The following is a 122270-nucleotide window of genomic DNA, read 5'->3' on the forward strand; positions in this document are numbered from 1 at the left end:
GAGCCACCGTGTTTGAGGGTCCCTGATCCATCAATTTACACTGAACCCTAAGTAATTTAGGTACTCATGTTTGTAAGAAATCTCTTAAGTCAGGTACATGCAGCCCTTTTCCAGGATATACGAGCTTATTAACACCTAGTCTTCAAAACAGCTGAGGAATGTGCTCCTTGAAATGCATCTTGGGAAACACTGAAAACACTTTTTTCAACATTCTCAGAACCCCAAGCTGTGACTCAGCCCACAAGCTGCTTATCCCCAGTTACTCATCCAGCAGAGGTTAAAGCACCAACTATCCTGCCCAACACTTTTCCAAAGGAACTTACTTTTTCCCCCAAACCACGGACCTTATCCTCACCACAGCCCACAAAGCTACATATCCTGCCCTTCTAACTTTGAGAGTCCAGGTTCCAGGAGGCACTAAAGAAAGGGCTGCCAAGGGAAGTAACTCCTCAAATCCTGAAAAGGGTAGTAATCGAAGGTAGAGTGACAGTGAAATGTCACTATGTCCCAATGGAAAAAAAAAAAAAAGATTTATCCAAAGCAGATACAGTTTCCCAGGCAAGAACAAGAACCAGTTCCAGGAATTCCTGCTGTGGCTCAGTGGGTAAGAACCCAATGTAATATCTGGCGGGGGAGGGGATGCAGATTGGATCCCTGGCCTTGCTCAGTGGGTTAAGGACCCAGTGTTGCTGTGAGCTGCAGGGTAGGTTGGCAGAGGTGGCTGGGATCTGGTGTTGCTCTGGTTGTGGAGCCGGCTGGCAGCTGCAGCTCCAATTCAACCCTTAGCTCGGGAACCTCCATATGCTGCCGTAAAAAGACAAAAAAAAAAAAAGTTCCAGGTAATGGGGGAATTATGTTAATTATGTTTAAAAAACAAGTCAAGGTCTCATGTCATTAAAAAAAATATAGTCCCACAACTTACATCCTACTTACTGGTGAAAGACTGATAGCTTTTCCTCTAAGATCAGAAACTAGGATGTGCCCTCTCACCACTTCTTTTTAACATTGTACTGGAAGTTGTAGCCAGGGCAGTGAGGCAACAGAAAGAATGTAAAAGGCATTCTTTTACAGAAGTAAAACTATTCCCATTTGCAAATGGTATGAGTTTGTATAAAGAGCCCTCCTACACACACACACACACACACACACACAACCCTATTAGAACTAATAAATAAATATAGCAAGGTTGCAGGATACAAAAGCAATATATAAGAATCAAGTGTATTTCTGTACACTAGCAAGAACAATCCGAAAATAAAGTTAAGAAACAATTCTAGGAGTTCCCGTGATGCACAGCAGAAACGAATCCGACTAGGAACCATGAGGGTGCAGGTTCGATCCCTGGCCTCGCTTCACTGGGTTAAGGATCTGGCATGGCCGTGGGCTGTGATGTTGGTCACAGATGCGGCTCAGATCTGGTGTTGCTGTGGCTGTGATGTAGGCCAGCAGCTGTAGCTCCAGTTGGACCCCTAGTCTGGGAACTCCATATGCCGTGGGTGCGGCCCTAAGAAAAAAAAAGCCAAAAGACCAAAAGAATTATATTTTCAATAGCATCAAAAAATGCTTAGAAATAAGTTGGATAAAAGAAGACTCAAAAAAAAAAAAAAAAAAAAAAAAAAAAAGGAGTTCCTGCCATGGCCCTGTGGTAAATCAACCATGAGGTTTCATGTTTGATCCCTGGTCTTGCTCAGTGGGTTAAGGCTCTGGTATTGCCGTGAGCCGTGGTGTAGGTTGCAGACGCGGCTCGGATCCCGAGTTGCTGTGGATCTGGCGTAGGCCAGTGGCTACAACTCTGATTCGACCCCTAGCTGGGAACCTCCATATGCTGTGGAAGCGGCCCCAGAAAAGGCGAAAACACACACACACACACACACACACACACACACACACACACAAATTAATTCAAAGTGGATCAAAGCCCTAAATGTAAGATTTGTGTAATGTAAGCATTGTATAAAATTATACAATTCTTTTTTTTTTTTTTCTTTTTTTTTTAGCCACATCCTCAGCATGCAGAAATTCCAGGGCCAGGGATCAAACCTGAACCACAAAAGTGACAACACCTGATTCTAACCCACTGGGCCATCAGGGAACTCCAAATTATACAACTTTTAAAAGAAAATACACAAGTGAACTCTTTGTGACTCATCTATTTCTTTAATTAGATGATGGTTAGACATGATATGAAAAGCACATATGACAAAGGAAAAAATAGAAAAGCTGGACTTCATGAAAATTTAGAACTTTTGTGCTTCAAAGGACACTCACAAAAAAGTGAAAAGACAACCTAAAAAACAGGAGAAAATAGTAACAAATTGTATGTCTGATAGAGGACTTGAATGCAGAATACATTGAAATCTCCTACAACTCAACAATGATAAAGACAGCCTCATTAAAAATGGGCCAAGGCTGTGAATAGCTTTTTCTCTAAAGAGACATACAAATGGCCAATAAACACATAAATAGATGTTGAACATCATTAGTCACCAGGGAAATGCAAATCAAAACCACAATAAGATACCCCTTTACACCCAGTAGGATATGGCTATATTCAAAAAGATGAACCATAGGAGCTCCCGTCGTGGCTCAATGGAAATGAATCTGACTGGTATCCATGAGGATGCAGGTTTGATCTCTGGCCTCACTCAGTGGGTTAATGATCCAGCGTGGCCATGAGCGGTGGTATAGGTTGCAGAATTGGATCTGGCATTGCTGTGGCTGTGGTGCAGGCTGGCGACTATAGCTCCTGATTGGACCCCTAGCCTACGAACCTCCATATGCCCATATGCTGTGGGTGAGGCCCTAAAAAGACAAAAAAAAAAAAAAAAAAAAGGACAATAGCAAGTGTGGCCAAGGATGTGGAGAAATTGGAGCCCTCACGCATGGCTGATGGGAATGCAAAATGGTGCAGCTGCTATGGGAAAGTTTGGCAAGTCCTCAAAAAGTTTAAAAAAAGTTAAACATAGGGCATAACAATTCCACCCATAGTTATATACCCAAGGAACATCAAAGTATGTATCCACACAAAAACTTGTACATGAATATTCATAAGGGCAATATTCATTAGCCAAAAAGCAGAAATAACCCAAATGGCCCTCAATCAATAAACAGATAAACAAAATATGGTATATCCATACAGTAGATTATCATTCAGTCATCAAGAACAATTAAGTACTGATTCCTGTATAACATGGATGGACAATGAAAACCATATGTAAAAAGAAAGAACCCAGACACAAAAGGCCACATACTATATGCTTCTGTTTATACAAAATACCCAGAATAGACAAATTCATGGAGACAGAAAATTCAATAATGACGATTGCACAACTCCGTGGATAGATGGACTAAAAAACCACTGACTTGTACACTTTACAAGGATGGCTGTTCCGGTATGTGAATTACATCTCAATAAAGAAATGAAGAAAATATTTGGGTTCAACCCAAAAGCTTTCCCAGAAACTTAGAGGAAAGAAAAATTTAAAGAAAAGGCAAGTTAGCTTCCCAGTGCCCTTAAAAACAGATCAAATTTGTAGTTAGGTTTTCAAAATAGAAATTAAATTGTAAGTACTTATGTTTTGGATTTGGGTACTATAGGAACACAAGGATTAGAGTTTTGTATAACTTGATTCTGATTATCAAAGCAATGCCTGGTTATTTTAGTAGTTTAAGGATAGAAAAGCATAGATAAGAAAATTACAGACTTTCTTGGTTTTTTTTTTGCTTTTTTTGTTTGTTTAGGGCGGCACCTGCGGCATATGAAAGTTCCCAGGCTAGGGGGTCAAATCGGAGCTGCAGCTGCCGGGCTAAGCCACAGCCACAGCAACACAGGATTCGCAACACAGAATCTGAGCCATGTCTTCGACCTCTGCCACTGCCCACGTCCACTCTGGATACTTAACCCACTGAGCCAAGGCCAGGGTTCGAACTCGAGTCCTCAAAGATAATAGTTGGATTCATTACCACAGAGCCACAACAGGAACTCCAAGGACTTCCTTGTTTCTATGCCTCTCCCCATCCTCCACAAAAGGCAGGTGGCAGCGGTGGGGATGGGATCATTGGCTTCCACGAGCAAAGCCCACCCTATGGGAGACCTTGGATCTGGACCCTTCAGCTCCCCTGAAGCCATTTGGACATTAGCATCCAGGCCAGGCCAGCACCATCAAAGCTTCCTCAGCACACAGATCTTATGAGAGCACCAGCATTTTTAAATCCTCCAGCTGCCCCAATTTCCCCGGATTTTGAGTACGCCTAATATTTCCCTTAATTGAAGGAGAGAGCCCATGGTACCTAAAACGGTGCTAAGAAATGAGAAGAAAGGAGATAGAAGAGAAACCCAACTTCCATCAGAAACCACAATCCTCTGCGTTCTCTTGTGATACAGCAGCTTAACGATCGGCGTAGTCACTGCAGCGGCTCAGGTCACTGCCGTGGTGTGGGTTCGATTCCTGGCACAGCTCAGGTCACTGCTGTGGTGTGGGTTCGATCCCTGGCATGGAAACTTTCACATGCCTTGGGCACAGCCAGGAAACCCCAACAACCCTCTTAACATTCCCCACCAATCAGATGCAACCATCTCCCTCTAGAGTGATGCGTGAGCTTCGAAGTAACACTTTCTCACGTTTACCATCCTATTGCCTGGCACAAAGCAGCAGCGCCCAAGGTCCTCATTGGAAGTCAAGAGGCGTGTTATTTCCATTTGAATACGATCTGGATGGAAATACACTGAAAGAAATAAAGCATGTGTATGACTGGGACACTTTGTCGCACAGCAGAAATTGACAGAACATTGTAAATCAACTATACTAAAAAAATAAAAAATTTTTAAAAAGAAAGCAAAAATGAAAAGAAAGCTTATAAAAGACAGACTCCAGTTCAAATTTTATTTGCATACAAAAATATATTATAATGGGAAAAGCATATTACTGTTTTCAACTATATATAATTAATTACAAATATTTTCATCAAAGCATTTTAAATTACAGAATGCTACGTTTTAAGAGAAAATACAATATTAGCATGAGTCGTCTGTTCTAATACGCTGCAAGCAGGGCAACACAGTTTCTAACTTGCCCGGAGAGGAGCCCAAAGGCATTTTTCGGCCTGAGAATGGCCTGGTGGTGGGTGTGCAGCCTCTCTGTCCCTTCCAGCTGTGAATTCTGTAGCTGATTTTATCAGGTTCTCAGAGCTCTCGGAAGCTTCTCTTTTATGATGAAAAGACCCAGACCTTCTTGTTTCACATACCTATAAACAGGAGATAGAGAAGTTGATCCACTCACAGAAGCTGACAGGTCCTCAGCTTAATCAGACCACACCTCTCAGACAGGCATCAAAGCACCATACTTGGAGTTCCCGTCATGGCTCTGCGGGTAACCATCTTGACTAGCATCCATTAGGGCTCAGGTTCAATCCCTGGCCTCCCTCAGAGGGTTAAGGATCCAGCACTGCTGTGAGCTGTGGTGTAGGTTGCAGATGCAGCTTGGATCCCATGTGGCTGTGGCTCTGGTGTAGGCTGGTGGCTACAGCTCTGATTGGACCCCTAGCCTGGGAACCTCCACATGCCGCAGGTGGGGCCCTAAAAAGACCAAAAAAAAAAAAAAAAAAAAAAAAGGCAAGGCACCACACTTGATGGCTGGCTTCCCACGTAATATATGTCTGATTAACTGGTATGACTGGGCAGCTGGCTGCAATTTCCATGAAGCAGAGGAGCATATTATGAGTCTAATACGAATTGGGTTGCAATTTTAACCATCTCTGTCAAAACAGGCCTTGCTCTTCTGATGTAGGATGATACAACACATACAAAGATAGGCAATGAAAATCTTCAAGTAAACAGAATACACAAGGACTTTCCACCTAATATTTAGGTCTGTCAGAAACAGTGTCTAAGAACAGAGTTCTTTTTAAATAAGCAGCTTTGGATCTATTTTTTTTTTCAGATGCTACCCAGCTATTTAGCCAAGTATAGCATAAAATAGTTCTTGGGGAAAATCAACTCTTTCATTGAAAAATGAAAGGGGCTAGAATGAAATTCTCCAAGTCTGCTCTGTGACTGAATGAGGCCCCACCAAGGACAGAGTTGCTGAAGCTCTTATTCTGGAACCTCTGGCTGGTCCTTCTGCCTCTCACCATCCCATCTTTATGAAAGAGCGTGTGTGGATGGATTCCCAGGATCCCTTCTTCTAGGCACCCCCGTTGCAGTCACAACCTAACATCTTCAGTTCTCCAAAGGTTTGGTCTCAGAAAATGGGGTACCATTTATGTAACTGTCCACTGGGAACCAAGATGCTGTGTGCTTAAACCCTGTTTCTCAGTAACCGGCATGGGTCTTTGGTTCCAGGATCTCCCCAAACCAATTCTCTCTTTGAGGACCCAACCCTCTAGAAGGCATGTTACAGGCTTCAAGTCCCCTTCAAGGAGGTGAACCCCCAAAGCCGCTGGCTGTGTCTCATTGCAATGCCCCTTTCCCCACTTTGACCAGCCTGGGCTGTTCATGCCCTTCAGAGAAGGAATGTCGCCCATTCCTCACCCCACCTCTATATAACCTGTTCCACATGCAAATAAGGCATCCTGCCCACGACCAATCAGAAGATCGAATTGGGTCTCCACCCAGCATTATGGGGCTTAAAGACCATTGCAGAGTGAATCAGGCCCTCTTCTTAACCTCCGCGCACATGAGTCATACCTCCCTCTCTGAAACTGTACTTTCACTTTAATAAATTTGTAAAACGTCCTCTTTGTTACAATGAGACAGGGACAGAGGAAACTGTGACGGTAACAGGCAGACCTGGCCAAACCCTTAGATCTAACCTATGGAATGTTCCTTGATGGTTGGGATGGAGTCTCATGGCTTGTCAGCGTAATGCTTGGTGGTCAACAGACTGATTTCTTCTCTGCAAGCCTGGAAAGGCTCCCCTCTCCCTCTAACTTACTCTTTTATTCGTCACGTCTTGAACAAAATGCCATTGTTTGCTGGTGGCTGGTTCTCACTCTTTGGAAAGCCACACGGTCTACCTTAATGCCAGCTTACCCTCCGAATTTCTTTCCAAGCCACTTGGGTCCTGTGTCTGAATCTAAAGAAGCCTTACGATGTAACTTCCTGCCGCAGGCAAGCTGGTAAATACGACTGCACTTTATCAAAGGCACTAGGTGGTTTTGTTTGATTTTTTTTTTTTTTTTTAACACCAGGCAGGTACTCACTTGCTAATGTTCTGTCAAGATCAGCAATAAAGTCTTCCAGCTCTTTCGTGTCTCCGAGTTTGGCTGAAAAACAAGAGTCGGGGTTCAGATTCCACATCCAAGACACCTGACACCTCCAATTCTTCCGGGATTTTGCGACCCCATCTCTCTGCCAGAGACTTTGGTAAAGGGTGGCCATACCAGCCCTACGTGGCTGCTCCCACGTGTACTTACGGTCAAGCCAGAAATTTATTCTGAAGATTAGCCTAAATGTTTCTTTCTGGGTTTTGTAGGTGGTCATCCCCTATTCCCTAACCCTAGCCTAGCAACCTCAAAGAAGTCCCTTCACTCCCTTAAAAGTTGGAGTCGGGGCCAGGGACAAGAAAGGAAGACGGAAAGTTTTAACTGTAAAAAAAAAATTTTTTTAAGGTTTTATTGAAGTAGGGTTAGTTTACAAGGCTGTGATCGTTTCTGCTGTATGACAAAGTGACCCAGTCACCCATAGACACACATTCATTCTCTCTCAGATTCTTTTCCCATATAGATGACCACGGAATACTGGGTAGAGTTCCCTGTGCTATACAGCAGGTCCCCATTGGCCAGTCATTCCATAGACCTCAGGGTGCATCTGCCCATCCCAACCCCCCAATCCATCCCTCTCACCCCCGCCCCCCTAAGGTGTCCCCTTTGGTAACCATAAGCTATTCAAAGTCTGTGGGTCTGTTTCTATTCTGCAAATAAGTTCATTTTTATCTTTTTCTTTTTTTTTTTAAGATTCCATATATTGATTGCATAGGATTTGAATCACCATCAAAATAGTCAGTAAGTGGGGCACTGTGCGGACACCCGGTAATTCCTATGAAACCTCTGATGCAATCTTGTTCTCGCGATCACTCCAGGGCAATACCTCAGTCCTCACCGTCACACTAGGATGAAAGGAACCAAGCGCCACTGTTCCTTCTCAAAATGGTCCCGAAAGGCGCCCGGAGGCTTCTGGGGCCGAGACAACCACATCCCATCCAGGTGACAACCCCGGGTAACAGGTTCTCATCCTGATTTTTCTCTAGAGTTTCTCATTCATGCCTTTCCTGGATATTTGCTTTCTCAATTAACCGCTGCTGGCTACAAACAGCTCATTGTTCTTAGTTTGTAAAATCAATCTGCCACTGGGGCTTTCCCCCCCTCCTCTTTAGTTCTTACCCCTTGGGGATCTGGTAGCTAATCTGGGCATGTTTTAAGCCACTTTCTAGACTGTTCTGTCTCTGGCAATTCAATAGATCTGTTACACACGGAGGTCTGAATCATGGCAGAGTTCCCGGCGGCTTGCTAACATTGCTCTGTGGAGAGCAGAATTTCTAAATGTCTCTTTTGAAAAAGAGGGAAATGCAGCCTTGAGGCCAGCGAGAGAAGATGATGGAATCTTCGAATTTCTTTGTCACTATGTTCCATTTTTATTGCATTCTGCAACTATTTCCAGCAAGTATAACATTTCTTAAGGGGGGGAAAAAAAAACCTCCTTTTGTTTGCAAAAGGCACTTGGCCAATATAACAGAACATTCAGCTCTCTGGCTGGAGACACTTTACCGGTTCCAAACTCTAAGACACTGCTCATGCATCTTTTAAAAACTTTTTCGGTCTATTAATATGACAGTCAGGGCAGGCTGGGGCTTCTATTTTGATTTATGTTAGATCATCACTTGTTTCACAATGATGACCCCATTCGGTTGCTAAACTGGTCATCTGAAAGCATCCGTTAGAGAGTTCATGCAATCAAAAGCACCCAACTTTCTGCAAAGCCTCGCTGCTGAGTCTTACATTCTAGAATCAACCAGTCTGGGAAGGCACCGCATCTGGCACAGTCTTGATGACACTGCATGAAAGAAAGCAGGGACTAGCGAGTTTTCTTTCTCCTTGTGCCTAGGGTTTCCTGGCTCCCAATTCTTTGATTTCACTTTCACACCGATCCAAAATCCTGAGCAATAACAAAATCCACTCCACACCATCCTGTACAAAGATACTAGTCTCCTCTCCCTATTTTTCACACTCGGGAAAGATGGGTTAGGAAAGGGGGGAAAGAGAGCAAAGGCTGAGAAGGAGGAAGAAACAAGAAGTGAAAAAAAAAAAAAAAAAGCCCTCAAGGTCCCGCTAATAAACGTACCTTTCCGAGGAGGGACCGTGGGAGAGAGAAGCGCCGGAGTCCTGTCTGTGGGAGAATTCAGTTTCTCATCACTGAAGCTGAAGCTATTCCTATAAAGCGAATCTGCACCTTTTGGAAAAGAAAAAACATTACTCACGAGACATGGGTTTCAGTCTTAGGGTCTATTGATCACCCGCAGTTTCTCTCCTGATGGAGTAAAGTGATAAAGAAAACAGGCTGAGGAGTTCCGTTGTGGCTCAGCGGTAATGAACCCAACTAGTATCCATGAGGACGCAGGTTCAATCCCTGGCCTCTCTCAGCGGGTTAAGGATCCCGGGTTGCCATGAGCTGTGGTGTAGATCACAGACGTGGCTCAGATCTGGCCTTGGTATAGGCCAGCGGCTACAGCTCCGATTCAACCCCTAGCCTCGGAACCTCCATATACCGTAAATGTGACCCTAAACAGACAAAAAAAAAAAAAAAAAAAAGAGTTTTTGTCATGGTTTTCCTAGTGCTACCTGAGCACCTACACTCTGGGAATAAGCCAGAGGGATAAAGATAAAGTTTTTTTTTCCTGGAGGTTGTCTATTACAGACACTTTGAGGGATCTGGTGGCTCCACTGTCATCCCCTCAAGGACCAGAGCCAGAGCCAGGCAAGGCCCGGGCAGCAGGACTGAGCTGGGAGTCAAGGAAACCAGCTCAGCGACTAAGGACTCACATGCCCTTGAGCAAGACAATAACTCTGGGCCTCAGCTTACCCATCCATAAAATGGGAAGGTGGACTAAATCACCCTTCAAGTCCTTCCAGCTCTGAAGTTCTAGGATTCTATTTCTCTAAGTCCTGCCAAGGGGGAGGAAACCCACCCACAGCGGCCAGCCTTGTGTCTGTTGCAGGAGCCGCTGGCTGAGCTGCACCAACTCAAAAGGCACCAACTCAGACAGAGCGGGTGGCGGAAGCAGGATGTGGTCTCTGAGGTCACAAAGGAACAGCCTTCCTGGTGCAGCAAAATGCAAAGCCAGGCATGGCTTGTAGCAGCAGTGAGTTCTGGAAAGGCGGCTCAGGTGAGAGGGGGCAGCTGAATCCCGGGGGTCCTCAGTGGGATTCGCTCAGGCTCATCCAATCAGCTCCAGCTCAGGACGAGGCAAACCCATCTTTCTTTGGTCCCCTCAGCTCAAAATGAACAGGACCAAGTTAGCCAAGACAGGTCCAGCATACAAAGGCTGTTTAGAAGCAGAGGTTTCTGGTCCCCAGAAAACGCCTCTTCATCCCTAAAGCCTTCTCTCCATTCTCAGGCTCCTCATGGTCCCTCCTGCCCTCCCCTGACCAGGAACCCCCAGGGCCTGCCGTCTTGTCTTCCTGGCTGACACCCCCATCTCATCCAGGTTTCCTCACTTTCTAACGGCCTGTTTCTCCTTCAGAGGTCCCTCCCGGATCATCTGGAAGGACCACAGTCATTTCTCAGGGCTTGGAAGATGAACACCTCCTGAGGTCTGAAACACATTTCCCCCCAAAATATATCTCCCAGAATATTGGTCCTTTGAGAAGAACCAGGTGTGCAACGAACTCTGAGACGCCCAGGGCACCCCCAGAGGAGTCTCTGAAGTCACCCCACTTCAAGGTACCCAAGACGCCTGGGGATAAGAAACCAGCTTAGCCCGATATCTCTGCTTTACTTGCGGTTGTTTTGTTTTGTTTTGTTTTTTTAGGGCCGCACCCAGGGTATATGGAGGTTCCCAGGCTCAGGGTCGAATGAGAGCTGTAGCCTCCAGCCACAGTCACAGCCACAGCAATGCGGGATCCAAGCCGCATCTGCCACCTGTGCCACAGCTCAGAGCAATGCCAGATCCTTCACCCACCGAGCGAGGCCAGGGATCAAACCCGCATCCTCATGGATATGACTCAGGTTCTTAACCCACTGAGCCACAACGGGAACTCCCCAACTTGCCTATTTTTGGTGGCCCTCTGTTCATATTACTCAGGACACTTGTACTCAGTGGAACTCAACTTGGGAAGCCCTTCTGTGGCTTGTCAGCTGAGCTCTCCCACCCCATGAGAGAAGTCTGGATTTTCTCAAGGGGAGGCACTTCCTCCCCACGCAGGAAAATGGTCACGCCCATCACAGACCCACTGTGTGGTGTTACTGCTTGTCACCATATAAGAGGCAGGAGAACCGCCACAAATAGAATCTGAAAGACTTGTGGGGGAAAAATGGGGTTAGATGGAGGGGCAGGAAAACCACAGAGGGCCCCAGGGGAGGCAGGCCTTGTGCCCAGGCTTGTGAGCCAGAAAGAAAGCATGCAAGAACTCCGGAAGGTTATCTCTGGCTCCAAAGAACACCCAAGGGCTTCTCCCCATCCCTGGTCCAGGGGGCTGACTTGCTGGGCCCCCGATCCCGCTGGCCACGCCCCTCATCTCTATCTCTCAGGAGCAGTCGGTCCCAAGAGCCAGACTCACGCCCAACCTCGCTCCACCCCACCCTGCTCCGCAGGCCCCAGCCCGGACTCTGGACTTCACCTCTGTCCTGCCCTGGCTCTCCAGCAAGTTTACATCCACTTATACACATCCCCCGGAAGGGGAGAAACACACACACACACACACAATTTGTCTGCCTCACTCCAAAGCAGACCAAATGCTATTGAGTCTGGAAGAAATGACCCAGATGTGGAAAAGCTCATTGCAAAATGGTAGGAAAATGAATCCAAGGAGGAGTCATGAAAAAACTCAGGCGACTGGCTTCTGAGACTCTGTAGAGTCTTAGTAGCAGGTCATTGCCATGGCTGCTCTTTTGCTCTTTAGAGCCTGCTGCTAAAACGCCTTTTTGATCTACAGTATTACCCTCAAACTCAGAAAATGAATATATAGGCAAACTGTTGCTTGACTGACAAATCGGGTTGCAAACCATTAAACAAACTATTAAGATAATCAGGAGTTCCTGTGTGGTGCAGTGGAAACAAATCCGACTAGGAACCATGAGGTTGCAGGTTCGATCCCTGGCCTTGCTCCATGGGTTAAGGATCTGGCGTTGCCGTGAGCTGCAGTATAGGTTGCAGACGTGGCTTGGATCTGGTGTTGCTGTGGCTCTGGTGTAGGCCGCAGCTACAGCTCCGATTGGACCCCTAGCCTGGGAACCTCCATATGCCACAGGTGCACCCCTGAAAAGACAAAAGCCAAAAAAAAAAAAATTTAATTAAAAAAAAAAGATAAGATAATCAGAAGTTGCTTCTTACAGATAACGAACTCATGCTATTCTCACCATGAGGGAGGAAGGGAAAAAAAAAATCCTAGTCACAGTATCTATGTTTATAAACACAGACACAGGAGCTCCCGCTGTGGCTCAGCAGTTAGTGAATCCGACTAGCATCCATGAGGATGCAGGTTTGGTCCCTGGCTTCACTCAGTGGGTTAAGGATCCAGCCTTGCCCTGAGCTGTGGTGTAAGTTGCAGATGCAGCTCGGAATCCGAGTTGCTGTGGCTGTGGTGTAGGCCGGCAGCTGTAGCTCCGATTGGACCCCTAGCCTGGGAACCTCCATATGCCGTGGGAGCAGCCCTAGAAAAGGCAAAAAGACAAAAAAAAAAAAAAAAAAAAAAAGAAGAAGACTCGAGATTCTGGGCCCAGGCTTCTTCAGATAGTAGCAAAATTCTTAAGAGAATTTTGGGCCCTAGAACAAACCTCCCAAGATCAAACCCACCAAGAGAATGGATGTGTGTATACATATGACTGAAAAAGCCTTTGTGGTACAGCAGAAATTATCATAACCCTGAAAATCAAATAGACTTCCATAAAACTTAAAAAAAAAAAAAAAAAGAACAAGAGTTCCCATCGTGGCTCACGTGGCTCAATGGTAATGAATCCAACTAGTATCCACGAGGATGCAGGGTTGATCCCTGGCCTCGCTCAGTGGGTTAAGGATCCAGCATTGCCATGAGCTGTGGTGTAGGTCACAGACATGGCTTGGGTCCCATGTGCTGTGGCTGTGGCATAGGCTGGTGGCTGCAGCTCTGATTCAACCCTTAGCCTGGGAACCTCCATATGCCACACGCGCAGCCCTAAAAAGAAAAAAAAGAAAAGAAAACAAAGAAAAGAACAGACCAATTCAGAAGCGCCCCAAGCTCTGCACCTCTCTTTACCCTTTCCCTAATGAAATTTCATACCAGACTGACAGTGAACAAGATTTCATTGTAGGTGATAATGAAAAGTAACGAAAAAGGTAAGCAAAGCCTAACTTCCTGTTCTCCTCACTCCACTGGAACTCTATCTCTTGCAAAATAACAGCCAGTCTGATAAATGACAGCCATGTGTTCCCAGCTGATAGCCTGCAAATGTACCAATGCCCCTCCACCCAATCTCAGGTGATGCTCTTAACAGGGGCTCCAGGGACACGTAACAGTGATGATCTGGGATCTTGGCAGGTGGCACGACTAGATCTTTTAAGGTCTGACAACATTTATCTCCATCAGCTCTAAAGCCCCATTAGCAACGTCCTTGGCAAGTCTGCTAAGTGCGCTGAAGCCGGGAACCCCAAGTTCAAGGACCAAGTGTTCCACGACACCATCAAAAGAAATGTCAGCGTCTTAAACAGGCGACCATCTAACGGTAGGTGTGCCAACCGAGCTTGAGAAGCCAAGCTCTGGGTTCGCCTCTGCAAACACAGAGGCTTGTTTCAAAGGTAGACAGACTTTTTTCCTGTGGGTGTGGGGAGAAAGGTAATTTGGGGTTAGCACCAACATGTGCTACTCCAGAGGGAAGGAAAACCACAGACAGCCACCCTTGCCCAGAGCTCCTGTAAATATAGAACAATCCCACACGTTTCAGGCAAGCAAGGCATAGTAATTAACTGAGAAAAAGAAAGCCTTGGACCTGTTCCCCTTTTGCCACAGGGAATGGGATGGGGGGAAGGGAGGGGAATCCAAATCTAAATTCCGACTGTACTGCACAGGGAACGATGTCCCATCTCTTGGGGTAAAACAGGATGGAAGATGGTATGAGAAAAAGAATATATAGATATATATGCATGACTGGGTCACTATGCTGTACAGCAGAAATTGACACAACCCTATAAATCAACTATACACTAATAAAAAATTAAAAATAAATAAGGCGTTATAAATCTCAATTCCAACAGCCTCACTGAAAGTGGGATAGAATAAGAAAATATTTCTCATAAAAAATTTTTTTTAAAGGAAACATTTCTCAGTTTTACCACGTTGACCACAGTTTCCTTTCTGGGATGGCTCAGTCCCTCTCGATACCCTCCAGGTGTCTGCCCATGACACCTGCCACCTGGCTGGAATTCCTAACCCATACCCGGACCACCTAAGGGCTCCTAAGTCCTCATTCGTTCACTCCCGGCTTGAGCAAGTTCGGGTTCTGGTCTCAGCGGCTCTGGTGACAGATCAGCCAAGGTGCCACCTGGCATGCATGCCTCCCCCTCCCCCCAAGGTCCATCCGGTCCCCTCTCCCAGAGCCAACTAGCATAGTCTAGGCAGAGATATCCAGACATTCTAGGTCGTGCACATGCTAAAGAAGTCAATTCCTCTTTGCATACAATGGCCCTACGGTATCATAACACCTGCAGCACACAGAGCAGACCTCAGACCTTCTCTGTTAAGTAGCAAAACACCTCCCCAGCAAAGGAACAAAGAATATAAAACTCCAGTCCGTCGAAGATATAAGTTCACATCCTTTTTTAAAGTGCCAGTTAATATTAGAAACGTCTTATAAAAGCAATGCTGGGAGTCTGGTGAGTTAGCAAATGACGGAAGAGGCAGGGATGGCTGGGGGAAGTTCCGCTGGTACGGTGGCTGCTGAAGTGGGTTAGCAAAAAATCCATTTTTTCCTGAATACTGCCTGAGGAGAACATGTATTTGAGGCAAAATTTAGTATATACAGTATTGTTAGTTCAGGTACAGCAAGTGATTGATATATATATAATATTCCATAGATGCATATATATACACTTCCTTTTGTATATAGATTATATAAACATCACTTTAAATTCCATATAGGTTATTACAAGACATTGATCTAGTTCCTGTGTAGACAGAAGCTTTGTTTGTCTATTTATAGATGTAATGGTATTATTAATAAATCTAATTTATTCGCTTTTTTGTAACATAAGTTTTTTCTATGTTGGATCTGTGTTGTTTGTATATAGTTCATTTTGTTTTAATAATTAAGGATATCATAGAATTTGTCTTTCTAAATTTTTTTTAAAGGAAAGGTTTTCAAAGTAGGATCCAGGGAGGTCGTGGCCAGGGTTCGATCCTGGCTCATCAGTGGGTTAAGGATCTGGCGTTGCCGTGAGCTGTGGTATAGGTCACAGATGGGCTTGGATCTAGTGTTGCTGTGGCTGTGGCTGTGGCCGGAGGCAAAAGCTCCGATTCGACCCCTAGCCTGGGAACCGCCATATGCTGCGGGTATGGCCCTAAAAAGACAAAAAGACAAAAAAAAAAAAAAAAAAAAGCAGGACTGCAGGGGGTACCTGTTCAGAGTGATGGAGCTATAAAAGATAGAGTGAAAACCAAGGCACAAATCTTCATACAAAACATTTTTATACAAGACACTGGCTCAAATATACCTGATCCACGTGACATTGCATGGTATGTGCATTTTATTGTTTTCTTAAAAGCACAAAACAGAGCAAATATTTTCTTCCTAATCATGAGCTTATGGAGGTTCCTAACAGCATCATTAAATCACTTCCTTTCCATTTTACAGGTAGATAAACTGAGGCCCGCTCCTCATATGGGACCCTGACAAAGCTCAGCCTGAGCCACAGACCCAGCCAGGTGACCACTGCCTTGAAGAGACATCTTCAAACACAACCACCATTGACAAATGGGCACCTGATCCTGGTCCAACAGGACATCAAGTCTATCCCAGAGGACCTGGTGCCCATGGTGACAGAACAAGGCCTTAGAGAGAGTCCAAGTGGTTTCACTAAAAGAAAGGACACAACAGTGCCTACCTTCTTGGGCTATGCTAGAGATCATAGGAGCCAATGCATTTAAAGCACCACAAAGAGAAGAGTAAGAGCTAATTAGGAGTTCCCGTCATGGCTCAGTGGTAAGGAACCCAATTTGCATCCAGGAGGACTCAGGGAACTTCCCTTTGCCGAGGGTGCGGCCCTAAAAAGACCAAAAAAAAAAAAAAAAAAGCTAATATATAGTCATCATAGTAAGAGCTTGGCAAAAGAGAGCTGCTCTTAATATCATTATCCTGTGTGTCTGCCTCTTGCTGGGCTAAATTGCAGTAGGATCGACCTTCTCTCAAACATTCTCTTCCACAGAAAAGCATTAAACAGACAAATGAGTCTAACAAATGTCTGTGATCCATTCTTGGCGGCATTTAGGATACACATCTGATGCCTCCTTAAGAAATTACTATTCAGATAGATACACACCAATTCCGCCAGGACTATTTCTAACTAGCCTTGTGGGGCCCAAACTACACATTTATAGAAGAGACAAATGTCCTCTGAGCCTTCTTTATTGCCTCCCAGTTACTTCTCTAACCACCAAACCAAGGGTTAGGTTCATAGGAACAACAAAAGCAGAAAGAAAAAAAAAAAAAAGCACACACACACACACATACCCTAAGGGAAATCACAGACTAGGCTAAATATCTCCCCCCACACCATTAACCAGTGCCTTCTCTTTGGGACCCCTGAAAACAGATCCCAGATCTGAAATCCTACCGGGGGGGGGGGGGGGGAGGTGCGATCCCCCATGCATGGACGAGCTCAGATGTATTCTAGCCAAAGGCAGCTCTGGTTTAGAAAGGAGCTGTTCTTTGCAAGAAAGCAGCACTTGGATGGACTGTGCCAGCTTTTTTTCCCACGGGGGAGCAAATTTGTACTTGATGAATACATTGCTCCATGCCCCAGTAGAAGGAGACATATTTAAGTTTGGCTACAGACATTGAGACCAGTTTCAAAAGTTTTTAGACTTCCCTTTGAAATTGCAAACAAGAGGTCTGGTCATTAGCAACGAAGTCCAAAAATACAGAATGGAAAATTAACAGCCATACAATTCCATTCCCTTTCACCTCAAAAGCTGCAATTAGATCTAACCCTGGGGCAGGGCTGCCAAGGAAAGTCAAGCTGGAACTCAAGTCTCTGACTCAAACCCTGACCTGGATGGCAAGGGCCCTGTAATCCTTTTCAGGAGGACGGCTCGTGGTAAGTCTGGGACCTATCTTTGCCCTGTAACGAGGGGGGAGAGCTTCAGATTTCAAAAGAAGAGAATCACAAGGAAAATCACAAGGTCATTGCTTTTACTTTCAGAGTCCAGGACAGAAAAAAGGAGTGACATTCATGCTTGGAACCCATCTTGAGAGTGAAGTCTCAAGAATAACCAGACGTGTTTAAAATTCACTTTGCAAAATAATAAGGAATCCAGGTTGGGAAAACCAACAGTCACAGAATATCGAATAGTCACCAAATTCTCTGTTTGACACCTCAACAGGTCTCCATAATCCTTACAGGACATTGAACTCCTGGGAAAAGTGGTCTCTCTCTCTCTCTTTTTTTTGTTTGTTTTTTGTTTTGTTTTGTTTGCTCTTTAGTTCCCATGCTAGGTCAAATCAGAGCTGCAGCTGCCAGCCTACGCCACAGCCACTCAGGATTCAAGCTGCATCTGCAACCTATGCTGCAGCTCATGGTAACGCCAGATCCTTAACCCACTGATGGAGGCCAGGGATGGAACCCACATCTTCATGAATACTCGTCAGGTTCTTAAGGACTGAGACACAATGGGAATTCTCAGTAGTCCCTTTTCTTGACAAGAGGGTTTAGGATGGAGAGTCCCTAGGGTAGACTCCACTATGAGAAATGCCACCAGGAAGCAGCTCTGGACCCATCTGCTCCCTGCCCCTCCCCCTGCAGCCTGGGTGGGTGGGTGGGGTGGGGTCAGAGCCAGCAGTCCCAGTGATGGGCCTGCCTGAAGGATGAGGGACACTTTCTAAATACTTGAACTCCGCAGTGCCAAGGATTCTTTCAAAACTGCGGGCAATGGAGCAACAAGCCTGGGAGCTCAGGGCCAGAAGAAAGTGCAAGAAGTCATTTCAAAAATCCCAAGGACGGGAGCTTATGAAACTTTTCCTGGTTTCACAAATATTTCCATATGGTACCCTCCCATGTCTCCTCTGACCCCATTCTTGTGGCACTTGCTCCACGCCCTCTGAAGACACTGCTGAGAGGCGGGTGGAGGGGAAAGGAGAGGAGGAGAAGGAGCTGTGACGAGCCCTGGCTCCGGTCCCAGGAGTCCTGCCTGGCTGCGTCTCAGGCAAGCCCTTACAGTCTCCTGCTTCCTGACATCTGCAGGCGACAGATAAACCAGCCTGCCCTCCAAGAGCCTTCGGGGACCAACCTCGGGGGTCTGGTCTCCGCTGAACCCGCCGCCCTGGAGGCTCCTAGCGTCCTAGAGAATCGGTTTACAACTAAGCAAACCGAGCCCGCGAGGCCAGGCTCTCCTCGGTGGGCCGAGTACAGCGGAGTCCCCAGGATTCTGACATCTTCCCTGGCCCGGGCCACACTTACTCTCCGAGTCGCTGAAGCCACTGCTGTCGCTGACACTGGCGCTGCTCCGCCGTTTCATGCGCTCCAGGTGCTCCTCGTAGTGGAAGTGGCGCTCGTGGAACGGGGACGCGAAGTCGGCCAGCACCGCGTCAAACTCACACAGCGCGTCCGTCAGGTCCCCGGCGGCAGCCGAGTCCAAGGCCGGGGCTGGGGCAGGGACCGCGGGCTCAGGTGAAGGGGGTGGGGGGGGCCGCCACCGTTCCCCGAGGATCGCTAACCAACACTCGCTGCGCGTTTGCCCGGGGACAGCCACGCTGTCGCTGCCCGCTGCTGGCTGTTACCCTTTACGACTCTCCATCACCCCCTAAAGCGCTCTCTACTATCCACCCATTTTAGAGCTAAAGAAACTGAGCTTCCGCTGGAAAAGTTGCCGGCCAAAGGTCACGGAGCCCACCGACACAGCCCACCTCTCCCACACTCTGTCGGGTACTTGTCCCCCCCGCTCACTCCCCGGTGGCGGTGGGAGGACTGAGTCAGGATGCGCCCGTGACGTGTCGGGCTGGCATCCCCAGCCCCGCGTGGAGAGGCGGCTGAACCCTCCCGGGGCAAGTCCCCCCCACCCACCCCGGGGAGGCTGGGGGAAGGGTGTAAAGGGACTACGCGGGATCCCCTTGCTTCAGCCCCCAACTCTCAAAGGCCCGGCCTTTAAGGCGACCCCCACTCACCTGCGGCCGCGGCGGCCGCGGGGCTGCCCTGTGCCGCGGGCGGCTTCATGGGCGGGCTCGGCCCGGCGCGCGTTGTGGGTTCCTGCGAAGTCTGGGCGCGGGGATCGTGCAGATGCTCCCGCTGCCCCGTCTCCTGGCCGCGCTCCTGCTCTGCCCGTCCGCTCCACTGGCCGCACTCCCGCCGCGCGGTTGCCTACACCGCCCGCCCTCCCGCTCTTTCCCCGGCCGCCGCCACCCGCCGCCCCAGGTCTTATAGCCGCCGGCGGGGGCGGGGCGGGGCGAGGCGGGGCGGCGCCGCGGGAGCTGGGCCTCCGGGTCAGTCCCCTCCGCTGCGCCAGGAGACGCCCCTGTCCCCCAGGCACCGCCCTCGCCACGCGCCCTCCCGGGAACCGCAGTGACGCGGAGTCCGGGTTACAGTCCCAAATATTTACCCGGCGCTTTCCCCGCGTGCCCTGACAACGCGACCTACGAAAGTGGCTTTGGTGTCACCAGAGCCCCAAAGACTTGAAGGCTGGTGCTCGGCTGCTTCCCGCCCTGTGCCCTTAAGCTCCTCGCGCCTCAGTTTCGTCGTCTGTGCAATGGAAATCCTGATCCTCCGGGGTTTGTGGCGAAGAATAAAGTGGCCAAAAGCCGAGGAAGACCCAGACCCGTGTGGGGACGCAGGGGGCGGTCCCCCGCGCCTCCTGTCCCCATCGTCTCCAGGGACTCGAGGGTTGTGGGCAGATGGAGTGGACAGAGCCCGCGGCCAGAGGGACAGAGGTCGGTGGTGCCACGTCCTTATGAACCCTTAGCCGCTCCCATCCCGAAGCCCGGAGCCTGACTCCACTCCTGGGCGTTCACACCAGCCCCGACTTTATGCGGAAAGAGTTTGTTAGGGAAAGAAATCCCTGCGTAGATGCAGCGCGAACGCGGCGCGTCTCTGTGTCCCACACTGAGTCACCCCGCCCAGCCGCCTGGCGGGGCACCAGTCGTAATGGTGAAAGCCCTTGCGCTTGCCGCAGGTGGCTTCTTCCATACAAAGCAATCAAAATAAACCCCTTGAAAAATTCGGTCCCTCGGGTGTACTAGACACACGTCAAATGCCCGACAGTCATCATGCTCTTGGACCTGGCTGCCAGGGTCTCTGACCCACAAACTGGCTTTAGAGGGAAGCCAGGCATCTTAGCCAGGGTATCAAGGGCTTCCTGGGTCAGGTCTTGGCAGGCACTTTTGCCAGGTCCGCAGTAACCTGGAGAAGCAGCACTGCTGCTTGTTTAGGAGTGAAGCTGAGGCACAGAGAGGCTAAGTAGCACACGAGTCCCACAGCAATGGAAAGGCCCATCTGTTTGGCTTCAGAGACAACACAACCTCGCTTTCTGCCCAGCGGAAGGCAAACAGAGCAGACAGGAGGAAGAGGCTCCAAATAAGGGAGCAGATAACCCAGGTCCTTGAAGCAACAAGGCAAGGCCTGGGCGTCTTTTTCTCTTCTTTTCCCCACCTCCCTTATTAAAACTCTTTTTTCTGTCTTTCCCTCCCTCCTGCTCTCTGACTTGCTGCGGTGCCCACTGGGGATGCCAGGAGCCAAGAAAGCAGCAACCGATCTGGGAGCTGAGGCCAGGGCGCTGCCCTCCAGAGGCAGCTCTCCCTCCTTGGCCAAGGTAGGGTGCAGGGTGCTGGATGCCCCAGCCCAGCTCTTGCATGATGGCTCAGGAACCCTCTCAGCTAAAGAATCGGTTAAGCTGATCTTCAAAAGAACCTACAGAACAGCCTCACTTTTTAGCAGCCATGCCAGTTTACTAAGACAGTGACAATGCAGTTCACCAGGAGAGGTTGGTTGGAGAATTAACATAGGTCTTTTCTATCAAAGGAAACCTTGGTTACTCCATGTTGTTCCTGCTTTGTCTGCGATCCCCTCCTCCACCCCCCTTTTTTCCCCTCTTCTCCCAGGAACAATTTGTTTCAAATTAGCCAAGGAGAAGAGTGTGTGCCCTGACCTGATCAATGGGAAGGGGACAGATGTACCGCCGGCATGAGGGATAGATAGTGGGTTCTTCCTTCTTGGCGGCATGTTTTTGACCGCTTTCACCCTTCTGCAGAAATCAAGAACTTTGTGGAGATTCCCCCATGTTCGTGTTCGTGTGTCTTACACTGCCGATCCGAGCCAGGGTCACTTTTCCCCCACAGTTGGTGTCATTTGCAATCCATAATAAGGGAACACTCTCGCCCAAGCACTGGGGAGATGGATGAGCAGCGGCTTTGACTCAAAGTGTCACCTCCCCTAGGATGGGTGTCCCTTCGTTTATGGAGAATGACCACTCCCTGTCTTTCTGATTAGAAATATAATTTTAATGCACAGGAACACAGAGAAGTCAGTAAGAGCACTCTACGTACCCGCCTCTGAGAATTAACACATGTTAATGTTTTTGCTTTGGATATTTTTTTGAGATATGACATATACGCAATAAAGTAAGCAAATCTTGAGTGCACAGTTTGGTAAATTTCTACCTGTGTGATAACCCTCCCGTTCAAGACGGAGTATTTTGGGAATTCTCATCATGTCTCAGCAGAAATGAATCTGACTGATATCCATGAGGACGTAGGTTGGATCCCTGGCCTCGCTCAGTGGGTTAAGGATCCAGCATTACCATGAGCTGTGGTGTAGGTCGCAGAATCGACTCGGATCCTGCGTTGCTGTGGCTGTGGCATAGGCCAGCAGCTATAGCTCCAATTCAACCCCTATCCTGGGAACCTCCCTATGCCACTGGTGAGGCAAGGCCCTAAAAAGAAAAAAAGAAGACAGAGTATTCAGAAAAAGCTCAATGCCATTTTTGAGTCAATATCACCCCATAAGTAACCCCTATGTTAACTCCTATTCTGAATTCTGTCACCAAATATTACCTCTGTCTCTTTTGAATTATACTCTAGGTATTCTTTTGTTATTTGGCTTCTTTTGTTTAACATAATAGTCATGTGATTAAAAAATGCTGTTCCAGTATTGATCTCTCCTCCTGCTGGTGGTGATCTGAGTGTGGTTTTTGGGTTTGTTTTTTTTTTTTTTTTGTCTTTTTAGGGCTGCACCAGCAGCATATGGAGGTTCCAGGCTAGGGGTCTAAACGGAGCTGCAACTGCCAGCCTACGCCACAGTCACAGCAACGGGGGATCTGAGCCATGTCTGCGACCTACACCACAGCTCACGGCAATGCTGGATCCTTAACCCACCGAGCAAGGCCAGAGATCGAATCCGCAGCTTCGTGGTTCCTAGTCGGATTCGTTTCCGCTGCGCCATGATGGGAACTCCGATCTGAGTTGTTATACTGTTGTGTTCCTGCTACTGTAATAGTGTGGCAATGAGTATTCTTGCACCTGTCTCCCTGTGTACACGAATAAGAGTCTCTGGGATATGTATCTGGAAGTGGAATAACCACATTGGTTTGAGTACCTCTAGTCATTGGTTAGTAGAAGCGAAGCTGCTCTGTACTTTTCTTCTGTACATGCCTTTTGGTGCCCATAAATACTCACTTCTCTTGGGTTTATACCTAGGAGTGAATTTCAGAATCACGGGGCAGGCGTATGTTTAACATTTGAAGATACTGCCAAGGAGTTTTATGAAGCGATTGAATGAATCTGCATTCCCACCAGCAATGGATAAGAATTCCACTTGTTCTAGGAGTTCCTATCGTGGCACAGCGGAAAGAATCCAACTAGGAACCATGAGGTTGCGGGTTCGATCCCTGGCCTCGCTCCGTGGGTTAAGGATCCAGCGTTGCCTTGAGCTGTGGTGTAGGTTGCAGATGCGGCTTGGATCTGGCATTGCCATGGCTCTGGTGTAGGCTGGCAGCTACAGCTCCGATTTGACCCCTAGCCTGGGAACCTCCGTATGCCAGGGAGTGGCCCTACAAAAGGCAAAAGGACCAAAAAAAAAAAAAAAAAAAAAAAAGTGATAGTTCTGTGTGTTTCTTAAATTTACATAACTAATGCTGCAACATGCTTTGTTTTCACTCAACACAGTTTTTACATATGTTGATACACACAGATCTGGTGTATTCATTTTATCTGCCCAACAGAATTCTGAACCATTTGTTTATCCATTCTCCGGTTGGATACTTGGATTGTTTCCAGTCTTTTTCTATCACTTGGGTTGGAATGTTTGGGTTCTTTCCAGTTTTTCTCTGTCAAAAATAATACTTTAGTGAACAGGCTCTTACCAATTTCTTAGGGTACCTGTGCGAGTCCCCTTCTTTTCTTTTGACTTTTTTTTTTTTTAGGGCCACACCCGTGGCATATGGAAATTTCAGGCTAGCAGTCAAATCAGAGCTACAGCCACTGGCCTACACCACAGCCACAGGAACACAGGATCCAAGCTGAGTCTGCAACCTGCATCAGGCCAGATCCTTAACCCACCGAGCAAGGCCAGGGATCGAACCCGAAACCTCATGGTTCCTAGTGAGATTCATTTCTGCCGTGCCACGATGGGAACTCCCTGTGAGTCCACGTCTGTTTTCATCTTGATTCCTTGCCTAGAACCAGATAAAAGGCAAACGTCAAACCCTCTGTCTCTTGAGCCTTCTGGCTGGGTTCCATTTTCTATTCCAGAGCCTCCTGTGGTCCTCAGTCACCTGATCACAGTGATGAAGATGATAAGTGACCTCACTGTTCAGGTGGGACCTTGTCCCTCACTAGGAGGAGGAGCTGAGGAGCAGTGTCTTTCATGAGCCCTGGCTCTAAATTAACCATAAAATTGTGACACTAGAGTTGACACTTATTTCAAGTTCCAGAAGGTCATTCGGTCACAGAGCTCTTCTTCGAGAAAAAAGACTGGAGGGAGTTTATGATTTTAGAACAAGACAATTACAACGTCTTACGTTTTTAAAGACAATTTCTTTATCTTAATTGGCATCTCCTCCCCCAGTATCTTGTTAACTACTCTCTCCTTGAAACTCTTCCTGAATATCCACCGAACCACTCACCATTTCTGCTTGGAGCCTTGTTGACTTCTCCCCAGTACAACCAAAGTTTGAGTCCTCTGCTGGTTTCTCTTTGACCTTTCGTTCTCAGATACACTTTTTGCTTTTTTGAGGTTTTTTTTTTTTTTTTTTTTTTTTTGATCTTTTTAGGGCCACTCCTACAGCATATGGAGGTTCCCAGACTAGGGGTCCAATCAGAGCTGCAGCCGCTGGCCTACACCACAGCCACAGCAACACCAGATCCTTAACCCACTGAGGGAGGCCAGGGATCGAACCTGCATCCTCATGGATACTAGTCAGATTCATTTCTGCTGAGCCACAATAGGAACTCCCTCAGCTACAGTCTTGCCTTGGACAGCTCATCCCCTTTCAAGACTGTAACTAACATTTATAATTTTTTTTTTCATTTTAGGGCCACACCCGCATCACATGGAAGCTCTGAGGCTAGGGGTCAAATGAGAGCTACAGGTGCCAGCCTAAGCCACAGCCACAGCAACATGGGATCCAAGCCATGTCTGCGACCTGCACCACAGCTCAGGGCAACACTGCATCCTTAACCCACTGAGCAAGTCCAGGGATTGAACCTGCATCCTCATGGATACCAGTTGGTTCATTACTGCTGAGCCACAGCGGGAACTCCCTATAAGCTTGCATTTTTATTTCCAGATGACATTTTTCCCCCCTCAAATCTCTTAGCACCTATAAGACTCCTAGCATTCCTGGAGTTCCCATCCTGGTGTAGCGGAAACAAATCTGACTAGGAACCATGAGGTTTCGGGTTCGCTCCCTGGCCTCGCTTGGTGGGTTATGGATCCAGCGTTGCCATGAGCTGTGGTGTAGGTCGCAGACGTGGATCGGATCTGGTGCAGCTGTGGCTGTGGTGTAGGCCGATTGGACTTCTAACCTGGGAACCTCCACATGCCACAGGTGCAGCCCTAAAAGGACAAAAAAAAAAAAAAAAAAGAGAGAGAGAGAGAGACTCCTAGCATTCCTCTGCAGACACTGCATGGAAGCAACTTTCAGTTGTTTCCTAATATCAGCTCTCCCCTTCAGACCCGTGGAAACAAGTCCTGAAATAAGGACCGTGTTTCCCAGGCTTCCTTGCTCTTGGGAGTGGTCATGTGACTCAGTTCCGGACAACAGGCTCTGAGCAGAGATATTCTATACAACCCTCTGGAATGTCACCCCCAGGGAAGGCGACAGGCACCCTCATCATTGCTTCTCCTTGATGAGTGGATGGCAGACTTCAAGCTGGATTTCACGCCATAAGGTGGAAGCCATGTATGGAGGATGATGAAAAAGGCCAGAAGAATCCAGGGTCCCGACGTCCTGGAGCCTCCATACCAACTAAACTACGTGAGAGAAAAAGACAAGGCAATGGCTGTCTTGTGTCTATCACTATTGCGGGGGTGTTCAACCCTTACGATTGAGCCTCATCCTAACTCCTAATATTTCACATAAATCTCACCAGGCATCCCTCACCTCTGGTGCGTAAGCTTATATTTTTTAAATGATTTTTATTTTGTCCATTATAGTTGGATTACAGGGTTCTGCCAGTTTTCTACTGTACAGCAAAACAACCCAGTCCCACATACATATCATCATTCTTTTTCTCCCAATATCCTCCATCAGGCTCCATCATAAGTGACTAGATAAGAGTTCCCACTGCTACACAGCAGGCTCTCATGGCTGGCTCTCAGGCTCTCATTCCAAGGGCAATCGTTTGCCTCTATGAACCCCGGATTCCCAGTCCATCCCTCTCCCTCCCCTCCCCCTTGCCAGCCACCCTCCCTCCAAGGCCCCGGCACCAAGCCTGCTTCCTGTCAGGAATCTTCAGTGACATAGAGGAAGTGGGGCAATGCAGGTAGGCAGAATATTCCATAGTTAAGGAACCTTGAAGAAGGCCCAGCCGAGACTCTGAAAAAAGCACCTTTTTTTTTTCATAATTGCCGAAACCTAGATGCGACCAAGAAGTCCTTCAGTAGGCGGCTGGAAACACAAACAGTGGTACATCCATGGAACACAAATTGTGGTACATCCAGACAATGGACTATGATTCAGTGCACCAAAGGACTGAGCTATCAAGCCATGAAAAGACCTGGAGGAACATTAAATGCGTATCAGTAAAAGAAGAAGCCAGGAGTTCCCATCGTGGCGCAGTGGTTAACGAATCTGACTAGGAACCATGGGGTTGCAGGTTTGATCCCTGGCCTTGCTCCGTGGGTTAAGTATCCGGCGTTGCCATGAGCTGTGGTGTGGGTTGCAGATGCAGCTTGGATCCAGAGTTGCTGTGTCTCTGGCGTAGGCCGGTGACTACAGCTCCAATTGGACTTCTGGCCTGGAAACCTCCATATGCCTCGGGAGCGGCCCTAGAAAAGGCAAAAAGACAAAAAAAAAAAAAGAAGAAGCAGCCAATCTGAGAAAGCTATATACCGCATGAGTATATTCTAGAAAAAGCCCAATTATGGAGACAATAAAAAGGTCAAGGGTTACGAGGGGTTCGGGGAGGGAGAGCACAGAGGGGGTTTAGGGCAGCAAAAATACCCCGTGTGACACAATGGTGGCTACATGTCACTAGGTATTTGTCAAAACCCATAGATTATAAAACAGCAAGAATGAAGGTTCATGTAAGCGGTGGACTTGAGGCATAAGGATGAGTCTGTGTAGGTTCATCAGTTGTAACAAAATGTATGGCTCTGATGGGGGATGTTGATAGCTTGTGTGGGGGCAGGAGATAGATGGAAAGTCTCTGTACTTTCCATACGATTTGGCTGTAGCCTAAAACTGCTCTCAAAAATAGTCTATTAAAAAAAAAAAAAAAAAAAACGTAAATGGGAGTTCCCATAGTGGCTCAGTGGAAATGAATCTGACTAGGATCCATGAGGACGCAGGGTCGATCCCTGGCCTTGCTCAGTGGGTTAAGGATCCGGTGCTGCCGTGAGCTATGGTGTAGGTGGCAGACGTGGCTCGGATCTGGTGTTGCTGTGGCTGTGGTGTAGGCCGGCAGCTGTCACTCCGATTCAGCCCCTAGCCTGGGAATTTCCATATGCCACAAGTGTGGCCCCCAAAAAAAAAAAAAAAAGAAAAAAAAATGAAATAAAATGAGTCTTGGCAGAGAAATGGATGGAAAAATATCTCCATGTGATTCTTTTTACATTTTTATCTCAATATTATCAACATACAATAAACTGAACAACTGTGAGTATATAAATTGACACCTGTTCACAAGACAGAAAATGTACCCACCACCGGTAACAGTTTCCTCCTGCCGCATGTAAACACCTCCAGCTCAGTTCCCAGGCAACTAATCTGCTTTCTGTCATGATTTAGTTCACAGTTTTCTAGATTTATTTTATTTTATTTTATTTTATTTTATTATATTTTTTGTCTTTTTAGGTCCGTACCTGTGGCACATGGAGATTCCCAGGCTAGGGGTAGAATCGCAGCTGTAGCCGCTGGCCTACACCACAGCCACAGCAACGCAGGATCCAAGCTGCGTCTGCAACCTATACCACAGCTCACGGCAATGCCAGATCCTTAACCCACTGAGCAAAGCCAGGAATTGAACTGTGACCTAATGGATACTAGTCGGATTCGTTAACTGCTGAGCCACAATGGGAACTCCTAGAATTTTAAATAAATGAAATCATATAGTATGTACTCTCCTTCTGTTGTTATTTTGAGATTCATTCCTGTGGTTGTATGTATCAACAGCTCACTCATATTTATTCATTCATTTTATTATTTAGGGCCATACCTGCAGCATAGGGAAGTTCCCAGACAGGAGTCAAATCAGAGATGCAGTGGCCGGCCTACACCACAGCCCTGGCAACACCAGATCCGAGCCACGTCTGTGACCTACACCACAGCTTGTGACAACACCGGATCCTTAACCCACCGAGGGAGACCAGGAATTGAACCCGCATCCACGCAGACGCCATGTGAGGTTCTTAACCTGCTGGAGTCACAGCAAGAACCCCTCACTCATTTTCATTGCTCAGTAATAGTCCATCGTATGGCTAGACCGCCTATTCACGTATCTGTTCACTCGTCAATGGACACTGGGGTGGTTTCCAGTTTTGACTGTTACAAATGAGGCTGGTACACAAGTCTGGGCAGATGATGTTGTTTGGATAAACACCTAAGAGTAGAAAGACTGGCTCATGTAGTGGGTATATGTTTAGCTTTTAACACCTAATGAACGAAAAGTACTTTCATGTGAGTTAAACCTCAAACAACTCACAGCGTGTCTCAGGAAGTCTCAAAACAGGAGTTTCCCCAGTGCCAGTTCTGCAACTTTCTGCTGCCACCATCTGGGAAGCAAAAAGAAGAGAGGGCTGTCCCCTAGAGTCCACTCCCGGCACCAGGATCTGTCCTGTCTCCTCTGCTTTTTCCAGCCGTGTTGCCCCCACCCCATCACACCCACACCCAACAGCCCACTCATGGGCCATTTGCCTAGTTTGATTACAGGAGAGGAATTAAGAGCAGTTCAAGCCACAACTCAGTGGGAAGGAAGAGGACCAGGAGCTTAAACCCCCTTTCCAGCCCTTTGTGGCATCTTAATGTCACAGCGGAAAAAAAAAGAACTGCAAAGTGCTAGAAATGAGCTAGCACTCTTTTTGCAATTGGCAACTGGCAAGAGGTAGAGGTGTTTTTTTATGCCAGCGCCTGGCACATGGTCTGTACTTAATTTGCATTTGATTGAATGAATACCACATCCATTCCTCTAATTAGTCATACAGAGATACAGTTAGTTCAGGGCTAGAGCACATAGGAAATGTGGGGTCGGAAAGACTGGATCTTGGCACTCGCCTTGCTGTGAAAGTACCTGGGTGGTGTGGGGAAGTCATGGAAACTTTCTGAGCCTTGGTTTCCTGAAATATAAGAAAACAACCACATTTCTGTTTCTCTCCTTTTTTGGCCACATCCCCAGCACATGGAAGTTCCTGGGCCAGGGATCCAATCTGAGCTGAAGCTGCAACCTAAGCCACAGCTGCAGCAATGCCAGATCCTTAAGCCGCTGTGCCAGAACCGAGGATCCAACCAGTGCCACACAGAGACAAGCTGGATCATCAATCCACTGCACCACAGTGGCAACTCCTAACTGGGCTTCTTCTTCTTCTTCTTCTGTGTGTAAGGGTCTTACTCACAGCATAAGGAAGCACCCAGGCTAAGGGCTGAACTGGAGCTACACCTGCTGGCCTCGACCATGACCACAGCAATGCTAGAACCGAGCCACATCTGCGACCTACACCCCAGCTCACAGCCACGCCGGATCCTTAACCCACTGAGAGAAACCAGGGATCGAACCCATATCCTCACGGATACCAGTCAGGTTCATTATCGCTGAGTCACTACGGGAACTCCTAACTTGGCTTCTTTAGCTCTGGGGACAAAATCCTCCATAAATGTCCACATTTACAGATGTGGTTACAAATATACTAACAAATAAAAACAATTCTGCAGTATGACTTTTTCTTACACGGTCTTCCAAAAACCCCAATCTGTCTCATTCATTTTACTCAACACAGTTAGTTAGTAAAGGAAGAACGAATTTTTGCCAAGTCTAGGAAACCAAGCAGGTGAACCACAAGGTTAATGGACTTTCCAAAGATCACCCGGAAAGTCATTGTTCATGCAAACTCAAATCTGGCACTCCCTTCTGAGGACAAGCTCATCTCCTCGTCATGTCCATCAGCATCTCTTTGCACCGGCTGTCAATCCCCGACCTTCCTACATGGGGACCTGACTTAGTCTGCAAAAACAATGCTGGCGTTCCCGTGGTGGCTCAGCAATAACGAACGCGACTAGTATCCCTGAGGCTGCAGGTTTGGTCCCTGGCTTCGCTCAGGGGGGTTGAGGATCTGGCATTTGCTGTGTGCTGTGGTGTAGGTCACAGACACAGCTCGGCTCCTGTGTTGCTGTCGCTGTGACGTAGGCCTGTGGCTACAGCTTTGATTTGACCCCTAGCCTGGGAATGTCCATATGCCACATGTATGGCCCTAAAAAGACAAAAAACAAACAAACAAAAAAGCAATGCTCATGTCTCCCTTGCACCACAGAGAATCTTAACTTGCTTTATAAGGGGTATTAGTCAGTCTTCTCAGATAAAGACCAACTAGCTCAAATACATAGTCCAATATTTTAAATATGCAAAAAAACTAATAGTCTCTTAATCCAAGAGATTATCCTGGGATGGTTAGGAGAGGAAAAAAACAAAAGACATACAGAGATCTAAAATTCTTCAGAATGGGAGCACCTGTGATGGCTCAGTGGGTTAAGAACCAGACATGGCGTCCATGAGGACTCGGGTTAATCCCTGGCCTCACTCAGTGGGTTAAGCTGTGGCCCAGGTCACAGATGTGGCCCAGATCCAGCATTGCCATAGCTGTGGCATAAGCCAGCCGCTGCAGCTTGGATTTGACCCCTAGCCTGGGAATGTCCATATGCTGCAGGTGTGGCCATGAATAGAAAAGTAAAATAAAATTCTTCAGAATGGGCCAAACCTTCCTTTGACCTTTCTTCTCATCATCCTCAGCCTCGGCCTTCGCATTGTTCATCTCCACCACCCAGAGTTTCTTTTGGAGGAATATTTGATTGGGGTTGGGGTCAGGGGACATTACTGTGGATGTGAAATCGTAAATGCCTTCTGAGGTCTAGACAGCTGATTCTCCATCTTCTACGTTTCATGACACGGTTGTGCACGTCCAAAAGAATCACTGTGTCCTTGCTGTGTCCTAACACAGATGTTCACCTGAGCAGAAATGAATAAAGGAAGAAACACACAAACTTAGCGGACACACCACCAGCATTGTGTGTGGGGAGAGAAGCTGAGAGAAGAGGGCGAAATGACCTTCTGAATAACTCCTTTTACCAGAACCTTCTGGGAGAGAAAACTTTGACGTGACCATGAAACACAAATAAGGCAATGATGGGTTTTCAATAATAAAAAACCAACCAGGGAGTTCCCATCGTGGCTCAGTGGTTAACGAATCCGACTAGGAACCATGAGGTGACGGGTTCCATCCCTGGCCTTGCTCAGTGGGTTAAGGATCTGGTATTGCCATGAGCTGTGGTGTAGGTCCCAGATGCGGCTCGGATCCTGCGTTGCTGTGGCTCTGGCGTAGGCCGACAGCTACAGCTCCGCTTCGACCCCTAGCCTGGGAACCTCCATATGCTGCGAGAACAGCCCAAGAAAGGCAAAAAGACAACAAACAAACAAACAAAAAAACCATCCATGAGTTCCCATCATGGCTCAGTGGTAATGAAACCAGCTAGGATCCATGAGGACATGGGTTCGATCCCTGGCCTTGCTCAGTGGGTTAAGAGCTGTGGTGTAAGTCACAGACACAGCTTGGATCCTGTGTTGCTGTGGCTGTGGTGTAGGCTGGCAGCTGTCGCTCCAATTTGACCCCTAGCCTGGGAACTTCCATATGCCATGGGTGCAGCCCTAAAAAAAAAAAAAAAAAAAAAAAAAAAAACCAACCAGCTACAAGGGTTCCCAGGCTGGTGAAAATAACATTCCGGGTGACCCAGCCCTATAAGAGGAACATTTTATAAAGTTTTCCCCTTCTCTTCCTAGGTGACCATTTCATCCTCTTGAAACATGCTTGAAAAGGATGCCCTTTCGAGGAGGAAATGCAGTCTTTAAATGTAGCCTTTAAAAAGTAAGAGTTTGAGTGACTTTGCATAAAAAAAAAACAAAGGAAGCTCTATGTTGTCAACATAGTAGAAAAGTTTAGTGGTCACTAAAAGTTCATACTGTAAGTAAATTAGAATCCCAGTCACTTAATCTACTCGGTGGGAAGAAAAAGATGGATGTGAATACAGAACCTTTAAGCTCCCTCGTGGAACGCGTCCCAGATGTGTCAGCAGCTGTTCTTTGGATCCTGCCCAAAACGTGACCATCACAAAGAGTAGGACTTTGTGTTCTCATTTCACTAAATGGAAAAAGGACTCCCTGGAAAGAAGCTTACTGAATATCTTAAGGAAGGGGGAAAATCACTGATGTCACCGATGCGGCTCAGGCCGCTGCTGTGGCGGGGGTTTGAATCCCAGAACTTCCACAGGCCCTAGGCGCCGCCAAAAAAAGTTATAAGATGACACATGTAAAAATCCTTTATAAAATGTCTGCGTTTACAAATTCATCCACAAATATATTAGCAAACAAAAACAAGTTGAGAGAGTTCCTGTTGCAGCCAGTGGGTTAAGAATCTGACTAGTATCTGTGAGGATGCGGGTTTGATTCCTGGCCTCGCTCAGTGGGTTAAGGGATCCGGCGTTGCCTTGAGCTTCCATGTAGGTCACAGTTGGCAGCTCTGATATGGCATTGCTGTGGCTGTGCTGGCCGCTGCAGCTCTGATTCAACCCCTAGCCTGGGAACTTCCAAATGCTGCAGGTCTGGACCTAAAAGGACCAAAACAAACAAACAAACAAACAAAACAAAACAACACAGTTTTACAATATGACTGAACATTGTCTTCCCAAAACTCACATTAAATCTGGACTCTCTTGTTTCCAGAAAGCAAAGATGCTTTTTAAAAACATGTGCAGGAGTTCCCGTCGTGGCTCAGTGGTTAACAAATCCAACTAGGAACGATGAGATTGTGGGTTCGATCCTTGGCCTTGCTCAGTGGGTTAAGGATCCAGCGTTGCCGTGAACTGTGGTGTTGTTTGCAGGTGCGGCTCAGATCTCACGTTGCTGTGGCTCTGGCGTAGGTGGCGGCTGCAGCTCCGATTGGACCCCTAGCCTGGGAACCTCCATATGCTGCGGGAGCAGCCCAAAAAAAGGCAAACAGACAAAAATAAAAATAAAAAAATAAAATAAAAACATCTGCAGCCGGGTAACTCAGAGTAAGCTCCCCCTGGCCATGTAATGACAGTTTAAGTATCACCATCATCATCATACCCAGTGTAAATCCGTGATCCTCAGACTTGAGGGAGCATCAAAACCACCTGAAAATGTGAAACCCGAATTGCTGAGTCCACCGCCTCCCCGACAATTTCTGATCCAATGGGTTTGGACGGGGCCCAAGAATCTGCATCTCTAACAGATTCCCGGGGGAAGCTCCTGGGAACCTAATATATTCAGTGGGACCACACTTTGAGAACCATTGGTATAAATTTCTTGGTAGAACGAAGTGATTCTGTGAGCGTCTATGAGTTCCTTACGATGCCCCAAAGAAAAAATCAGTACAAAAGTACAGAAAGGCAGTCGTAAAAAAATACATTTCTTCATAAAGTGGATGTTTATAACTTCCTTTTAAGTACGCATTGGTTTATAAAGCAGAGTTCTTTTAAAATCTGTGCAAGCGATGGATAGAAATGATACAACTCTGGGAAAAGTAGGAACTGTACCAAAAGCAAGAAAAACTTAATAATGTGATAGAAAGGACCGGAGCCCAACAGCTAATCAAAATCCTTGTGTTCAAGGGTTCCCATCGTAGCACAGCAGTAACAAACCCAACTAGTACCCATGAGGATGCAGGTTCAATCCCTGGCTCTGCTCAGTGGGTTGAGGATCTGGTATTGCTGTGAGCTGCTGTGTAGGTCACAGACGAGGCTCGGATCTGGCGTTGCTGTGGCTGTGGCCGAGGCTGCCAGATGTAGTTCCAATTAGCCTAGGAACTTCCACATGCTGCACTCTCAGACCTAAACAAATTAAAAAAAAAAAAAAATCCTTGTGTTCAAAGAGGGTGGTCAAATGACCCAAAGAAGAGAATTGACTTGGTCCCTCCTCTCCTAGGACAAAAAAACGAAAACAAACAAATGAAAACCCCTTTGGGTATTTTAAGTCTTTCATTGTAACAAAATGCTCATAAATGCATAACACAGTAATGTTTTCTTTTTCTTTTTTTTTTCTGTCTTTTTAAGGCCACACCGGGGTCATACGGAAGTTCCCAGGCTAGGAGTTGAATTGGAGCTGCAGGCTTACACCACAGCCACAGCAACACCAGATCTGAGCTGCATCTGTGACCTGTGCTGTAGCTTGCAGCAAGGCCAGATCCTTCCCACTGAGTCAGGCCAGGGATCAAACCAGCACCATCACGAACGCTATGGGGGGTTCTTAACCTGCCGAGCCACAATGAGAACTCTAGTAATATGTTTGCAATTAATATATCAAATGAAGTTAAATAGATGGGTCACAGAAGATTGTTAGGGTAGTGAAACTATTCTGTATGATACTATTATGGTAGATAAATGTCATTACACTTTTGTCAAAACCTTTAAATGAACAACACTAAGAATGAATCCTAGGAGTTCCTGTCATGCTGCAGCAGAAATGAATCCAACCAAGAACCATGAGGTTTCGGGTTCAATCTCTGGCCTTGCTCAGTGGGTTAAGGATCTGGCGTTGCCATGAGCTGTGGTGTAGGTCACAGATGTGGCTCGAATCCTGTGTCGCTGTGGCTGTGGCATAGGCGGCAGCTACAGCTCCAATTAGACCTCTAGCCTGGGAACCTCCATTCGCACGGGTGCAGCCCTAGAAAAGACAAAAAGGCAAAAAAAAAAAAGAATCCTACTGTGGCCTTTGGGTGCTAATGAGAGGTCAATGCATGTTAATTGATTGTGATGAATCTCCCACTCTGGTGTGGACTGTGGATAATCGGGAGGCCGTGCTCATGCTCGTTGTAAACCAGAGAGAGTGTATGGGAAGCTCTGTACTTTCTCCTTAATTGCTGCGATCCTAAAACTGCTCTAAAAATAGTCCACTGGAGTTCCGTCATGGCGTGGTTCGTCGTAGGCATGAGGTTGCGGGTTGTCTGCCTTGTCAGTGGTTAAGTCCGGGTTGCGTGGCTGTGGTGTAGGTGCAGCGGCTCGATCCCGTGCTGTGGCTCTGCGTAGGCGGTGGCTACAGCTCGATTGACCCTAGCTGGAACCTCCATATGCGCGGAGGCCAAAAAAACAACAACAAAAAAAAAGGAAACGACAAAAAAAAAAAAAAAAAAAAAAAATAAATAAAAAAAATAGTCCACTGGAAGAGTTCAGTTGTGGCGAGGTGGAAATGAATCCAAATTTTATCCACGAGGATGCGGGTTCAATTCCTGGCCTCGTTCAGTGGGTTAAGGAGCCAGCATTGCCAGGAGCTGTGGTGTAGGTCACAGACATGACTCGGATCCCAAGTTGCTGTGGCTGCGGTATAGGCCAGCAGCTGTAACTCCATTTGACCCCTTGACTGGTAATGTCCATATGCCACGGGTTGGGCCCTAAAAAAAAAAAAGAAAAAGAAAAAAAAGAAAGAAAACAAACAAACAAAAAAATAGACCCCACTGGCGTTCATTCTGGGGCATAGTGTGTTAAGAATCTGACTGCAGCAGCTCGGGTTGCTACAGAGGCTCGGGTTCAATTCCCAGCCCAGTGCAGTGGGTTAAAAGACCTGGTGTTGCCACCGCTGCTGCATAAGTCACAACGCGGCTCGGATTCAATCTCTGGCCCAGGAACCTCCTTATGCCATGGGTGCAGCCATAAAAAAAAAGAAAGCAAAAAAAAGGCATAACAGAAGGGAGGGCTCCTGACTTGCACAAAAGCCTCTTACACATTCGTAATGCATCAACATACATTAGCACAACTCGCTTCCAGTCTCGATAAGAGCAAGCCCATGCATTTGGCAGAGCTCTCATCAGTGTGCATAGATGATCTTGGGCTCTGTTGTATTCCACTTAATGACATTTCGTATGCACAATTTTACCCATAGAAATAGCCCATAACATTGCTCTTTTTGAGATTCAGATAAGGCATCTGTACATATCATAGTTTGCTGGCCTTTTCCTCTCTTGCCGGGGCTTACATTCAAAATCATTAAAAATTGGGAGTTCCCACTGTGGCTCAGTGGAAACAAATCCAACTAGTATCCATAAGGATGCGGGTTCGATCCCTGGCCTCGCTCAGTGGGTTAAGGATCTGGCATTGCCGTGAGCTTGGTGTAGGTCGGAGACACGGCTCGGATCTGGCGTGGCTGTGGCTGTGATGTAGTTGGCATCTGTAACTCGGATGTGACCCTTAGCCTGGGAACTTCCATATGCCACGGGTGCGGACCTGGAAAAAAATAAAAATAAAAAATTATTGATTATTGTAAATCAACTCTAATAAAACATTTTTAATTTTTAAAAAAAGAAAAGGAGAAGTTCCCATTGTGGCTCAGTGGTTAACAAACCCATCTAGTATCCATGAGGGCTCAGGTTCCATCCCTGGCCTCGATGGTGGGTTAAGGATCTGGCATTGCCGTGAGCTGTGGTGTAGGTTGCAAATTCAGCTCAGATCTCGAGTGGCTGTGGCTGTGGTATAGGCCGGGAGCTGTAGCTCTGATTCGACCTCTAGCCTGCAAATCTCCATATGCCTCAGGTGTAACCCTAAAAAAAGACAAAAGTCCAAAAAAAAATTTTAGATCCCACTCAATGACCCAGACGCAGACCTGGCTCAGAATCCCAGCTCTAATGTGACCTGAAGCAGACCACCTGGATCTTCTCATCATTAGTTAACCCAGGGTTTCCAGAAGGGATGAAATAAGGCATGTGTTTCTACAGCTCCTGGCTCATAGTAGGTGCTCAGAAATATTGGGTCCTAGATCTATCGCCTGGTATTCTGATGTTATCTACTGCCAGTGAGTTACTCTTCAGAGCATTCAAGCCTTTTGATTTCTGTGTAATGTCACCAGTTGTATTACTTTGGAGCTGATTCTGTTGTATTCTAAAGATAATCACTTCTTTTCTGCTTTGTGTTGATTCAATCTTAAATTTTTCACTCCTTCAATCCCTTATTATCCCCAGATTCTTGTTTGTTTGTTGTTGTGTTTGTATCTTTATGCCTCCCCTTTCCACCTGCTACTCTATCCATAATCCATGGCCCTCTAGTCACTTACGCTGCCTTTTTCCTGTTTGATGTATATCTTTTCAGTCTGTTTTCTTGAGGCATCCTTGGGTATATACTTCAAATAAGATCATACCTTATATTCTGTTTGTAACCTGGAACCACATAGTTTTCCTTGTCAAATGTGCGTTCTCATTATCTTAATGGTTGCGTTGGTAAATTGTAATTCAATCAATCCCCCTTTTTGAACATTTAGGTTGTTTTCACTTTTTCATTTTTGTAGATGTTACATTGATGACTATTGTAGTAGCTGCATCTTTAGGCTCATCCATGATTTCTTCCTTAGGATAAATTCATACATTAAACTGCTGGGTCAAAGAAAATTCTAGGACTTCTGCAATGTATTCTCACATTATCTAGATAAAGAATATACCCATAATAGGAGTTCCTATTGTGGCTCCATGGGTTAAGAACCTGACATCGTCTTTGTGAGGATGTGGGTTCTATCCCTGGCCTCACTCAATGGGTTAAGGATCCAGCGTTGCCGCAAGCTGCAGCATCGGTGGGAGATGTGGCTTAGATCTGGTGTTGCCATGGCCGTGGCGGAGGCCTGCAGCTGCAGCTCGATTCAACCCCTAGCCCGGAAACTTCCATATGCTGCAGATGCACCAGTAAAAAGAGAAAAAGAAAAGAAAGAATATACCAATCATAATGCACCAATAAGTTATAGCTTTCTGCAGAAAATCCAGAGGGATATTATCACATTGATTTCCTTTAGCTACTTTCCACAACCTTCAGAAATATTAATATTTTAAACTGTTCTCCTAAAAAATAAAAAAAAAGTATAAATTACTACGAGCTCACATTTTAACAATCCGAGACAATACAATGACTGTCTCTGAAATGTCACCTTTCTTTTTTTTTGTCTTTTGCTGTTGTTGTTATCTTTTTAGGGTCGCAGGTGTGGCATATGGAAGTTCCCAGGCTAGGGGTCCAATTGGAGCTGCAGCTGCCAGCCTACGCCACAGCCACAGCAACACCAGATCCTTGACCCACCGATCGAGGCCAGGGATCGAAGCTACATCCTCATGGATATTAGTCGGATTCATTTCCTCTTTGCCACCATGAGAACTCCCTGGAATGTCACCTTTCTTAAACCAGTGCTCTCGGAGGGCACCTTACAATGCAGCGCCTGTTTTATAAAAGCACATTCGTTTGATTTGAGATGCGTATGTGACGGGGCCCGGGGGGCGCATTCCTATGGTCCTTTGTGCTCTGATTCTCCCTGGCAATGCCGACTAAGCATTTTGCTTTCAACCACAGGGTCTGGGCGCTGCACGGCTGTACCATGCCTTTTGAATTAAATCTGATTTCTTCCTACAAACGGATGCTTTATTTTCATAGCCAACAGGGCACAGATTCAGAGAAAGAAGATCATGTTCTATAATGTTTATTAACTATGTGCCCATCTGTTCCGAGTCCGAAAGAAATCAACTGAGGCTTATAGAAAATCAGGCACAATGAATCATCAATTAATTAATTGAGTGCCAACGATATGTTAGGCAACAGAAATCCTCCAAATCAGAGCTTAAAATGCATTGTAAATACTCTGCTTTCCTTTCATTTTTGTTGCTTTTCTTGGGATATTGGATGAACGTTTGCATTTGCATTTTGTTTTTCTAGACATTTATTTTTTCTTATCCTAGAGCGAGACCATTGTAACTATGTTTTATTTTTATTTTTATTTTATTTTTCTTTTTAGGGCTGCACCTGAGGCATATGGAAGTTCCCAGGCTAGGGGTCAAATCGGAGCTACAGCTGCCAGCCTACGCTACAGCCACAGCAATGTCAGATCCTTAACCCACTAAGCGAGGCCAGGGATCGAACCTGCATCTTCAAGGATGCTAGTCAGATTTGTTTCCACTGAGCTACGATGGGAACTCCCAGTAACTATGTTTTTAAAATGTCCTGTCTTTCCTCAAAAGATGCTTTGTAAATTGAGGAGATTGAGTGTCTTGCATATGAATATTGGCTTTATGTGTTTCTTCTTCTGTGAATGTCCATTTATATCTTTTTTATTGGGTTATCGACCTTAGCTTATTGATTTGTTGGCATTCTTAAGATATACTTGGTACAGATTCTTTGTTATGATACAGCTTCTCTGCAGTTTATCTTTTCACCTTCTTGAACATGTCTTTTGATTAATACAAGTTTCAAATTTCAGCATAGTCAAATTCACCACACTTACTTGATCATGGGCTTTTTCGTGTGTCCAATGTTTAACAATTCCTTCCTTGCCCTCCAGATCTAAGGATAGTCACTCATATTTTTTTCTAAACATTTTAACATTTTGCTTTCAACATCTGAATCTTTAATCCATCTGGATTTGATTTGCATGTCTGATGCGAGATAGGAAGCCGAGGTATTTTTCATATGGATAATCATTTTTTTCCTGTTCCATTTATTGAATTCCTCATAAGTAATCCAGGAAATGCAAATCAAGAATATAAAGAGATACCAACTGGAGTTCCCATCATGGCTCAGCCTTTAGTGAACCTGACTAGCATCCATGAGGATGCAGGTTTGATCCCTGGCCTTGCTCAGCGAGTTAAGGATCCGGCGTTGCCATGAGCTGTGGTATAGGTCGCAGATGCGGCTCGGATCTCATGTTGCTGTGGCTGTGGCTTTGACCGGCAGCTCCAGCTGCGATTCAACCCCTAGACTGGGAACCTCCATATGCCGCAAGTGTGGCCCTAAGAAGACAAAAGACGGAGGGAAAAAAAAGAGAGAGAGAGATACCAATTTACATCCAGTTAACTGGCAAAAATTGAGAAGTCTGGCAATATCAGGTGCTGAAGAGGATAAACAGTAAGATGATGAGAGTATCAAAGTGTTACCACTGCTTTGGACCACAGTCTAGCTTTATACTGCAAAGTGGACATTCTAGCTGACCCACATTCCAGCCGTGAGTATAAACTGAGGGCCACTCCAGCAGGTATACACGGGCGGAGAAAAATATGCAAGAGAATGTCCATTATAGCTATGGTCATTGTAGCAAGAAATGTGAAAGCCTGGAGTTCCCATTGCGGCCCAGTGGAAAACCAACCCAACTAGGATCCATGAGGACGCAGGTTCGATCCCTGGCCTCGCTCAGTAGGTTAAGGATCAGCTGTTGCCATGGGCTGTGGTGTAGGTTGCAGACACAGCTCGGATTCCGCGTTGCTGTGGCTGTGGGGCAGGCCAGCAGCTATAGCTCCAATTCAACCCCTCATCTGGGAATTTCCATATACTGCACCTGCGGCCCTAAAAAATATATAAAGAGATAAGAAATGTGAAAGCCTGAACTCCAGTGTCCAGGAGGCCAGAGAAATAAATGCTGGCATTTTCAGACAATGATGCTATACAGCAATGAAGACAAATGACTCACAGCAGTGGGCAACTTAGTAACAGAAATGTGGAGCTCCCTTGTGGCTCAGCAGGTTAAGGATTTGGCCTTGTCACTGCTGTGGCTTTGGTCACAGCTGTGGTGTGGAGTTGACCCCTGGCCCTGGAACTGCCACATGACTCAGGTGCAGCCCAAAAAATCCAAAAACAAACAAAACAAACAAATAAAAAGAAGTGAATGACTCTTAGTAAGAGAAAACTAAGAAAAAAGTCACAGAAGACCATATACAGCAGAATATCCTTTTTATAAAAGTCAAAAACAGTTGAAACTGGTCATTAATTTGTTTGCATGCGTATATGTGTAATAGACAGTATTTTTTTTTTTTTGTCTTTTGTCTTTTGTGTTTTGAGGGCCACACCCTCAGCGTATGGAGGTTCCCAGGCTAGCGGTTAAGTCGGAGCAGTAGCAACCGGCCTATAACACAGTCACAGCAACACAGGATCCGAGCTGCGTCTGCAACCTACACCACAGCTCACAGCAGCACTGGATCCTTAACCCACTGAGCGAGGCCAGGGATCGAACCTGCATCTTCATGGATCTTAGTTGGGTTTGTTACCGCTGAGCCACGATGGGAACTCCCTATCCCTTCCTCTCTTGATGGACACCTAGGTTGCTTCCATATCTCGACAATTATAAATAATGCTGCTGTGAACATAGGGGTGCCTATATCAAGAATGGATAAAAAGACAAGATTCAGAATTGTAGCTACGCAAGTGGAAGGAGGCAGGGGGAGCGGGCCAGGGCAGGGGTGCACAGAAGGTGGAAGCTATTGTCAGTGAGTTAGTTCTCTAATTGGATAGTGAGTTCATGGGTGTGCATTTATTGTTAACAAATAAACACACAAGGAGATAAAATAAAAGAGAGCCAAGCGTGGATCAGTGATGACAGCCGTGGGGGTAAGGGGCGAATCGACAACAATGACATTCAACTTAGTGCAGCAGAAATCCACTGAAAATAGAACTGGGAAAGAAAATCAGCACAGAGCCTATGAGAAATGAACTGGCCTCAGGTATGAAGTGCTGATACTCAAAGATGAGAAGCAAAATCTATTTGGGAATTCTCGTTGTGGCTCAGCGGGTTAAGCACCTGACACAGTGTCCGTGAGAAGGCGGGTTCCATCCCTGGTCTCACTCAGAGGGTTAAGGACCTGTTGCTGGGAGCTGTGGTGTAGGTCACAGACGTGGCTCAAAGCTGGCGTTGCTGTAGCTGTGGTGTAGGCTGGCAGCTACAGCTCTGATTCTATCCCTAGCCTGGGAATTTCTGTATGCTGCAGGTATGGCCATAAAAAGGAAAAAAAAAAAAAAAAGCTATTTGATATTGACTGATGTTTTTATGTAAATACCTTTTCCAATGGAAACTTTTTAAAGCATAAACATTTGGTGTATTACTCCTTTCAGCTTCTTCGGATCAAACATGAAATTATCCTGAGGCTTGAATTTTATGTTTTGAGGAAATTTGAAACAGTAGTTTATAAGAGGTCAGTCTTCATAGATCATTACTGAAAATGTGCTACCTTGATTATTGCTAACATTTTTCTTATGCAAGTAGGTCTGTGTTTTGCAGCAATTGAAGCATATACCTAGGTAATAATGTTTTCAAGCCTCGGCAAAAAATAATATCTGCAAGTGTTTCATTGTCTTTGAATTATTCAGTATTAATTACTAATATCCATATTAATATTTCATTGTCTTTTAAGTATTCAATCTTAGTTATTCAATCTTAATTCAATAAAAATTCTAATCTCAGAGTTCCCTTTCGGTGCAGCGGGTTAAGGATCTGGCAACGTCACTGCAGCGGCTTGGGTCACTGCTCTGGTGCTGGTTCAATCCCTGGCCCAGGAACTGCCACAGGCCACAGACATGGCCCCACCCCCAAAATTCTGATTTCAACTTCTGAGTACCTTTGTTTGTGTTCTCAATACTCTTTTATAGGATATTTGTGTAAACTTTTAATAGAGTACTCTAATTAAGCATTTACTTTGTTTACATTATTTCTTCACTGATAATTGCACATTGTATCCATCTGAACCCTGAGCTTAAATAAAATATTATTCCAGTCTGGGGGAAAAATCTATTTGACATAAGTAATGGTTAACTATTATTAAATTAAAATTCCTCAGCTTAGTAATTTTTGCACTAGATCCTGATGAGGTGTTAATTAATAAATATATAGTCTGCCTAAATTCTAGGTCCTTTCAGGTCTGTTTGGACCACAGTGAAAAAATAAATTCTCTCTGGAGATGCTGGATAGAAAGAGAAGCAAGCTAAGATCTTTGGTTCTTCCAAAGACTCCCCTGAGGTCACGAGAATAAGTTAGACTGTGACATTTCCAAACTTCTGATTAAAAAAGTAGCTTAATTTTCTGGGATTTTATATTTGTTTAATATCTTCATGTACATGCTTCATTAGTCATAGGACAAAACACCTGAGAAGTTTTCAAATCAAGGCTGTCAGATGTTGGTGACCAAAAAAATACTAACAACACAAATAAAACCGAGTGCTGATTTTAGTTCAAAGCTGAGTCTCTGTAGATAAGAGCTAACTAAGGACGAACCCAAAAAATGAGATGTTAATTTATCCTCATGAGCTTTTTGTGCTTCCTTAACTCTTCTAGTCTAAACTGGAGGCTGCTCTACTATTGGTTTATAACTCTAATTCAACAAATATTCGTTGAGTTCCTAAAATATGAAGGAACTGTGCTTCGATCTAGGAATAAAACAATGAACAAGACAGACTGTAGCCATTGAGCTACTGATAAATAATGTTTTAGCAAAATAAGCACATTTCTGTTTTTGTTTAAAAAACTGTATCATTAGAACTACCGTTTGATCCAGCCACCCCACTCCTGGGCATCTATCCAGAGAAAACCATGACTCGAAAAGACACATGTACTCCAATGTTCATTGCTGCACTATATGTAATAACCAAGATATGGAAACAACCTAAATGTCCATCGACAGAGGAGTGGATCAAGACGATGTGGTGCATATACACAGTGGAATATTACTCAGCCATTAAAAGGAAAGAAATAACGGCATTTGCAGCAACATGGATGGACCAAGAAATTATCATGCTAATTATCATGTCTGAAGTCAGTCAGACAATGAGACACCAACATCAAATGCTATCACTGACATGTGGAATCTGAAAAAAGGACAGACTGAACTTCTTTGCATAACAGATACTGACTCACAGACTTTGAAAAACTTACGGTTTCCAAAGGAGACAGGTTGGCGGGTTGGGGGATGCACCAAGGGATTGGGATGGAAACGCTATAAAATTTGGTCGTGATGATTGTTGTACATCTCTAAATGTAATACAATTCATTAAGTTAAAAGAAAGGATGAAAATATACTTTGCAAGGAGGAAAAAATAAATAAATATATCATGCGTGACATCTTTTTCAAGTTTGCCTTTACTGGAAAGGCATCGTTTCCTTATTTATTTATTTATTTATTTTTCTTTTCTAGGGCCGCACTGTGGCATATGGAGGTTTCCAGGCTAGGGGTTTAATTGGAGCTGTAGCCATCAGCCTACACCACAGCTCACGGCAACACCGGATCCTCAACCCACTCGGTGAGGCCAGGGATCGAACCACAACCTCATGGTTCCTAGACGAATTCTTTAACAACTGAGCCACGGTGGGAACTCCCAACGTATCGTTTCTTTACCAGAAACGCTTTGTGTAGCATTGACGACCCCTTCTCTGTCCCCACTCGATCCTGCTGTGCCTTCCTTATAGTAGTCGTCATACTGTGGCTATTATTTGTACATGTGTCTGCACGGTGTAGAACACACTTCAGGATTCTGAGCCAGGGGAATTTATGCTCAGAATCTCATTTGTGGTTGACCAAAGGCGGTCCCCAGGGGTATTAACTCTCTGCTGCTTATCTCAGTGACACTCAGGCAAAGGGACAACTTTTGAGGGATTGATCATATATATATATTTGAGATAGGATACCATCTGCAAGTACTGAAATGCTTAGTGCCTCCAGGATGCGGGTGGGGCATTGATAGCATCTGCTGCAAGCAAGTCAGGTAATTTTTATTGCACTGCTTACAATGAAATTGAAGAAAGAGTGACTAGAGCTGTCCACTGACAGGTCATTTAAAATAATGTTTGGCACTGGAGTTCCCGCGATGGCTCAGCAGTTAACGAACCCAACTGGGATCCATGAGGATGTGGGTTCGATTCCTGGTCTCCCTCAGAGGGTTAAAGATCTGGCATTGCTGTGAGCTGTGGTGTAGATCACAGACACGGCTTGGATCTGATGTGGTGTGGTGTAGGCCAGCAGCTGTAGCTCCGACTAGTTCCCTAGCCTGGGAACCTCCATATGCCACAGGTGAGGCCCTAAAAAGCAAAATAAATAAATAAAAAATTAAGAAATTAAATAAAACAATTTTTGTTTGGCATAAAACTGAGAAGAATTTCAAAAAAATGAGTGAATTAGTATAAAAATTACTTCCAAACGCCTATGCACATTTGAACAAAGTTAATGACAATACATATGAAATATATACATATATAATTCACATGTATCACATATGTTCTATATATATTATATATATTCCCTATATATATTTATATATTTTTTTTACCATATACATGTAAAAAATGGAATAAGTAGGAATATGTGTGATTCATCAATATATAATATGTAACATTTATCACTGGACATATGAATTAAGAGTTTAAAAGGTCGATGAAGTTTTACTTTATGTTTCATACTTATGAAATTGTATAGCATATTTAACTTTTTATTTTTTAGGGCCACACTTGTGACATATGGAAGTTCCCAGACTAGGGGTCAACACCAGACATTTAACCCACTGGATCAGGGCAAGGGATCAAACCCATATTCTCAGATACTGGTTAGATTCTTCTGCTGAGCATAATGGAAACTCCATATTTAACTTTTTAACACACAACCTGAAAATTTTAACACATCTAGTTTAAAATTACATAGTTTGTTTTGTTTTAGGGCCACACTCGTGGCATATGCAAGTTCCCAGTCTAGCGTTCAAACTGGAGCTGGAGCTGCCAGCCTCTGAACACCAGATGTGAGCTGCATCTACAACCTTCACCGCAACTCACCCCGACACCGGATCCTTAACCCACTGAGCAAGGCCAGGGATTGAACCTGCATCGTCATGGATACTAGTCAGGTTCATTACCACTGAGCCACAACAGGAACACCTCAATGTGTATTTTAGATTACCTTTTTAGCACTCATCAGTGTCTCTACCTCTTATTTCATGAGCCAACCTATATTTTGCTCTTTATTTATTTTGTCTTTTTTCTAGAGCCACACCCGAGGCTTATAGAAGTTCCCAGGCTAGAGGTTGAATCAGAGCTGCAGCTGCCAGCCTATGCTACGGCCACAGCCACAGCCATGTGGGATCCGAGCTGCATCTGCAACCTACACCACAGCTCACAGCAATGCCAGATCCTTAACCCACTGAGCAAGGCCAGGGATCAAACCCACAACCTCATGGATGCTAGTCAGGTCTGTTACCTTTGAGCCATGATGGGAACGCCATGCTCTTTTATTTTCAATCGGATTGAGTAATGCCGTTACCCAGACCAATACTGGAGGGATTTGCTTGCCACTGTGAATAACGCAAGAGGGAATAAAAAGGAAACATGTACAGACACTGTGTCCCCAGAGAGGTACCCAAGATTCTCTGAGGAACTGCTGCCTCTGGTCCTGTGTTGCCCGGGATGTGTCTGTATTAACTTCATAAACTTCACAGTTTCACCCTTATCTTTTTTTTTTTTTTTTTTGTCTTTTTAGGGCTGCACCTGTGGCATGTGGAGGTTCCCAGGCTAGGGGTCTAATAAGAGCTGTAGCTGCTGGCCTACACCACAGCCACAGCAATGCGGGATCCGAGCCGCGTCTGCGACCCACACCGCAGCTCACGGCAACACCAGATCCTGAACCCACTGAGCAAGGTCAGGGATCGAACCTGCAACCTCATGGTTCCTAGTCAGATTCGTTAACCACTGGGCCACGACAGGAACTCCAGTTTTACCCTTACCTTTAAAAAATAGCTATATTGAGATATAACTCACCCATTTAGAGTGTACAATTCAGTCTTTTAGTATATTCACCATTGTTCCCCCGAACCACCTATTTTGTTCCTTTTTACAAATTTTATTGACGTGTAATTGATTTACAACCTTGTGATCATTTCTGCTGTAGAGCAAGGTAATTTGGTTATACACATACACAGGTCCATTCTCTTTCAGACTCTTTTCCCATACAGATTATCACAGAATAAGTGAGTAAAGGGGTTCCTGCCGTGGCTCAGCAGTAACAAACCTGACTAGGATCCAGGAGGACGCAGGTTCGATCCCTGGCCTCGCTCAGCAGGTTAAGCTATCTGGCATTGCTGGGAGCTGTGGTGGAGGTCACAGATGCAGCTTGGATCCTGTGTTGCTGTGGCTGTGGCATAGGCTGTCAGCTGTAGCTCTGATTCGACCCCTAGCCTGGGAACCTCCATATGCCATGGATGTGGCCCTAAAAATACTGGGAAAAAGAAAAAAAAAAAAAAAAGGGGGCGGATGGGGAAACTCCCACCCTCTCTTTTTGACCTTAGGCATCCATCCTGTCCAGCCCTCGGACATCAGAGCTCCTGGTTCTTGGACATTTGAGCACCAGGACTTACACCAGCAGCCCCCCAGGATCTCAGGCCTTGAGCCTCTGCCTGAATTATACCATCAGCTTCCCTGACACTCCAGCTTGCAGACAGCAGGTTATGGCATCTCTCGGCCTCCATAATCACGTGAGCCAATTTCTATAATAAAACTCCTCTTGGAGTTTCCATTATGGCGCAGTGGAAACAAACCCGACTAGTATCCATGAGGATGCAGGTTCGATCGCTGGCCTCACTCAGTGGGTTAAGGATCCAGCATTGCCATGAACTGTGGCGTAGGTCACAGATGCAGCTCGAATTCCATATTGCTGTGGCTGTGGTGTAGGCCAGCAGCTGCAGCTCCAATTGGACCCCTAGCCTGGGAACTTCCATATACCATGGGTGCAGCCCTAATAAACAAAATTAATAATAACAAAAATAGGAGTTCCTGTCGTGATGCAGCGGAAACAAATCCGACCAGGAACCATGAGGTTTCGGGGTTGATCCCTGGCCGTGATCAGTGGGTTAAGAATCCAGCGTTGCTGTGAGCTGTGGTGTATGTAGGTCGCAGACTCGGCTCAGATCCTGTGTTGCTGTGGCTGAGGCGTAGGCCAGCAGCTACAGCTCCAATTGGACCCCTAGCCTGGGAACCTCCATAGGCTGCACGTGAGGCCCTAAAAAGACAAAAGACAAATAATAATAATAAACAAAACTCCTCTTATACATCTATTTCTGCACATATCCTATTGGTTCTGTTTCTCTGGAGAACCCTAATACAGTACTCCATGAATATTTTCTATTATAGAGAATGCTAAAGTAAGTATCTTTATGAATTTTTTGTAAAATAACTTTTTATAGTCATAATTATCTATATTCATTGTGAATTAAATAATACAGAAAACATGAATATTTTCAATACTAACACACATATGTGTATATGAACACACATGGAAAGATACAAATATATGCAATATGATGTCAATGGGATGCTATACATGCTACTATGTAACTGGCTTATTTCATTCAACAAGATGCCATGCAACTCTTTCCTCTTTGGCATAATTTTCTTTTTCTTTTTTCTTTGGCTTCGCCTGAAGCAGATAAAAATTCCTGGACCAAGGATCGAACCCGAGACTCACCAGCGACCTAAGCCACAGCAGTGACAACACCAAGTCCTTAACCACTAGGCCACCAGGGAAATCCACTTTTTTTTTTTTTTTTTTTACTTTTTAGAATTGCACCCGTGGCATATGGAAGTTCCCAGGGTAGGGGTCCAATCGGAGCTGTAGCTGCCAGCCTGCACCATAGCCACAGCAACATGGGATCTGAGCAGTGTCTGCAACCTACACCACAGCTCATGGTAAGGGTTTGTTACTGCTGAGCCACAACGGGAACTCCTCTTTCATCATTTTTAATGGCTGCATAATATTCCACACAATTACCTTACCAATTCTTTACTGACGGACATTTTAAATTATTTTTCTAAGTTTTGAAAAAAAATAAACTCTACAGTTCTCTTTGCTTCTGATTAATTATATGTACTGAAAAGGGATGATTTGGGTAATGATAACAGCAACTCTAAAGACCAGCAGGAAATTAAAAATGAAAAAAAGGATTACTAGCAATAGATTATTTATATTCCAAACAATAGGGTCTGTAGATAAGAGACCACAAATGCAGAGCCTTGATGTCTTTACTTATCTCCATATATCTCTGAATTCAATTTTTTTCTTTATTATTTGATCACCCAGGTGCTATAAAAAATATGATGACCTGTTAGAACTCTTGACTTGAAATTTCCAGGCTGGCAGTTCCTGTTGTGGCTCAGCAGAAATGGATCTGACTAGCAACCATGAGGATGCAGGTTCGATCCCTGGCCTTGCTCAGTGGGTTAAGAATCCGGCGTGGCCGTGAGCTGTGGTGTAGGTCGAAGATGCAGCTCAGATCTGGTATTGCTGTGGCTGTGGCGTAGGCTGGCGGCTACAGCTCAGATTTGACCCCTGACCTGGGAATCTCCATATGCCCCTGGTGGGGGCCTAAAAAGAAAAAGAAAAAAAAAAAAAAAAAAGGAGAGAGAGGGCAGTGTTGAAAGATGCAACAAATAGATGCTAAAACCACCCCAGCATTTCACCTTGATTGGAGAGCAAAGTGTGTGAGTCAGGGAGGTATATAAAAGACAGCAATAAAAATGGGACTAGGTTGCTGTACAGCAGAAACTGGTACGACACTGTAAATCAACTACACTCATTAAAAAATATAGAACTAGATATTATTTCCAACTTATAGAGAGAGATGGGATAAGGGCTGTACAGCCCCGTGGCATTAACCTCAAAGAAACATGGGGTTTTGCACAACAGTAGAGGAAGAATGGGCTGGAAGCAGCAATTGGGAGTGAGGATAACATAAGGCATCTCTCCAGATCCAGAGGGAGTAAATAAACAGCCTCCACGTGAAAGAACTGCGTAATGAGTGATTCAGTGAAAGTTTTCAGTTAAGGTCAAGAAAAAGGGAAAGGTTGAAGGCAGAAACTGAAGATGTATAGAACTCTGCTAACCACGGAGTAGACTATTTCCAGAGGACAAATTGCAAAGAATACAAGAAAGAGGCATGGAAGGAGGCTTGGCTAAGGAAGGGAAAACAGAAAGTGGGGATGAGAACAAGCCAGAGGGACTTCTGCCTTGAGTGGTCCCTAAGACAGTGGCTACAGGTCCAAGAGTATCAATACCAACAGATACCTGGTGGATTAGGAGTAGGATGATAGGGGAGCAGACTTTCAGAATTCAGCAATGGTCCAGATAGGATTCCTTTCAAAGGCAGTCTCTGAGGATAAGAACTCCAACCAGTCTGAAATCTGAAGTGAACTGCTTATATGGCTGTAGATTCAGAGGCTCTCAGGAGCCAAAGGTAACAATAACCTAATTCAGATACTATAGGGAGTTCCCATCGTGAATCCGCCTAGGAACCATGAGGTTTCGAGTTTGATCCCTGGCCTTGCTCAGTGGGTTAAGGATCCGGCATTGCCGTGAGCAGTGGTGTAGGTCGTAGACGTGGCTTGGATCCTGCGTTGCTGTGGCTCTGGCGTAAGCTGGTGGCTACAGCTCCAATTAGACCCCTGGCCTGGGAGCCTCGATATGCTGAGGGAACGGCTCTAGAAAAGGCAAAAAGACAAAAAATAAATAAAATAAAAATTCAGGTACTACAAAGATACTTTGCTCACCTGGAGATAAAGAACATTCACTTAATCAGTTATTCTAAAGGGCAAAGTCACAAACCACAGCTAAAATATTAATGGAAATTTGTATGCTAGACCTAATATCTACCCATTCAGGGGGAAGGAGAGAGGGCTGGAAGGTATGCTCTTAGTGATTATATTCAGTTTCTTTAACAAACTGTTGAGAACCAAATCTATTAATGAGACTGTCCAGTAGAAGTTATTTCATGGATAAAACACGGCCTAAACAAAACTCTGCAACTTCTCCTTCAGCAGTCTGTTTTTGCTTGACATAATTTAAAGCTATAAGTGTGTATGTCTTTTCATATTTTATTGGTATAACATTCCATTAGTTTCAGGTGTACAACATGATTCACTATATGTATATATATTGGGAAATGAGCACCACATTAAGTCCAATTAACACCTATCACTATGGCTAAAAATTTTTGTTAAATTTGTATCTTCTGATCAATGTATAATCTCTTTGCCACTATATTTTGCACTAAATTCTATTCAGATTATCACTCCACCTTTATCCCAGTTCATATCAGCCTAGTTCCATCCTTGTGTGTTCCTTGTAAACAATTTCTAACACAACATGAGAATCTGACTGTCCTAATTGGTTAATCTAACTTACTGTAATCAGTGTTTCGTTAGACTTTCTGCCACCTTATTTTCCACTCTGTTCCTCTCCTTTTCTGCTTTCCACCAGATAAACTGAGTTTGCTTCTGATTTGAGGGGTTTTTTTGTGTTTGTTTTTATGGCTGCACCCACGGCATATGGAAGTTCCTGGGCTAGGGGTCAAATCAGAGCTGCAGCTGCAGGCCTACAGCCACAGCCACACAGGATTCAAGCCACATCTTCCACCCAGGCAGCTCACAGCAATGCTAGATCCTTAAGCCAGGGATTGAACCCACATCCTCATGGATACTAGTCATGTTCTTAACCTGCTGAGCCACCATGGGAACTTCCCAATGGAATACATTTTAAAGACTGCGGTCCAAAGTACAATTTTCCACATTAATTACCATTAACTGCCACCTTTTATAGAAATGGAATCTTGCTGAAAGTAATATGGCAAGTCACATTTCCCAGGATATTTAGTTCTACTATTATTGAAACACTAAAGCTCAGCTGCTGTGGCAACAGAATATACCGGTATGAGGAATTTTTTTTTTTTTTTTGGTCTTATTAGGGCTGTACCCGAGGCATATAGAGGTTCCCAGGCTAGGGGTCAAATCGGAGCTGTTGCTGCCTGCCTACGCCACAGCCAGAGCAACACGGGATCTGAGCCGCATCTTCGACCACCACAGCTCACAGCAATGCTGGATCTTTAACCCATTGAGCAAGGCCAGGGATTGAACCCACAACCTCATGGTTCCCAGTCAGATTCGTTTCTGCTGTGCCATGACAGGAACTCCTGGATTTTTTTTTTTTTTAAATAAACTTGTAAACATTAAGTTAATTCCAAGTTTTTACTCCCTCAAAGAAAACATATTTTGCAAAAATACTTTGACAGTGTGAAGCAGTAACAAAAAAACGCAAGCAAGCAACTGTGTGCAAAATAATTTATTACAGCATTATAGAGGCTGGCATTATTTTACAGTGAGTTTCTAATCTAAATATTAGAGTGAAGGAAAACCATCTTAATTAGAACTGTTTCCCTCCATAAAATCTCCCCTTTTGAATTTATATTTGCCTTAAAAGAAAGTATTAATGTTACAGATATATTTATACAGTTCTGAAACATATTAAATGACTCTATTCTTGTTTTCTGTACAAGATAGAACAAAAAGCTACCCCCCCCAAATTGCTCAACGATACCATGTTTTAATAGTTAAACTAGTTGAGAGTTTAAATTCTCATTCTGCTGATATAAAAATGTATTTAATAGTCAATGCATGGCTCTAAGAATGAGAATGTTCCATTATAATTGTATTCTGCCCTATTATGCTCCCCTCAAGCACATCACTCATAAATACAGTTGGAATACTCTTATTCAACAGAAAATATCTTTTTCATGGATTAAAAAGGAAGCAGTAAGCCCCCCAAAAAGCAAGGTGGACAAAAGGTTTTAAGCTGATGTAAATTTTAAATAAATATTTGCCAAAAGGAGTTCCATATCATTTTTGACATACAGTTAACACTTTAATATTGATGTGCTTTAATTAAAAAGCAAAAAAAACAGTAACAAAACAAACCAATAAGGATCAAAACATAGATTCTGAAGTGAAACTCGGATCTCAAAACAATGGAGTTGTATACAATTTAATGAAGAAATCATTATCATGTTTGATATGAAGTGACAGCATCCACCACAATGTTGCTAATTCAAAAGTTTAAGAAAACTGCACCATCACAAACAGGTCATTTTAACAGGCATTTATGTACACTGGCAGAGTCAGATAAAGAATAAGCTTACAGAATACTTTGTTTAAAAATTCTATCCAGAGTGCTCACAGTGGGCGCTCTGGGACCAGCAGCGTCTCTGCAGTGGCAGGACATAGGTTCGATCCCCAGCCTGGCAAAGTGGGTTAAAGGATCCGGCCCTGCTGCAACTGCGGCTTGCATCTGATCCCTGGCCTGGGATTTCCATATGTCATGGGGTGGCCAAAAGTTAAAAAAAAAAAAAAAAAAAAAAAATTCTATCCAATTAGAGTTGATCGCTGAACAAAGCAAGAGTTAGGTACACCAACTCTCCACACGGTCTCAAAAGAATCCACAAATAAATGGACCCTCACAATTCAAACCCATGTTGTTCAAGGGTCAGCTGCATTTCCTTTCATACCCATAATAAAAGACAAGCTGGAAAAGAAACCCTGATTTGAGTCTTACAGGAGTCAGCTTTCTGCGAGATTTCCAATTTCATTTGCCAAGACGTCAGAGTTAGCTGTGAGGTTTCGGGCTGCACCGTGACCGTGGACTTCACTCACAGCAGGCAGGAAAGCAGACGTAAAAGGCAGCAGGTTGTGACAGGCCACCCTGTATTCCTCATATTGCGAAGTACAGTTCCCAAAGCTGCCATCAAGCAGTGCCTCAGAAACCTTTATTAAAGTCTATTTAAACAAGGGAAGAATTAAAAAAAAAAAAAATAAATAAAAGAAAGTTTAAAGTCTGATCATTACTTTAATTAAAATCTGTTACTTAAGCAAGAGAAAACCAGTAAGGCCTCCTTCTAAAATAACTTCTTGCTATGTATAGTAAGTCATCATCTCCAAAAAGGAACACTGAAACAATCAATTCTACAAAGCCTTAAAAAAGCAAACTTCTAAAACTGAAAAAGCGCATCTCTGAAACTGTGATCACTGCAAGTGTCCTTTAGGAATAACAAGAGTCCTCTTACTGAGTGCTTCCTAGACGGCAAGCCCTTCACAGGTCACTAGGGCAGCTGAGCCTCACACAAACTCTGAGATGGTCATTTACAGCCTCATAAAGGAGGAAAAGGAAGCTAAGAGGTAACTTAAGGGCTGATAAGACGCAGCTCAGAACTGGGGGGGGGAGAGCTGAGATTCGAATCCAGACACACCTCTGAAGGCCCACTCAGGAATGACATTGTGAGACATGCTGTTAGATCCCTAGCAGCCACAATCTGTGGGAATCAGTCTGTAAAAAATCTCACCTTTACATTTTTATCTCTTATGGTTTCATCCAGTCTGGTGGCAATAGCAATGGCTTTCTCCTGCCTTGACTTGTCCAGAAAATACATCATCTTAGCACCTGAAATACCAACACATCTAGCAATGAGTACATTCCTGCATCTCACGTCTGTTTCACACTGACCAGTGACTTGAATGTGGTTCCAAGCATCCAGCCAGCAGGGGCGGTGGGCGGGCACCACCCATGACCTCTCGTCCCAACTCCCTAGTCCATGCCATCCCATTGAGAGCTGGGGCAACGGTGGAGCTGTTTATACTACAGCAATACCCTACCATACCATCGGGCTTTTTCTGTCACAGAGAGATCACCGTTAAACATTTACCAGGAAATCAGATTTAACAACCCCATCCCTCAGAAATAATTCAAAATGTAAGTATGGGCTACCCTGTGGCATCAATCAATATTTCGACTAAATGCATTTTTAAAGAAGATACACCTAAGGAACTGATTATCATCAAAGAGCAGTGTGATCGATGGACAACAGGAAATCTTTGCAAATTCACAAAGAAAATACTTTTAAAGATGTTTTATAATAAAATTCAGTTTACATTCCCCTTAAAAAGAACATGGTCCATCTTCTCTGCGCATTTTTTTCTACTGAGCTTTTATTTATATTATTAATTTATAAGAATGGTATGTATATTACTAGAGTTTTTAATCAGTTCTGTTCCTGTGAATATTTTTCCCAGTTGGCTTTTTGGTCTTTTTTTAATGACTTTTTATTTATTTGTTTTTTTCAGGGCTGCACCCGTGTCACATGGAAGTTCCCAGGCTAGGGGTCCAATTGGAGCTACAGCTGTCGGCCTACACAACAGCCACAGCAATGCAAGATCTGAGCCATGTCTGTGACCTACACCACAGCTCACGGCCACACCGGATCCTTAATCTACTGAGCAGGGGCAGGAACTGAACCAGCATCCTCATGGATCCTAGTCGGTTTCATTACCGCTGAGCCATGATGGGAACTCTCTTTATGGTTTTTTTTAAAAAATGTAGCAAAAGTATCTTTTCCTGAGAATTTCATATTATGTTTAGAAAGGCATTTCCCATTATGCTAATCAAGAAGTGTCTCCTTCCATTATCTGTTCTTGAAGAGAAAGCCTATCTCCCCTTACTACCAAGAAGTGCTGTCGTTTTTCACAGGAATTAACTTTTTCCCATAAAACCAAGAAGTTTCCTTTTACAACAAGAAAGCTTAGATTAAAATATTTAAATATGTGGCTTCAAGGAGAAGCATACTAAATTACATTAGATACTTCACTCATTTTGTCCCCAACTCCTTTTCCACAATCTTTTCCCCAGTTTGCATTTATGCCATCTCTGTATTTGTATAAACCACCTAAAATCCTTCCTGTAACAAGGCAGGATATAATAAACCCTCAAAACACAAAATAGATAAAGCAATAGAAACACAAGGAAAAAACAGGTCACTCAAAAATAGGTCACTTCAATATCCAAAGGCAACCATTAAAGCTTTGGTATCCACTTCGTTCAGCTTTTATGTCATGTGTATTTTTACATAACTGAAACTGTACTCTATGTTAAGTCTGCATAAAAGTCTCTAAAAGGACACATTTCGTGTAATGCAAAGCTGTGGATAAGAAGGCCAAACTGCTTTGCCACGAGACCAGGCCCACTCACTCCTGCAGTGATAAAATACACCAGTGCTTATACATCACATCTTTCTCACACTTCAACCTCCTTTTTCCTAACAAAAATAATCTTTCCTAATTTGAGAGATCAAAATGGTATTGTGGATCATTGAAAAAATAAAAAATAAAAATTTTTAAAAAATGGTACTGTGTTCACTTCTTTTTCTTTCACAATTAATGAGGTTGATCATCTTTTCAAACCTTTTTTTCATTCACATTCTTTTTTCCCAAAACCATTTTAACCCTGGGAGCTACATAACCAACCTGAAAGGAGATGCTGAAGGGAGGTAGCATTGCGTTTGAGAAAATCCTCATTAAAACTTTCCACATCCTTGTTGACAAATATTTTCTGCATTTCTTGAGACAGAACTTGGCTCACAATGTCTGGAAGATTACTATGATTAGACACTGTAACAAGAGAAAATTTGAAAATTGTAAAAAATTTTGGTCTGTCCTTTAAAACAAAATCAATTGAAATACAGTCCTATTTATTATTAAGCTTGATATATATTTTACATAATCAAAATATTATTGTTACTTTGGAATATACATTCATTCATTCATTCTAGCTTAAAATGCACTATTTTCTACATTTCTTTGCTAGCATGTTACCTTTTTTATACTTACCAGACTTAGAAAATTTAATTAAACATTCATGTAACCATGGGTTATTACTGTCGATGGCAAAAGCTCGTTTGACAGACTGAAGCATTAACAGAAACTTCCCTATGTCAGAAAAAAAAAATACAACAGTAACTGCCTCAATATCTATGGTATGTTATTTTCTTCACTTTATTTTAGCCTCACTCTGAATTCAGTAACGAAACGTCACCTTTCCCATGAGCAGAATTCAAAGCTGACTTTGGTTATCAAAGGCAACTTTTATTTTTTAAAGAAGTAATTGAAAAATCATGAAGAATTGCTTCAGGTAAATAATTTGTAAGACTTCAAACGACTCATTAGACCATAATATTCTAATTTATTACTCAGTAAAGCTTTGAGTAGCAAAGGTAAAGGGGACTGTAAAAGGCAGAAATGAGTAAGAAACAAAAATAGATCTAACTCACAAATATGATGCTAATATGGTCGATAAAATTAATTCGAAAAATCTGAATTCAAACTATTACCTTTTCTAAAATATATTTCAAATGCTAATAGATGAGTGTCAATGTTATCAGCAACAAGGTTCTTAAGAGGTATAAGAAACTTGATAGCTTCTTCTAACGGATTTTCTATCTATTTTGAAAAAGAAAGAAAAATGATTACACTTAAAAAGCAGTTATGCAAGTCAAATTTCTTACCCCAATTTTATATTTACACATACTTGAGGTCATTTAGACAGTTCTCTTTATATAACCCAATGAGCAAGAAAAAAAATTTTAAACTGTGAACTACAAGCAAATTCAAAGTCAAGGGTCATTAACTTTTAAAAGGGGAATAGCTCTACTGCTTTCCTGATGATAATTTTGGAGTCTTCTTTGGAGTCCAGCGGTTAAGGGTCTGGCATTGTCACTGCAGCAGCTTGGGTTGCCCACATTTGATCTCTGGATTGGGTAACTTTCATACCGAAGGCATGGCCAAAAGAAAAATGGGAGTACAAATTTCTCAGAGTTCCCTGATGGTTTAGCAGGTTGAGGATCCAGCATCGTCACTGTCACAGCTCTGGTTGCTACTGTGGCACAGGTTCGATCCTTGGCCCAGGAACTTCCCCGAGCCATAGGCACAACCAATAAAAAATCCATTTGCACCTTAATTCTGCCATCTAATGCAATATACTCAGTTTCCGAGGATTAGAACGTGGACACCTTTAGAGGGCCAGGATTCTGCCTACTATAACTACAGTTCTGTCTATGATTTGTACCAGCCAAAATCTGCATATTATCACTCAAAAATAACTGATGACAATCACAGTGATTTGGCTAATCCTACGAATACCACAAAGGATTACAGATTTAAATAATTCATGTTTATGGTTAGAAGAGAACCCAATAACATAAATTTCACCAAATAAAGACAGTAAATTCATCTCACTCTTTCTAATTTTTCAGGTGTAAGTTCTTCTTTGAGATCACTAGTTTCCTCTTCTTCTTCATCCTTTTTCTTCTTTTGATTTTTTTGCTGACGTTCCCTTTCCGTGTATTTTCTCTCTTCTTCTAATTTAGCCTTTTTTTGCGCTCTTCTCTGTTTGCTAAGCATTTTCTTCAGTTCTTTGGCTGACAGGTTTTCTATAAATGTCCGAATGAATGAAAATTCTGCGTCAATGTTTCCATTCTCCTCATATTCTTATTCAATACATACTGCAAGCACAGCTTTGGGGGAGGCAACTAGATAAAAATCTTCAGAAAGTGTCTAATGACTATCTCAAACCTGGCACACAAAAGGCAGGAGCAGATGCCACATCAACTACAATTAGCCAATTCCGGCCTGGTTCTGCCCCTACACAATACATGGGTGTAGGCGAACCACTTCATCTCTCTCTTGGTCTCAGGTCCCCAGATGGATAAAGTGGAGCTGATGACATCAACTAGCCTCTTGGAATAGATCAAGGATAATTGAGTCACTGCACATAAACACATGTGATCTGACCAGAAATTCGCCTCCATACTGCTACTTCTCAAATACTCTTTTTTTTTTTTTTTTTTGGTCTTTTCGCCTTTTCTAGGGCTGCTCCCATGGCATATGGAGGTTCCCAGGCTAGGGGTCAAATTGGAGCAGTAGCCACCGGCCTACGCCAGAGCCACAGCAACGTAGGATCCGAGCCATGTCTGCGACCTACACCACAGCTCATGGCAACACCAGATCCTTAACCCACTGAGTGAGGCCAGGGATCGAACCCGAAACCGCATGGTTCCTAGTCGGATTCGTTAACCCCTGCGCCACAATGGGAACTCCCTTTTTTGGTCTATCAGTTATCTGATCATATAACTAACTTCACATCCATCTGATAATATATTTTTCTAACATTTCATTAACATTCCAAAATTTCGTGTTCTTTTCACCTCTCTTTAGGCAAGTTCCTTTTTAGTTACCTGCATTTATTTCTTGTTGTTTGCTTTCACAGGTTAAGGGATTATCATACAATTTCAAGTATATTTCAATAGCTGATCTAGCAGCCCTGAAATAGAAGGCATGTCTCCTGAGTACATCTTCTAGTCTCAAAAGGTCAATGTAGGCACGAAGGGTCATCTTTCTCATGCAGTAAGTATGGAAGTCAAACTGATCGTCGGTGATCTCAAAAAAATGCTTAAAGACAAAACCACAAAATTAATCCTTACACCTATGTCAGTAATCTCTACTTTTGAGAATTACAGAAAGCCCCCAAAATAATGTAAGCAGCCACGATTTCACACGGTTGCCCCCTCTGGTGTTTAAAATATAAAGGACATCAAGGAGCTCTTGGCGCTCGCTCAACGTAAGGTCCCCTCCCTGCAATCCGTGCCCATCCCTTGGAATCACGACTTTGTGATGATGCTCGATTTCTGGGTAATAAGTCAGATGATCGGGTTATTTTTTTAAACCTGGAAGTTACAACATACTGATATTTTAGTTTAATGAAATGCTTTTCCTCAGTATCCCCCCCAAATCAGCCCGGCAGAGGTAAACAGCTCTGAGTGGAGACTAAATACGTACAGGTTCACAATGAATGTGTACAAATCAGACCGTTCAACTCAGCCATGAGCAAGCCCGTCACATCCGTCTCCACTGCTGGCACAGCGGACACTCAGTAAGCACAGCACTGGCCAGCCTAACAGAGAAGCTTTCCTATCAGACCCGTGTTCTTTCAATGTCCTAGCGTCTCAATTATTGCAGTTAGGAATAAAGACATACACACAGCCCATTTCATGAGGTTCTTAAGGGATCGAATAAATTAAGTTCACTCTAAACAGTAAAATGCTTTACAAACGCCGAGCATTACCTTCACACTCACTCCCTGAAACCCCATTAATCTACATTACATTTTAGGAAAGGTTCTTCATCTGTAGTCTATGCATAAATAAGCAGACTAATAGTTTCCTAAGGAGAGAGCTTGAGGCTTTCATCCACTTCTCAAGGGGTCCATGGCCTCAAAAGGGTTAAGAAGTAAGCCCTTCCACGGACAGAAGAGGAGTAACTTCCCCAACAAAACAATTTATTCTTTCATCTTCTTCCCTACATGCATCTCTACCTTCATTGCCTCTTTTATTTTAGCATCTCCAAAAACATATAGGAGAATGACTGACTCATTACATCAACACACATCAAACTCTCCTACTACTTCGTTCTCCCTCTAACTCAGTGCGCAGAGGATACATGAGTCATTTGTGCAGATCACGGGATAATTTTAGTTGTCTAGGTAATTAGAAATACACTATACACAGAGGGACATTAAGAGACTTTCAGGGAAGAATGCTAAGATAAAAAGAATAAAACCGCACAGTGTGAAGGGCAAGAAATGAGGAAAAAAATGAACATTTCACATTAGTTTCTATTTACTACTTCAGGAATCATGCTTTAATGTTATATTTGAAAGTGGCATTCGTCTCATCAATTAACCAAATAGTAACATAAACTTGTTCTTTAATCAAGGAATTACACAGTTCATGGTTAAGGTACATCAGGTTATATCTACCAACATTTTCTTAAAATTCAATACAAGCGAGGAGCAATGGCAGTGCCCAACATCGTGAACACAGGATGAGATGCAAACATCTAAGAAGTTACAGGACTTCTTTGAGGGGGAGGAACATTTATGTGCCAAAAGACAGACAACGAGTTTCAAGAGGTACTCCTCGCAGCAGGAGCAGACGCATTTCGGTCAAGCCTTGGAGGGAGCCTTGTGGAACCACAAACATTTAAGCCGCCTCTTTATCAGTAACAGCCCACAGGCTTCCTCTCTCCAGTCAATGTCTTCCACTAACAGGGTCACCGACGTAGCCCAGTTTGTCTGAGCCTATCTCAGTTTTTCCACTGAAAGCCCTGTGTCTCAGGAACCTGCTCAGAGGTTGATTTTCTTTTTTAACTTTGTATTTTGAAATCATTACAGATAAAGGAGGTTTCAAAGGTAACACAGAGATGTTCCGTACACGCTTCCCTCAGCTTCCCCCAAAGGTTACATCCTACATAACTATTACAACTATAGTAACAATACCAGACCACTGACACTGGTGTAATGTGTGTGTATAGTTTCATGTGACTGTATCACCTGTAGATTTGTGAAAGCACTACCACAGCCAAGACAGAGAATTATCCCAGTACCGCAAAGATCACCTAGAACTACCTTGGGGGTGATGATACAAACAGGCAAACAGGTAAAGTTATGCTTCCTGCACTTTAGCCAAACAAACAAGACATGGTCACTGCAGAAACTAGGTACCCACATTTTAACATACATCTCATGCCTTTTAACTCATCTTTCCTCTCATCAAAACCACTAGTTCTCTTGCTTTGGGGTGAGGGCCAATACAGGAGGAATGCTGGAAGGAACCGCTTAGGTTGTCAAAATGAGGATTGAACCAAAAGTAAGACAAGTCAACAAAAAATTAAGAAATGCTTACTCACTGCTTAAAAGCGTGGTTTTCTTTAGGAATTTCCTGTTAGGTCTTCTCTTCTCACCCAGATCCTCCCACCTATTACTTCTAAGAGTTGCTGGAAGAGACTAATAGGAGGCTCATACATATAAAAAGGCTACAAAAGTCTCTGGGCTTAAGAAATAATAACTAGACCAACTAGGGCAATAAGCAACTCTATTTCCTTTATAGAGAATCTGTCATCATAAAGCAGGTGTCAATCTGATAAAGAGACACTAGAGAATAAAGTTATGAATGTCCTATGGTTTTGATGTATCAGAAATGCTAGATCTTATCAAAAAGTTTTAGAAATACATATTGTTGCTCTGGTTCAGATACAAATCAGCACACTAAAATAATGAGGAAAAAATAATAATGAGAAATTAAACACCTCAAAAAAAGGAAAAGAAAGCTCAATTCTTGAATGATAAAATGGTTTAAAATATTATTCTGAATACTTTGAGGGCAGCTTTTTTTTTTTTTTTTTTTGTCTTTTTGCCTTTTCTAGGGCCACTCCCGCGGCATATGGAGATTCCCAGGCTAGGGGTCGAATCAGAGCTATAGCCACCAGCCTACTCCAGAGCCACAGCAACGAGGGATCCGAGCTGCATCTGCAACCTACACCACAGCTCACGGTAACGCCGGATCCTTAACCCACTGAGCAAGGCCAGGGATTGAACCCGCAACCTCATGGTTCCTAGTCGGATTCATTAACCACTGCACCAGGACGGGAACTCCTAGCCTTACTTTTAATAAATCTCAAGTTCTAAACATCAGCTTGGGTTGGACTACATACCTTTACATATAATCCTAAAACCTATAAAGGAGGCAATATGAAGGCAGAGACAGTACTACAGTGGGCCACTTGAGAATTCTAACATTTCAAACAACTACCAAGAGCTCAGAGCAGTAAATCCTAAGCTGAAACCGCCTTCAGTGAAAGAATTCTTCAAAGGAGAAGAAGGACTGACCCTTCTTGGGACTTATTTCTCTTTTCACTAACCTTCTACTTGAAAGGTCAACTGCAAAGTTTTATTTCTGAAAGATGCTCGTTTTCTTTACTAAAATATTTTAAACCCAGGCACAAAAGTAACTCAAGCAGATGCTTACCATACTTTATCTTTGAATTCTGTAATTATTCCTAAATCCTTACAATTACACCATCAAGAATTTTCTTTTAGGAGTTCCCGTCGTGGCCCAGCAGAAACGAATCTGACTAGCATTCATGAGGACACAGGTTCGATCCCTGGCCTCGCTCAGTGGGTTGAGGATCCGGCGATGCCGTGAGCTGTGGTGTAGGTCGCAGACGCGGCTCGGATCTGGTATTGCTATGGCTGTGGTGTAGGCTGGCAGCTACAGCTCTGATCCGACCCCTAGCCTGGGAACCTCCATGTGCCGTGGGTGCAGCCCTAAAAAGACAAAAAAAAAAAAGGAATTTTCTTTTAGATTACATTAATTTTATTAGAAATTAATTTCAGAGACATTAATTAGCAAATATTTAATCACCCTATTTGTGCTACACACTACCATTTTTACACATAACTACTAGAAGAGTTGTCTTACTTATTTTTAATTCAAATTATTCACCATAAAGACTAGCTTACAAGTGGAATAAGTGTAAGATCTTTTCTTGTTTATCTGCTTCTGGTTATATTTTCAAGCACCAAGAGCAAACCCTAAAGACACTTTTGTAAGGTTTCCAGCAATAATAATTATGTAACATGACCAGAGGATGACAATTTTCGCATGCCACCCTATGGCTGTTAATCAATGACTTCCTGTCATTTTTTTCCCTTCAAAACTGCTTTCTACCTGTCAAAACATTTACTGAACTGGAAGTACAGTTGACCCTTGAACAACATCGTGTGGGTCTACTTACACATGAATTTGTTTCAGTAATAAATACTACAGTACTACGCAATCCATGGTTGGTTGCATCCACGGAAATGGTCCCAGAGACACAAGATCCACATCGTGTGGGGATTTTCCAGTGCACAGAGGGTCCGCGCCCCAACACCCATGTTGCTCAAGGCTCAACTGCAGTTGTTCAAAAAAGTCACTGAAAATTACAGGGAAGCATAATCTAAATGCAATTTAATAATGGATTAGCTAATAAGCATACTCCAGTAATCCTTAACAAATATTAAAAAAATAAAGTAGTATACATGTAAGGATAACCTGACCCCCTTGCTGTACAGTGGGGGAAAAAAAAAAAAAAAGTAGTACAGTTATTAACGGCAGGAGGAATGGGACTGGAGCTGGAGGTTTTAAGGATCCTAAGGTGTTCAAATTTGACCTTCACAGAAAATCGGATAAATTTCTAGTTACAAGTCTTGCTACAATTACGGATCTCTAAGTGCCTAGCTGCCTCTTCAGACAGGAAGCAAACTCCCACTCCCTGAGAATGCTCTGGTCAACAAAAACGTATCTTTCCCTATTGACAAGCAGAATGCTTTTAATGTGGTGACCACCTGGGAGTGTCAAAACCACCTAGAGGTCTACCACCTTGTCACAGAAAGAAGAGCCTGATTTTAATGTAGGATGCTTGGATATTTCACACATAATCCAAGGGCTTTGCTTTCTCCAAGAAGAAGGATTTTCCTCAGCCATCCAGCCATCAGACCCAGGCTTTAAAAAAAGGAGAAAAACACAACCAAACAAAGCAAAAACTAAGCTATTCCTAAAAGGGCTCAGGTATAATCCTAGTTCCAGCTCCCGTCCAAAGCCACCCCCTAAGACTGAGCCGTCCTTGGGGGCAATCTCCGATGTTTCACGTGGGAAAAAGGCCAAAGTGACTGCCATGTGCAGACATCAGGCTCACCTGACCAGGACGCCTGTGGTTCTATACTGCGTCAGCTTGGGACAGTGGTGCCGAGGGACCCACAGCTGAGGGCTGCTGAGGCCTGCCTCAGGGGTGCATGTGTGGCTCTTTTCCTCCTGTGGTCCATTTGGAACGAGAGTGCTTCAGAGATGACAAAGAACAGGAAAACAAAAATTCACACACAAGGAAAAGAAAAGTCCCCTTACTAAGGCACATCACACACACAATCCTAGCAAGTAATACGACAAGCCTGCAAACCAGCCATAGACTGTTTACAAAGCGCTCAATGTGAGAACAAACATCCTGGGAAGACACACTGGAGAGAGGCTGACTATAGGGCAGATCCTGATACAAAGAGGAAAGAGGTGGCCAGCAGCTTGCGTATCCTCCTAGGCTAGTGAGGAAAATCAGATAATGGCCGGATTGGGGAACAGAAAATATCTACTAATAATAGCATTAATAACTTACTAATCTTTTTCTTCTCCCTTTACACAAAAATATGCAGACATGTCGAAATCATAACCATTGGAGGATCAAAAGGAAGCAATCATTTATTCACAATTTCTGAATGTCTGAAAGGCCGAAATATTTTCACAATGAGGTTTTCAAAGTAGTCAGAAGAGGCAGATGATCCCATGTAGAAGTCTACTTGCTTTTTTCATCACCTTACAGGAGAAAAATAAACCCCAAATTTTATTAACCTACCCTTTCTACTTCATGGCATTTTTTCAAGGCATCCCCGTATCTTCCCAAACGCTGATATGCTGAAATGCATTCTGTCTGAAACCACATACACTGCATTTCATTTAGATTTTCCATGGCAGATGTTCCTTCCTGAAATGGAAGCAATCATAAATATAGGAAGCAAACAATTCAAGAGGTCCTAAAAATCTCACTTTCTCTTTTACAACCACATCTACAATGATTATTAAGACAATAAAGAGCAATAACAAATTATAGGACAAATTTATCGGTGTGCTTCCAAAAAGCTCCTACCAACTTAAAATTACATAATGTCAGAGTTCTGTTGCAGCGCAGCAACGAGTGTCCATGACTCAGGCTCGATCCCTGGCCTCGCTCAGTGGGTTAAGGGGCGCTTCCATGAGCTGTAGTGTAGGTTGCAGACATGGCTCAGATCTGGTGTTGCTGTAGCTGCAGCTGCGATTGGACCCCGAGCCTGGGAACTTCCATATGCTGCAGATGCAGTCATAAAAAGAAAAGAAAAAACGAAAAACAAAAAACAACCCACACAATTAAGTAATGTCTTATTTATCCATCTCGGTCAAGATATTAACATGCTACATAGAAAAGACTGCAGCTTGCTGAAAACCAAAGCTTCTGTTTAATCTATTTAGGACAGTAATCCTATGAAGCACTGCCTATCTCTTGTCTCTTATGCAAAAGCTACTTAACCTTTCCTCGTGGACTCAGGGTCACCGTTAGGTACAGCATACCATTTTCGGATTTCTTGGTAGGAGTCCCCAGCCTGCTTTGCAGCCCCAGTCTCCTCCCTCCACTATCAGTTGTCACTTTCTCTGTGCCTTCTACAGCACTGCCTATTCCCTGCCAACCCTTTGGGGTAGGCTGACAAAACAAAACAATGGTGTAGAGAAAAGTATCACTACTTTGTAAACTGTTCAAGTCTTCTGCCCATTTTATACTCGGCTTGGGTTTTTTTCAGCTGTGAGAGCTTTTTTATATATATATATATTTTTTGAGTATTAACCCCTTGACAGTCTTATCAGTAGCAAACACCTTCTCCCACTGAGTAAGCTGTCTTTTGATTTGACTGATGATTTCCTTTGCTGTGCAAAAACCTTAAGTCTAATTAGGTCCCGTTTGCTTATTTTTGCCTTTATTTCCTTTGCTTTGGAAGACAGATCAAGAAAAAAATACTGCTTCGATTTATGTCAAAGACTGTTCTGCCTGTATTTTCCTACAGGTATTTTATGGTTTCTGGTCTTATATTCAGGTCTGTAACCCATTGTGAGTTTATTTTTGTGTATGGTATTCTAATTTCATTCTTGTACGTGCAGCTGTCCAGTTTTCCCAAAACCACTTATTGAAGAGACTGTCTTTTCTCCACTGTATACTCTTGCTTCCTTTGTGGTAGATTAATTGACCTTAAGCATGGGCTTTCTATCCTGGTTCTTTCATCTATATGTCTGTCTTTGTGCCAGTACCATACTGTTTTGATGACTGTAGCTTTGTAGTACAGTCTGAAGTCAGGGAGCCTGATTGCTCCAGCTCAGTTCTTACTTAAGACTGTTTTGGCTATTCAGTTTGGCTTTTGAGTTACCAAATTTTTTAGTGATATGCTCTAGTTCTGTGAAAAAATTCCCTTAGTATTTTAACAGGAATTGTTCTGAATCTGTAAACTGCCATAGGTAATATGGTCATTTTAACAATATTAATTCTTCCACTCTATGACTATAGTATGTCTTTCCATCTATTTGGGTTCTCTTCAATTTCTTTCATCAGTGTCACATTCAATGTGTCACTATCTCAGTGAATTCTTTGGCTTTTTTGGTAAATCTTTTCTCCTTTATGGGTTGGAAACATCTCCAATTCTATGACTTATCTTCTCACTTTGCTTATAGTTGTTTTTTGTTACATGTTATGTTTCATTTTAACTTAGGTGAATCAATTTTACTCCTGCACCTTTATGCTTCTGATGTCTTAAGAAATGTTTCCTACCTCAAGTTATACTATCTTCTAAAAGCATGAAAGGTTTGCTTTCCATACTTAGATCTTTAATCCCCCTGTAACTGATCTGTGTAGCGTAGTCATTTTATTTTTTCAACACAAATAATTACCCCAACAATATTGCTTCACCTCTGATTTTTAAAGCACCTCTTGGAAATATATTCCGAGTTTCCAAATATGTGTGAATCTATTTCTGAACTTTCTAATTATTTCCATTAGCTTCCTTATATTTTTAACCATAAAATAGACCATGTATTATTTCATAACGAAGTCTATGTGGGAAAGGATATGAAAGGATAGTGAAAGATGAAAGGAAAGGAATAAACGTTTAGCCTATTTGAAAGAAATTAAATTCTCAAGTTCCCACTGTGGTTCAGTGGAAATGGACCTGACTGGTATTCCTGAGGACACAGGTTCACTCAGTGGGCTAAGGATCTGGCGCTGCTGCGAGCTGTGGTGTGGGTCACACACGTGGCTCAGGTATGGCATTGCTGTGGCTGTGGTGTAGGCCAGCACCTGTAGCTCCGATTCTATCCGTAACCTGGGAACTTCCATATGCTGCATCTATGGCCCTAAAAAAAATAAAGAAGATATTCTCAAATGTCACAGAGACTGGTAGCCGACAGACGTTGGTTCTGCATAGAAAGACTCTATGCGCAATTCTGAAGACACTATAACAGAGAAATTAAGCTATAGCCACAAATTACTAGTAAAACAAAAAAACTGTAAATTGAATTTTACATATAAGCATATGTGATACATAAGCTTGCTTCTGTCTAAAGGTATTTGCTCCCGCTATTGCTTTTTAACCATCCCCCACCAGAAGCACATGCATACACACTCAACCACAGTGAGAAACCGTATTTAGGATACGAGCTAAATAGGATAAAAACAAAACCAAAAATGAATCCTTAGGAACTTCAGCAGCAAACTTCACAGATCACCACTGGACTTTAGTTTGACGAACTCAGCTCATTACATGCTCATTTCCTACCCTTGTGAACTTGGAGCACATTTCCTCTGCTTCTTTTATCATGTTTGCGCGAAGCATATATTTTGCACATTTGGAGTTGACGAATCTATCAGCTGTGTCTAAAGACTGAGCTTCATCCATCCACTTGGCAGCTTCTCTGAGATTACCTATATGCTTTAAGAGATGAAAGTATTAAAGAAATCACTGTTTATGATTAAGAGAAGATAGGTACAATATAACAGGAAAAGTTTTTCTTAAAGACAAGTTAGAAATCCATTACCACTTGTCAATTCATATTTACTAAATTCATATTTACTTAAATTCATTTACTTAATTCATTTACTTAATTTACTTAAATTCATATTTACCAAAAGCTAAATGAAATGATCAATACTGACTATACACCTATGCAATGAAAACTTCATTAGGATTATTAGAATATTAGGAATAGATTATTAAGGTGTCCTAAAAGTTTCTTTACACAGAAGAACTTCAAGGGTTCTTAAAATGGCCAAATTCTTTAACTAGTCAAAAAACATAACCAAGATTTTACCTTGTAAATTTTTGCTTTCATATAGAATAATTCTATTAGAGTTGGAGTACTAGCAATTGCAGCATTAATATAATCCAAAGCCAAAGAATACTGCCCAAGCTTATCAAAGTGCTGTGCCAGGAAATACTGAACCCAGAGTAGTGTCGTTGGGGGTTCTTTCTCCCCACTCTCTGCAATCAAACAAACATAAAATTATTATAGGGAATAAGGGAAAGCAAATCACATACTTTCCTCCAGTGCATAACGAAATTAATAATTACAATAATAAGCAGTAAACACTCAACTGAATGACCCATTTCAACAGAAGGAGGCATGACATCATGTCATAAACTTCAAAAAGCAGCAGCCAAGCAGAGAAACAGAGATGCTGGCTTCAAAGGCTTCGAACCCATACCTCACTCCAAAGAAACAGTGTGGAGAAGGGCGAATTCCACCTAACTACGAATTCTCAGCTGAGAGCGTAAAGCAGCAGGCCCAAGCCAAGTCAAGGAAAAGAGCCTGGATAAAAAGATGTCTGTTCCTGGAGTTCCCGTCATGGCTCAGTGGTTAACGAATCTGACTAGGAACCATGAGGTTGTGGGTTCGATCCCTGGCCTCGCTCAGTGGGTTAGGGATCCGGCGCTGCCATGAGCTGTGGTGTAGGCTGCAGACACGGCTCAGATCCCATGTTGCTATGGCTGTGGTGTAGGCCAGCGGCTACAGCTCCAATTCGACCCCTAGCCTGGGAACCTCCATATGCTGTGGGAGCAGCCCTAGAAAAGGCAAAAAGACAAAAAAAAAAAAAAAAAAAAAAAAAAAGGACAAAAAAAAAAAAAAGACGTCCGTTCCTACCACCATGAGATTTCCACAAATGCAAGAACGGCCAGGGCTTACTTAGCACTGTCGGGGGCCTCGATGCTAAATCAAGAAAACCCCGAGTTGAAGGGTAAAAAGAGGACACATTCCTGACACGATGGTCACATACAACCAGCTGAGCTCTACCCAGTTCTCCACTCCGTAGCCTCAAGCTACAGAAGAGGAGACACCAAACTCTCGAAAGAGATCTCTGAAGGGAAGACATAAAATGAGGCAGAAAGAAGGCAAAGGACACGTGATCCAAGCTACCACAGGAAACACAGGTCTCCTAGACGAGCTAACCAAAGGAAGGGACAACAATGCAAACACAAAAACCCGCACACGTTAAAACACAAACATAGGCAAAGAGCCAATCGTTTATCTTGTTCCTCTCATATACACCACATTTCAGGGGAACCAAATATCTGATGAGGGAAAGTTCTTTGTAAGAAGAATTCCAATGCGGAAGGAATGATGCTTAGAATGGAATAAGGGACCGGGCAGTGATCCTCAGCCCCTGCAAAAACCCTGAGGCGAAAGGCCAGTGCGGATCTGTTCAGTGAGCAAGCAGATCAGGCTGACAAACATCTAAACCCTGATCCATCTTAATCTCACAAAGAGAGACCAGCATGTCTTTAGCCTTCAGACGCGATGTAACAGGAAGTACAAAGTCTCGTGTGTGAAGTACTCACATGGAACTGAACCTAATCCAGCCTATAAATCAAACTCTTAAGTTTATAAGAAACATGAATGATAGCAAAATATAATACATGAGGGAACAATCAGCCAAATTCAAAATATGGGACATTCTACAAGATAAACGACCTTTGAACAAACAGCCTTTAAAAAAAAGGAAAAAAAGAAAAAAAAGCCGGGGCCGGGGAGGAGCAAGGGAATAGAGGTACCGCTCAAGATTAAAAGGATATCAGAGACATAACAATCAAATTATCAACTTAAAGTTTGGACCTTAGTTGGATTCAGACTCAAATAAACTAGCTATATAAAGATTTTTTTTTCTTAAGATAATCAGGGAAATTTACATGTGGACTGGGTGTCAGGTATTGTGGAATGAGAGTTAATTCCGTGTAAAACAGCACTGTGACTACCTTTAAGTGTTTTATTTTGTTTTATTTTATTTTTTTGCTTTTCAGGGCCACGCCTGCAGCACATAGAAGTTCCCAGGCTAGAGGTCCAAATGGAGCTACAACTGCTGGTCTACACCACAGCCACAGCAACACCAGAGCTGAGCCTCGTCTGTGACCTACACCACAGCTCACGGCAACGCTGGATCCTTAACACACTGAGCGATGCCAGGGATTGAATCCGCATCCTCATGGATCCTAGTTGGGTTCGAAACCTGCTGAGTCGCAATGGCACTCAGTTTAAATATTTTAAACAGAGACGCATATGAAGATACTGACAGGGCTAACAGTATGTGTGCTTTAAAAATACTCCAGGAAAAAAAAGGAGACAGAACATACTGTGAAATGTTGATAAAAGAAGCCAGGTGATGGAGACACAGGGTTCATTATTTACTTTTGTATCTGTTATTCTATTATGAAGTTTGTTTCTAGTTTGAAACAAAAATGAAAGGACAATGACATATAAAAGACATATGAAGAAACCAGACTGAAGTTACCACCTGCGTGAATGAAAGCATTCTAGAGTGTTTTCTAAATTAAGCTGCTTTGATTTACATACACCCCTACAAACAGAGGGGAAAAAAAACAAATTAAACAGGATTTGAAGTAATAAAAGAGTAGAAAGAACAGAGAAGTAGGAATTCAGGAAAAATATATTTCAACATAAGCTAACTGCTTGATCTTGGTCAAGCTGCTCAAGCTCTCAATTCTGTTTACTCATGTTAAAACAGGGTTAACTCATATCTCACAAGACTATGGAAATTTTTATTTAATTACCTAAGATCATAAGTGAGTAAGTGTCATTCACTAATTCAAAAACTACTTAGTGAATAGCTCTCATGCAGCACGTACATAATAAACATACGATAGTTTTACTGTAAGTGATTAAAAATGGATTGAAATGAGTAATCAAATTTCAACTCAATCTAATTTAAACTTACCATAAGGGCTAAATAAGTCACACTTTTTAAGAGAGGCTTCATAGTTAGTAACAAGCTCCTGGATTATAGAAATCTGTTAAAGAAACATAGTTTTACAATTTAAAAATATTTTATGAAGGTATTTTTATTTATCATGTCTTAGCAGCTTATTTCAGAACTATAAATTAACTATAAACTAAGCTGTCTGCTTTCCCCCTCCCTGTGTTGAGGGAAAATGAGAAAAAAACACAAAAAATGCACTGCTCTCTTCATTAATAGTAAAAGAAGAATCTTTTTTTCTTTTGTCTTTTTGCCTATCTAGGGCCGCTCTCTCGGCATGTGGAGGTTCCCAAGCTAGGGGTGTAATCAGAGCTGTAGTCGCCAGCCTACACCTCAGCCACAGCAACACTGGATCCAAGCTGTGTCTGCGACCTACACCACAGCTCACGACGACGCCCGATCCTTAACCCACTGAGCAAGGCCAGGGATCAAACCCTCAACCTCATGGTTCCTAGTCGAATTTGTTAACCACTGAGCCACGACGGGAACTCCAGTGAAAGAGAATCTTGATTTCTCATCTCAATAAGTAGCTTCGGGTTTTGATGAGCACATTATCACTAGTTACCATAAACTCCTGATTTTTGGGGGGTTTTTTTGGGCCAATAAACACATCTGTATAATTTACTAGTATTAACAGTTTTCTTGACTTTTGCTTCCCATTGTTACAGGGTGAAGTTGTAAACCACTGCATATTCAGATTTTCCAAAACATCACTCATTACAAAAAGGTCAGGTAAAATAATCTTAAATTATACAGCGAGTTGATAGCCGTTAAATAAACCCAGAACAAGATGTTTATACTGCCTTTGTTTTTAGTGACGATTTTGAAGGATATGCATTTCATTGGTACACTAGGTAGGACTGAAAGACCATACCCTACACTGTAAACACATCATGCCCTGAAAGTGCAAAAGAAAAGCGACATGAATGAGAAGCGGCAGGGGAAAAAACCCCGCTTACATACTCAGTTCGTTTGAAATGCCTATTGACGTTAACTGTTCAGAATCGGAATGGAGTAGAAAATATAACCATCTTACCTCTGAACTTCAGAAAAACAAAGGTCAAAAGTGACGGAAAAGCACTAAAACCCATAAAAGTATGCGTCCGATATGGTACTAAGAACGAGAATTTTGGAAGTTTTCTAGTTTTAAAAAATGAGATGCTACCAATACTCTTAGACAAAAGGAACATACCAGACGGAAACAACAAAAATAACAAGCCGGTAACTGTCACAAGTGCTTCACATTTATTACGACAATTATTATAACAATAATCAACCCTGTACGGCATGTGCCAAGTGCTACGCACTGTTTTAAGCACTGTACTTGTATTAACTCAGCCTCAAAACTACCCTGTAAGGTGTGTGCACTATTCTTTCACAGGCAGAGGACAAATACAAATAAACTGCAATTACACATGGTAGAGCCAGAATTTAACTCAGGTAAATGTAGTTCCAGTTTAGCTTTTTTTTTTTTTTCTTTCCACACACATGGAAGTTTCCAGCCTAGGGGTCAAATCAGAGCTGCAGCTGCCAGCCACAGCCACTCCAGATCTGAGCCCCATCTTCAACCTACACCATAGCTCACGGCAATGCTGGATCCTTTATCCACTGAGCAAGGCCAGGGATCAAACCTGCATCCTCACGGATACTAGTCAGGTTTGTTACCACTGAGCCACAGCGGGAACTCCCAGTTTAGCTTTGAACTACTCTGTTGTACCGGCCACCAGCATATGGGACATGAGCACATTTATTATCACCAAAGGGCAATTCTTGACTCACAGGAGTACATGAAGTCTGGTGACCAATAGGGCAGGACAGGAAACTGTCCCCAATCAGTTTCAGTGCACAAAACACGTAGTGGTGCACATCAAATCAGCCAGACCGTGCACGAAAACATGCTTATTAAGTGCATCAAAACTAGAGAGGGTCAGTTTTTAAAACACACACACACACACACACAGTGGGGGGACAGTAGCAAGACAGGAAAAAAGTAAGAGAAGGCTTAGGAGATACACTTACTATACCCAGATGTGGCATTAAGTAGCATTTTTATAAATACACATCTCCAGACTGAGTTCCCAAAGAATCTTAAAGAGTTCATAGAATGTGAAGAAGTTTGGTTTTGCTTGGTTTCGTTTAATTTGGGGGTGGGGGTCAAGTGTGCTACAGAGGAACAGTCAGCCAAGCAGCCGCTCCTCAGGCAATCCTCACTACCTCGGAGTCTCAGCTAGTGTCAAATGCTATAAATTACCTATATCATTAAATAAACTGAGATCCGAAATTCCCATCGTGGCGCAGCAGAAACGAATCTGACTAGGAACCGTGAGGTTGCAGGTTTGATCCCTGGCCTCGCTCAGTGGGTTAGGGATCTGATGTTGCCATGAGCTGTGGTGTAGGTGGCAGACACGGCTGGGTTCCGGCGTTGCTGTGGCTGTGGTGTAGGCCGACGGCTATAGCTCTGACTGGACCCCTAGCCTGGGAACCTCCATATCCCACGGGTGCGGCCCCAAAAAAAGGGGGGGGAATAACTGAGATTCCCCCCTTTCAAGTATTTAAACATTACAATCTAAAAATAAACAAAATTGGAGTTCCCATCGTGGCGCAGTGGTTAACAAATCTGACTAGGAACCATGAGGTTGCAGGTTCAATCCCTGGCCTTGTTCAGGGGGTTAAGGATCCGGCTTTGCCATGAGCTGTGGTATAGGCTGTAGACAAGGCTTGGATCCCGCGTTGCTGTGGCTCTGGTGTAGGCCGACAGATGCAGCTCTGATTCAACCCCTAGCCTGGGAACCTACATTTGCCATGGGAGCGGCCCTGAAAAAGGCAAAAAGACAAAAAAAAAAAAAAAAAGAAATAAAATAAAATAAAATGGTGGTGTTAGTAATTGTATTAAAAAAATAAAATAAAAATAAAAATAAACAAAATTAACAAAAAGGATTTGTTCCACTTCTAAATCATTGTTAACATGTCTATCAAAAAATGAAAAAAGGTTTGAAAAGTAAAATTTAAGTAAAATTTAAAATGGCTGGTTCGCTTACAATGGTCTGGAAAAAGGCAGAAAGAATCTGTAATTAATACAATTACAGGTTTTCCTACTCAAATTCACTTATCTACCCCCTACTAATAAAGTTTTACACTCACTTGCTATTTTATAACAATTAGAACTTTACACGTTTTATTTTCAGAAAGACAATTATTTCTTTTTTGCCCCCAGATCTCTTTATAAACTAAATAAAATTCACTACAATTCCACTGCCACCAAAAAGCAGACGATGTGTCACAAGTTGTAAACAGATTTGAGTATAGATGGCTACGAAAGAAACTTCTTCACACATTCCATGTAATACCAGGTGGTAGAATTTCATCAGTTTAATTCTGAATCCAAATAAGAAGCCAACCCCACAAAGTCACTGGTATAATGTCCGTAAAGCTATCAACCATCCCACTGACCGCGGTCAAAAAACAAAAAGGACCAAGTTAAAATACTTCTCAGGCCTACTTGTATCTTTCTGATAAAATGTTAGACTGTATGCCATAATTCTTGCAGAGAGAAAGGCAATAAGGAAAGAAGTCGGACTATACACTAACACTGGGGGAAAACACATAAGTAACATGTAAAAAACAGGACATGAAGGAATTTACACACATTATGTCTTCACTAAAACACCTATGTAGTACACACATGAACTCAATGAAAACAGCACCAAATGGATTAGAGCAGTAGAATATGAGTACGCTTTTAAAACATTAATTCTGTATTGTTTTAATAAGATTTTTTTAAAAAGACTGTTTCAAAAGAATGGTTATTATATTCTGACTCGACTTATAACCAGTAAGGAGTCATCAAAAATTTACCCACAAAGAACAGCCCTGGACCCAATGGCTTCACTGATGAATTCTATCAAACATTTAGAAAACTAATACCAAACTTTATCAAAAAACTGAAGAGACAGGAACACTTCCAAACTCATTCTATAAGGCCAGCAATACTCTCATACCAAAGCCAGATAAAAACACCGCAAGAAAACTACTGACCAAGGAGTTCCTGTCGTGGCTCAGTGGTTAACGAATCCGACTAGGAACCATGAGGTTGTGGGTTCGATCCCTGGCCTTGCTCAGTGGGTTAACGATCCGGCGTTGCTGTGAGCTGTGGTGTAGGTTGCAGACATGGCTCAGATCCCTTGTTGCTGGAGCTGTGGTGTAGGCCAGCGGCTACAGCTCCGATTCGACCCCTAGCCTGGGAACCTCCATATGCTGCGGGAACAGCCCTAGAAAAGGTAATAAGCCAAAAAAAAAAAAAAAAAAAAAAAAGAACGAAAAAGAAAGAAAACTACTGACCAATATTCCTGATCAACACTGATGCAAAAATCCTCAACAAAATAATAGCAAACAGATTTCAGCAGCATTATTAAAAGGACTATACACCATGACCAAGAGGCATTTATTCCTGGAATACAAGGACAATTTAACATAAAAAACTGATCAATATAATATGCCACATCCACAAAATGAAAGAAAAAAAAAACCACATGATCATCTTAATTGATGATGAAAAAGTATGTGACAAAATTCGACACCCTTTCATAGTTCCATTCATCACTCATCAAACTCTGAACTGAAGGAAACCATCTCAATATGATGAATGTCCCATATGAAAAACCCACAATGAACATGTTCAGAGAATGAAAGCATTTCCACTGAGATCAAGAACAAGGCAAGGATGTCAGCTTCCCTCACATCTACTTAACAGGTTATTAGAAGTTCTATTGCCAGAAGGCAAGAACAAAATAAATAAATAAAAGGCATCCAAATTGGAAAGAAGCAAAATTATCTCTGCAGGTGATATGATCTTAATTGTAGAAAACCCTAATTTCACACACAAAAAAACCCATTAGAATAAATGAACTCAACACAATAGCAAGACTTTACACAAGTCAATGCACAAAAATCAGTTGCACTTCTATACATGAACAATATGAAAGGAAATCACTAAAGCAATTTCATTCACAATAGCATCAAAAAGAATAAAATCCTGAGAAATTAACTTAACCAAGAAAGTGGAAGATTTGTGCAATGAAAACTACGAAACTGCTGAAAAAACTCGGTATGACATAATTAAATGGAAACACATCCCATATTCATGACCTGGAAAACCCAGTATTATTAAAATATCAAAACTACCCAGAGAGACCTATCTCCATCAAAATCCCAATGCCTTGGGGTTTGTGTTTTGTTTTGTTTTTGCAGAAATAAAAAAGCCCATCCTAAAATTCACATGGAATCTCAGAGGACCCCAATAGGCAAAACAATCTTAAAATGAAACCAAAAGGACTCACTCTTGATTTCAAAATTGAACTACAGGGAGCTCCTGCTGTGGCTCAGCGGAAACGAACTTGAGGAGAAAAGAACCTGATGAGTATCCATGAGGAAGCAGGTTTGATCCCAGGCATCACTCAGTGGGTTAAGGGTCTGGCGTTGCCCTGAGCTGTGGTGTAGGTTGCAGACTTGGCTCGGATCTGGCGTTGCTGTGGTTGCTGTGACTGTGGTATAAACTGGCAGCTGCAGCTCTGATTGGACCCCTAGCCTGGGAACTTCTATATGCCAAAGGTGCAGCCATTTAAAAAAAAAAAAAAAAAAAAAAAGAAAGTGTGGTCTTGGCATAAAGATGGGACTAAAAATGAATGGAACGGAACAGAGTCCAGAAATAAACCCTCTCACATATGGTCAAATGATTTTTTTTTGACTGTGCCTGCAGCATGCAGAAGTTCCTGGGCCAGGGATTGAACCCAAGCCACAGCAACAACTTGAGCCACAGCAATGACAATGCCAGATCCTTAACCCACTGACAATGCCAGGGAACTTTTTTTTTTAAGCAGTCAAATGATTTTTGACAAGAGTGTCAAGACATTAAAAATGCAGAAATAACATTCTTTTCAACAAACTGTATGGGAAAACTGGATATCCACGTGCAAAAGGATGAAGATGAACTTTTTAAACACCATATAACTAACACCAAAAATTCATTCCAATGGATCAAGGATCTAAATGTGAGACCTAAAACAATAAAACTCTTGCAAGAAAACAGTAAGACAAAAGCTTCACAATAGTGGATTTGGCAATGATTTCTTGGATATGACAACAAAGGCACAGGAAACAAAAGAAAAATTTATCAAATTGTACTGCAGGAAAAGTTTAAAAATCTGTACACCTAAAGATACTATCGAGTTCCCATCATGGCTCAGCAGAAATGACTCTGACTAGTATCCATGAAGCCGTAGGTTCAATCCCTGGCCTCGCTCAGTGGGTTAAGAATCCAGCGTTGCAGTGAGCTGTTGTGTAGGAAACAGACGTGGCTCGGATCTGGAGTTGCTGTGGCTGTGGGGTAGGTCTGCGGCTACACCTCCAATTTGACCTCTAGTCTGGGAACCTCTGTGTGCCATGGGTGTGGCCTTAAAAAAACAAAACAAAACAAAACAAAAAAAACACTATCCTCAGAGTAAAAAGGCAACCTACAGAATGGGAGAAGATATTTGCAAATTATGTATTTGAAAAGAAATTAATATATAAAATACATAGATTAAAAACTCCACAACAAAAAAGCCCAAAACATTCAATAAAATATTTGAATAAGGAGTTCCTGCCAGAGTGCAGTGGGTTAAGACTCTGACTACGGCAGCTAGGGTCACTGTGGAGGTGCAGTTTGATCCCTGGCCTGTCACAGTGGGTTAGAGGATCTGGGGCTGCCACATGTGCAGCATGGATTGCAGCTGTGGGTCACGTTCAATTCCTGGCCCAGTAACTTCCATATGCCGAGAGTGCAGCCATTAAAAAAAAAATTGGAGGGGAGTTCCCATCATGGCTCAAAAATTAACAAACCCAACTAGGAACCATGAGGTTGCGGGTTCAATCCCTGGCCTCACTCAGTGGGTTAAGGATCTGGCATTGCCATAAGCTGTGGTGCAGGTCGCAGACAAGGCTCAGATCCCGTGCTGCTGTGGCTGTGGGGTGTAGGCTGGCGGCTGTTACTCCAATTTGACCCCTAGCCTGGGAACCTCCATATGCTGTGGGTGTAGCCCTAAAAAGACCAAAAAAAAAAAAAAAAAAAAAAAAATTGGCGTTTCCATTGTGGCTCAGTGGGTTGAGAACCTGAGTAGTATCCATGACCATCAGGATTCGGGTTCAATCCCTGGCCTCACCCAATGGGTCAAGGATCCGGCATTGCTGCAAGCTGTGGCTCAGTTCCTGCGTTGCTATGGCTGTGGCATACGCCAGCAGCTGCATCTCTGATTCGACCTCTAAGCCAGGAACTTCCAAATGCCTTAAGTGTGGCCTTAAAAAGAAAGAAAAAATAATCAAAAAATAAAAAACCACACTTGAATACACTTCTCCAAAGAAGATATACAAATAGCCAATAAGCACATGAAAAGATTTACATCACCAGTCATTAAGGAAATGCAAATCAAAGCGAGATCCCATCTCACACCCAAGAGGATGGCTAACTTAAAAACAAACAAATAAAAAACCAGAAACGACTATACACAGGGATGTGAAAAAAACTGGAACCCTTGTGCACTGTTGTTGGGAATATAAAATGGTACAACTGCTGTGGAAAACAGTACGGCAGTCCCTCGAAAAATTAATCACTGAGCCACAAAGGGAACTCCCGTGATTGTATTTAATACCACTAAATTGTACACTTAAAAATGGTCAACATGGTTAATTTTGTTAAGTGTATTTTGTCACAATGAAACAGAAAAAAAAAAAAGGTTTTGGAGTGTCTGCTGTGGCACAGCAGGTTAAGGATCTAGTGTTGTCACTGAAGCAGCCTGGGTCCCTACTTGGTGAGGGTTCAATCCCTGGCCCGGGAACTTCCACATGCCATGCCTGCCACATGCTAGGAAAAAAGGAGTTGGCACAGTAGGTTAGGAATCCGACTGCGGCAGCTCAGGTCATTGCAGAGGGTACAGGTTCAATCCCTGGCCCGGCACAGGGCATTAAATTAGGATCCAATGCTGTTACAGCTGCAGCGAGGGTCACAGCAGTGGACAGGATTCAGTCCCTAGGCAGGGAACTTCCATATGCCATGGGTTTGGCCATTTAAAAACAAACAAACAAAAACTGGTTCTAAAAGTGCACTCCTCAGATCACTAATATCATTGACGTTAGCGAGAGAATCACCTGGTAATTTGTTAGAGATGCAAATTTTTGACCAAACCCCAAATTTACAGGATCAGAAACTCTGGGCTCAGCAATGTTTCTAGTAAGCCTTCTAGTTAATTTGGAAATATACCCATTCCCTAGAGTTTGAGAACTGATTAAAAAAAAAAATGCTGCTGTAAGACTATTATAAAGCAAAACAAAAAATAATAGACATTTTTAACCCACCATGACCAATAACACTCCATCAATCTTACTTAAAATATCTGCAACTTGAAAAACTCTCGAGGCTTAGGAATTCAGAACTCAAGTTGTTCAAGTTATAGAGTAGAATTTTTTTCATGAACTTATACTGCCATCTACTGGCAGGTGCTAAAACTGCAGCTAAAGCAGATTTTTAAAATAGAGATGTACCTTTGCATCTAGGGTGAAACATTTTTAAATCACTTTTTTTTTTCTGCTTTTTTTTTCAGGTCCACACTTGTGGCATACAGAGTTTCCCAGTTCCCAGGCTAGGGGTTGAATTGTGTGGTAGCACCGGATCTTTAACCCACAATGTCATGGTTACTAGATTCATTTCCACTGCACCACAAGGGAACTCCTAAATCACTTTTAATAATTTTTTAAATGTACCATAAAACATATACTGAAGTTACATACAATTCTTCATAAAGGCATGTAATTACTATTGAATAAAATGGATCTCCAGCTTTAGAACTTCAAAACAAGGTTTGAGGAAATACATTAAGGTAATGCAAAGTTCACATAAAATATCCTAAATGCAAAAAAAAAAAAAAAAAGGAACACTGTCCTCCTGGTTCATTAGGCATATTTATATTTATTGAATCTAAAAAGTGTATATTCTAGTCATTCACTCAGTAATTAAGTGAACAATTCAATTTTCCAAATTTGTCTATCAAAGTTAGTCTGTCTGAGTCCAGTGAGACACCAACATCAAATGCTATCACTTACACGTGGAATCTAAAAAAAAGAACACAATGAACTTCTCTGCAGAACAGATGCTGACTCACAAACTTTGAAAAACTTGTAATAGTTTCTAAAGGAGACAGGCTGGGGTGGGAGGATGGGCTGGGGGTTTGGGATGGAAATGCTATAAAACTGGGTTGTAATGATCATTGTAACAACCATAAATGTAATAAAATTAATTAATTTACAAATAAAAAATTAAAAAATAAAGTTAGTCTGAGTGAGGTATAAAAGACCCATTTTACTTCAAGTGTACTTACCGTTTATATTTCAATTATACTGTACAATTGTATATCCAATAATATAATTATATACCATATGATTATATTCAATTACACAATATAATTGTATATTGTTATGTATTTACTTCCTTTCTTATAAAACTTAATACGTAAAGACTATTGTCGAAAACAGTATTTGCTGGAGTTCGTGTCGTGGCTCAGTGGTTAACGAACCCGACTAGCATCCAGGAGGATGCAGGTTCGCTCCCTGGCCTCGCTCAGTGGGTTAAGGATCTGGCATTGCCGTGAGCTGTGGTGTAGGTCGGAGAAGCAGTTCCAATCCCACGTTGCTATGGCTGTGGCATACGCCAGTGTCTATGGCTCTGACTGGACCTCCAGCCTGGGAACCTCTATATGCCGTGGGTGCAGTCCTAAAAAGACCAAAAAAAAAAAAAAAAAAAAAAGAAAGAAAAGAAAATAGTATTTGCTGCTGCCATTTAAAATCTAGAACGCCAATCCACTTAAGTTAGGTATCTAAGATCACAATAAAACTTTAAGTCTCAAAATAGCTCAAATTATACAATCAAAATGTTTTATGAACTGAAAAAAATTTCCAAGTTCAACTACCTTCTCCTGATGTAAATATTCTTCTAATGGCTACATTTGAACAGGATTGAAAAAGCCTTGTTTTTTAATCTAAAAAACAAATATGACTATTGTACATCGTTTCCTACATTATTTCCTACATTACAGCTTTTCTTATGTAACAGCTAAAAGAACTCTTTACTAACCTTAAAGACAAACTCCTACAAACTCTATCTGATATAGAATTTTTCACAATATGAATACAGATCATGCTGAAAATGTTACTGCAACATGAAAACCACTAAAACTCTTTTCGGATTTTTTTTTTTTTAACCCAAATTAGAAAACAAACCAATAGTTTACTGACAAGGACCAAAGCTGTTGGGTTAATTGCCAAGAAATGTATAATTAACAGTGACAATTTTGGTTTCAAAGAAGCTAGTGAGCAATAAGTTGTCCAAGAACTGACATGAAAATGAAAATATGCAATTTGCTGCAGAGATGAGATGCGAGTGGTGGGGGTGCTGAGAGAAATCAGTAAATCCTCACTGAATCCAGGACCTCAAAAAATTTATCAGTTCATTAAAACACACATCAACTGTTTAAACATTATTTTCCCCAACTTTAAGATCCAGAAACAGGATTCAAGTAGTTGCTCAAGCAATTAAGTGATGGAATCAGGATTCCAAACCAGGCCTGATTCCAAAGAAATGCTCTCTTTCCTAGAAATACTGGGTACCTAGAGTAGAATAAGAGGTGGTGTTACAGCTAATTCACCAACTGAAATTTCTTTAAGTTGTATTTTAATCGTGCGTGTTTTATAAAAACTATACTAGCATGACCTGCAGTTTTTACAAAACAAAAAAAACAAAGTAATCAAAATTAGTGGGAAATGTTAAAACAAGTAACACTAGAGGTGTTAGGTAGATTTGGCAACAACTGTGAAGGGGATTAATAAAAGTCAGCAGACCTTAGACTAGGCTGCGATACGTTCCCAAGTAGGAAAAGCACTTGCTTTTATTTTCCACATGCCAAACTTGAACTATTTTTAAACAAAAAATGAATTCGTGAACATCATAATTACCATTAACTGTTGATCAGTATGTCTGAAAAATACTCTCTGATACTGTTACCACTGCGAATCATAACTTTTGGAATTTTTTTGCTTTTTATGGCTACACTCACAGCACATGGAAGTTCTCCGGCTAGGAGTCAAACCGGAGCTGCGGCTGAGGTCTACGCTGGCAGCCACAGCATCTGCAGTCATCCAAGTCGCATCTGCAACCTACTCCACAGCTTGCAGTAACACCAGACCCTTAACCCACTGAGCAAGGCCAGGGCATCTTCATGGAGACAGCATTGGGTCCTTAACCTAAGCCACAATGGAAACTCCCTGGAATTTTAAATTAGAGAATTGTTGAGAGTTCCCTGATGGCCTGGCAGTTAAAGATCTGGCATTGTCACTGCTGTGGCTCGGGTTACTGCTATGGCTCAGGTTTAATCCCTGGCCCCAGAACTTCTGCATGCCAAGGGTGCAGCCAAAAAAGAAAAAACAACAAAAAAAAAACCCGAGTGAGGGAATTCCCGACGTGGCTCAGTGGTTAACAAATCCGACTAGGAACCATGAGGTTGCGGGTTCGATCCCTGGCCTTGCTCAGTGGGTTAAGGATCCAGGGTTGCCGTGAGCTGTGGTGTAGGTCGCAGATGCAGCTCGGATCCCACATTGCTGTGGCTCTGGCGTAGGCAGGCGGCTACAGCTCCGATTCGACCCCTAGCCTGGGAACCTCCATATGCCGCGGGAGCAGCCCAAGAAAAATGGCAAAAAGACAAAAAGACAAAAAAAAAAAAAAAAAAAAAAAAGGAACCCAAAACCCAAGCAAACAAACAAAGAAACAAACTCACAGATACAGAAAATAGATGAGTGGTTACCAGAGGGGAAGGGGCTGTATGGTAATGGATAGTAAGTGGATTTGTAGCAGCAAACAATTTGTAATGTACACAGATGTCAAATTATAACTGGTTCTGTCTAAGTTTCAGGCTGTATACCTGAACATATATAGTATGAAAAGAACATAATTCCATCTAGAATAGCGTAAAAATACTTAGAGATGAATTTAACAAAAGCTATATAAGACTTGGATACTGAAAACTACAAAATACTGTTGAAAGAAAATAAAGACAATCTAATAAATGCAAAGACCTCCAATGTCCACAGACTGAAAGACTCAATAGTGTTAGGATAAAATTACTTCCCAAAGTGATCTACAGATTCAATGCAATCCCTATTAAAATCCCAGCTGGCTTTTTTTGCAGAAGTTGAAAACTGATCCTCAAATGCAAATAGAAATTAAAGAAAGTCTTAATGGCCAAAAGAATATCAAAAAACAAATTAGGAAATCCACATCTCTAACTTCAAAGTTTACCCCAAAACTACAGGAATCCAGACAGTGCGGTATTAGCAAAAGGAGGGACCTACAGATAAGCGGATCAGAGTCCAGAAACAAACCCTCACATGTATGGTCAATTTAGTTTCAACAAGGCTGCCCAGACTTTCAATGGAAAAAGAACAAGTGCGGCTGGAAAACGGGGCAGACAAATGCAAAAGAACAGAGCTGGACGCCTCCCTCCCACCACACACCAAGATGAACACAAGTTTAGTTCAACTCTCAAAAGCGCATGGGAGACATTCCTGCTGTGTGCTTAACAACTAAATAAAGAGATATCGAAGAGAATGTGAATGCATTCTCGGTTCCTTCCTTAAAAACGCAATTTCCAAGTTTTATAAAACACCAACAAATGTTTAACACTGTTTAATGGTGGTAACTTTGGATCAATGGTAATTTCACATCTATATTGGAGGGTTTTTTTTTTTTTTAAAGTTTATGCCCCTTATGAAACTGAGAAAGCCAGTGAAAGCTCAGGAATCGCTCAAGAGGAACAGATTATTTAATGGCCACTGTATTCAGTACGTGCTGTAAGGCAGTGCTACCAAAGCCATACTCTATTCTAATTCATGTACGTCAGTCCCTTATAATTTTTGACATTTCATCTCATCTTTCTTCTCTGCCATCCCTGCCAAAAAGAGTAAGAGAATAATTTTGCCAAATGTTACTTTAAATAACCTACAGAAATTACTGGTAGGCACTTCATGTTTTCATATGAATCAATCACTATCAAAAAATTAACAGTAGTGTTGTGTCGAATAAAGCATGCTACAGACATTAAGGAGCTGTAAGGGTTGTTTTTTTTTTTTTATGTAAAAAAATGACACCTTTTACTAATAGGGTACTACAGGTGTCTTTCACAAGTGGGGACCTGCCTATTTGGCAAGGAGATCGAATGCACCAATGGTGGGAAGAGAGTTCTGAAGTTCCCGTAGCTAATCTCAACCACTGCCCTCTAGATATTATCCGTTGTCCCTTTTGGTTTATGAAATCTGCCGCCAAAGGACAAATCAGTTACACCTATCAGTGACATTTTCTCAATATTTTATTATTCACAATAATTGCTAATTTACAAATAACTGTGAGTCAAAGCTAAATAAACATAAAGTGATAGGAGTTGTTTAAAAAAAAAATTTTTTTTTAAAGGGCCACACCCGCGGCATAGAGACGTTCCCAGGCTAGGGGTCGAATGGGAGCTGTAGCCACCAGCCTACACCACGGCCACAGCAACAAGGGACCTACACCACAGCTCGTGGCAACACCAGATCCTTAACCCATTGAGCGAGGCCAGGGATCAAACCAGCCGTCTTCATGGATACTCATCGGGTTTGTTACTGCTGAGCCACGAGGGGAACTCCCAAAAATATTTCAGCATTTCTAATAAAATCTTTCCTTTATCTACTAGTAACTTTCAAAAAGTGATTATAGAAAGAACACAAGATTTTAGACCTTAACAAATAATAAATAAAAGCAGAACTAATTTTCTATTAACTTTTCATTTTCTAAGTTATCTTTCTACCAAAGAAAAAGTCTGTTTCCTAATTTTAGAAAACAGGGACTTCCCTGGTGGCAGGATGGGTTCAGGATCTGGTGTTGCCACTACTTCAATGCCTTAGGTCGCTGCTGCGGTACCAGTTCAACCCCTGGACCTTTCACATGCCGCAGCATGGCCAAAAATGGGGGATAAAAAGGCAGAAAACTATGATTTTCTTTATTCAAAAACTAGCTACAACTATTAAAATGTAGTCTGTTAGTTAAAACTAATAGTACCCAATGACATTTTGCTGTTGCGCTAACAATCGTCCACGCTCTAGTTTAAAAGTAAGCTTAACAAATTTAAAAATCCATAATTATGCTGTAAGTAACAGATAATTAATCATGAAATAGTTAAAAACAGACCTCTGGACAAGGTCGAATTTAAAATCCCACCAGCAGGAGTTCCCGTCGTGGCGCAGTGGTTAACGAATCCGACTAGGAACCATGAGGTTGCGGGTTCGGTCCCTGCCCTTGCTCAGTGGGTTAACGATCCGGCGTTGCCGCGAGCTGTGGTGTAGGTTGCAGACGTGGCTCGGATCCCGCGTTGCTGTGTCTCTGGCGGAGGCCGGTGGCTACAGCTCCGATTCGACCCCTAGCCTGGGAACGTCCATATGCCGCAGGAGCGGCCTAAGAAACAGCAAAAAGACAAAAAAAAAATAAATAAAAAAAATAAAATCCCACCAGCAGAGTATACCCAATAAAAACAGCCACCTATTAGTGCTTCTGTAAAACCGTTATGTAATCAATTTCACATGCTGACATGTCCTTTAATATTACTTACGGTACAGGCATAGAATTTCAATTCATCTATTTTAAGACTAAAGTGCACACCGTTACCAGAACACAGAAAATGACCAAAGCATTTAGATTATTATCTACATGGAAATCCTTCTATAATAATTAAGTTAGCAAAAACACTACCGCAAAACTGAATAAAGACCAAATTTTACCTTTTCTGCGTCGTAATATAGAGATTTCAGCGTGGTAAACAAGGGTGGGCAGCCTTTACTGAAGTTAACCCTCAGGAATTTATCCATTAGTTCTCTAAACTTTGCACCTAGAAACAAGAGTGTACTTTGTTATACTTCGATTGAGGCAAACAGTTCTCAAAACTAGTTTATAAATAAAAATAAAACTCCTTCAGAAACAATGATGCCCCTACCCAATGTTTAAACCCAGAAAGTTGGTCAGCATCGTTTCTTATTTGTTAACCCCCCAAAACGCCTAACACCAAAGATCTCGGTCGGCAAGATTTTCCCCGTGTCTACAATCAAAGTATCTTCCAGGGACACTTTCGAGAAGCAGGTACGCAAAATGGCTGTGCAGCTTTCAGCAAAAGAAACCTACTCCCCATTCTGAAGGTAGGTCCCCAGAGGAGGTACCTTTCCTAATCTCGCCGAGCAGCAGAGCTCAGTCCCATGTGCAGACATCTTAGAAGGCACTCTGCCAACCACAGAAGGATTCTGCTGTAACCAGCCCTGTATTTAAGTAGCAGCTTTTGAGACACTAAAGCAGTATTTATAAATGTCTTCCAAATCAACTAGTGATGTACATCAAGAATCATTCATTTCACAAATATCCATCAAGCACCTACTATGTGCCAGGCATTGTGCCAGGTATCCAGGATACAGCTGTGAGTGAAACGAAAAAAAATTTTTTTAAATTCTGCCCTCGTGGAACTTATTAACACTTTGGTGGGTGAGATGGGCAATAAGTAAAATAACATATGTAAGGCATTAGACTGAGCCCTGGGGCATTCTAACATTAGAAGTAAATAAACACCCCATTGGTAACACCAAGTAAATAAATCTCCTGTTACTGCTAAACACTTACCAGAAAATATCTGTGTTACTTTTTAAAAGCAGAAAAAATTGAAAACAAAAATTTAATACAAAGGCTCTAACCTTTTTGACAGTAAGATTAACACATAAGGACACAGATTTGCTCACTCAAAAAAAAAGGAAAAAAAAAGAGAGACATGTATGCCATGAGCGTTTTAAGTCAAAGTAAGACTAAGACTACTGAACTGACCTTTCTTAACTAAGGTCATTCCTTTTCTTTAGGTCATGCCTGAAAAGGGCCACAGTTGTAGCATATGGAAATTCTCAGGGTAGGGGTCAAATCACAGCTGCAGCTGCCAGTCTTCGCCAGCCACACCAACCAGAGCAATGCCAGATCAGAGCCGTGTTCGCAACCTACACCACAGCTCAGGGCAATGCAGAATCTTTTTTTTTTTTTTTTTTTTTTTTTGGTCTTTTTGCTATTTCTTGGGCCGCTCCCGCGGCATATGGAGGTTCCCAGGCTAGGGGTCGAATCGGAGCTGTAGCCACCGGCCTACGCCAGAGCCACAGCAACGCAGGATCCGAGCCGCGTCTGCAACCTACACCACAGCTCACGGCAACGCCGGATCGTTAACCCACTGAGCAAGGGCAGGGACCGAACCCGCAACCTCATGGTTCCTAGTCAGATTCGTTAACCACTGCGCCATGACGGGAACTCCGCAATGCAGAATCTTTAACCCACTCAGTGAGGCCAGGGACTGAACACACAACCTCATGGATACTACTTGGGTTTGTTATTGCTGAGCCACAATGGGAACTCCAAGGTCATTCTTTATGAATCACATTGTACCAAAATACTCAACAATCCAAGTGGTTACTGTTATTGGTTATGACTGACAGTACTGAACAAAACATGCATGCTCAACATAATCCTGATGTCAAAAACTGGAAGGAAAAATTTGAATTTTATTAAGCGAAAAATTTATTGAATATAAAAACAGGTTTAAAGTTTGTTACTTCAATTTATTATAAAGACTGTTTTCAGATCATCCCTAGTCTTTACATCAGAGAAAATGCTAGAAGATTTGATCTCTGAAACTACTTTTCTGGGGGGCTGCATCCACAGCTTGCAGAAGTTCCCAGACCAGGAACTGAATCCGAGCCACAGCAGGCACCCAAGCTGCAGCAGTGACAATACCGGATTCTTAATCACAAGGCCACAGGGAACTCCCTCTGAAACTAGGAAGTAATGATGAACATTTAACCCGAATGAAATTTCGTGCAGCTTTGATCATTTGTGGTTTTCAAAAGATGAACATACAAAGTATACCAAGACCACATAAAATTCCACTCTGAGTTGAATATACATCATTACTTCCTTAAAAATCACAAGTAGTTTCAGAGGAGTTCCCGCTGTGGCACAACAGGACCCATGGTGTCTCTGGAGTGCTGGGACACTGGCTCAATCCCCAGCCTGGCACAGCAGGTCAGGTTAAGGATCTGGCGCTGCCACAGCTGTGGTGTAGGTAGCAAGTGCAGCTGGGATCTGATCCCTGGCCCCCGGCCAGGTAATTTCCATATGCTGTGAGGTGGCCAAAAAAGAAAAACAAACAAACAAAAAACCCCAATGTACTCAGCCCGTAAGTATCCACAATATGGAAAGCTTCTCCTCCCATAAGCTGTTATTTCAACTGTGCAGCTCTAGCTATGAGAAAGAATAAGGAAGGCGTTATGTACTGACATAGGACTGAACTCCAGGTATAGAGGTAAGTGAAAAGGAAAACTAGGTACAAAGGAATCTGTTACTTCTCTACAAAAGGGGGAAAATAAAACCATACATAAACCCTCAGACAGGAACTTTGGCTTATATGCATGACGTACTTCTGGAAGAATAAACCAACAGTGGCTGTCTCCAGGGAAATAAACTTGGTGACCCTGGAGTTCCTGTCGTGGCTCAGTGGTTAATGAATCCAACTAGGAACCATGAGGTTGTGAGTTCAATCTCTGGTCTTGCTCAGTGGGTTAAGGATCTGGCATTGCTGTGAGCTGTGGTGTAGGTCGCAGACGAGGCTCGGGTCCCGCGTTGCTGAGGCTGTGGTGTAGGCCAGCAGCTAGAGCTCTGATTAGACCCCTAGCCTGGAAACCTCCATATGCCGCAGGAAGCCGCCCTAGAAAAGGCAAAAAGACAACCCCCCCCCCAAAAAAAAAACCGTGGTGACTGGACATGAAAAAGACTTTGACTTGAAAACCCTTTTGTACCCTTTTATTTAGAACTGTATGAAGGCACAGTCTAAACCAGAAGCCCACACAGCTACTCAACCACACAGTCACACACTACATGCCAAAATTACTTACCATTTACACATCACATAATTTTTTCTTTATATATAAAACTATTTCACAAAAATAAATAATTTCTCTTCTTCCCATTTATTTTCAAATAATTCTTTAGTTCCCCCCACCTCCAGCCGAGTCTTTCCTTTAGGGGGAAAAAGTCTATCAATCATTAATGTGCCTGCTTAGTACTGCAACTTATAAAACAAATTATCTGACTACAGAGATGTTATGCTAATTCTTCACTAGATGTAGCAGATTCACACAAAAACTGATGTCCAAAAAAACACTGCTAAAATAATGAATAAAAACACCAAGATCAGACTGCATCTGATAAATGGGATTTTTTCTAAATAACGTGCATGTTCTCACTCTAAAAAAGAAATGATAATCACGTGACCTAGTGGAGGCGTTACCTAACACCACAGTGGTAATATTAGAATATTTAAATGTATCAAAACAAAACATACACCTTAAACTAACACATTATATATCAATTATATCTCAATAAAAAATAAAAATAGGAGTTCCTGTCATGGCTCAGCAGTTGGCGAATCCGACTAGGAACCATGAGGTAGCGGGTTCGATCCCTGGCCTCACTCAGTGGGTTAGGGATCCGGCGTTGCCATGAGCTGTGCTGTAGGTCGCACACACAGCTCAGATCTGGTGTTGCTGTGGCTATTGTGTAGGTCGGTGGCTACAGCTCCGATTAGACCTCTAGCCTGGGAACCTCCATATGCCACAGGAAGCAGCCCTAGAAAAGGCAAAAAAAAAAGACAAAAAAAAATTAAAAATAAAAATAAATAATCCAATGAAACAAAAATAAAACAGAAGTAAAATCTGCTTAGCATTCTCTGTTTAATACTCTGGATTATCTCCTTCCCTCTCCCTCCTCAGCCAAGGAAGGCAAATAGATACAATGAATTAAACTAGTTATTTTGAAGAGCACTATTTTCGGGAGTTCCCGCTGTGACTCAGTGGTTAATGAATCTGACTAGGAACCATGAGGTTATGGGTTCGATCCCTGGCCTCGCTCAGTGGGTTAAGGATCCGGCGTTGCCATGAGCTGTGGTGTAGGTCGCAGCCGAGGCTCGGAGGTTTGGATCTGGCGTTACTGTGGCTCTGGCGTAGGCTGGCGGCTACAGCTCCTATTAGACCCCTCGCCTGGGAACCGCCATATGCTGCAGGAACAGCCCCAGAAAAGGCAAAAAAAAAAAAAAGACACACACACAAAAAGAAAAGCGCTATTTTCACAGCACTTAACTTTTCAGGCTGTTGGAGAATCTCCCCCAAGAACTTCTGCTGTGTTCACTAATCTACAGATAATAAACCTTTTATCTAAAAACCGAACATTTGGGAGTTCCCATCGTGGCTCAGAGGAAACAAATCCGACTAGGAACCATGAGGTTGTGGGTTCGATCCCTGGCCTTGTTCAGTGGGTTAAGGATCTGGTGTTGCCGTGAGCTTTACTGTACGTCGCAGATGCAGCTCGGATCTGGCAGAACTGTGGCTGTGGTGTAGGCTGTCGGCTACAGCTCCTATTAGACCCCTTGCCTGGGAACCTCCACGTGCTGCTGGTGCAGCCCTAAAAAGCCAAAAAGAAAAAGAGGCAGTAGGAGTTCCTGCTGTGGCTCACTGGGTTAGGTACCCGACATAGGGTCCACGAGGATCCAGGTTTGATCCCTGGCCTCGTTCAGTGGGTTAAGGATCCGGCGTTGCTGCAAGCTGCAGCATAGGTTGCAGATGCGGCTCAGATCTGGCATTACTGTGGTGCGGCCATAAAAAATAATAAATAAAAATAAAAACCCGAAAGCCCTTTTCAAAACTTGCATTTTCAAGTTCATCATGTTTCTTGAAAAGATCTTATTTCTGACTCTGATAATGCTGAGATACCTTTCTTACTACACATAAAATGCTTCTAAACAGGCAAAAGAACCAGTGAATATTCAGCTGTTGCACTGGTACAATTAAGTAGTTGCACAATTTTATACATGATCCCCAGAGCTTTATAAACACATGTATGTTAAAACCTTACAGTGACTCTGACCTTGAAGCCCAAGCCATCAAGACCCTTCAACTGAGGCCTATCTTGTAAAAAGACCCTTTTAGTGTTTCAAAGACAGAATGTCCTAGAGGGTTCAGAGTGATTCCACTTTAACCTAAATTACACTTCACAATCAACAACTGGCCCCAGGCTAACTTTCAGTAAAAATATATTTACTATCTTATACACAAAAGGCCACCTATGGAATGATTCCAGTTCAAAATAGGCAGATCTACAGGTACACAAAGTTAGATTAGTGGCTGCCTGGTTGAGGGCGTGGGGACTGCTAATGGGCATGAGTTTTCTTTTTGGAGTGATGAAAATTTTCTGAAACAGATAGTGATGGTGGCACAACTCCATGAGCATACTAAAACACTGAGTTGCACACTTTAGAAATGAATTTTATGGTCTGTGAATTAATAGTTCAAAAAGCTTTTTGTTTTTAAAGGACATACGGAAGTATATCTGACCGTGGAAATTCAAAACACATAATTAAAAGTTCTAGGCAAGGAGTTCCCACTGTGGTGAAGCAGAATCAAATCTGACTGGTAACCATGAGGACGCAGGTTCTATCCCTGGCCTTGCTCAGTGAGTTAAGGATCTAGCATTGCCATGAGCTGTGGTGTAGGTCAGTCTCGGCTCAGATCCTGAGTTGCCGTGGCTGTGGTGTAGGCCAGCAGCTGTAGCTCCGATTGAACCCTCGCCTGGGAACCTCCGTACGCTGTGGGTTCAGCCCTAAAAAGCAAAAAAAAAAAAAAAAAAAAAATTCTAGGCAGTCCTGCAGAAACCTGATTGCTGTGTTTAACCAGCAGAAACCTGATTGCTACGTTTAACCAAAAGCTTCCCAAACTCACTTGACTAAAGAACTTCTTAGTACAGTACTAAGCACCCTCCCCATCAAGCCTATTAACATTCACTTGGACTTAATGTTCCCTGGAAAACATTTGGAAATCTGCCTGTTTCACAAGGCCAAAACAAAACCAAAACAATACTCTTCATCATTTATATAAGTGAAAGGCACTATTTTTTTCTTTTAAAATGAATGTGTACCTACTGCCTAATCCAGTACATTTCTAAGAGGTATTTCCTTTATTTTTCAAGTCAATAAAAAAGCTTTTAATTTCCATGACTCTTTTGATAAAAAGAAAATAACACATTTATTTATACAAATATTTCTGTTGTAAATGTGAATTCATTAGAAAATGAATTCCCCCTCCACACCCCATGCCTACAATAGAGATTTTAAAGTTATATTAGCTTCCTAGGGTCTGACTTGTAGTCAAAAGACATGTCAGAGGCCCCAATATATAATTCATAATCTACAATGCTTTGAACTAAATATACAAGACGGCTTTAAGAAAAAGGCATAATCTTTCATAACATCATCAACGAAGTCATTAATTCTCTGAAGAATACATTTACCCACGATAAATTCAAAAGCATACGAGTTCAGCTACAACTTAGATCAAGGTCATGAATGTACTACTGTTAAAGCACATCACAGAATACCTACCACAGTGTTCCAATTTACAAAAACTACAAAAAGCGGGGCTTTTGTTTTTGGTTCTAGGGACACAAAATACATGCAGCTCTACAAAAACAACAGCATGATAAAAGGCAAATTTCAGGAAGGTGGTCAACTCTAAGGAGAGAGGGCCCTGCACAGGATCGGTGACGTTCTTTGTTTGTGGTGGGCACAAAGAGCTCATAACCCTTTCTCTGAATTTACGTCCTAAAGAATCTAAAATTTCAAAACCTCTAGCACTTAAATCATAATACCTCACATATAATATATTCAAGGGAATTTATTTTCTAAATATGATGCTTACCTTTAAAGTCCCAACACACAAACAATTTTATACAGATAATTTCTGATATTTAAAGGCAACATAAAGCTAAACCAACATAAATACTCTTAACAACATGTATGCATAACAAATTAACAACTGATCACTCCCACCCTCCAAGACTGGTGTAGATGCAAACTCTACTCCAGAAAAATCAGTTTTTAAAATGTGAATGGCATCGACTAATTTCAACAAGTAATTATCCTAATATTACCTGGGACAAGATTCAAAGGTAATCTTCTAGGTGAAATTGCTCTGGGGTGCTGCTGACTAATTTCTTCATAAATCTGAAGCCTCTCTTCTAAAGTGCCTATTATCAGTAAATACGTATGAGATTCAAAGCATAAAAACTTTTACTTGTGATAAAATGCTAATAAACTTTTGAAATTATGTTAGAAATTTAAAAAATCACATTATCAGTATTAAAGGTGCTGTCAATTTTTGTAATAATGACATTAAAAACTCTATGGCCATGAAATAATATAATCAGTAAACCGCCATTTGAAACCCAATATCCAGAGAATTCCAAAACTTCATCACAACAGATTCTACATCCAATTCAAATCCTACACATCCAAGACACACAGACTCAAGAATATATGGCACTTCTCTATATTCCTGCATGCACAACCTACAAAAAAGAGTGGGTTCCTTTATAACATATCTTACATAAATCCTCTAACCCAATGAATCCTAACATATAAACCCAACAAGAGTCTACAATGCCTACTGGTAAGCTTAAAGAAGCAACAGTTTCAGGGTCATGAATGCAATTTTTAAAAGATAAACTAAATTTCTAAAGTAGCTTTGACACTTAAAATCTTCAATGAAACGCAATTCATAACCTTCTTAGTTCATGTCCCTGTCCAGGCACAGGAAAAAAAAAAAAAAAAGAACCCCATTAATAGAGACTGTTTAAAGTGGCACTTATTTCTAATATAATGATATAAAACATACTTCTAACAGAAAGTTATTTCTTCCCCTTCAAAACCAACCTAATTTTGCAGTACTAATATAAATTGTACTAATTTTATAGTACAAAATAGAGGATCTATATGTAAACCACAATAACAACCTGCAGAGCAGGATCTGGGTCTAGTTTATTATGCTGCATAATTTACAAAGAAAGATCACGTGCATTATTTTAATGTAAGCGATTAAGACAACTTACAGCAGAATTTTAAGAAAAAAAATTTTAAGAAAACGCAAACAAACCCATTTTTAAACTATAAGATTCTAGGTGGATTTTAATTCAGACCACGGAAATACAACTGCTGTAAGACGAACCCCTGGTGCTAACCATCAAGGCCTCCACAGTAAATGGAGCATCAGTATTAATACTATAAACACGGCACTTTAAAAAGTCAACTCCGACTTTGTTTAGACTCCTTCCTTCCCCCAATAATATGTTTTGGAGCTCCAATGTGGTTCAATTTTAAAAACTGGGATATGTGAAAAATAACTTTCACACTCTGCTAACAATTTGGAGACTTCATGAAATATTGAGGCCCCTTACACTAAAATTTACAAGTAGGCTATTGCACACTGTTACAAAACAGTTCTCATATTTATGCCTAATCTAAGAGAATGACAAGCTGTAAGTATAAAAAATATTTTTCCACTACCCCAGACAGAACAAGTCCTATAAATGTATATAAATTAACATTAAGACAAAACTAAACCATTTCAATGCCCTATTTGAAGTCACAAGTTGGAGCTCCAGAACTTACCATGGGGGAGAAAAGGTCCTAAGGAACCTAAAAAAATAAAGTAATACAATTAGTTTTGTAATTAACATATTTTATAGTAAGCATGAATCCTCATATGGTATATATTATATTCATTTTACCAAAACATTTAAATACCTGTATTATTAACATGTCAGTAACTGACAGTTTAAAGTCACATTTATCTCACGTTTCCAACCTTCAGACATATAATTCTGATCTAATCAATATTTTAATTTTCATTTTCTTAAAAATAATTTAAGGAAAAAAAAATGGGGGGGCTTTTTTTTTTTTTTTAGAGCTGCACCCACGGCATATGAGGTTCCCCAGCCTAGGGGTCGAATTAGAGCTCAGCTGCTGGCCTACACCACAGCCACAGCAACGCCAGATCCAAGCTGCATCTGTGACCTACACCACAGCTCATGGCAACGCCAGATCCTTAACCCACTGAGTGAGGCCAGGGATCGAAGCTGTGTCCTCATGGATACTAGTTAAGATTTGTTTCCACTGAGCCATGACAGGAACTCAAGGAAAAAATATTTTTTAATCATTTGTGACATTAAAATTTAAATATAAACAGAAGGCTGGTCCTAATACATACAAATGATTACAATGCAACAAAACCTTTTCCCATTGCTCTTCCTACTGTGAATGAATATGGGTAGCTACCTAATTTACCATACTTTTTAAGTTTAAGAACTGTGGTATATGGAATGACTGGACAATGGGGACCTGCATCTAGCACAGGGAACTCTACTCAATATTCTGTGGTAATCTACATGGGGAAGGAATCTGAAAAAGAACTGATGTGTGTAAACGAATAACTGAATCACTCTGTTGTATAACAGAAATTATCACTATGTGGCAAATCAACTAGACTTCAATAAAACTTTAAAAAATGAAAAAAAATAAATTTTAAAACGCTGCTGTATCAATACACTCGAGTTTCATAATTATTTTATATTCGTTTCATAATTACTTCAGCCGTATACTTATCCCTGAGTAAACATAATTTCAGCAACATTAACTGCTCCTAACGACATTTAATTATGAAAACATTAGGGAAAAATTTTAAGAATATTCTAGATTTCTGAAAAAGGTCATGCTTATCTAATTTCAGAAGAGGTATAACATTTGATTCTACACAAATTAGCCTAGTTAGAAATTAAAAGAATAGTTTTTATGCTAATGCTGTATACAATTTACTCCCAGCAACATTTCTTTGGCCCAGTTCTTATCTTTAGAGGTTGAGAGTAACAGTCCTCTAATTCTTTAAGAATTTTAAATAATTATGACATTTCCCCCAAAGGGAATGCCCGTTTTCTTCCCTATCACTATAGTTAGTCTAAATTGGTAACATTTTAAGGGATCAGAAACCTAAAATTATCTGTAAGCATTTATCACTTAAGTATAAATATTTGAATTCATTTGCACTCCCATGCGTAACCTGTAATTCTAAATGGAAAAATGAATGCTAATACTAAAAATATGCATCCTCAAATATTATTACAACTTAATATTTTACTATGCTTCAAACACTAGTTAAGAGAAAGTAAAGGAGAAAAATCATTACATACTAAGTTGGAGAGCTTTTTCCAAGCCTTCATAATAACACCAATTTTCTGCATTCCGATCAATCAAGTTTTTGAATACTTCACTCGCTTCTTTTAATCTTCCCAATTTCAACAGCATTTCCCCTAAAATTAAGTTTAAATGTCATATTCACTTTACTTAAACATTAAATACCTTTTTGATCCAAGAGATTTCACTAAGCATTATTCATGTAATGGATGTTTATAAAAGACAGAACTGTCCATGCTACTCTTTAGGGCTTGTTTGCAGTTTGGGACGCGAAGGCGATCTGGCTACATCTGTCACCCCACTGACCACCATGCATGATTCAGCTCATCTGGCTGGCTAAGCGGCTTCCTCTTCCTCCCTCACCATTCCATGTGCATCCCTCCCCAAGCCGGGTAGGCAGTGGAAGAGGACAACCTTCCCAGATAGAGAAGGACCACCCTTCGGTCAGGGGTATGCAAGCAGCTGTCCTCCCCTGCTAGAACCTCCCAACAAGCTCTCAAGGGCTTGCTGCAGTTTAAATAACTAAACATAGATTAATTCACAGCTTGCCTTCAGTTTCACATTCTATTACATTAACATTCATTTTTGGCTCTCTCTCACACCACAAACATACATACACGCACACATATATGTATATACAGAGAAGATACTAATTTGTCAGTAAAAATCTTTGTATTATGCACATTCTTAAGATAAGTAAAGACACACTATTTACACGCTGGTAAAAAAATCCTAATGAAATATCCCTGCCTTCCTACTGCAAGATTTTCAATGTACTTTTGCTAATCAAGTCTTATGTTAAACAATTCTCCACTCAATTCTTAGTATCCTTTCCAGGTTACTAGAATTAGAGACGTTTACCTTACAAAACCAGAACACCAAACAGTTCACAGCAAGAAACTATGCAAACCATGTTCACATGCAGTTTAGGGTCACCTCTAAGATTCAATTGCTTTTACTAAGCCATACAAGTTGAAAGTGGGTATGGGAAAAGAGACTCTAAACTTCTCAGATAAAATAGAAAGCGCATCTAATCAAGATAAAATGGAAAATCTCAAAAAAGAACATATCTCAACTTTCTATCCCTAAAAATTCCCATTCCCTGAAGACTCTGTTTCAGGAGTTCCCACTGTGGCACAGGGGGTTAAGATCCAACTAGCATCCATGAGGATGTGGGTTGCATCCCTGGCCTCACTCAGTGGGTGGGGGAACCCCACGTCGCTGTGGCTGTGGCAGAGGCTGGTAGCTATACCTCCGATTCGACCCCTATCCTGGGAATGTGCATTTGCTGCAGATGTGGCCCTAAAAAAAGCAAAAATTAAATTTGAAAAACTGATATATTTTCAGTCATAAATACTATTTCAGCTCTCAACATCTTGGAGGAGGGAGCATGTTGTAGTGGTTATTACATTATTTTACTATCTATATATATTATGTATCTCTCAAGCTCTACACTAAGACCAGGTGTAACTACCAGTTTTACCACTTTCTAGCTTTGTGACCTTGTGTAACTTACAAAACTTCCAATTTCCATTTCCTTACCTGGAAAATTATCAACTACATCAGTCTGTTTTTATGATAATCAACTGAAAAAATGTATTTAAAATGGTCAGCACAGTACTTGGTACAAAGTGAATTCACATGAACATTTGTTACTTAAAACTATAAACAGTATGTCAAACTATAACTCAATTTTAAAATGAAAGGGGGAAAAAAAACTATGACCATGCCCCATTTCTCTGCAAGAGAATTAAAAAGTTTCATGAAAAGACCTGAAGAGGAGTTCCCGTTGCAGTGCAATGGTTAACAAATCCAACAAGGAACCATGAGGTTGCGGGTTCGATCCCTGGCCTTGCTCAGTGGGTTAAGGATCTGGTGTTGCCGTGAGCTGTGGTGTAGGTCGCAGACACCGCTCGGATCCCGCATGGCTGTGGCTCTGGCGTAGTAGGCCAGTGGCTAGAGCTCCCATTCGACCCCTAGCCTGGGAACCTCCATATGCCATAGAAGCGGCCCTAGAAAAGGCAAAAATACAAAGAAAATAATAGTAATAGAAAATAAAGGATTCAACCACCTTGCACCATTAACAATAGCTACCATCGAAAACAAAAAAAAATCAGAAACACCAAGTGCTGGCGAGGATATAGAGAAACTGGAATCCTGTACACTGCAGGTGAAGATGTAAAATGGTGCAGCTGCTGTGGAAGACAGTACGGCTGTTCCTTAAAAAAGAAAAGAAAAAAGAAAAAAGAAAAGACCTGAAGAAAACTTAACTGCATGTTGCTAACTGAAAGAAGTCAACATGAAAAGACTACATACTATATGATTCCATCTCTGTTACATTCTGTAAAATGCACAATTATGGTACACAGCAAAAGGATTACTGAGAGTTCCTGCACTGTGCATGTATGGGGACAGAGGGTATATATGGGCAATCCTTACACCTTCTACTCAGTTTTGCTGTGAACCTAGAAATGCTCTTAAAAATAGAGTCTGTTGGAGTTCCCGTCATGGCGCAGCAGAAACAAATCCGACTAGGAACCATGAAGTTGCAGGTTCCATCCTTGGTCTTGCTCAGTGGGTTAAGGATCTGGCATTGCTGTGAGCTGTGGTGTAGGTCGCAGATGTGGCTCAGATCTGGCGTTGCTGTGGCTCTGGTGTAGGCTGGCAGCTACAGCTCATATTAGACCCCTAGCCTAGGAACATCCATATGCCGTGGTGCGTCCCTAAAAAGACAAAAAAAAAAAGAAAAAAGAAAAAAAAAAAAAAGAGAGTCTTAATTATTACCTAGTTCCCTGGTGGCCTGGCAGTTAAGGATTCAGAACTGTCACTGCTGTGGCTCAAGCTGCTGCTATGGTGAGGGTTCAATCCCTGGCTGGGAACTTCCACATGCCACAGGTGCAGCCATAAAAAGCAAAAAGTAAAAGAGAAAGAGATAATAAATAACACCCGTGGTTGGAAGTGCTAAAAAATTAAGTGACATAAAGGAGTCTAAGCAATCACCATACTGTGAAACACAAGAGTATATAAATGTTAGCTAGTATTTGTATTAAGCTTTAGAAATCATGCAACTATATGCGACTTCAGCTTTAAACTAATTAATTTATATGGACATTCTATTTAATATAGATTACTCACGAAAGGGGTAACTGATGAGCAAAGATTTGAATGAAAAAGAAAATGTGTTTGACTCTGTTGGGAAACTTTTTTGCTTTTCAGAGCCGCTCCCATGAAGGGTCCAATTGGAGCTATAGCTGCTAGCCTACACCATAGACACAGCAACGGAGGATCCAAGCCGAATTTGCAGCCCACACCACAGCTCACAGCAACGCCAGCTCCTTAACCCACTGAGCGAGGCCAGCGATCGAACTGCAACCTCATGGGTCCTAGTCATATTCGTTTCCGCTGCACCACAGGCGGAACTCCAGTTGGGAAACATTCTTAACAAACTATTTCTCAGGATCCTATCTTCATAATGAGCCCATAATGAAAATAAATGACTCTTGCTTTCACGATAATCCCAGTGTCATTACTTACTATTCTCATTTTATAATATATGGATAGCTGTTGGAGGAGAGGAATGAATATGAAGGCAATAGAATATGTTCTATTCTACTTATTTATTCTGTTTAAGTATACTGCTTAAAAAAATGGTATCTGGGGAGCTGCTCGAAGGCAGGGCCTGAGTGATGGCGTAACAGCGGGCCGCTCCCAGGTGTCCTCCAAGGTCGCTTTGCAGAGGGGGGAGCACCTGTAAGTGACAGGACCCTGGTTCAGGGGTGCACCATGTCCTGCTTCCTTGGTACCAGCAGCGACATGTCGGGGTATACACCCGACAAGAAACTGCGGCTGCACCAGCTGCGAGAGCTGAGAAGGCGATGGCTGAAGGATCAGGAGCTGAGCCCCCGGGGAACTCATGCTGCCCCCTCGGGGCGGGGGGGTGGCCTATGGAGCAATTCTGGAGTAAGTTTTTGCAGGATGGTGTCCCCTGGAAGAACGTGATCTATAAGACATACCAACACAGTGTCTTTGCCTTTACTCATGTACTTATCCCTGAATGAATCGTTATTATCTTAAATATCACGTGACTGCAAAACCATATACCACTGCTGAAAGGAAGTCCAGAATATTCGCAGGTGATACAATCCTGGCAACTGGAGAAGTAATCCCACTAATGCAAGAATTTCGTGATCAACATCACTGAAGATAACTTTAAAATTTCAAAGGCAAAAAGACAAAAATAAATAAATAAATAATAAAATAAAATAAAATTTCAAAGGCATATGAGCCCAAGTTTGTTGCTACATTACCACACTTACTGAGTATATTTTCTGGAAAAGTAACTTTAATAAAGTTTACTCTCAGATTTAAAAAAAAAAAAAAAAAAGGTATCTGGAGGGGTTCCCACTGTGGCGCAGCACGTTAAGTGGCTTGGGTCCCCGCTGATGCACAAGTTTGAGTCCCAGCTGGTGCAGTGGATTAAGGATCCAGTGACGCCACAGCTGCAGCCTAGATTCAATCCCTGGCCTGGGAACTTCCATATGTCATGGGTGGGGCCAAAAAGCAAGAAAAGAAAATGGCATTTGGAGTCAAAAATCCCTGCACTCAAATCCAGCACTCAGCACTACCCAGTTTACGCAGCTGTGTGACTCTGGTAAGTCACTTAACCTCTCTGTTCCTCAGTTCCCCAACTCTCAAAAGGATCTAAGAACCACATCACAGGATTGTTACGAGGATTACATCAACTAATGATGGCTTAATAATAAAACGGTCAGAACACTGTCTGATATATATAGAAAGTCTCACTTAGGACATAAAAATTATATAGCTTTTACTCCTTTCTTTAATTGAGACCATAAAAAAAGAAAAAGCAGTCCAACTTACCTTTAATTTCTTCCACCAAAAGTTTATCACATACTTGTTTCTCATATGTTTCTATATGTTCCAAAGATTCCTGAAACAGATCTGCCTCCCTCATCACTTGATTCTGGTACAGTATCAGTTCACTATATTCATAGTCTATTTTGTTGGGAGGAACCTGAAAAAAATAACCAAATTATTTATTAAATAATCAAAGCAGTCACAGATCTTTAACTGCTTTCTCAGGAAAGTCATTCACAGACTTTTTTTTTTTTTTTGGTCTTCTTGTCATTTTATGGTCGCACCCACAGCACATGGAGGTTCCCAGGCTAGGGGTCTAATCAGAGCTACAGCCGCCAGCCTACGCCAGAGCCACAGCAATGGCAGATCTAAGCTGAGTCTGCAACCTATACCACAGCTCACGGCAACGCCAGATCCTCGACCCACTGAGCGAGGCCAGGGATTGAACCCGAAACCTCATGGTTCCTATTGAGACTTGTCTCCGCTGCGCCACGACGGGAACTCCCATTCACACAGACGTAATAAAACAACCCACTTATGATGGAACATGATGGAGAATAATGTGAGAAAAAGAGTGTATATATATATGTATGTGTGACTGGGTCACTTTGCTATACAGTAGAAACTGACAGAACACTGTAAACCAACTATAATGGAAAAAATAAAAATTTTTTAAAAATAAAGTTATATGTTAATTTACGAAAATTAAAAATAAATATTTTATCATATTAAAAACAAAGAGAAGAGTGGCTAACAGTAAAGAAGATTAATATATTCTTCAGAACAAATAAAGGGGTGGGGACTTCTGTCTACAGCAAAGTGAAGAGGTCAGCAAATCCTATAACCAAAAATAGTATAAAAATGGTTAAAATCCTAAAGAATCTTCCAAAAAACCACTAGAATAATGGAACTGAGAAAGGTGACAAATACAAGATCAATATATGAAAATCAATTATATTTCTTTATACTAGGAATGAAAATCTGAAAATGAAATTAAAATAATTTAAATCACAATAGCATCCAGAAGAACAAAATACTCAGGAATAAATTTAACGAACAAGACCCATACACCAAAGACTACAAAATATGCAGAGAGAAATTAAAGAGCTACATAAATGGACAGACATTTCAGTCCATGTTCATGGGTCTGTTTTGATGGCAATTCGCTCCAAAGTGATCTTTTAAAAACTCAAGGTAATCCCTATCAAACTCTCACCAAGCTTTCAGAAACAGACAAGCTGATCCTAAAATTCAAATAGAAATAAAAGTAACACTGCATGGACAAAAAGAACCTTAAGGAGAAGAACAAAGTAAGAGGACATGCGCTTCAAATTTCAAACGTACTATAAAGCTACAGTAATCAAGACAGTGTGGTTGGAACTGGCTAAGAATAGACATAGATATCAATGGAATAGAATCCAAGGTTCAGAAATAAGCCCTTCTGGAGCTCCAGCTGTTGCTCAGTGGTAACAAACACGACTAGTATCCATGAGGACGCATGTTCAATCCCTGGCCTCACTCACTGGTTAAGGATCTGGCGTTGCCATGAGCTGTGGTGTAGGTTGCAGAGGTAGCTCAGATCTGGAGTTGCTGTGGCTGTGGCGTAGGCCGGCTAATGCAGCTCCAATTGGACCCCTAGCCTGGGAACTTCCATATACTGTGGGTGTGGCCCTAAAAAATAAAGAAAGAGGAGTTCCCGATGTGGCGCAACGGAAACATGAGGTTGCGGGTTCGATCCCTGGCCTTGCTCAATGGGTTAAGGATCCGGCGTTGCCGTGAGCTGTGGTGTAGGTTGCAGCCTCGGCTGGGATCCCGTGTTGCTGCGGCTGTGGTGTAGGTTGGCAGCTGTAGCTCTGATCAGACCCCCAGCCTGGGAACCTCCATATGCCACAGGTGCAGCCCTCAAAAGCCAAAAGCCAAAAGCCAAAAGCCAAAAAAAAAAGAAAAACCCTTCCATTCTGGTCAACTGGTTTTCTTTTCTTTTCTTTTTTTTTTTTTTTTTTTTTTTGTCTTTTTGCTATTTCTTTGGGCCGCTCCCGCGGCATATGGAGGTTCCCAGGCTAGGGGTTGAATCGGAGCTGTAGCCACCGGCCTACGCCAGAGCCACAGCAACGCGGGATCCGAGCCGCGTCTGCAACCTACACCACAGCTCACGGCAACGCCGGATCCTTAACCCACTGAGCAAGGGCAGGGACCGAACCCACAACCTCATGGCTCCAAGTTGGATTCGTTAACCACTGCGCCACGACGGGAACTCCCTGATTTTCAACAATGTGCCAAGATATCTCAATAGGGAAAGGGGAGTCTTTTCAACAAATGATGATGGGACAACTACATATCCATATGTAAGTAAAATATAACCTTAGATACATATTTCCTACTATATACAAAAATTAATTCAAAATGGATCACAGACCTAAACATGAACACTAAGACTGTGAAAGAAATCTTAGAAAAATAAGAGAAAACCTTTGTGACCTTTTGCATAAACAAAAAAATTGATAGCATTCCCATGTGGCTCGGCAGGTTAAGAATCTGGCGTCTTCACTGCAGTGGCTCAGGTGGCTGCCGTGGCTCGTGTTCAATTCCTGGCCTGGGAACTCCTGCATGCCTAAAGCATGGCCAAAAAAAAAAAAAAGAAAGAAAAGGTTTGCTCATTTGTACATCTTCAAAATTATAGACTTTTCCTCTTCAAAAGACACCATTAATAACATGAAAATACAAGCCACAGACTAGGAGAAAACTTTTATAAATGGTACATCTGATAAGGAACTTGTACTGAGTACATACAATAAACTGTTACAATTCAGTTGTAGGACAAATAACCCAATTAAAAATGGGTAGGAGGTCTGAATAGACATACCATCAAAGAAGACATATAAATGGCTAATAAAAACATGACAAAATACTCAATAGCATTAGTTGTTAGAAAAATACAGACGGAGTTCCCGTCGTGGCGCAGTGGTTAACAAATCCGACTAGGAACCATGAGATTGCGGGTTCGATCCCTGGCCTCATTCAGTGGGTTAACGACCTGGCGTTGCAGTGAGCTGTGGTGTAGGTCACAGACGCAGCTCGGATCCCGCTTTGCTGTGGCTGCGGTGTAGGCCAGCGGCTACAACTCCGATTAGACCCCTAGCCTGGGAACCTCCATATGCCGCAGGAGTGGCCCCAGAAAAGGCAAAAAGACAAAAAAAAAACAAAAAACAAAAAAAGAAAAGAAAAATACAGAGATACTATTGAAACAGATATTACTACCTATCCGCTAAGATGGTTATTATCAAAAAATTGGACAGGAGTTCCTGTCGTGGCTCAGTGGTTAACGAATCCGACCAGTAACCATAAGGCTGCGGGTTCCATCCCTGGCCTTGCTCAGCAGGTTAAGGATCTGGCGTTGCCGTGAGCTATGCTGTCACAGACTCGGGACGGATCCCGAGTTGCTGTGGCTGTGGCATAGGCGGGCAGCTGTAGCTCTGATATAATCCCTAGCCTGGGAACTTCCATGTGCCGCAGGTGGGGCCCCAAAAAGCAAAACAAATAAATTTTTTTAAAGTAAAAGTTTTCAAAAAAAGAATATTCCCCAATGTCATAAAGGTAACACTAAAAGAACCAGAATCCAAAAAAAAAAAAAATGATTACGGGCAAGTATAGTGCCTGAAAGATGGACAACAGTGGGGCAAACAACACACTGACAAAAACCTTCAAAGTAGAAGATGGGAAGGAGTTCCTGCTGTAGCACAGCAGGTTAAGGATCCGGTGTTAAAGCTGCAGTGGCCTGGGTCACTGCTGTGGCACAAGTTTGATCCCTGGCCCGGGAACCTCCACATGCTGTGGGCACAGCGCTCCCCTCAAAAAAAGCTGGGAAATGCGATGTCCGTACTGGCTTTGAAAAGCCACATGTACAGAGCTATGCACATGTTCAGAAAGAACTGAGAAAGCCCTAAGTTCTCACCCCTTGCCAACCTTGAGATGCTGCACAAGAAAGAAGTGAAGGCTAAGGCAGGGTTGTACACTGCCTGGCTGAGTGCTAAAGGCAAACACCAACACACCCATGGAGAAATTTAACAAAACTGCAAGCTGGTTCTCTGAAAAGATCTACAAAATTGACAAGCGTTTAGCTGGAATGACCAAGAAAAGAAGAAAGAAAGACTACTGAAATGGATAATAAAAGGACGGACATTGCCCCAAATCCTATAGAGATAAAAAAAGGATTATAAGGGACTATTATGAAAAATCGTATGCCAAAAAATTAGATTACCTAGAGGAAACCAAGTAACACAAGCTGCTGAAACTGACTTAAGAAGAAATGGGGGGAAAAAATAGGAAAAAAGAAAAGAAGAAATGGAAAATCTGAATAGACCAATAGACTTGTCATCAAGGAAAGCCCAGGGACAGATGCCATCACAGCTGACTGCCCGCAAATGTTTACATAAAAACTAACACCATCCTTCAAAAACTCTCCCAAAAAACAAAGGGGAATAAGGCCCTAACCCATGCCATGAAACCAGACAGAGACATCAAAAGAAAAGTGCAGATATCTCTTATCCCATCATCTCTCACTAATTATCAAAGAAACATACACACAAAAAGATAATGAGATAAACACATCCAGAAGACTGGAAAAACGAATATAGCTAACAAGTGTCAGCAAGGATGCAGGCAAATGGCAACTATAAAATCTTGCTAGTAGGCATGCACATTAGTACAAGTACTTCAAAAAATGATGATATAATAAATACTTAGGAAAACGGAAGACAAAGAGCTACAACTCTGCAATTCCAATTTAGGTATAAAGTGAAAATTTTAAATATACAAAATAAGTTTGTAACTTTTATAGACTGATACATAATGCATATACGACTAGAAATGATCTATGCAAGTTTTAGAACAATGGCTACCTCTACAGAGGGACACGGGAGGACTTTAGTTGTTTCTGTAACATTTTATTTCTTTAAAACTAATTATTATCTGGAGCAATTGTGACAAAATGTTAACATCTTATTAATTTCACTTGTGCTACACAGCATTTTTTAAATTTTTCTATTTTAACATTTATATTAAAATGTATTTATTAACATATTTATATAAAATATAAAGCAATATATATTAGAAAAGCAAGTCCTACAATCACAAAACTATTTTCAATTTTATGTATTATTTTCTTTTTTTGAAATTACAGAATACAAAAAATTTTTGTATCATTTATTTTATATTAAGAATCCTATGTTTTGGCATTCCCCTGTCGCGCAGTGGAAACGAATCCAACTAGTATCCATGAGGATGTGGGTTGGATCCCTGGCCTTGTTCAGTGGGTTGGGGATCCCACCTTGCCATGTGGCTGTAGCAGAGGCCGGCAGATATAGCTCCAGCTCCTACTCGACCCCTGGCATAGGGAAGTCCATATGTTGCAGATGTGGCCCTAAAAATGAACAAACAAAAATTCTGTGCTTTAACTTTTTCCAATTACATCAAAATTTTTATCAACTTTTGCCACAGGTCTAAAAGACTAATTCATACTTGGGGGTAGAGACAACAGAGAAGTCAACTATTTTAGTTCGACAGGAGAAAATGTTAAAATGAGGATCTTACTTGCTGAGTTTGTCTAAATTCTTCCAACAATTTTAGTGCCATATCATAATCTTTCAGCAGATGGTATGCAATAGCATATCCAATCCAGGAAGCACGTTGTGTTGGGCGCAACTGAAGAAGCTGATATCTTGTCTCCTTAAAAAAAAAAAAAAAACACTTTGTAATTTTTTTTCACTGTAAGTTTCTCTAAAACACAATTCATCACACAGGTTTAAGGAAACATACCTTTAATTCCTTTCTAATGAATTCAACGAATATCACTGAACTCCAGAATAAAAGAGAGATAGTTTTCACACTCCTTATTGTCACCCAGAAATCGGAACAAGTCAGAGACCTCACTCTCTGGTTACAGCTCCCATGACAACCCTCTCACGCGGTGACCTTCCTACCCCTGCTCTTGGACCCCGCCAGTACCTCCAGTCCCTCACTTCTAACCAGCAGCTCTTTAATCTTCATTTATTTCACCACCCCACCGAGTAACCAGTCTCTTGCCAATATTCCTGCTTTCTTTACTTCATTTCTAAAGATAACTGATTGTAACCCCTATCACATCTAGGCTACTAAGTCCTAACAAAGAAAAATCGCACAAGCTTGATGAATGGCACCATTATTAGACTCAGCAGAACCCTTACAACTTCTGCAAAGATCTAGGCATGGAGTATAAGGACGACTATGGCAGCAGAAGAGCAAAAAGAAAAAAAGAAAGAAGAGTTCGTAGCCTCCTTCACATGAGAAAGTGAGAAAAGTTCACTGTGGACACAGTGAATTTAGGATACTAAGTGCAGTAAACACAGCAAGATGCCTAGCAGAGTAACAAATCTGAAGAGGTCTGGACTACCTTTAGGGCAATCCTTCTCAGAATACTCTGTTGTATTTTCTAACCCATAATAAAGAACATTAATTGGGAGCTCCTGTTGTGCCTCAGGGGGTTACAAACTCGACTGGTATTCAGGAGGTCTTGGGCTCGATCCCTGGCCTCACTCAGTGGGTGGGGGATCTGGCACTGCCTTGAGCTGTGGTGCAGGTCCCAAACATGGATCTTGCGCTGCTGTGGCTGTGGCGTAGGCCGGGCAGCTGCAACTCCAAGTTGACCCCTAGCCTGGGAACTTTTAGATGCTGTAGGTGCAGCCCTTAAAAAAAAAAAAAAAAGCAAAAAATAAATTAAAAAGTATTAAATGATTAAACTAATTATCCTTTTTTGATGATCAAGTACACAATTCCATGACTATTACTGGAGGAAGAGTCCAAGGGACCTTCTCCTTCTGCCACACACTATAAATAATTGCGTCTACACGATCTTCTGTTCACCTCATTCTGAATTCACGGGCTTCTGAAACACACCTATTGTAAAAAACAAATTCATTTAAGACTGAAATACTTACACGGTAACCTTCAAGGTCTCTCATTTGGATCTGTAACAGAGAGAGATCCCTCAAAATCTGCAGATTATCTTTATCTAATTTGAGGGCATTGCGGTAACACTTAATAGCTTCGTCATATTTCTTATCAGCGCGCTGCAAAAGTCCATACACATGCCAACCTATTTTGTTAAGGAAATAGACATTCACAGATACTAGAATATGCTATGCTACATATTTAACATAAAGCTGACCTTGACAGAATGGTATCTTGTCTGCGATTTACTTCAGAATGATCTGGGAGCAGAGGGAGGGAGACAGTGAGTAGTTGATGGAAGATGAAATGAAATCAGCCTTGAACGACAACTGTTAAATTATTGAAGCTAGGTGATGGGCACATAGGAGTTCATGTTTCTATTTTATTTCTGTACATACATGAAATTTTCCATAATGCATTTTAAAGTAATCTTAGAAAATTACTGGTAAAAATTCCTGTTTCCTACCCTCTACCCCTCACGTTGCTACGCCAGCACCTCAACATTCATTTATTCTCAAACACTATGTGTGAAAACGGAATATATACAGAAGTCGCAATTATCTTTTAAAACTAGCATACATTCAATCAAATATAAAACAACATGTAACCGGCAGTTACGGAAGGCCACAAAAATTAGGTTTTTATTTAACGTAAATTAAAGTCTTAGCACATCTTGGGGCCAAAAGAGCTATATTTACAGGCCTTTTCTCTTTGCTCTGGGATAAGAAATAAGAATTTCGTATTTTGAGAGAACTCTAAGCTAAATGTGTGAAAACACCACTAAAGACTACTAGTGATGTTCAATATTGGCTAAAGGATAGATGATTTAAACGTAAAAAATTAAGACACAAGGGCACTATGTGAAAAGGTTGTGAATAGGTATGTAAATAGGCAAAACAGAAATTAAAAGTTTCAATGATCCACCCCTAAAAAATATTTTTGTTTTTCTACAAATGGGTATACTAGCCAAATACAATCCTAAGTATCCAGTGAAGTAACAGCTAAGTTCCTGTACAACAGAAACCACGCTAAAGAACCAATAAAATATTTAACACGACATACAGTATGTGATCATTTGTAATTAGCTCCTTTCACTTAGTAGAATGTTTTCATTTATGAAGTATCAATTTTTGATACTTTATTCTTTTTATTGCCAAATAATATCCCTTTATATGTATTTACTAAGTCGTATTTTTCCACTCATTAGCAGACAGACATTTAGGTTGTCTCCCGATCTAATTTGAATAAAGCTGTCATGAATATCTTTGTAAAAAAAAAAATATTTAACACGACGTAAAATCTATTTTACGAGTTCATTCCGAATTTTCCTTATAAAATTTTTTTTTCTTTTTTTTTTTTTGCTTTTTAGGGCCACACCTGTGGCATATGGAGGTCAAATCGGAGCTATAGTTGCTGGCCTACACCACAGCAACTCGGGATCCAAGCCGCATCTGCGATCTACACCACAGCTCACGGCAACTCCAGATCCCCGACCCGCTTAGTGAGGCCAGGGATCGAACCTGCAACCTCACGGACACTAGTCAGGTTTGTTTCCCCTGTGCCACAATGGGAACTCCTAAAACTTCTGAAGGAAAGTTTAAGGAGTTTTTTAGGAACACAAATTTTACCATACAGGTAAGTCACCACCTGGAATGGGGAAAGTATCACTCAGTTTACGGATGTATATAAAAAAAAAAAAATCAGTTGCAAGTCACATATAATTATTAAAATTACTTTTCTCTCACACTGTGCACAACTGAAGTAAATATACATTGCATAGGGATCCTCTTTGAAATACTCCAATAAACAACAACAACAAACAAGGGACAGGGAACAGATGAAACTAATTAAAAATATTGATAATTATTAAAACTGAAAAACAGACATAATTCCCTCTTTTACATAGTTCTAAATTTTTTCACAGTAAGGTTTTTTTTTTTGAGTTAGAAAAAACTAGTAATTGGAAAAGAACATAAGTGACATTCAACTATTAACCACTGCAAAAGGATACAAACATGACTCTTGACATCATTACGAAGGCCTTTACGAACAAATTCATAGGCTTCTTCTTTTTTTCCTAAACAGTTCAGTGTTAATCCTTTCATAGCCAAAGTCTCTGAAAAATATTTTTAACCTCTATTTACACATGAAAGATTAAAATTATTCTCAACACTATTTTAACATCTGAGATCTACCAATGCTGATAGTATTCACCCCTTTAATACGATAGTTAGAAGAGCTTCTCTCCACATAAAAAAAGTAAAAGTATCTTTATGTATCTGCTTAAAGCTTAGCCCAAGTTCTCTTCTGAAATTCTTCAGTCTGGGACTGAGTTGGTAAAATGCTTTCTGCCGTTTAAAGACTCTATAAAGGAGGTTCAGATTGTTCGGCTGAAATAAAGAAAACAGCAGGATCCGAGTCCTGTTGAGGTGAATCTACTGCAGCAGACTACGGCTTTCATTTGAGCTCAATTCTAATTAAGAATCAAATCATCTGATTTTATACACCACAAAATCACTCAATCTACCTTAAAAAGATCAAATAATTTAAAAATCACCATACTCGAATATTGGAATGGATTTTATTTTTGGCAGGAGGTTTATTCCAATGAATTCAAGCTAGGCTAAGTTAATATCAGTTTGCATTTAAAAAGCACAACACTAGATTATGGGAGTGCAAACCCAAGAATATGTCTAAGGTTGTTAGAGGAAAATAGTATAGAATGAAATAATTCTTTAAATAATCTATAAGAAGAGCATTAGACAAAAACAATGGTTTTCAAAATGATCTCCAGGGACTCTGGGTTTCAGAAATTGTGATCTAGTAGTCCAGGCAGGTACCTACAACCAAACAACTTATTTTATCTGTTTTTATATAATGAATTTCCCCCCAAGGGTTCCATATGGATAAGGATTCCATTGCTAAACAGCTTGGAAACAAGCTTTAATTTCTAAAATTCTATGAAATGAAGACTTCCTTCCATTTTCTTCAAATAATCTTTTAAACTTTATTGAAAGCTGAGCAGTCAGCCTATTTTCCCAATAAGATGGTTTCAAGAATTACTCAAGTCTAATATTCAGAGCTTTGCTCTGCTACTGAAACCTTGATTTTTTTTTTTTTTTTTTTTGGTCTTTTGAGCCTTATCTAGGACCGCTCCCTCGGCACATGGAGATTCCCAGGCTAGGGGTCTAATTGGAGCTGTAGCCGCCGGCCTACGCCAGAGCCGCAGCAACACTGGATCCAAACCAAGTCTGTGACCTACACCACAGCTCACGGCAACGTCAGATCCTTAACCCACTGAGCAAGGCCAGGGATGGAACCCGCAACCTCATGGTTCCTAGTCAGATTCGTCGACCACTGCACCACGATGGGAACTTCCCAAAATCATGATTTACATGCCTAACCTGATCCGTCCTTTTACCAAACACTAATCACCAGTGGAAAAGGATGAGACAACAAATACAGACTTATTATCAGTGCTAGAAAAACCACCCAAGATAATCCAAATGGTAAGTCAGTAATATCATATTTATATATGAAGGTCAGCAAGCATATAAAAAAGACATCTACCAAAAAATAAATTGCATTTGACTGTATCTTCATACTACTTCGGTGTTGCAAATATTGTTATAATCTTATGTATATGAAGTCTAAGGAGGAGTTCCCGCTGTGGTGAGATGGGGTCCGGTCTTGGGAGCTCTGGGATGCAGGTTTGATCCCTGGCCCAGCATAGTGAGTTAAGGACCCAGAGTTCCCACAGCTGTGGTTTAGGTCACAACTGCGGCTCGGATTGGATACATGGCATCCATATGCCATGAGATAGCCAAAAAAGAAATAAAGGAAAAAAAAAAGCAAAGGATAAATTTAAATTCTATTCAGAGTAACAAATGAAATCAGGTCTATAAAAAAATACAGGTCAACACACCAATTATTCAGAGCAGCCAACCATTTCTCCTTCTAAAAGTAAAGGCTGTAAATAAATATACTTAAGCATAACAGAAATAAAGTAACCTAGAAGAAGACTGATTTGAAGCATAGGTAAAAATGTTACACATTTATGCACTCTAACAGAGTGCTCCAAGGCCATGGGATCTGGGAATTGTCCTCTCTCACTGTTAGGAATCCAATCCATCTGACTTTGGAACTAAAATTCCCCAAAGCAATCTCTCATAGGTGAGATAATACCTCCATGTTCAGCAAACTTTGGATTTGAAAGAATCATCTTGCAAAACTTGAGGCCATTTTTGTATTGCTTCTGTTCGTAACATTTCTGTAAAGAAATATAAACAAAAATTATTATATAAAGAGAATGTACATGAGGAACAACTTTTCATTGCAGTATATAAATTCTGAATTCAAGATCCAGTATTAGGTCTAAAACATACTGGATGGAAAGGTTTTATATCAATTCATATCACTTATAACATGAAACAAAGCTGTTACATACTCCTTTCCAAAATGTTCTGAGTATTTTCACTTTCATAAAAGATACAGAAAAAAATACTTTGTTGACCAACACACTGTTACATTCTTTTTTCAAAATCAAAAAAGCATTCTTTTATTCAAAATCAAAAAGCAGGAACAAGTTTTCTGGGGGCAAAGCAGGTTGAGGATTCAGCATTGTCACTCAAGTGGCTCGGGTCACTGCTATGGCAAGGGTTTGATCCCTGGCTGGGGTGCTTCCACGTGCCACAGCCCCCCCCCCCCAAAAAAAAGTGAAAAAGCAAAAACATGTGATAACATTATCAGAAAAATACCAGAAACTGCATTAAAAGTCTTTGCTACTTCAAGAATGGAACCAAGGCACAGTGGAAACGAATCCGACTGGGAACCATGAGGTTGAGGGTTTGATCCCTGGCCTCACTCAGCAGGTTAAGGATCCGGCATGGCTGTGACCTGTGGTGTAGACTGAAGACACAGCTCAGATCTGGTGTTGCTGTGGCTCTGGCAGAGGCTGGCAGCAACAGCTCTGATTAGACCCCTAGCCTGGAACCTCCATATGCCGCAGGTTCAACCCTAAAAAAAAGGACAAAAGACCAAAAAAAAAAAAAAAAAAAGAATGGAACCAAGGCATATATTCAAAAAAATACTACTTACTGAGCAACTAGTATGTGTCTGTACGAAACTCACAACAATTCCATTACTTCCACCTTACAGATGTAGAAACTGAAACTTAAAAGCTCATAAAATGTGTTTGTAAGGGGTTCAGATTAGTTGCAAACTCTGGTCTGACTCCAAAGACGATGGTCTTTCCATAACCAGTCTAATATGCATGTAAGCAACCTCTTTATTCCTAAATGCCTCCAACCAGGCTAAGTAATCATGCTAGCCCTCCAGTCATCAACCAGAGAACATCTGACCTTCTGTCTTGGGGGGGGGCTTTTTTTTTAGGGCCCCACCCGCAGCACAGGCTAGGGGTCAAATCGGAGCTGTAGCTGCAGGCATATACCACAGCTCACAACCCATGCCAGATCCTTAACCCACTGAGCAAAGCCAGGGATCAAACCTGCATCTTCACGGATACCAGTCAGATTCCTTCTGCTGAGCCACAACGGGAACTCCCATCTAACCTTCTTTAACTCACTCTCTCTCTTTTGTGGTTATGAGTTACTTTCCAGCACTCAACATGCCAACCTTACCCCCACCTCAGGGGCCTCTGCACTTGTGTTCCTTCTACCTCCCAAAGTGCTCTTCCTCAGGTCTTCCCATTCCTTAAGGTGAAGGGTCACACGTCACCCACCTGACCACTGTCTAATACTGCCAGCCTCTTACCCTGCCACACACAATCATACTACTCTGTTTTCTACACAGTGCTATCATTTCCTGATATTATTTATTTTGATCCTGTCTATCTTCCCCACCATACTGTAAGCGCCATGAGAACAGGGACGTTGCCTATTGTAAACACTGCTACATCCTCAGGTTCTAGACACATAAGCACTGCTCAATATATAGTCAATATATAGAGTCTTTAAAGCTCAAAGCAAAAAAGTACCATCGTGGAGTTCCCGCCGTGGCGCAGCAGAAATGAATCCGACTAGGAACCATGAGGTTGCAAGTCTGATCCCTGGCCTCGCTCAGTGGGTTAAGGATCCGGTGTCACCATGAGCTGTGGTGTACATCATACACGGTTCAGATCCCACTTTGCTGTGGCTGCGGTGTAGGCCTGCAGCTACAGCTCTGATATGACCCCTAGCCTGGGAACCTCAATATGCCATGCCACGAGTGTGGCCCTAAAAAAACCAAAAAAAAAAAATCTTTAAATTGAGTATTCTTGATTGCCTCTGGGGAAGAGAACTCAATGGATGGGAGACACAGTAGGAGAAAACCTGAATTTTGTACCATATGAATATATTACCTACTCCAAAAATATTTTAAAATAAAAATTAAAAAATTAACAATCTGAATTTGACTTTAGGAGTTCACCTAATAGTGACAAGAAGAAAAAAAACAAGCAGAAGGAACTACTGGGGAAAAGGAAAAGAGAAATATGCTTTTTTTCTGCCTTACCAAGTCATCCGGAAGCAATAATAGCATACTACCAATAACAGTAATGCTAATAGTTACCACTTAGGAGAAGCATTTACTACGTGTCAGGCAGTTTTATTTATTCCTTACTTAAATCCCAGGAAAATCCATGAGATACCGGTGATCTCCATTTTAGCTGGAAAGACGGAGGCACAGTTATTGAACTCACAAGCTAGTGTCAGGGCCACAACTTAAACCCAGGTAGTCCTCTCCAGTATCGAAGCACTCAGTTTAAAGAACAGTCTGAAGTTCACTAAGGGAAACACACTTAGTAGAAAAGACAGGTTCTAGGTGCTTTTTTTTCGGGTTTTTTTTTCGGGCCACACCGGCGGCATATGGAGGTTCCCATGCTAGGGGTCTAATCAGAGCTAAAGCTGCTGGCCTACGCCACAACCACAGCATCTCGGGATCTGAGCCACATCCCCAACCTACACCACAGCTCACGGCAATGCCGGATCCTTAACCTACTGAACGAGGCCAGGGATCGAACCCACAACCTCATGGTTCCTAGTCGGATTCATTTCTGCTGCACCACGATGGGAACTCCAGATTCTAATTTCAACGTTGCTACCAAACAGAGAAACTTAGACACTGAGTCATTTACCATCACTGGGTTTGACTGTCTCATGGGCATGGAGTGGCTCCAAAATTCAACAAAGCGTAATGCTGGAGCCAGTTCAAGGAATAAGGCAAGTACAGGCCAGGCAGAACACGTGATAAGCAACCTGGTGAATCTGTATGGGTGTGTTTAAGTACAATGACACTTAATTTTCAACAAGTTACTGTTGGTGGCAAAGCACTCTGGTTCACCAACCAAGCTTCTAAAAGTAATTTCATTATAGACCTCTGTTTGCTATAGAATTTGTCACAGGAAAATTTTGCCCTCATTTATTGCAACTGTGAGAAGATAAAGTCATTCCCTAAATGATTCCTCCTAAATTCATGTAACTTATGATAAACATTACAGATCCAGATAGAAAATATTTAGCATTTCCCAATTTATTTGGGGATAAAGTTAACTTGGCAGTGGTTTTTACATTTTTTACAGCTAGAGTGTAAGAAATCATATAGTTGTTTTTTATTACGCTATGGATAACAAGATATGAACTTGAAAATATCTACAAAGAAAATAAGTGTTCTGTCATCTTTTAGGTATAATGCTAAGTATCCTGAAATCCAACTAAAAATTAATTGATGATTTTTCATTAACATATTTCAGATTCCTTAGATCAAAAATAAACCAAAAAAACCCCACCTGAAAGGGGCAGAAAACTTTACCTTTCCAATTCCACACTGTGAAAAATACAAAGATATGAGAAAAAGGTGAAAGTAAAACAAAGGAAAAACTGGAGTTCCCATTGTGGCACAGTGAAAAGGAATCCAACTAAGATCTGTGAGGTTGCAGGTTCGATCCCCAGTCTCACTCAGTGGGTTAAGAATCTGGCGTTGCCATGAGCTCTGGTGTAGGCTGCAGATGTGGCTCGGATCCTGCGTTGCTGTGGCTGTGGATCTCTAGCCTGGGAACCTCCAAATGCTGCGAGTGCGGCCCTAAAAAGCAAAAAATAAATAACATAAAATAAGAAAAGGCATACAAAGTCGAGTAAAGCAATGTGCCACAAATGCTTTAAAATTTGTTTTTACACTTCTATTTGCTCAGCACTAAGCACCATAAAAAATTAAGACTTAAAATTTTTGTTCCTAGGGGGTGGAGGGATGCGCTGGGGATCTGGGATTTAACTGCTATAAAATTTGGTTGTGATGATCGTTGCACAACTATAAATGTAATAAAATTCATTGAGTAATTAAAAAATAAATAAATAAAATGGAAAAAAATTTTGTGTCCCAACTACTATGTATGTTTAACATTCTGAAGACTAAGTATGAATGAAGTTTCTATTGGCTTAAACAGAAGAGCTACTATGATTTTTTATCTGCAGCATGATAATACTTTTAAAACCATTCTAAACTTGGTGTTCCAGTTACAATAAAAGTAAGCAAGAGCTAATAGTCACATAACCAACACAAGCTCCGATTAATTTAAAAAAAATCCCCCTTAATACCTAAACACTTGTTTTCAGAGGAGAGATTCGAAAAGACGGCTACCTATTTACATATTAATTTAAAATCTACGGTCCCCAATGTCTACTGAGAAAAGCAAAGGCATGTTGCCTCTCCTCCCTGGAAAACCGTAGGTACCAAGACTGTGACACACAACCTACAGATAACTCTCGGCCAGACTTCATTACAGGACCAGCATTTAGGTTTCGGCTCGTTAACAGAGTAAGAGCTCCCGTCAAGGGCAACACCAGCCAGTCCCCGCGGTTTCAATCACTTACTCACCGCAGGGCCGGAACGAGTTAACAGCAATCAGAGCCGTGTTCGACGTTGTAACTTAAAAATGCAGTTCGAGTCACTGACTTCCCAAAGACGGTAAGTACACACCAAAGGCTGGCAAACTCTCTCCCAAAAGATCAGCCTCCTAGGGTTTTATCTTCCCGCAACCTGTATAAATCGAACCCCACTCCACCAGAAGTTCATGCCCGCTTTCCTAGGTGTTGGGGTGCGCGATGCAACAGAATCAGCATAAAGCAGTGAACACCTGGACGCAGGGAGGATGGCAAATGGAACCAACTCGAGAGGACGAAGAGGAGGAGGTCGCGAGATGGGCCGCAAGACGCCGCAGAGGGCGCGGGGCCACTGCCCGGCCAGCGCGCCCTTGCCCAGGGTGACTGCAGCGGGCGGCAGGAAGTTTCTGGAAGGATTGGCTGCAGAGAACGAGAAGAGAGCGGCTGACCCGGCGACACGGGGGTCTGCACTCGCGCGCACGCACATAAACAAAGAGCCCGGGGGGCCGAGCCCGGCCGCGCAGGCGCCGGCGCCGCCACCGCCGGACGGCTCGGCTCGCCGGACCCGGGGCCGCAGGGGGCCGCCGGGGCTCGGCCACCGACCACTCACCAAGATGCGTTTGAAGAGGTTGCTCTCCTTGGGCGGCAGCTGCACGTTCGGCATCGCGGCCGGCGGAGAGGCTGGGTGCCCACGCGCTCCGTTTCGCGGGATGGGCACCCGGACGAGCCGCGGCGAAGAGCCGGCCTGCGGACAACGGGTCAGTTCATTGGCCTAGAGCTGGGTCTGAGCAGACTGGACAGGGCTGTCGGGCGGGCTTGGCAAGGGGAAAGGAAGCCGGTCTGGGACAGACCGCCCGAACCCCGATATTGTTTTGGGAAGAGCGGTGGCGGAACCCGCGCGGGGCAAAATGGCAGCCAGGGCCCGCCCCCCGCCTCCCAGCGGCGAGGCAGCGCGCGCATGCGCAGACGCCCCACGGCGAGCCTCTAGGGGCGTGTGTTAGGCAGTGACCTCTGCCATCAGCATCTCGACCCAGGTGAGGGTCTTGCATGCCAGCCCATCCTAAGGTGCTACCTTGCGTTGTACTCCGATTGTTAGCCTTGTAGCCCAAGATAATGTTAGCTATATCAGAGTCTGACTTTCTTTTATTTCTCTCCACTAAAGAATTTAAACAGTGGTCAAGAAGACATATATTTCTCCCTTTTCCTTTTTTTTTTTTTTTTTTTTTTTTTTAAAGGGCCAGCAGTCGTGGCATATGGAAGGTCCCAGAGCAGGGATCAGTCCGAGCTGCAGCTGCTGCCCTACCCCGCAGCTTGCACCAAGGCGGGATCCTTAGCCCACAGAGCCGGGGCCAAGGATTGAACCTGCCTCCTCATGGGTACCAGTCACGTTCTTAACTGTCGGGTTCTTACAGCTGAGCCACAAAGAGAGCTCCGAAAGGCTTTTTGGGGCAGCATTTGTGGCAAATGGAGGTTCCCAGGCTAGGGATCTAATCGGAGCTACAGCTGCTGCCTACACCAGGCCTACACCAGCAACATCAGATCCGAGCCATGCCTGTGAGCTCACAGCAACAGGCAACACCAGATTCTCAACCCACCGAGCAAGGCCAGAGATAGAACCCACGTCCTCACAGATGCTAGTCAGGTTCATTAACACTGAGCCACAATAGGAACTCCTGAAGGTATATTTCTTGATGTAGGACGAACCTGTTTTCCTTCTTTTCCCCCTGGACTTGGCCTTTAAGAGAAGTCTTTTCAGTGTGGACCAAAGAATTATTCACAACGTCATATTTGGCAGGACTTGAGTGGGCTGATACGAAAGCACGTTTTAAATGTCAGAAAAAAAGGATTCTCCAAATTAGGAACCATGAGGTTACGTGTTCGATCCCTGGCCTCACTCATTGGGTTAAGGATCTGGCATTGCCATGAGCTGTGGTGTAGGTTGCAGACGTGGCTCCGATCTGGCATTGCTTCTGCTGTGGCTAGGCCAGCAGCTGCAGCTTCGATCGAACCGCTAGCCTGGGAACCTCCACCTGCTGCTGGTAAGGCCCTAAAATGCAAAAAAAAAAAAAAAAAAAAGGAGAGAGAGAGACTAGCCGTACATACAATGTAGGCTTAATATTAAGGAATATGTAAATATTAGGCACATAAACTTATTTATACATGTTCTGGATCTGCATTTGTGACCTTTTGTGAGACTATAGGGTAACTGATGCAAAGCTGCATTTAATGGGCTGTAGTCAGAGCTAGGGTGAGGCTTATTTGATTTTTTTTTCCCCCCTCTAGTCTGAGTTTGTTGGAGGTGGGAGAACGTGTCATGGGAGGTCTTCTAAAACAGAGAAGGTGGGGGAGGTCCAGGATTTCCCTGGTGGCTCAGCAGGTAAGGATCCAGCAGCTGGAGTCACTGTGGTGGTGCAGGTTCCATCCCTAGGCCCAGGAACTGCCTGGCATCCCTCCCTGGAACTTTTTGGGTGTGGGCGGGGCTCAAAAAGAGTGGAGGGGGTGGTCCAGAAGGACCTCTGTGTTCTGCACTGAAACGAGGCTCCCCAAGCAATTAGAGAGGATGAAGGCAAGGAGGGCTTCTTGGGAAACTGGGCTGAGTGGCAGCCGAGCTGATGGTGGGCTCCTCGGCAACCAGCAGGGGCAGGGGGTGTCTGCTCACAGCATCTCAGAAGGCCCCACTCTCATAGTCCCTACCAACCACGATACTGCTGATTTCTGAAAATTCTTTGGCTCCCAAGGTATCACCATCTCCACGAATAAAGGGTTAATAGTGGGATGAGCTGAAGCTCCAGTGCTCCAGTCAGGTTATAGGACAGGGGCTTTTCTGGAATGTATCTCAACCAACTCAAGCACGCTCAGCCTCACCTCAAGGCCAATTTCAAATGACAAATGGAAAAAGAAAAAAAAGAGAAAGTAAAGGCAAAGAAGGTAAAATAGCATAGTACCAACTGTAAGTATCTGAAGAGAAGTAATATTTATCCTTTTTTTTCTTTCTTTCTTTTTAGGGCCACACCCACAGTATATGGAGGTTCCCAGGCTAGGGGTCTAATGGGAGCTGTAGCCACTGGCCTACGCCGGATCCCAGCCACGTCTGCGACCTACACCACAGCTCATGGCAACGCCAGATCCTTAACCCACTGAGCAAGGCTAGGGATTGAACCTACATCCTCGTGGATGCTAGTTAGATTCGCTTCCGCTGAGCCATGGTAGGAACTCCAAGTAACGTTTATCTTTTAGGAACGTCTCCTGTGGGCCCAGTTGAGCCTAGCTTATTCCATATCACTCTCTGTGATAGCTGGTGTTGTTGTGAATGTGGTTTGGTAGCAGGCTCGGATCCTGCGTTACTGTGGCCATGGTGTAGACTGGCATCTATAGCTCCTATTTGACCCCTAGCCTGGGTCACCGCCGCGGGTGCAGCCCTAAAAAAGCAAGGGAAAAAAATCTACTGTTGCCTGAGTCCTACCTCCATAAATTCTGATTCAGTTGGGGTGGGCTGGAGATTGGGCATTCAAAAATCTGCTCACATGGATGTAATGTGTAACCAGAGTTGAAAATCACTGCATCAGGGAATTTCATCCCAATCCAGAATCTAGACAAGTTTATAGGAAATGCGGAAAACAAAGGAGCATGATAAACAGCAGAACAGGAGTCTAGAAAAATCTAGTCTAGTTTGAAACTCCCCAAGGCTGGTTGCTTTAACAAATACATTGCCAAGTAAAAGAAATTAAAAAGAGGAGGGAACCTATAGATTGAAGCAGACTAACTAGGAATTCTCACTGCGGCACAAGGGGATTGGTGGTGTCTCTGTCGTGCCAGGACGCAGGCTCCATCCCCAACTCAGCACAGTGGATTAAAGGACCTGTTGCTGCTGCAGTTACAGCGTAGGAAATCCATTTGCCATCAGGAGGCCAAAAAAGAAAAGGAAAAACAAAAAACAAATATGTAGGAACAAATTGCTATGTTCGGACCTTCTCTGAATCTTGATCAAACAAATGCAAAAAAAAGAAAAAAATCGGACGCAAACAGGAAAATGTGAACACTGAGTAGATGTTTGATAATATTGAGAATTCATAGAGTTCCCATCGTGGCTCAGTGGTTAACGAACCCAACTAGCATCCACGAGGATATAGGTTCAGTCCCTGGCCTTGCTCAGTGGGTTAAGGATCCAGGATTGCCTTGAGCTGTGGTGTAGGCTGGCAGCTGCAGCTCAAATTTGACTCCTAGCCTGGGAACTTCCATATTCCATGGGTGCGGCCCTAAAAAGACAAAAGACAAAATATATTTGTATATTGAGAATTCGTGATGACTGCATCGGGGGGGGGGCTATTTTACTGTTCTACTTTTGGATGCATTTGAATATTTCATAATAGAAAAGAAAAAGTAAACAGACATATCTACACACACACACACACACACACACACACACACACACACGTACACATACACAGTTTAGATGACAGTGTATTCCTCAGTGAAGATTTGGATCTACATTGAAAAGTATTTAAGGCTTATAAAGGGTATTTGAAGACTACTGTTAGTAGGAAAAGATAGAGAAATTTAATTTATTGAAATGAAGGCTTGAAAATGTATAATTTGAAACCGAAGTAAACAATTTAAGGAAAGTATTTAGCCTGAAATTTAGGGTGAAAAATGGAAGAGATGAAATTACCAAGGAGGTATAGAAGACATGAAGTCAGCTTGGCAATAGCTAATACTTTTTTTTTTTTTTTTTTTTTTTTGTCTTTTTAGAGCTGTACCTGCTGCATATGGACGTTCCCAGGCTAGGGGTCGGTCAAATCAGAGCTGCAGCTGCCAGCCTAT

At 42.4% G+C, this 122270-nt stretch overlaps 2 protein-coding genes and 1 pseudogene across 13 annotated transcripts; 1 reads left to right on the top strand and 2 right to left on the bottom strand.

Annotated features, from left to right (window-relative positions):
* Positions 5109-19812, bottom strand: RGCC (regulator of cell cycle). 2 transcript variants are annotated; one of them, NM_001244227.1, is given in 5 exon segments: positions 5109-5244; positions 7201-7263; positions 9338-9445; positions 18858-19043; positions 19562-19687. In NM_001244227.1, coding segments are annotated over 5 exon segments (414 nt in total). In that variant the 5' UTR covers positions 19611-19687; the 3' UTR covers positions 5109-5236.
* NAA16 (N(alpha)-acetyltransferase 16, NatA auxiliary subunit) lies at positions 52161-118605 on the bottom strand. 11 transcript variants are annotated; one of them, XR_002336685.1, is made up of 22 exons: positions 118060-118600; positions 112762-112846; positions 110588-110692; positions 108564-108721; positions 107182-107316; positions 101596-101749; positions 96711-96830; positions 93621-93716; positions 86351-86457; positions 71432-71504; positions 68515-68684; positions 67983-68135; positions 64988-65116; positions 64283-64423; positions 61454-61550; positions 58945-59158; positions 57947-58140; positions 57043-57151; positions 56543-56641; positions 56180-56323; positions 54226-54323; positions 52161-53662 (listed from the first exon to the last, which is right to left on the bottom strand). XR_002336685.1 is itself a non-coding variant. In XM_021065626.1 (21 exons), exons 1-21 carry the CDS (start codon positions 118111-118113, stop codon positions 53447-53449), a joined length of 2640 nt encoding a protein of 879 aa, XP_020921285.1. In that variant the 5' UTR covers positions 118114-118428; the 3' UTR covers positions 52161-53446. The 11 variants fall into 11 exon arrangements, 8 of the variants coding, with proteins under 8 accessions (XP_020921285.1, XP_020921287.1, XP_020921286.1 ...); XR_002336684.1 differs by lacking the exon at positions 61454-61550; XM_021065626.1 differs by lacking the exons at positions 61454-61550; positions 64283-64423 and adding an exon at positions 95137-95163 and having other exon boundaries at positions 118060-118428.
* On the top strand, positions 100528-100929 carry LOC100155826 (annotated as a pseudogene).

This window comes from Sus scrofa, chromosome 11, assembly GCF_000003025.6.
Source record: "Sus scrofa isolate TJ Tabasco breed Duroc chromosome 11, Sscrofa11.1, whole genome shotgun sequence".
Classification (NCBI taxonomy): Eukaryota; Metazoa; Chordata; class Mammalia; order Artiodactyla; family Suidae; genus Sus; species Sus scrofa.

Excerpts from the sequence above, each read along its gene's own strand:
- NAA16 (XM_021065626.1), bottom strand. The coding sequence starts at position 118,113 with ATGCCGAACGTGCAGCTGCCGCCCAAGGAGAGCAACCTCTTCAAACGC. Across the intron at positions 110,693-112,761 it reads AAAGTTTGCTGAACATGGAG|AGACTTTGGCTATGAAAGGA; the intron begins GTATTATCTCAC and ends AATATTTTTCAG. Across the intron at positions 101,750-107,181 it reads AATTTAGACAAACTCAGCAA|GTTCCTCCCAACAAAATAGA; the intron begins GTAAGATCCTCA and ends TATTTTTTTCAG.
- RGCC (XM_021065148.1), bottom strand. The coding sequence starts at position 19,610 with ATGAAGCCGCCCGCGGCACAGGGCAGCCCCGCGGCCGCCGCGGCCGCA. Across the intron at positions 19,044-19,561 it reads CGCGGCCGCCGCGGCCGCAG|CCCCGGCCTTGGACTCGGCT; the intron begins GTGAGTGGGGGT and ends TCCCTGCCCCAG. Across the intron at positions 9,446-18,857 it reads TGGCTTCAGCGACTCGGAGA|GTGCAGATTCGCTTTATAGG; the intron begins GTAAGTGTGGCC and ends CTTTTCCAAAAG.